Source organism: Amblyomma mixtum, chromosome 10, assembly GCF_055824585.1.
Source record: "Amblyomma mixtum isolate Tamu chromosome 10, ASM5582458v1, whole genome shotgun sequence".
NCBI classification, from domain to species: domain Eukaryota; kingdom Metazoa; phylum Arthropoda; class Arachnida; order Ixodida; family Ixodidae; genus Amblyomma; species Amblyomma mixtum.
This window is the reverse complement of record NC_143021.1, coordinates 16,373,986-16,506,758: the sequence shown is the minus strand read 5'-3', so window position 1 is coordinate 16,506,758 and position 132,773 is coordinate 16,373,986. Positions and strand designations below refer to the sequence as shown.

Genomic DNA, 132,773 nt, shown 5'->3' with positions numbered 1-132,773 from the left:
AGCTTGACTGACGTTATTACCGTATCTAGCAGTGTTCTCAGTTTCACGCTGAAAATTACGTAGTTACCCGCTTCCAACAAGCATCAGATTTTCGTGCTTACAAGCGCAGAGAACGGTATATGCATGTAAAACAATGAGACATTTTAATGCTCGTTGTGCGCTAAAACTAGGACAACAGTCTATAAGGCGAGACAAGCGCTATAAGAGAGGCGAGAACGGCCGGAGCTTTAAGATTGCACCAAGAGGGTGAGAGAATGCCCAGAGTACTAGCTTAGAATAACAGAAAGTTGGGCGAGTTGGTTTCTCATACATCGATGCGCACAAAAACGAGGACAACAGACTAGAAGACGAAAAAAGCGCTTCCTATAGCCCGCTGTATTTGTTTTCGTGCGCTACAATATATACGCAATACCAACTAGCCCAACTATCCTTTATTTTAAGTGCTGGTTGCTTTACGGAAGTTCCGCTTACTTTTTTACCGCGAAACCAGTGCTTAACCCTACCCCCGAAAACCTTATGCCTTTTGAAGTGAAGCCTCCACCCCAGGCGCGAAGCTACCACTCAGCAGAAGCAACATCCACCAGCCAACTCCCGCCTAAAATTCCCTAGCTAGGGGCGGTGTATGCACCCGCCGCCACCCTCAATCTACCGTCCCCCCACCCGCCCCTCCTCCTTCCCCACCCTCACCCTCCAGAAGCGCCATCCCCCACCCAACTCTGACCTTGAGAGACAATAGTGGAAGTGCACGAAGCAGCCCAACGAAAGCACTACGGCGAAATCGAATTCAGAGACAGAGTGGGAAAGTCAGCTGCCCTCCAGAAGCATCGGCCACGTCCCCATCCCACGTTCCTAGCTAGGCGGCTGCCCACCCACACACCGCCACCCTCCGCCTGCATCCGCTTTTTCGGCTCATGTGTGAAGCCTCGGCTTGGAGTAAAATCCAAAAGTAAAAGCATCAACGTAATCATCGAAGGTAAATCCAAACGCTTTCGCAGAATTGCCTAATTAGCTGTGTGGTCGTCCCTAAGTTTTTAATCCGATAATAGTAGGAGTGCCATGAAGGTGAAACCCGTCTAGCGTCGGTGTGAAGCCTTCGTCTGCCAACCATGGCAGATGGCGTTTGTGGTGATTTCTCTCTCCTCACCTGTCAACCGCACCTCCTCCCCTTTGCCACTTGTAGGGGATAGAAGGGAGACATCGGTCTAAGAATTTGAATACACTGGCGAGTGAAAGAAAAATGATATCGTATTTCCTCCGCATCAATACCATCCGTTTCCTCGTAATTTTTCTTTTTGCTGTCCACGTGCAAGAGAACGTCGTCGTATGTCGCATTAAAGCTGCAGTTGCAGCGGTTACTGAACGGTTCCGCAACTCGCAGACTGTGCCTCACACCTCGACAGACTGAGCACTAACTACATCCACTGACGTACGCTTGAGTCTGCTAAAGGGGGATTCTTTGAACCTGCAATGTAAAACATAATTCAATGTAACACGAGCATGCCACCCCTGGGGCCTTCTGGAGTAGTGAGCGTTGTACTTACGGGTCCTATCAATGTGTGCTTATTTATTGCATTGTTGCGTGCCTTTGCATTTCCCAGATTGCTGTCTCTCATTCGCTTTTTTAAAATGTGAAGCATGTGGCCACGAAAAGAATGAAATTCTGATATATATTTAAAATAATCACTGCTCGAGGTTGTTGCGCTTGGGCTGGTTATGTGACATGAGACGTTCTCGTTCGCACACATCGAGCGGCTGTAATTGGTGTCTCACATATATGAACAAGTGTTCAAACAGCTGGAACAGTTGTTTTGTTCCCAGCATAATGTGGCCACTATAAATACTTTCGGCTCGGTGAGTTGTGCAGAAATGAAGGCTTGAGTGGCGTTTTGGTTTCAGCCTTCTTCGTAAGCATGTGAAAAAGCTACTATCTGGAGCTAGGTTCACCGAAAAACGCCGGGGCCCTCTCAATCAGTCGATTTGGGCGCAGTGACAGGACACCAGGAAGCACCGAAACAGAGTGACTGTTCACCAAGTTGCGCAACAGCCGGTGTTTCGTGCAACAACGCCGACCTTGGTCTCAATGTAGTGACGGCGGTTCGTCGTTGACGATAACACCAATGACGGGTGTGAGCGGGAATCTGCCGACGTAAGGGAGGTTACGGTTTGGTTTGGTTTATGGGGTTTAACGTCCCAGAGCGACTGAGGCTATGAGGGACGCCGTAGTGGAGGGCTCCGGAAATTTCGACCACCTGGGGTTCTTCAACGTGCACTGACATCGTACAGTAAACGGGCCTCTAGAATTTCTCCTCCAAAGAAATTCTACCGCCGCGGCCGGGATCGAACCCACGTCTTTCGGGTCAGCAGCCGAGCACCATAACCACTGAGCCATCGCGGCGGCGGAGGTTACTGTATTGCAGTCATGTATCAAGAACAGCAAAGAAAAGATAAGACTGACGGCGATGAGCAAGGGACTGCTGGCTGAAATAAAAAAAAAATGTGGGTGAATGTGCAAAATATATGCTACATCAGGATATTTCATAGGTGAGCTCGATTTTCCTCTTCTCATATGGAAGCAATGCAGCAGTCATATTTCCTAACGTGCACAGTGATGTGGACGAGAAGAAAGGATAGGACGACCTCTTTGCCGCAATCGGAAAACCCTTTTTTCCGCAATTGCTAGAAAGCATTTCTGGAGGTTCTCATAAGGCAAATAGCCCAAATTTGCACTGCACTCAAGTCGTTCGTCCCCTATTCCAGCGGAGTAGTAATTGTACATATAAGTGGCACACTGCACTGGATCTTTATATTCTCAGGACTATACAGTCATGTAGCGCTAGCGTTTTCACCACCGCACTGCGTTCCTGCATGCTGGTGCTATTATCTGAAAATGCCGCAGCTACGCCTGACGGCAAAATAAGTGTGACCCACAGCTCGGGTTCCGGCATACAGTGTGTTGAGGCAAGCATGAGATTACAAGAAAAACTGGTGCTACAGTGGATAGTTGGCATTGTGTCATTTCATTTACATTTATTTCATCCTTAAAAACCCGAATTCATTACACAAAAACGGCTATAGAAGTGGCGCTAACCACGCACAATATAAATACTCGTGCAATGAACACAGAAAAACAAAGTACGAAAGCTAAACAATAAAATATATAAATAGGATCATGGGATTACATGGGTAGGGAAAAAATACAGGAAGAAGTGCATGTGCGGAAATGAGCGCAGATGGAAGTCACTCAGTGGTTTTTGATAAGACCGACGAATGTTCGCAGGTTTTGATAATGACTGGCGAGTTTCATGCGAAATGAGTCGCGACCGTTGCACAGAAAAAATTTCATATATAACTAAACTACGTAGTGTATGCACCAGCTGTGTCTTACCGGCGCTCACATACGGGCCAGAAACAATGGAAAGGGTTCAACGTGCATGAGGACAACGCAGCGAACTATGGAAAAGAAAATGATGGGGGTAACGTTAAGGGACCAGAAGCGGGCAGATTGGGTCATTTGATGCGATCCTAGTCGAAATCAAGAATATGGAATTCGCACCGGCAAGGAAGTCTTGGCTTTGCATTAAATTGCTTTGGCTTGGTTTATGGGATTTAACGTCCCAAAGCGACTCAGGCTATGAGTGACGCGTAGTGAAGGACTGCGGAAATTTCGACCACCTGGGGTTCTTTAACGTGCACTTACATCGCACAGTACACGGGCCTTTAGAATTTCGCCTCCATAGAAATTCGACCGCCGCGGCCGGGATCGAAGACGCGGGTTCGATCCCGGCCGCGGCGGCTGGAATTTCGATGGAGGCGAAATTCTATAAGGCCCGTGTACTGTGCGATGTCAGTGCACGTTAAAGAACCCCAGGTGGTCGAAATTTCCGGAGTCCTTCACTATGCGTCTCTCATAGCCTGAGTCGCTTTGGGACGTTAAACCCCATAAACCAAACCAAACCAAACCAAACCAAACCAAACCAATGTAATCCAAAGCCAAGATAACAAAAACAAGGGTAACAGAGTGGACTACAAGATAAGGCAAGCGTAGTATGAGGCTGCAGAAAGTTAGGGGGCGGATGAGATTAAGAAGCTAACAGGGATGAGGCGACCACGTTTGCCACAGGACGGGGTTAATTGGAGAGATACGGTAGAGGCCTTAGTCGTCATGAAGGTGATGATGACGTCATTTGGCAGGGCATTCCATAATGTTATTGCGTTGGGAAAAAAGAACTGCTCTTTGCTAAAGTATGGCTCTTGATGGGGTGATTGTGGCTAAGGTGACTTGGACCTCCTGATCGGTGTTTCAGCAGGAAGCGTCTTGAAGCTTAAAGGCCTACTTGACCGAAATTTTGCAAACCGTAAAAAATATGTTTTCTCATAATTCACCCTCGTATTATGCTACCCACAGAACATTACATTCAAGTTTCAAGCACTTAAGTTGCCAACGGCACGCAAAAATTAGAGTTTTTAATACCGAAACTGGAAAAACGGGCGCCACTGCCGCCCGCCGGAAGTGACCCATGTTTGAGACTGGAGTTCGGAAAGGTTCGTAGCGTCTGCTCGTTGCGACTCGTGCGAAGCGCTGGTACCGGTAGCGCGTGCAGCACTTTTTGCAATAAATACTGGTTATATATGAAAACACACATCTTAAATCGGATGGAAGCTCCCAGAAAAAGTTTTAAATGTGTTTTATTTGCTGTAGTAGACTAGGAAACTCCTCGCTCAATGCTAGTGAGCGTTATTTGCCTGGCAGTATTCGATTACAGCATGTGCAAAGTTCGAACATCTCGAAGGAAGGAGGGGTATTGAAATGGAGGCCAAGTAGAAAAAAGTTCTAGTATTATCAAGTCAGCTTTTTTGAGCCGGCACGCGCGGGCCAAAAGAAGATGTGCGCTTTGCTGTACGTGTAATATGGCTATTGTCTTGATAAAGAAAATGACCTGCCTTCTCCTTTTTCTTCTCATATTTCTCCCACGTCGAAAGGTATTCCTGCCTGCGCATAGGAATTTGGAACAGGTGAACCCGACGTAAATCAATAAAAACAGCTGGATATCTAAAAATGGAGCTTTAGAGAATTAAGTGCTGTGTTAAGCGAAAGAATATGCCAGAACCGAAATTTATTTTGTAAAATAAATATATTGTAATGAGGCAAACAGCAGAGTTAGTGTGGACGGCCACAGTCCTTGTTCCAGCGGTGCTGCTCAGCAGGCCAGCGTTCGGAAGCGCAAACCCGAACATCGTCAGCTTCTCCTTTCTTCTTCTTTCTCGCCTTCGTCGGCGCTGGCTGCTGAGGCATCAAACCCCAACTATCCTGGCGGCCTAAAGGCACGAGACGATAGCTGGGTCGTAGTAGGGCCTCAGGCTGTCTAAGTGCACAATTTCACGGCCGCGGCGGCGATGACCAGACGAAGGCGGGATGGGCTCCACGAGACAATTAACTGGAGATGTCTGCTGAACAACGCGATAGGGGCCCTGGTATTTTCCCAGCAGTATTGTAGACTGTTCTGAGCTGGAGGCGGGCACCCAAAGCAAAACCAAGGATTCAGGAAGATAGGACGGCGGCAGACAGGGAGAAGTGGCGCGAGCGCTTTTCTGGCGGTGCTGATCGTGTAAAGTAAAGGAACCGGCGAGTTGACGGCATTCTTCCGCATGCGCAGCGGCTTGAGAGACGGTTGTAAATTCGGACGAATCGGGGCGGTAAGGGAAAATCATGTCCATGATGGAGGAAGGCTCGCGTCCGTACAGAAGAAAATACTAGGAAAAATCAATAGTGGCTTGCGTTGCAGAGTTGTAAGCGTATGTAACAAAATGTAGAACGCGGTCCCAGCTCATAACTATAACAAACTAACGATCCTCCAAAAAAAGGTGTTGCGAATATTTGAAAATTATCAAGGAAAACCATCTGATCTTCCAACAGACAAGCTATTTATCAAACATGAAATGCTTCCAGCTGCGCAAATATATTATTTCAAGTTATTACAATACATAAAAAACAATAAATTGTACCTCTCTGAAGCAAACCTCCAAGAACCAAAATACACCTTACGTAAACACACAAGAAGAATACCGCTCACTAGGACCAATTATGGCAGACAGATCTTACATTTCCAAGTTCCTTATTTGCTGAATTACATAGGAGAAGAAATTAAATTTGAAAAACCGGAGTTTAAGAAATATGTCAAATCGTATTTGTTAAAAAAACCCATTTCTTTTCTTCAATAAGACATTGTTGCATTCATTAATTTTCGGTGTAATCAAGGTGTATATATATTATCAAAGTACGGTGTGCTATGTGTCTGTAATCTCTGTATGTGTACATGTGTTTGCAATTACATGAGTTTTGCAGAGTGCCGAGATGTGCATTTAGCGTTTCTTTTTTCCCTTAAATTCTACTAAGTGTTGTCTAATAACGTATTTATATGTTCACTTTTATATGTTGAAATATTTATATGTTCAAATGTGTTTTTTGTAATTGAGAGCTGTTTCCCTGTCTATCTTTTCTTTTTATTAAGTGTGCACTGAAATGCCGAATTGTGCTACCGGGCAGGAGCCTCTGTCAGGCTATGAGCCTTTAGCTCCTGCTCCTTTTTTTCTCTGTTGTGAGAAAATGAAAAATGAAATAAATAAATAAAGAAAGAAAGTTATAGTGATTGACAGAAATGTACTTGGCCATCATGTCGCCGAGGGTCCGGTTAAAGCGCTCGGTCATGCCGTTCGTCTGTGGATGGTACGAAGACGTCGTGCGGTGAACGATATGACAGTCCCGAAGAAGGGCTTCCACGACGCCGGACAAGACGCGAACCCGATCGCTGAGCAATTCCTGAGGCGTACAGTGACGAAGAATGATGTTCTGAAGTATGAAACCGGCTACGTCAGAGGCCGTCGCAGCTGGTAACGGTGCAGTTTCCGCATAGCGCGTGAGATGATCAATGACGACGATGATCCCGCGGTGCCCTGCGGCAGTACTGGAAAGAGGGCCATAAAGGTCAATTCCAACACGGTCGAATGGCCGGGCTGAACACGGTAAAGGTTGCAGAGGAGCAGGTGAGTGCGGTGGCGGGTTCTTGCGACGCTGGCATTCCAGGCAAGAGCGTACGTATTGGCGGACAAAACGGTACATGCCCCGCCAATAATACCGAAGGCGTAGGCGGGTAAAAGTTTTCAGCAGACCGGCATGAGCGCATTGTGGGTCGTCATGATAACTGGCACAAATGGCAGAACGAAAATGCCTCGGAATCACGAGCAGCCATTTGCGACCATCGGGGAGGTAGTTCCGACGGTACAGCAGCTGGTCACGCACGACAAAGTGATGAGCTTGACGACGGAGCGCTCTAGAAGGGAGGCGCGCTGAGCGGTTGGCTAAGAAATCCAGAAGTGATCCAAGGATCCTTGCGCTGCTCAGAAGCCATATCAATAGTGTCAAGAGAAGGTGTGAGGCCGGAAATAGATGGCGGGTCAGGATCAGAGGTCAGAGGGGAGCGCGAGAGAGCGTCGGCGTCGGAGTGTTTACGACCGGAACGATAAATGACCCGAATGTCGTAATCTTGTAAACGCAGAGCCCAACGAGCGAGGCGGCCAGATGGATCTTTGAGTGAAGACAGCCAGCAAAGGGCATGGTGATCGGTAATAACATCGAACGGGCGCCCATATAAGTAAGGACGAAATTTTGTGATCGCCCAAATAATAGCCAAACATTCTTTCTCTGTGACAGAATAATTAGTCTCTGCTTTTGTGAGTGTACGGCTGGCGTAAGGAACGACGTACTCATTGAAACCAGGTTTTCGCTGAGCTAGAACGGCACCGAGACCAATGCCGCTGGCGTCCGTGTGCAGTTCTGTAGGCGCGGAAGGGTCGAAATGGCGCAAGATCGGAGGAGAGGTGAGGAGCTGGCACAGCGTTGCAAAAGCTTCGTCGCATGCAGCGGACCAAGCCGACAAGTCGTGGCTGCCAGCGAAAAGTTGTGTCAGCGGGGCGATAATGGCAGCGAAATTCTTGACGAACCGGCGAAAGTGGGGGCGATAATCGCAGCAAAATTCTTGACGAACCGGCGAAAGTGGGAGCAAAGTCCAAGAAAGCTTCCGAGTTCTTTCAGGGATGTGGGCTTCGGGAAATCAGCAACTGTGCAGAGCTTGACAGGATATGGTAGTACACCATCCTTGGACACGACGTGGCCTAGGATAGTGAGCTGTCGGGCGCTTTGAGCACCTGTCATTTTGAGCACCTGTCAGACACCGCCTGTGTCTTGGCCAATCGCGCGCAGTGGGTACGCGCCATTATTTGGAGGACAACAATAACAACTAGCGCCTGTGTTGCCTTCTTCTACCCTGTCGTCCGTGATTTTTAGCGCTGTTTAGGTCGCGTGACGCAAGAAAAAAAAACAGCAATTTGACTGTTGGTACGTCGTTTGCTGTCATCCTAGCTCTTAGGGCAGAATGATTTAAGTGTTTTATTGAATTAAGACTACGTATCCGCGATTATCTTCCACCTTTTTCATGCCTTTCGTCAGTTAACATCAACTACACCTCACAGCCGTCGTTGGGTTGATGAAACCGAAACAGGGCCAAGACGTGGTCAACAACGTGGTTAAAGTTGTCTCCACCTATTATATTTCTAAACCTTCACGAAAGTTAGCTAGGACACCTGGTATATTCATGTCAACCGCTCATAACAAACCTGTTGCAAGCCGGCGCTTGTCCTCATCCTTGAAGGCGCAGAGACATCAAGCTTTTTAGTTGTGTTTATTACTTTATGATGATGCGTAGCACATTAGAAAACGCAGACAACCACGTGGATTGCATCAAGAGGCAAGTCATTTATAATTGAATTTTTTGTCTTATGCTGTTTCCTTTTTGGTTTCAACAGCCAAATGGCGGCTGTAACGTATAAAACTCGTTCAGGTCACGTGATGCGCTCAAAAACTGCAGTATGGTCGCTGCTTTCTTCTGTTTAACTCATGTCAACTCTAATGCAAGCCTGCTCATGGTCTGGAATGACAAAGAAAATCAACAAGCAGTGATCATATCGCAGATTTTGCACACCTCACGTAACCTGAACGCGTACGTGACAGCCACCTCTCGGCTTTTGGAGCCGAAATCGAAGTAACACCAGAAAAAAAAATGAATTGCAAATTATTCAGGTGTCGTAGGTGAATTGCACGTCGTTACTCGCATATACCGTTGTAAAGCGCATCACCCCAAAGACAAAAATATACTTGCAAAAATTTGATGTCATACTCCTTGCATATTCTTCGCTTGTCATCCTGTTTTTCTGCGCTGCAACAATTGTCTCTGAAATATGTACGAAAAAGGCCCAATTCACTACATTAATCAAAGAAGCACATCAACGGCATTCAGGATTTAGCTGCATACCAGGACCACTGTAGGGCAAAGGCCTCTTTCTCCCTTATCACCTTCAGACATTGTGTGCACTATGTGGACGTAATATAAATCTAATTATATTCTCGTATACAACCCTTTCAGGCGCTTTGTACACAACTGTGTAAACGGCAAACTTACAGCTTTTTCTGAGAAACTAGAACGCTTAACAGTGATTTCATTATTTCTGTCAAATTGAGCACCCTTCTTGTTGCAGATAAGTTGCTTTTTTGTACCATGTAGCTAACGCTGTAAGTAATATTTCACTTAACAGTGAGCAAGGTAGCACTCTGTCCGCCGTTTTTGTGCAGACAGATTTTGCCGCGAGTGAAAACATTGATTGTTTTTGCTGAATATCGAGAATAATGTGAATCTTCGAAACACAAAGCGATTCCACGATCCCTAGGGTGTTTACCTGACACAGGAGAACATTTCGATGTTATTATTTCTAACAAATCTGGTTTGGTTTATGGGGTTTAACGTCCCAAAGCGACTAAGGCTATGAGAGACGCCGTAGTGGAGGGCTCCGGAAATTTCGACCACCTGGGGTTCTTTAACGTGCACTGACATCGCACAGTACACGGGCCTCTAGAATTTCTCCTCCAAAGAAATTCCAGCCGCCGCGGCCGGGGTCGAACCCACGTCTTTCGGGTCAGTAGCCGAGCACCATAGCCACTGAGCCACCGCGGCGGCCCTCTAACAAATCTGACACTTTGTACGGAACTCTCCCCATCTTTGTAAAAACTTACCTGCTGGTCTTTCGCGTTCGGAAACTAACAAACTCCCATTCTTTAGGCCTGAATATTCTACTTAGGTGAAAAAATAATTGAATTCAGTCAAAACCAAAAATGGCGCCTGAAAGGGATAAGGCGGACTTCCACGTTTTGTGGGACGAAAAAGTAGCTGTTATTTTCTGGCGTCCTCTTTCCTACCACTCGTTAATGGCACAATTTAACACGCGAAGTGTCTAGATAAGATAATGTCCAGACAACCCTCAATTTTTTCAGAGGAGGCCCTCACGAGAAGATTTCTGAAAATGAAGACCCTGTTCTTGTGTGCTGGGAAGTAATGGAATTTCCAATATGATTTCAACCGTCGTAGCCATAGGCGAAGCTAGCACAATTAAAAGGTGAAGTGAATCTGCAAAGCTTCAGGTTGAAGTTGAAAGCCCTAAAGACAGCCTCGAATGCAAGTTGATGGGAGGCGTCGGCAGGCTAGATTTTTTATCGTCCTTGTACCCACTGCGCACAAGAACAAGCAAATGGCTGCATCGGGTCACCCCGCAATTTAATTTAATTTAATTTGCTCTCTGTATCTCTTGGTTGGAATACCTCTGAAGTACGAAAAGAAAGTATCGTAAAAGAAGTGCAGTATATTTGTTCCCCTTTAGACCTGATATTGTTGCTAGAGAATTCGCCTGCAAGAAAGCAACTACGGAGAAGCGCAGCCGACCGAGCAATGAAAGACTGCAGATGATTCCAGAAAAGCCTCGAAATATTCAGCTGCTGCCGACAGACCAATGCGCTATGCTGGGTGCAGTCAACAGCCCCATCATGCGTACCTGCCAAACCCACAGAAGGGCAGACGTTAGTTTAGGTTTACTGGTTTATCGAGGTTTAACACTCCAGAGTGATTCAGGCTATGAGGGACGCCGTAGTGAAGAGCTCCAAAAATTTCGACCACCTGGGGTCATTTAAAGGGCACCTGCCTAGGGTCCGAACGTTTTTTAAAACGCGCCCATTGCATGGGTGAGGCATCGAAGATAACCTCTGCAAATTACTAGAGCCAAGCACGCCCCGAAAAGCTGTAAAAATTCAAATCAAAGCCCCCTCGTTCTTTCCTTCCACAAGCAAACGTCCTCGTCCTCTACTCTGGCTCGTTTGACGTCATACGGAACACTTTCGCTAAAGGCATTCCATTGGTGCGTCGCACTGATCTCCACTATGGGGCTGGATGGCGCATTGAGCACCCGAAAGTGAAGCCACCGGAAGTAAGCGGCCTTGTCCCGGAAGTCAGCCTTTGACAGTGCAAGAAATCGAACCTCAGCACGGTTTTTCAGTTCCAGTTTTGTTTTCCCACTTAGCATTTCGTCTTTTCGCCGCTCTCGTCTTTTTACATGGCAATGCCTACCTGTTGCGGCGTCAACTGAACGAGGAGACCGCGAAGTCTTCGATAAAGACGTCTAAAAAATAAGGGTCCATTGCATCGCATTGGGACGACACTAGCAGACGACAGGACGTCGCTACACACAGCAAGTATGGAGCTTCGCCTGTTCAACTCTGTGCCGTTTCGTTGCGCTAGCTTCGCCAACTCTGCTCTTTACTGCGATGCTTGTTACTACGCTCAAGCCCAAGTTATGCTATCAATGGGGAATAAATATAAGAAAGAATAGGCGGTAACATTCACCAGGCAACTGACTTTGCAGCGACCATTTCACCGAATTCTGTTTAGACCGAACCGGAGTGAGGGCTAGGGTACTATCTAGTGAGGTGTCGATGGTCTTCGGTTGGTTTACATTAGCGCCTCCAAAAGGTATGGTACTGCTTTTTCGACGGAGCGTGTCATGTACTGTTTCGTATTGTAGCAAGTCAAGCCTGAATGGGCTTTAATTCGTTGTGCTTGGTGTAATTGACTTCCAACAGCGCTTCTCACGCGCACTGCAGCATTCGTCTTTCTTGTCAGTCGTTCATCTCGCGCCGTGCGCCTTTTCTTTGCTGCACGAAAATTCGGTTTTAAGATGACCTAGCGTCATCGTCATTCCACTACTTCTCCTTTACGCTCGGAAGACAAGAAACAGACAAGAACATAGTGCCACACTTATTTTAGACATTCGAACGGCGCCCCCGTGCATAGAGTTTCTTACTACTACCTAGAGGGAAAGCTGGCGGCGCTGCACTTCAGCCAACATGGACGCTCAAAGCATCATGGGGCGGTGAGCTACTTGTTGCGGCACAGTCGTAGTTTTTCGGGAACACAGAGTGGCAGTACTAAGGCGTTTCATTCCGAAAACGTAGTTCGTGTGTGCGCAGACGACTTTCGCGCGAACGCAGTGTGCAAAAACCATAGTAGTGAAGACGCGACGACACACGACGCCAATAAAAGGTTTTACTCTTCCGAAATACCATTAAAAAACCTCTTAAAGTATCTAAACAACAACATTTTTTTTGTAAACATATTTACTTTTAAAAGTGCGCCTGTTAATTACGAAATATTAGTTTTTTTAGTGTTCATCACTTGGCCAATAGGAAAGCTAGTCATGTCTTATTTTAGGCAAACTTTGCACTTAAATGCTTTTCTGCTCGTTTGTTGCAATCATTAGACAAGATATTGAATGTTAGGACGTTTGTAGCTATCAAAGAGCTTTATTTTTTTATTATTTTTTGGCCAAAAGTTACAGTTCCGCAACAAGTAGCTCACCGCCCCATGATGCTTTGAGCGCCCATGGTGGCTGAGGTGGTCACGTGGGGTCTCCATGCAAACTCCCATAGACGGCTTGCCAGCTTTCCCTCTAGGTAATAGTAAGAAACTCTATGCCCCCGTGCGGCCTGTCTTCGTCCTTTGCCGCGCGCCGGACTTCGTCGTCTTCTGCTCGGCTGTAGGGTCGGGCGGCTGTGCTGTGGTGCTCTTGCCAAGTACTGTTCTTGCAGTAAAAACACTCTACCGGCGTATGGTGACATTTTGGTGGAGGTGCTGGGTATCCATCCATGTACGAGGAGATCCAGGAACCTCCAGCGCTCAGCCACACCGACTGGACACGACACCTGTCCATAAGTCAAGCCGCCGCTTGAGAGGCTTAGCCCCGGAGTACAATCCTCTCACCGCGCCACCCCGCGCGATGACCTCCACGGCGGCCAGCCAGACCATCCAGCATTCTGTGAGTTCGCCACCGCTACTTCTCCATACGCCTCGTACGCCCGCGGCGTTTCATGGTTACAAGTTTGGGGATGTGCATGGCTGGTTGGACGGGTACGACAAAGTCGCTGAATTTAATCTGTGGGACGGGGACCGCAAGCTTCGGAACTTCTGTTTTGCCCTGCAGGACGCCGCCAAGACATGGTTCGAAAACCACGAGTCCGCCATCCACACCTGGCGAGGCTTCCGGCGGCAGTTGCTGGATACGTTCAGCAGCAACGAACGGAAAGAGCGTGCTGGATTGGCCCTGCAATCAAGAGCGCAGCAGCCAAAGAAGAGCGTGGCGATGTGCATGGAGGACATGATCCGGCTTTTCAACCGCGCTGATTCTTCGATGTCGGAAGCCAAGAGGTGCGCCATCTGATGCGGGGAGTGAAAGAGCAGCTGTTCGTCGCGCTCGTGCGCGATCCTCCGGCTACAGTCGCCGATTTTGCCAGGGAAGCGGCAGGCATGGAGCACGCCCTGCAACAGCGGTTTGCGCACTACGGCCGTCCCGCAAACATCACTGCGGTGGAGTGCCACATGCCGAAGCCCGTGGACGAGAATGCCACCCTCCATGAGCTCATCAGAAGTATTGTCCGCGAAGACCTGCAGAAGCTTCGCTCTGTGGAGCAGCCTCCCAGTGTTGCCGCCATTTCGGATGCTGTTCGTGACGAGATACGCCGTACGGTGCAGCCAATTCCACCTCCCCAACCGCCAGCACCGTATGTCATGACATACAGCGAAGCATTGCGCAGGCCTGCGCCACCACCACCGGCGTTCTACTCTCCTGCCCCTACCGCACCGTCCCACCGATTCCCGTATGTGACAGCGCTACCAGACGACCGCCCACCCGTCACCAAGGCAAAGATATGGCGCACGCCGAACGACACGCCCCTGTGCTTTCACTGCAGCGAAGCAGGCCACATCCGTCGTCACTGTCCGTACCGCCGGATTGGCCTGCGCGGCCTTTCGCCAGACGTACCCCCGCCACGCTATGGTGAACGACCATCGACCAGTACCTGGAGGCCAACGTCCCGCCTGCGTCCACTGTCCAACGTCAGTCCGGGTCACCGTCGCCTCGACGGTTGTCTTCACGAACACGCCAGTCCTACGTCCGGCAGTCCTCCAGCCCACGCGGGGAAAACGGGCCGCCGTCACTAGTCATAATGACGAACATCCTCCGCTCACAGACGTTAGCATGCGACCCGACCTCCGACCCCACGCCCCGACGACCTTTCGGCACACAGAGACGCCTTCAACTGACGCTTCAATTGGGTAACCCGAACGACCCCTAAGTCCGACGACCTTTCGACGAACAGAGACGCCTCCGCTTGACGCCCCAACTCGATGGCGAGAACGACCCCCTAGTCCGACCTCCTACACACAGCATTTTCCTGAAGGTGACCAAGCTTCGGCTGAAATCCCGATCGTCGTTGATGGCTGCCACATGACGGCTCTAGTAGTTACCGGCGCCGATTTCTCCGTCACTAGTCGTGCTCTGTTGACTGTCCTGAGGAAAGTTCTGACACCTTGCCTGGAACGCATATCCGGAGAGCTGGAGGCCATCTGGTGACACCGCTTGGCGTCTGCACCGCTAGAATAGAGATTCACTGGCTGTTTCGCTGTGTTGACTCAGTGCTCGAAGGACCTAATCCTCGGATTTGATTTTCTTCGGGAACACGGTGCGATAATCAATCTCCGCGAACTTTTTGTGACGTTCTCAATTCAGTGTGCCATCGCCGACAGTTTGTTTATTACGGTGGAGTGCTCCAACTCATTTACGCCTCACGGGATTGCGGACGCTAACCTGTTGTTAATGTTGAGCCAACAAGTCTGCGTTAATTGGGCGGGGTGTCGTTTCGCTCCAACTCCAATATTTCGCTCCAAGATTTTTGTTACCAACTTTAGCACCGAATACCGCCACTTGCCGCAAGCAACAACCATAGCCTATTTCGATGAAAGTAATGAGTCAGTCGCCCACTGCACGTTATCTCTGTTCAACGAAGCCCATGAAGTGACGTCTGACGCACCCGTTATGGCTGATGTGAACCCTGACCTAACCGCTGATCAGAAACATCGCCTCGACTCTTTTTGTGACTGCTTTGCGACCTCTTCTAAAGTCCGGCAAACATCGGTCGCTAAACATCACATTGTAGTTGATGAAGGCGAAAGGCCTATACAGCACCACCCCTATGCCACCCTAAGAACGGGAGGTGATTCGGAGGCAGGTTGAAGAAATGCTCCGCGACGAGGTTATGCAGCCGTCAACAAGCCCGTGAGCTTTGCCCGTTGTGCTAGTCGCCAAGAAGAATGGCACTTGATTAACGCGGAAAATTGGGCGTGTTGGTACATGACTTCAATAAATAAATAGCAGCGCAAGGAGACAAGCGCCGTCCTTGTTGTCTCTTCTTGTCCTTGTCTCCTTGCGCTGCTATTTATTTATTGATGGCACTCTCTGATTTTGCGTCAACTATCGTCACACTTATTTTTAAGCGAGGCTTGTTTGCACTTCTTTTTATAACTTTCTTTCCTTTTTCATTATGCCTGATGGCAAACAGCTCGAATAAAAAAAAAAGACATTCTAACGGCGCCCCCGTGCGGTCTTTGTCCTTTGCCGCGCGCCGGACTTCATCGTCTTCTGCTCGGCTCTAGAGTCGGGCGGCTGTGGTCTGGTGCTCTTGCCAAGTACTGTTCTGGCTGCAAGAACACTACCGGCGTACGGTGACAATATATGTTTCATGCACATACTCCTTGGCCGCGGCAGGGTGAGACATGCATGACTGTTTTCTTCGGTTTCTCTGAAATTAGAGGGTTCTGCACACAATGCTCACATTTCTCGCGTTCAGCTTGCTTGTTCCTTTCATATTGTGACGAAGGGAATGGGTTTATTTACAGGATGAACGGGGATATGGGAGCAAACAGTAAAACGGTGAACGGCCAGCATCGAGCCAGTCGTTGTTGTTGTTGTTGCCTTGGTGGCATGGCACATACCCACGACGGGGGATTGGCCAGGGTTCAGTGAGGAGAGCCCAAAGAAGGCAAATTGGTACCAAGCTAATGGATACCCTTTTGGTCGAGCCAGTCCCAGTCTCGAGGGCGCAGGGAAGGAGAAGAGGACGACGAAGGGGCGCGCACTCGAGCCAGTCCCAGTCTCGAGTGCGCGCCCCTTCGTCGTCCTCTTCTCCTTCCCTGCGCCCTTCGTCTTCCTTCTTCACTTTCTCCTCTGCGCGGCCGGGCGTAAACTGCGTAGCGACCCGGCATAAGATCCGTAACAATATAATAGCAGACATTAAACGAGAACAACGCAAAAACTGAGAACGAAAGGGCGAAAGTCGCGACTTCTTGCATTGAAATACACAGCAGACACCCGACTTCCGGGACAAGCCGTCCAACCTCCGGCAGCTTCACTCGCGCTCGTCTCGGAAAGCGGTAACGCGGCATCCAGCCACCTAGTGGAGATCAGTGGTTCTGCGTTGTTCTGACTGACGCGCGAAGGTGGGCGTAGCTGGGGCGTCGCGTCGTCTGCGCAACGCTTTCCGCAGCGCCTTCCGTTTTGGCACACGCCTACAAGCCCGCATGAAGAAAAAAAAAAGAACTGAGGAGGGAGCGTCCGGCGACAGCCTTGAACCCTAGTCATAAAAAGTAAAAATAGTGAAAGGGAGAAAGTCGGTACCCCCGCCGTGGTCACGACACGAAATAGCCCTCTGCGTGCTCGCTTCTTCCTCAGTTCTTTTTTTCCTTCATGCAAGCCCCCCAAAACAAGATTTTAGTTAGTTCATGTATGCTTCAGCGAGTTCTGTGCGTATACCGTGTCGTGTGTAGTAGACGCTTTCCCTCGCTCGCACACTCGACCGCTCGACCGTGTGTTCCGAACAAAACCAACTCCCGGCCCTCCGGCCGTGAAAAGATGGGGAGGCGTAAAAAAAAGAGCATTGAAAAGGTGGCTCGCTAACTGGGGTTGACAAACAGATGTATGAAAGGATTCGCTCGCTAAAAAGTTTCGGTGGTCGAGCCGATCGCGCCTCTGGATCGTTCAGTGTGCGGAGAAAATGCAACGACGCCGTTTCGTTGTTGGCTGCTCACGCAGCGACTGGAGTCGAATCACGATCCGGCCCAGATTGCCAGGAGATTATGTGTTGAGTCGTGTCTGGCTCCAACGCATCGGCCTTCCTGACACAACGGTCAAGAATGTGGTGGTTTGCGGAAGACGCTTCGCTCCGGACGACTACGTCCACGACCCAAGCAACTGAGGAGAGGAAGGACGAAAAAAAAAAACGCGACGAAACACCGCGAGGAGACCCAAAGAACAAAATACAGTGAGTCGACCAACGCGTGGAGTGCCTTTCAGCCAGCTCCGTGTAGGCTTTGCTTTCGCTTTATTTTGTTTTTTAGGTTTCCGTGTTATTCGCAGAAGATATAGCCGCAAAATAAGCCCGCAGAAATAAAAATACGCGCGGTCTATTTGCTACTACGGATTACTACGTATTACTCCGCCGATGGCAGAGCGGCAAGCCTCCACGGGGCTCGCTGAAAGGCACTCCACGCGTTGGTCGACTCTGCCCACCGTACGGGAGAATTTAAAAAAAAAGGCGGGAGCCGGACCTAGCCGCTTTAATTGGTACCTGAAGGGGCATCTCTCCAATTACCACTGTCCGCCTGTCCTGTGAAAGCTGCGGCCAACTTATCCATGCAAACTTCTTAACCTCATCCGCCCACTTGACATTCTGCCGTCCCCTGCTACCTTTGCCTCCTCTTGAAATCATGTTCGTTACTCTTAAGGACCACCAGTTATCTTGCCTTCGCATTACATGCCCTGCCAAATCCCATTTTTCCCTCTTGATTTCGACTAGGATGTCGTTACCTGACGTCTTTGACCTGACCTACGTTCCTCTCTTTCTGTCTCATAACGTTACACCTATGATTTTCCCATGTGGCCAACATGCCACTCTATCCCACATACTCTGGGCTTGCCCTCGGGACTACCCTCCTCGAGGCTCGCAGCTCCCGAATCCAGACCAGTGGGAGGCCGCATTGCTCAGTTCCGACTCGGACACACAGATCCAGGTTGTGGCAAGGGCCCTAGAAGTCGTCGAACGCCACGGGCTCATGGTCACTTGATGGGGCTGTAACCCCACACCGTCTGCTACATTTGTCGGCGGAAATAAAGTTTATCCTCCTCCTGCTGCTAATACATGTAGCTCGATGCGTGTAGCTCGAGCTCAATCTAACTTCAACCATTTCGTTACTCCCCACATTTCTGCCAATAAGATGTGGTTGTTACATGCCTTTCTCTTGAGGAAATCGCCATTAACGACCTTCCTTTAGCGCCAATAAAATTAACTCGAGCTATGTGTTACGTTTAGCATCAACAAGAAAATATCTATGAGGCACCATAGCACTGAAAGAGCACAGAACGTATCACGCATCCTGTACGTCTCCGCTTCAAAAACAGAGTAACTCGCCTTTCCGAGCACCATAGCCAGAACGTGTCCCCCTTGTGACACAACCCTTTGGCAGTTATGGCAGCCTTCTGCTACCCTCCTTACACCCTGTGCGGAAGACATTGCAGTCTTCCATAAGATGCCTGTAGCAGCCGCTCTTCCTGGCACCCGATTTCTTTGGCCGTTTGCTCCCCACTGAGACTTTCAGCTTTCCCCACCTCCGGAGCACCAACACCTCACGCTCTCCATTACTCTTGGCTTGTGCTCCCAGCAGCACATTCGGGATTGGTTTTCTGTCAATAGAACCGCCGGCTGTTCTCTCAGTGCTTTTAGCTGTTCTCCTGGTGTCCGCAGTGCAGTCGATGTCGTTTGTAAACGATCCATCGGGGGAAAAAGTAGCTCTGCGAATGGGCGCCACCAGACAAAGCACTTCTGGTGTAGAGACGACGCCACTGTGCCGGTCTCGACACCAGATGTTATGCCTGGAGGCGCTCCCACGCAGAGCGTCACGGGTCGGAACTTGGAGGAGGGGGTGAGCGGAGGCTGTTACTTTTGCCCCCGATGGTACATGTGCGGATTAATGTCATCGTCTTTGTACTTCAGATTTCATCAGTTTTGTGTGTTCGCTGCATATCCTTTCTTATATTTTGCCTCGCGTGAAATACAGTTCGACGAAGTTCATACCACCATCTGGTGCGAGAGAGAGAGAGAAACAACATTTATTGCCAAAAACTTCACCGTAGGCGGCTGGGCCTCAGTGTGACCCTCATACAGGGGTGACCTCCAAGGCCCCGCTAACGAAAACTTCCTGTTTTGTCCATTCCTGCTTCATGGGCAGTTGGTGCCAGCTTTCCTTGGAGGGTGCTGGCAGGAGCGTAAAGTGTGGGCCTACCGTCGTATTCCCAAAGGATATGACATTGTGCTGCCAATTCCTGTCAATAGTAGTTTTGACAAACGAACGTCAGTGGTCATTCCGCTCTCCAGTTTATTCTACCCAAGCACCACTCCTGCGCTATTTCTCCAAACACGAGGCTCCGGCCCCGACTAGACCGTCGACGGATGCACATCCGGCGGATGCAGAGACACCATCCAGCAGCGCCCCCTGTTCGTCCAGCACACGGCTCCAGGTGGCCTGAAGCTCCTCCTCCGCAACGCTCCATAGGCGGCGCAGGCATCGCCACCCGTTCTCCTGGGTGCTCAGCACGTACTCGTTGCCGGGGCTCTGTCGGTACGCCTGCAGCCCCTTCACCAGGGACTGGCACAGGCGGGCCGCGATCAGGGTCTGCGCCCCGAAAAGGGCGAAACAAAAGACATAGTTTTTTGGGTGTGATCTTGATCAGGACCACGTTGTGTGCGCGGCAACTCTGCCACAAAAGCAGTACCGGATGCTGAAATAAAACTGGAAACAGGATGAACTGCGGCAAAGTAGAAATTATGACGAAGGACCGGAACATATGAGATCACCGGAAACTGAAGCCTGGAATCACGCCCAGGTTTCGCATTTTTAACATTGTTTTTGAAAGATTTAAAAAAAAATGAAGGAATTAAAGAGATGGGGGCCACGGACGACCAGACTTTTGCCGGACTAAAACTAAATTGAAAATTACGGAGCTTAACGCCCCAAAGCAACTCAGACTAAGGGGGACACCGTAGTGAAGGGCTCCGGAAATTTAGACCACCTGGGGTTCTTAAACGTGGACTGATATCGCACAGTACACGGGCCTCTGTTTTATGGCTGTTCTAGGAAACAAGAATTTACGGCCGATCAGTTGGATTGAAGCGGTGGAATTGCGACATGATGCTTTTGTCACTCGCCAATCTATTATACTTCTGATTCTGTTCAAATTCTGAGTTCACTTTCTTTCATTCCCCAGTATTTTCCAATTCTGATTGTATTATGATTCGGATTACCCAACTACGCAAAATTTGCCACATTGTTAGATGGCGGCGAGTCATCATGCCACTGCTGACGCAGTGGCTGCCGGAGTTAAGTGATGCGACACTGCTCTGGTAGGTAGCTGTTTCAAACACACCCACCAATGGGGCTTGCGAGACTTATAGGTAGCTCTTCCCGAGCAATGCGAGAAGGAATCATCATCATCAGCCTGACTACGCCCACTGCAGGACAAAGGCTTCTCCCATGTCTCTCCAATTCACCCTGTCGCTTGCCAGTTGCGGCCCCCGTATTCCCGCAAACTTCTTAATCCCATCCGCCCACCTAACTTTCTGCCGCCCCCTGCTACGCTTGCCCTCTCTTGGAATCCACACCGTTACCCTTAAGGACCAGCGGTCATCTTGCCTTCGCATTACATGCAATTCCCAAGCCCATTTCTTCCACTTGATCTGGACTAGAAATAGCTCCCGCAAGTTTCATTTTTGCACTCGTAGTTCAGGAGGCTGTATTTTGTGCACGTAGGCCTTCTGTTATCTGAATCATTTCTTTCTTAGCCGTTTTCGTTTTTGCTGAGTCATTCTTCGTCTGGAGTCTCCATCTTCTCCCCTAAGAGTTAAGAGGGGGACGGTTGACAGGTGGAAAGTGGAGATAGGCCATTCCCCCTAAACACCACCAAGGAAAAAAACGAAAAAACACAGCAATGAGGACAGGGACCCCAGGCAAGGTAGGTGTCGCTGCTGTTTATTTTATAACAGAAATAACAAAGACGCGGTTAGCTCACCAGTGTGTCTGGTAGCCTTGGAACATATTAAGAGATAAAAACATACAATAAAGCACACGCGCTTTTGTCTTGAGTGAAGAGTGTGCCTATTACTAAGCTTCAAATTAAGCCACCCCCCCCCCCCCCCCCCCCCCCCCCCATACACCCCTGCTCAAAAGTGAAGAGACAACGTGAGCAGACAGAAGAGCGTGCCAGCGCTTTCTCGCGGTGCAGAGCCTGTTTTAAAGATATGCATCGGCTGCCTAACCGGGTAAGTTAACCTGTCTGTGTACATAATTCTGCCAGACACGCCTTTATACACAGAAAACACACACCCGAAAAAGTGGCACAGCGCTACATTAGCGCAAACGCATTTCTCTATAAGAAGGAAAAGTTTCTTTAGGCGAGAACTAAGGCCTTGTGAAAAGGAGCACCTACGGAAAAAATTACAGGGAACACTTTAGCACCGCCTTAATGGTACGACGCGATAGCGTAATGGGTTATTGTTTGTATATGCGGAATTGGTCATTCTCGAATGGACATTCATAGATCCCTGGGAGTCCTGATGCCACTGCTGACGCAGTGGTGCAGCGGTCGGGCGATGCGCCACTGCCCTGCTATGACAGGTGCTGCCACATGGTGGGGACAAGTGACACCAACGTTGCTCTTACCGAACAGCCTCTCGCAACCAATCATTTAGTTGTCACCTGCAACGACGGTCAGTCTGCTCACAATCCGGTGCGCAGGTTGTGATCACGCTTCCTCCGTGTGATCACGCCACAATGTCACGTGACCTAGGCGGCCGACCTAGGTTGCTTCTCCGGGGATTTTTCGCTCACCACGTCGACGACGACAACGAAATTTCTGCGGCACAGGGGCGTTAATACTGTGTGTCTGGGGCTTGCGAGTGCCCCCTCCAGCGAGCATCCAAGGCTGTGTCTGTGGCGACAAGAGGCACTAATGCTGGGGTGTCTGGGCTGGGGTGTCCTAGGCCTCGTCACACTCCCCGTGCAGGGGACTCTCACCTTGAGCAGACTCACGCAGCCCCCCTCCTCGGGCAGGTGGTGCAGGTAGCCCGCGATGGCGAGTCCCATGCTCTCCTCGGGCGAACGCCTCCCCGCCGGTGCGATGAACACGTAGGTCAGCATCACGGCCAGGTCCAGCAGCCGGGGTCCGCCGTACACGCCGCCCCAGTCCAGCACTGCGTACACCTCGTCGTCGCCGTCCCCGGAGTTCTGCCCTGGACGCGTCAGCACGTTCTTCTCGTTCAGGTCCCCGTGCAGAACGCCTGAGCGCAGGAACGAATGTGGCAAGGCCTCACCGATGTGAACAAGGTCCACCTAAGAACTGTAGTTGATCCACGTGAGGCGTGCCTAACCACGTGCATACTGGGCACAAATCGCAGCCTCTACGGCTGCATTCATTAAGCAATTTGCGAAGCGTACGAAGGCTACGAATTCGTGTGAAGCACACAGCGAGAAGCTGCCCGACAAGCGGGTCTCGCTTTGTGGAACCTTCGGCAGCTGCGTCGTTTTCCCTTCACCCTGTCTGTCCGTCTCCTCCTCCGGTCCTCTTTTCTTGGCAGCCGCACGCTATCCTTCACCCACAGCAACTGCTGACGGAAGTCTGAATGTCAGCCTTGGTATAGGTAGTTACATATCGTGGTCAGTCGGTTTTTAAGCGAGCCCCTGCATTACATGACGTAGTCAGTTATTACTGTTTTAAACCATGAGAAGTTGCCATTGCAAAAATCATGGTTTGTACGGAAGGAGTATGGTCCTGGAAAATGGTTGTAACTCCCGTTCTAACACACCTATATCAGAATACACCGCCTCCATCTCTCGAAACAAAATCCGCTGCCGTGCCGAGCTTCACGTCTCTATGCGAGGACTGAAATAGGCGGATTAGAAAACGCAAACATAAAGAGGCTTTTTTTGAGATGCGTCACACGGAGGCCTGCGCTAAGAATCAGTTTGGGTGTCGCTAAACTGGAGCAAAATGACCTTTCCTCTCCGTACATCGGGTTTCTTGGAAACGAGGCAGGTTCATTTCTAAGGTGGGAATTCGAGCCAGTGGGACTGACCTTTTGAATTCATAACGCCTAGTCCTCAAGTGAAGGGGCAGGAAAAAGGGCAATAAACACATGGGAACGATACTAGAATTGGTCACGTCTATATGCACTCTTTTTGTCCTTTGTCTTCTCTTAAGCGCCAGGCATTACGAACTGAGAAGAAAGTTCACCTTTGCTCAAGTTGTGCAGTACTGTGTGTGTAGAGAAATGAACACAAACTACAACACGTACACTCGTACGACGACTGCGTGTTTCCCAACTTTCCCAAGAAGGACCCGGACGAAATATCCCTCAGCATATATAGCTTCGACGTGCATGCAAACTTCGCTTAGCATTGCGAGGGAATCAGTGCCCGGATCTTGACAGATCAGAAGAGCAAGTTGCTGGGCTAGTTGGTGCTGTTGCATCGTGGTGGAGCAGCGCAAAGGACGGGACACAAGAAACAAGGAAGGACGTACACAGGCGCTGTGTACGTCCTTCCTTGTTTCTTTTGTCCCGTCCTTTGCGCTGCTCCACCACGATCTTGACAGATGCTCAAGAATAAGATCTCACCGAACACCATCCCCTTCTCCCCTTTTCCATAGAGTGGCCATAGGTCGCGCTTTTCTTCATAAACTTGTTCATTCATTCATATTCAGGCGTCCGGTATAGGACAACGCAGTAATCATAACCAAGCCCCAAAGTGGTGCCTGTGGCGCCCGAAGTGTTGTGGACCGATCCGCTCGCACTCTAAACCTTGCACGTCCTCTGCATTTACTTTGAGTCTAGCTCTTCTCTCACTCCGGTGTCGGAACCACAAGAACGCCGCTGCTTTGCTCACTTGGTAGCCTCGCTCCTCTAATCACAGAATTACCGACTCCTGCTCAGCCCTGAATGTTACGCACCGAAGCCGGACACTAAAGCTTCAAGACTTGAAGCCCAGATCAGAGAAGGTGTGGTGTGGCTGCTTGATCCCGCAGCGCCGCGTTTTTCAAGCACGCCCCTCTCCCAGAGCTGCAACGGTTGGCCCGCGCGTCATCTCTGCGTTGTCAGACAGCGACGTTGCAAGCTGATGTCAGTGCCACATCGATGAATAAAAATGCTGGTGTACAACGAAATCAGCGTTCTCCAGACGCCACGTGTCAGCGTAGCATTTATACCGGATTCATATATCTGACTGCATGCTAACACATGGTGATGTAATTTGCAGGAGTTAATTCCCTTTCCCACGGGGCCACTCACCATCAGGCAAGTGCCGGAGCATCGGCTCCACTTCCTCGAACCGCGCCAGCACTCTGTGCACCAGCGCCCTGTCCTCGGGACTGTCCACGACGACGTCGACCAAGGCGGGAAGTTCGCGGACGCTCCACAGGCTCCAGGGGGTGTAGCGACTCAGCAGCGCCGGATACTTCCCGGAACCCTGCGGGAATTTCGACAGAGCGGGGTCGCACTGTGGCGCTGCGGAGAGTTGGAACTGAAAGCGCATTGCGATGCAACCCATGAGAGCGGACGTTCACTGGCATAGCGCACAGAAGAAAAATAGGTATCGAAACGCTTCCGGGAGACTGACGTGCCGCAGTGAAAATCAAATTCAGCGGATGAGCAAAAGCAGTAATGGCGAGGGTCATTTTTTTTTCGCCTATGTTATGACAGCGGCACAGTGAAGCGGCGCCCCGCCGCGTTTTAGAGAGACAGTACTCCAGAGTAGTCTCTCTGGCATTATATATCTCTTACAGAAATAAGAATTAGCTTTCTGTTGACGTTATATTGAAAGCTTATAGATACTACATCTATTAAACGAGAGCGCAGCGCTGTTGACCATTGTCAAGGTGGTGTCAATTTAATTTTACTAATTTCTGTACAATTTACATGGAACCGTACCTCTTGGCAGCCAATGTTACTAAGCTTAACTAGACCGAGCCTAATGTAGATATGCCGGGCGTAACAGGCCCTCACTAAGGACTCTACGCTTAGTAAGAACGAGCGCCTACTACATCTTTAGTCAGCCGCTCAAACTCTCCCCTTCGCATACGAAAAGAGTTCCAGCGCTAGAATGCGCTCTCAGTTCAAGATTTTGTGGAGGATTCGTATTTTCGCTGGTTTAAAAGTGGCTGTTTAGAAGGTCGGAAATAAAATAGGGATAAGAAAACTTGGCCTTCAGATGGAATTGAAGTCTTCAACCCACCCGTCCTAGGGAGGGCGAAGGGCAGAAAGTTGTCGCATTGGCTGAGCTCTAGAGCTGCCTCGCTGGTACCTGCACAATCAACTTGGAAGAGAAAAGCTACGTGCCAGCCCAGCAAGATCGATACATCTTTTCTGGTGCAACGGACATTTGTTCTCCAGACAGAGCGACAGTAGCATCTTTGACGAAAGTAACCGAGCAGCCGCGCCGGTGGCCGGAGCGGGCTTGCAGCCGAGCGATGGCGCTCCTGTCTTCGGCGCTGCCCCCTGCTCCCCGCCTTCGAGTGTCAACTGGCTGGCGTGAGCCTTTGCCTGCGCCCCCGCTCAGTATGACAGCACTCCGACGGCGCGAAATTGCTAGCCGCACACACTACCTGCTCACTTCTTATCATCCAAAGAAGAAGGACGAGAACGCGGGCTGACGTCACCCGGCTTGCATCCGCAGCCGGGTTCCGCAGCGCCGCCGCTCGGCTGAGAGCCCACTCCCGTTACCGTCGCGCTTGCTCGGTAACTTTTGGCAAAGACGGCACACAATAGGGTAACGAAAGGGCCAGTCATGCTTTTGCACTCGTTCTCAACTCAGCTTACTTTGAAAACTAAATTTCTCCAAAGAACATTTATCTACGTAGGCTAAGCTTAAAGTTATGGTTTCTGTGTTCATTTCGACTTACAGTACAACGGGAGCTGCGCCTACTCTTCCGTAAAATCCCGCATTCGAAGCGGTGCCACATTTGTTTCTCGACATTTCCTCCAGAGAAAAGTGGCGCCACCGTCTATGTGCGTTTCTCAAAGAGCATTTCATCCACCGCGAGAATGCCGGGAAGACAAGATTTCGTATCTCGCTTGGCTTCAGTGATGGCAGGAAGATGTCTAATGCAGCGAAAGGAACGGGGCGGGACAGCAGAGCAAGCAACGGGCGTTGTCCCGCATCCTCCCTAGCGCAGCTCTCGTCGCATGGAAGCCAACGGAGGCACAACCCTCTCGCAGCACTGGTGCGGTTTGGACACTATCAGGTGCTGGTCGTCGAGCAACGGGGGCGCAGCGTTCGAGAGCCGTACCTTTGTGCGCAGCACCCGGTGCAGCCTCGCCAGCAGGGCGCCCCAGCTGAGGCAGACGCGGTCGCTGAGCGGCCGTCGGTCCAGCGTGCGGCCGGGCAGGAACGTGAAGAGCCGCACCGCGCACTCCTTCGCCACGGGGCCTGCGGGGGAGGGGAAGACGGCTAAAGGCCGTTGTACGATCGTTTTTGGGCGGATCCGCCAGCGAGCGAACCGCTCGCTTTCGGCCTTCGCTCGGGCGTGGGGCGGAATGGGTGTTGTACGATCATTTTGGAGCTGGCGGACGAGGCGGATGGTTTAAAGCGTTCCGATTGGCGCGCCCGGGATTGCCGTCTGTCCAATAGCATGCTCCTGTTGGCAACCTAGACGGCGCGAAAACGTGGTCTTTTTTTGCTCCTCGGCGACCGGCACCTAGGCTGAACTTCGGCATAGCCATGGCGTGCCGAAGTTCAGCCGGCAACAGGACGAAGAACTTTGCACACGCAAAGGTGACGCCACGCGGCGAACCACGGAGATGCGAACCGGTTTCAAAGTGAATCGTCTCGTGGGTTGATGCCTTGATTCCCCGCTGTGCCCGCGCATTGAGCCGCTGCGAAAGAGCTTCCGTACTACTGGGGCACGTGATGGAGGGCGAAGAAACGGGCGCATGTACAGTATGGTAGCACTCGAAATTAAGGCAGGCTGTGACCTGTACATTTCCGCGTGAGCGAATTCGGAAGCACATATTTGCGGAATCTGCAACGCGTACCAATCCCACGGATGCCGGGATGGATGCGCGCAATGTCAAGACCGCATACTAGGGGTATTTAAAATGAAGGATATCAAATTTTCAGAAAGGAATGCTGCGACGGTCATACAATGACAAATGATAACAAATTAACTGACAAAAGAGATTATGAAGTCTGCATTTATTGGGAGAAGCCCAAAAAATAACTAAGACAGGTGGAAAATGACATTATGGAGGAACATGTACCAGTGAACAGCCTCAAGAGGGAACAGTTATTGATGGATGAACTGAGGGGGCTAATTAGAAGCACTGTCCCCATAATGGGACAGAGGTGTGAAAAGGGCCAGGGAAAGTACCTGAAGGCATTCCTGAGGTTATAATTGAAAAGCAGGATTAATGATAGCCATCATGGGTGAACTGCTGACACTTACTGGGAATTCTTGTATGCAGTGCTGTACAGTTGGATACTAATTACCGCACATGCATTTGAGCATTGATCTTGCATAGTGATGGAAATGGGGCAATAGCTGCTGGGTGGTAACTGGCAAAGGCCAGCATTCTGAAGTAAGAAACAGTACGTGCAGCATGCACTCCATACATGCGTATACACAGTGGTTCCTGCACTCTGTCGTTTGTTGCCACAAAATTGTTGCATAGGGTTCTCTGTGCTGCTGAATGATAGCAGTGATGTCGGGTGAATATGACTGTTGTTATTTTCAACTGGTAACCGTCTGTGCAATCAAACACATGCTTTTAGTGAGTTTCCATTGTTTGCAGAAGCAAACCGACATCCTGAGTGGAGTACTTTAACACAGACGTTGGCTACCTACCTACAACATAACTGCAAGTAAAAAAATAATGGTGCATTTCATGACAATGGTTTGCTGGATTTGAGGATGGTGACCTTGTGGAACACACATCAAACATCTGAGCAAGATGAAATTGCTGTGACTGAAATTTTATGATTCTGGTTCACATACCGCGTACCTCATGTATAGTAGGATAAAACTTAAAAGAAACAGCAGTTGTTAGCACTCGGTCATGGCCCGAGGCATCCTGTATTACTCCACTAACCAATAACAGTAAACAAAATAAGTTGTTCGATGTTTGACTTTATTAATCTATCCAGGTATCAGAATTCTAGAGCTTGTCATTTTTTCTTGTAATAAGCTTCTTATGGTAGTATACAATAAAAGTTTTAACAGCGGACTACTTTTTTTGGCGCGGAAGAATTCTGTGCGGCGATCCAGATGGCAGAGCTTCACTCTAGACATAAATTGAATCTGACTATAGTGTTCGGTGATAACATGTTCTGACAGCCAAAAACCAAAACTGAACATTGGTTGTTGGCTGAGCTTAGATGCCAATTCAATGCAAACAAAAATATTTGTTGTAGGTATAGATACGCATAGTTAACATGAAACAAAAAGAGACAACCCGCAACAAACACCTCACTGATACTGCCAACTGTCCAAAGCGATATCACGAACAGTGTATGCTGGACTGTCCTACACAAGAGGTGACGTAGAGCAGATGCCTCTGTGTGCTCTTAGATAAAAGGGAATAGTACCGAGGCTTAGTCCATGCTACTGCTTCTGACGTCAAGGTGACCTTGACAAGATTGGTTGTTGCATCTGTAGAGAGGGCATCTGCTGCTGCTGATGTGGACTGCTTGTTCACAGCCTTTAACAATGCTCTGTCATAGCACGTTAAAGAACCCCAGGTGGTCGAAATTTCCGGAGCCCTCCACTACGGCGTCTCTCATAGCCTTAGTCGCTTTGGGACGTTAAACCCCATAAACCAAACCAAACCAGATCATTTTTGCCCAGCTTGGTTCTTCAGCTGTGGGAAATCCAGCATCACCTGTATATCATTCTTCTTGTGTCCCTGTTCACTCCCGCCGCACTTCAACTCTATCCACATCATAGTATGTGTGGTCAAATGACATCAAACACGCCACTTTCTCTCATTTAAGAAAAGGTGTATGTGTATGTGTGTATTATGCATGCATGAAAAAATCAGCATATTTTAGCATGTTACCATCAGATATGAATGTATCTGTACATGAGGAAATTACAATGTTCCCAACCTTTACTAATATGGAAGATCAGTGTTAACTGCAGGTGTTTACAATATCACAGAAAAATGACGACGCAATAATACTGATTTCTTTTCTGATTTTTTTTCGTCATGTTTTTCACACCATTACGAAAATCGAAATAGAAATACCACTCAGTGGCTTCAAAGGGGATATGGTGCGCATCACTGTACTAAAGTGCACGCTTTTGTTCTGCAGTGACAGTGGGCAGGCCGCTTCCTTCTACCAGTGCTTCCTGAGGTGACATTGCAGTGAACATTGTGCAAACCAGTATGCAGCATAGTAAACAAGTGTGGAAAGTTCTGTTGAGAGCCAATCAATGTTGACATGCACAGAAACAAGGTGGCGTATTGTGCGTACAACCACAAAGCATTCTTAACTGTCCCATGAATCTAAAACAAAGTGGTTGCTCCGTATTTCAGAAAAGTATACATGTGCCATCCTCATTAATCCATACATAATTAGATAATGGAGTAAGTACACTGGCCTAGAGGTTAAGGAAATGCAAGAACCGATTTGGAAAGTTTACATAGCAAATATTGGCGGAGGCTAGGATAGAATGCTTTGCATAGTCAAGGGAACGGGAACTGCTTCATATTTTGCAGTTACCTCAAACAAACACAATCATATCAAGCAGAATGCGAAAAGTTAATTTTCAGAAATAAGAGCTATGATGTTTCAGGACAGAATGAATTGAAAAATAAGCCATTGAAGTATGTGTGGGCCATAGATGCTTAAAATCTTGAAGGTACGTCCTTTCTGATCAGTAAAAAATAATGAGAAATTTTAAGGGCAACTCTGATTCCCAAAGCAGCAAGCAAAAGAGAGAATCTGTATTTGTTAATCGATATCTGCACCACTTGTTATATAAAGAATGATGTCGTACTAGTTACTAATCACCAATTTCTTAGCAAAATATCCTTATTCCACTGCCAGTCTGGGTTGCAAGGAAACGAATTAACTGAGCCATCAGTAGTCATAAGGAAGTTGGAAAAAAACCAAGTTGAAGTCAGGCCAAAGGATGATGAAGAAAAACAGAAAGGCAGTGATGACTTTTGTCTTTTATTGCTATCTCTTTGCTGCAATCTGATGATGAGAGCTTTTAAGCTGAACCAATTGCCCAGTTAATACTATCCTTAGTACATGTGACTATATACACGTTACATGCATAAGCATACAGATGTAGAATTCTCACTGAGCCACATCATGAAGTCAGTGTGTTGCTCAGCTGAGCAGAACAGACAAGCACAAAGAGAAGCCTGGTCAACAACAGGTGGGTGCACTAATGCATGTTTAGCTTTGCAGTGAGCGAATGAAGGTAGCTAGAGCTAGCTTGTGCAAAGTTAGCCCAAATGCTACTATTGTGTAAATCTGCCCCGATATAGTTTGAAATAAATTATGAACAAAGTTCTCAATGAACACGTTATGCATAAGAGAGCATTGTACTGGTTTGCCAAGGTGACCGAGTGGCTGAGCACCATATCAGATCTATTTGTTTTCATATTTATCACACCTCAGTGGTCCTAAATGACGTTACTTTAGTAGTGAGCTTTAAAATGGTGTGCCAGGTAGGAGCTCAGTGAGTTCGTAATTTATAGCATGATTTCTGTAGTAACCACTTCGCAGGACAGCAAGATACACAGCCTTGTGGGATGCAAGACCGTTACAGCCTTCTGTGGCACGAACAAAAACGAATCTTGAAATTCAGTGGCATATGAGCTAAACGAGGCACAAGAGTGTTAGTGCACCTAGTGCACGAGAGACTACAAGTTGGGACTTATTAGTTGGGGACGTGTTGGTAAGGAGCAAAAAAAACCTGCATAAGATGAAGACATTCAAATATGCACTTTTGGTGCTGTCACACTGGACCTTCAAAAATGGCCTGAGAAAATAAAACAAGCGGCTCAGGACTGAACTAATTCAAGGATTCTAGTTAAGTTAGATTTGTGCCATGTGCCATTAGAATACACAGTACAATGACACACAGGGGAATTGAATGCAAGTAACTTGGAAGACGGTGATACTAACAACACGTCATGGTGTAAATATCCTAGGTTGTGGGTGGGTGTATGAGGATTATTAGGTATTTGAACCAGTATACAGTGAATATACCTTTATCGGAAGGCCTTATAAGTTGGCAAAATGTAATGCTGACAATAAAAAACAATATTACTGCATTCTTAGTAACATTAGCAAACAGGACAATCCAGGGCATGCTAATTGTTGTTTTGAACAACTGAAATGCTGGTATTGATTGCAATATGGCACACACCATATGGCTGTCAGTGAAGGCATATGACAAAACACTGAAGGGACGGTAATAATGCAAGTAATGAAAAGCTGAGGCCCAAAGGAGTGCCTTGGCGGATGTCCGAGATTGCAGGAAAAGGCAAGATGCATAAGAATTGGCAAGGGAAATCTGCTGAAGGCTGGCTGTTTAAGCTTGGATCCAGTTTAGAGCTATTGGATGCAAGTTAAAGCACGAAAAAACCAGCCTCACATAAATAGGGGAAATGCATGCTTTTTCAAAGCAAAGAACAAAAGCATCATAGGGGGATGTTGCAGTCAAGGTGCATGTCGTGAAGAACAAGAAAAAGTTGGCTATTGCAGAAATGTCTTCTAAAAGCTTGCCGATTTGAATCAAACAACTTAATGGGCCAAAACAATCTAGCAGGGTCAAGAGTATGAATGTGTTTGGTGATTTGCAGCACATGCCAATAACACAAATAGGGCCATAGGTGCTGGGTGATGAAGGATTAAAAACAGAGGGGCCAGGCTATAATAAGGCAGGAAGCTATATGTACAGCATGCACTAGATATGCCTATACAACCTACTTCCTCTCCCGTTGTTGCTTTCTGTAAATTTCACAGAACTTGATCATAGCGTACTGTGGGGTGCACCGGTGGCAAGTTGGCATGTCGAAACTGTGCTAAGGGACGACAACAGAGCAAGAATTGCTACCCTGTGCAGTGATGTTGTTACCATCGTCTTTGTTCCTAGCATAGCTTTACCAGCTCCACAGGGCTTATTTTGCAGTCTGCAAGTAGTCATGTCTGTAGCAAGCAGTCACAGGCAAATGAAGGTGGTAGCAGACAGACATATGCAAGTGCATCGACGAGATCTTCTCAAAGCTTCGATAATGGCTTGTTAAACAAAGTGCTGCGGCTGACCCAGGAAGCGCCGCTGAACAACCGCTTAACACCAATAAGGCCGATTTCGTGAGCAGCTCTGCAACAATAGCATTGCGAACACATCCAGTGATTTCGTGAGCAGCTCTGCAACAATAGCATTGCGAACACATCCAGTTTCGTACCACTGATCCCCGGATCGAAAAGGACCATGAGCAAAATCAACAACAGACACTGTCATTGCCTATGAGGTGCTTCAAGACCACTCTATTTTTCTGATTGCAGTGGAAACCAACATCCCACTTAAACTGAATACTGCCAAGCATTTGTCAATATTGACTTAACACTGCTAAGCAAAAAGAGAAAAAAAGCAATGGCAAAGGTTTTCTCAATATTTTTTTCTTCTTTTTCATCAAGACTCGTTATGCTCAACTTGCTCTGTGGTCAGTTTTGATTGCATAAGCTGCTGCCACACTTTTTTTTTTTTCTGCGCTACATCAATTGAAATGCTCATGAAAAACAGACTTATGAGTTGGCACATATTTGAGATTTGTACACTGTCAATCAGTCGTGATTGAAAAGCGGCAATGATTCTTATTTCCATGTTGTTACAACCTAAACCGAAATGGCTAGCGGAAGTGTTCAGTCACCCATTCATCACGCCGATATGTTTATTGCAGGCAAATGTGCGCACAGCCGGCAGGAAATAAAAAGAAATGACGCTCCCGAAAATACATTTGCACTGCACCGATGTTTTAACACAGGTTACACAGTTTCTCCGGCGAGTCGTAACCCGAGCACCGATCATCACAAAACGTACTGAATGGAGCACCAAAGCGCAGAGGATGGCGACATCGCTGTTGTCGCCGCAAAACAGTCCTACGGCCGTGCAGCCAAGCTCGCGTCGCGTCACGTCGCACACACGGCAATTCTCAAGCACAGTGCCAACACGAATCGCGAACAAAATGGTAACGAATGCGTAGCCAGCAACAACGTCCTGTGCACGCTTCGGTCGCGATCACTGCAACCATCGCAACGAATGCGACTAGCTGCACAATGCCACGTTCATTTCAGCATTCGGAAAGCACGGCGTGCGTAGTGAGCTCTCGAAGGTGCACATTTCACTGCCTTGACGTAAAAGCACTCGCTTCGATCGCAATCACTTTCACTACGCGGACACTAGTCACTGTGCTAGGCAGCTCATGCACGCACAGAAGTTCACCGTGAGCAGCTTTTGCTCGCCGCTGTGCGTGATGATCCTCGCAGGAATTAGGAACGCTTGCAGCAACCACAAACAGCTCCATATAAACACTTCGTGACACCGCCAACCCGTAGGTCTTGCGTCTGTTTGAAGAGGCGCTCTGTCAACTACATCAGCGTCGATTTCAACTCGGGAAACTGTCACTGCTCGCCGCTGCTGCACGCGGAGAAGTTCGCAGTCGCTCTGAACACTCGTAATATCAACATGTGGTCAATATAGTATGCCTCGCGGCATAGGTGCCATCTCTACAGCCACGACCTATGCCTCGCTCCCCAGTTCAGTCGACGGACGGCCATCTTGCCCGGCAGGAGCGGATGCCTACGTCACGTAAAAAGCAGCCAATCGCTGCAATTCGGTCGCCGGGCGGTTCGCTCGTCCGCCCCAAAGTTGAAGTTCACCAACTTTCCTTTCGCCTGCCGAACGGGGCGAATGGCTATTGTCTGGTCGTTCGGTCCGCCAGTCCGCCTGCCTGGCGGATCGGCTCAAAAGCGATCGTACAACGGCCTTAAGACCAGACGCACTACTCCGCCGCCGGTCGCCCACTCGCCAAGCTCTTTCTGTGGAGCTGAGTGCTCCTCGAGAATGACCGAGAGCGGCCTCCATTTTCTACAGCGATAGCTGTTAGTGTTACCCGCGAGACTTCGTCCAACTACGGTGTCACACTTCCTTAACTGGCATAGCCCGAGGCGCGAGCGTCCTCGATCTCCCAAAGCCGCGGAGAGTTCGCGTAGGCGTGTAAAGTTATAGATAGTTAGGGAAAGGAAAGTCTCGGAGTTGGTGGATGCCTGGACCATGCCGTGAGTGAAGGCATTAAAGCAAAAGTGAAAGAGCACACATTTTAAAAAATGGCAGAGTTTACGGTAGTTAGCACTTCGCCTTTCACGCAACCCCAAGCGTAGACGTCACATTTTTGTGCCTGTATATGCTCCTTTAACGTTGACCGAAAGCTGTCTTCATTACGCTGTAGTCTTTTTTCTTTTCTCGCGCTACCAAAAGACGCCGATCTCCTTTTCCAAGGTGTCATCAAACTACGTGGCACGCCTAGGCACTCTAAAAGTGAACGGGCTCCGACCAGCTAAGTACAGGAGACTGCGTTCGCATCTCAAGAGCGCTATCCCTCACTTCTTTCCTGTGTGCGCCAGTTTAAAGGGAAGCTGAAATTGCATTTTGCTAATCAGATTTGATTTAATGATTCGGATGTATGGAGTTTCTAGGTAAAGTATGCCGAGTAGTTTTGCGCTAGGATTTAAGATGGTGACGTAATTGCGGATCAAACAGCGACGATGTTCAGGCTTCTCCTCACTACACCGAAAGAGTGCGGAGAAACTCATGATCATATCGTTGTTGCCAAAATTTCAGGTTCCCGCTGCCTTCGTCCACATGCGGCCATGAGGCGTCCGACGCCGCCAAAGAACGCAATAGCGCCTTTAATCTCGTTAGCGTTGGTTCTCTTTCTTCAAGTAGCCGTTTCTTCGTTATAAACGTTGTGCTGCCGTACAATCACTGCGGGCTCTGCCAGGCGCTGTGCACTGTGGAAAAGCCTGAACGCCGACGCGGCTTTATTCGGCGGTCACGTGACCATTTCAAACGCCGGCACAAAAGGACTTCGCTTCGTTTGCCTGCAAGTTCTAAATTATAAACTCCTATAATAACCTCGCTGTATTCTAAAACCTGTTCAGTTGCCATTTAAAGCCACCATGCGGTGTCATCTCCCGACGTAGTGCCGTTACGCGCACCGGTCACACTGAGCGCTTTGTCGAGGCCAGTTACACTTAGGCGAGTACACTTAGCAAAGGAATGATAACACTTTCACGTTTGTGAACGAGGTAACGGCTAAGAGTAAATCAGACAAACAGATGAAGTGCGAAAAAAAGGAAAGCATACATACGACGCCCAGTGATGATGCACGGGTGTAAGGAAGAGTAAGGAAATATTTCATCACTAATGCGAAAGCATAGAAGGCTTATTGACACGAGAACCAGACGTTGCCCAAAAAGAGGCAGCTTTACCAATTCGCGATTGGTCGAAATGGTGTGACGTCATCAATGGCGGGAAAACACGAACATTTAACCAGTACCATTCAGTTCAGTACTTACAACTGTAAAAACTACAAAGAAATCGAATATAATTAGATAAGTTCATTAAGTGCCCCCGGTTATTCATTTTTTTTATTTGAACACGATAACCAAGAGATGTTATTTTACCGCCATACAATATTGGGAGCTTCTATGGGAATTTCTTGGATAAAAGTGTCATAGGGTCAGTCTCTGGGTCACACGTCATTCATGAGGCCAAGCATTGGCTATATTATTCGAGTTATGAGTGTATGTGTGCCCGTGTGTGTGTGTGTGTGTGTGTGTGTGTGTGTGTGTGTGTGTGTGTGTGTGTGTGTGTGTGTGTGTGTGTGTGTGTGTGCGTGCGTGCGTGCGTGCGTGCGTGCGTGAGTGCGTGTGCATGTCTGCGCGTTCAGACTAGGTTTGTCTTCTGCCAAACGGATTCAGACACGATTTCGCCAATGCTATTAACCTCCTGTTTACAGGAGGTATTCTGAGGCCTGGATTGAGAACAGTTGGGGATAAAAGAGTTAGTGGAGAAATCTTAGCAATATGCCATTCGCTGATGACATTACCATGCTAAGTCCTTCAGGAAATTAACTGCAAAACATGATCAATGAGTTTGACAGGCAGCAGTTCACAACTGATAGCCAGGTGCTAGAAGTGGCAGTTATTAGCCGTTGATCGGATCATGAGAGGGAAATAACTAGAAGGATAGAAATGAGGTGGAGCGCATATGGCAGGTTCTCCAAGATCATGAATGGCAGTTTACCAATATCACTGAAGAGAAAAGTATACAACAGCTGTATCTTACCGGTACTCACCTATGGGGCAGAAACGTGGAGGCTAATGAAAAGGGTTGAGCTCAAGTTAAGGACAACGCAGCGAGCTATGGAAAGAAAAATGATATGTGTAACGATAAGAGATCGGATGCGGGCTGAGCGGGTGAGAGAACAAACGCAGGTTAATGACATCCTAGCTGAAATCAAGAGGAAGAAATGGGCTTGGGCAGGGCATGTAATGCGAAGGCAAGATAACCGCTGGTAATTCAGGGTAACGGAGTGGATTCATAGAGAAGGCAAGCGAAAAACTTGCCGGCCGACTTGCCGACTGGTTCCGCAATCTTGCGGCGCTAGCTGGTTTCTGGACGGCTGCGGCTGCTCATCAGATCATCTGTGCGCACCCTTGCCGATTTTGGACACTTTCGACCTTCGGGCCTGGCAACATGCTACATTATCAGCTGTCGAGGACACCTACATAAAGCGCCCGGATTTCACCGCCCCCTTGGGCCACGGCACTGCTCACGAAATGCCTCCCCACTCACCGTTCCTGCTGTTCCAGGTTGGTTATTACGAGTGTTCTTGTTACCGTGATGATGATGTCTGTCTTGTAGCAGTGTCGTGGCCACCCCATATTCTGAAACGTTTCCGCTCGGCGGCAGTGTACATTTGACGCATTTTGGTCCTGGGTGGTGACGTTGAAACAAACCCAGGCCCCATGACGAAGGGCCAAGAGGAAAAGCTTGAACTGGTATATGAAACTGTTCAAAGGCTCGAGTCGAACCACACGAATATCCTCGAAAGTGTAAACAAGATTCTTACAATTCATATTGGCTTGCAAAATGAAATGAAGACTTTAAACGATCGTGTGCATCAACTTGAACTTAAAATCGAGTCTATTCCAGTTCTTCAAAGTGACTTACAGTCTTTAGCTACCCGTGTGCAGGAACTAGAACTTAAAAAGCAGTCAGTGCCTACCACAGTATCTGCCACGAGTTGTACACACGATGTATCCAACATTCAAGTAAAACTTGACGACCTGGAAAATCGTTCCCGCCGGTCTAACATTCTTTTTTATGGTGTTGAGGACACTGATGAGTCTGAAACTTGGGAAGACTCCGATCGTCTTGTGAACGAATTCTGTTCTAACAAACTTGGTATCACGTTGTATTCCTTAGCCCGTGCTCACCGCATAGGACGTTTTTCTCAGGAAAAAAAGAGACCCATTATTGCAAAGCTGTTCAACGAAAAAGAAGTCGAAACGCTTATGAGTAAGGGCTATAAACTAAAAAATACCGATTTCAGCATTTCTCGAGATTACTCGAAAACGGTTCGTGAGAAACGCAGCCAACTGTGGAAGTATGCCAAATCAGTAAAAAAAGAAGGTGACAAGGTCCGTTTGTCTTTTGATAAACTGCTTATCAATAGTGTCTCGTATTTCTGGGATGATCAAACCAGTAGCGCAGTGCGCGTGTCCCTTGCCTGACGCATCCCTTACAGTTCTCGTAAAGTGGCTGGCAAACCATCCGTGCGGCCAAACGTGCAGCGTTGCTCCAATCACGATGCCAGTTTTCTGTACGCTAACATAAGGAGTGTTCTTTCTAAAAACGTTGCTCTCTCTTCTTTAATTGATTCATGCTGCTCCTCGGTCATCGCGCTTACCGAGACTTGGTTAAATGACATGGTTCCTGATGATGTCGTTTTCGCCTGTGACTCCGAATTCAACATATTTCGTTGCGACCGCACGGGCCGTAGAGGTGGCGGTGTCCTTCTGGCTGTCAATAAAGTGCTCACTGCTGTGCCTATCGAGGTCACGTCGTACCTAGAATCGGTATGGGTTCGGTTGAGTTGTGGTCCCACGGTCGCCATCATTGGCGTCATTTACCGCCCTCCGGACATGAATTCTTCATTCGCAAGTCAGTTTTCTAATTTACTAAGCGATCTTACTTGTCGTTTCCCGAATTCAAGCTTACTTTTACTTGGTGACTTTAACTTTCCGGCTATTAACTGGTCGTCATTAACAGCTCCTGCCAATGATCCTGAAGCTCAGGCTTTCCTCCAGTCCTGTCTTGATTTCTCTTTGCAACAACTTATTTCTGAACCTACGCGTTGTTCCGCCACTACAGCCAATATTCTCGATCTTATCTTGACAAGTGATCCTTACCTTTGCTCCAACATTGCGCTCTTAGAAGGCCTTTCCGACCATTCCATAATCACGGGTAACCTGAATTTTGTGCCCTATAAAAAGGTAACTCGTACTAAACAAATAAGGTGCTACAACCGAGCAAACTTCGGTGAAATAAACGCTCAGTTGTCAGTCTTTGCTGATCATTTTCTTCACGATTTTTCGTCACGCTCCGTGGAAACGAACTGGAACCTGTTCAGCGTGAAACTTGCTACTCTCATTGACAGATTCATACCCGTCATCAGTATCCCATATACTAACACAGCGCCTTGGTTTAATAGGCATCTACGTCGCCTTAATAACAAGAAAAAGCGCCTTTACAGACAAGCCGACAAGAACAGACACTCCGAATCTTGGCAACGGTACAAACTATGTGATAAGGAATATCAGTCTGAATTGATATCTGCACGTAGGCACTTCTTCACACACGATCTACCGGCAATGCTAACAAACAACCCACGGAACTTCTGGCAGATAATAAACCCCGCTAATCATCCTGACATTACTCTTACCAACGCGGAAGGCAGCAGTGTTCCAGTGGCCGAATGCGCCGAACTTTTCAATTACGCATTCACATCCGTTTTTACCTGTGACGATCTCCCTCTACCTCCTATTTCTGTCAGCACTTCTAATACGTCAATGTCCGAAATATGTATCAGTGAGACCGGTATCTTATCCTTACTAGGGAAGCTTAAAACAACATCAGCATCAGATCACCTTGGCTTTAATAACAAAATACACAAAAATTCATCTGATGGTATTCATCGCATCTTGTCCGCTATTTTTACACAATCACTATCATCAGGCGTGATTCCGCTGGACTGGCGCCTAGCTAAAGTTGTGCCAATTTTCAAGTCTGGCGATCGTTCCTCACCACTAAATTGCCGACCCATTTCATTAACTAGCACTGTTTGCAAACTTCTTGAACACGTAATTCACTCGCAGGTAATTAACTATCTTGAAGAACATAATATTATACTTAAATATGAACATGGGTTCCGTAAAGGCTCATGCGAAACGCAACTTGCCGGATTCATTCAAGACATACATTCGACAGAGTACCTCACAACCGGTTATTAATGAAACTAGCACTGCTTAATATTCACCCTCTTGTCATTGCACGGGTTAAAGATTTTCTCTTTTCCAGGTCTCAATTTACAACTGTCAATAACAACAATTCGTCTTTCAGCCAAGTACACTCTGGCGTCCCACAAGGAAGTGTGCTTGGCCCCTTACTTTTCCTAATATTTATCAACGACCTACCGGATTCCATTTCTTACCATATCAGGCTTTTTGCTGATGATTGTGTAATTTATCGCAAAATTTATTCGAATACCGATTGCCAATCCCTTCAATCTGACCTGGATTCAGTAACAGCATGGTGCTCCACCTGGCTTATGCAACTTAATCATTCAAAAACTAAATTGATGTCTTTTACTAACCGAATGTCTCGAATTCAAACAGCATACTCCTTAAATAATAGCTCACTCGAGCTAGTCACCACGTATAAGTACTTAGGACTTCACCTTCGTTCCGACTTAGCATGGAACCACCATATTAACCTTATGCTTGCATCTGCTAATCGGTCATTAGGTCTCTTAAAACATAACCTAAAGCATGCTCCTCCTCACCTCCGTGCCCATGCCTATACCACACTAACTCGACCTAAAATTGAATATGCCTCGGCTATTTGGGACCCTTACCAATCTTACCTAATGAATAACATTGAATCATTGCAGAACCACGCCGCTCGTTTTATTTACTCCGATTATTCACGTAACACCAGCATCACAGCCTTGAAGAAACGCGCAGGTCTCCAGGATTTATGTCTCCGCCACAAAGTTGCACGACTATCACTTTTTCATAAAATTTATCATCATCCATCACTTCATAACGGCTTTTTTTCTTTGCCTCCTTCGATTTTTGACCGCCGTGGTCATCCTTTTAAAGTTAGGCGTTTCACGTGCAGAACATTTAACTATGCGCATTCATTCTTACCACGCACAATATCTGACTGGAACACTCTGCCTTCACATATCGCAACCACCACTGATCCTGATAAATATTTTAATCTTATATCTTCAATAACTACTGCTTAACTCTTCGCATACATTGTTATTTTATTTGTTCATGGCTTCCTTTTTTGCAGGGTATGTTACTAAAATGATTCATTGCATTAGTGTTCTGTTTGTATAATTTTAATACTGCAGTAATCTTCGTTCTTTGCCGCGCTGCCATAATTTTGATTCTTTTCCTTATTTATGTCACGCAAAGTGTTTCATTTGTGCTTTTGTTTTATTCTGTTCACTTGCCTGTGCCCCCCCCCCCCCCCCCCTATGTAATACCCTCTCGAGGGCCTTTAGGGGTATTCTGTATAAATAAATAAATAAAAGCGTAGCACGGGGCGGCAGAAATTTAAGTGGGCGGATGAGATTAGGAGATTTGCGGGGATACGATGGCCGCAACTGGCAAAGGGCAGGAGTAATTGTAGAGACATGGGAGAGGCCTTTGCCCTGCAGTGGGCGCAGTGGGGCTGATGATGATGCACCGAGTGACCACTGCCGTTGCGTAATTTTTTTTCGGTCACATCTCACAAGTACATTCCTGATGTACGGACATCCCGCTATGTTTGCAGTCGACTACAAGAACTGTTTACGACAGACAGTTTTGGATCCTTCCAACAGAATATAATCACTCGAATGTGATCCAAAATGCTTGAAAATTGTGGCAAGTTTTAGTTATTTGTTCTTTTTTATTCTGAGTTTCAAAAAAATTAACATAACCTGAGACATGCCAGAAAATGTCGATGTTCTCATTACTGGCCGCAAGGAGCATATAGCTGGAGCTACGCATTAAATAGTGCCAATGCCAACCATACAGAAAAGGTTTCACTTTGGAATATCACATTTATTTACTGTCAACACAATCGTAAAGATTTCAGTAAAGAGAAGCAGTTAATCCGGACCCTTTTCAGTATGTTCAAGTACTCGGTGCGGCTGCTTGAAGATTGTTGCGCAGGCAGCATACATTTGTGCATACATTTGTACACGGGCGCTTTACCGGCATCCTTGTCTCAAAGAGCAGCATTTCTTCACAGCAAGAGATTAAGAACGGTTGCTGCTCTGGAACGCATTGAGGTCATTTTTTAGATATTTTCGCAACGCTTTCTTAGCGGGATTCTTCGTCTTGCACAGCCACTGCAAGCATACTTTCTTTTTCTTTACGAGCTCTGAGAATAAAATGCGATTAAACTAAAGCGTCGCTGCTTTCCTTGATACGTTTCGCAAGCTGGTTTAGTCCCATGCTTGTGCGCCTATATCTCAGCCGCTGACTGTCCGTCAGGGTGCGAAAAAAATATTTAGAGTTGTATACTCGAAATGGTAGTTGCTATGTATGCACTGCTGCGGAAGTTCACTCCTGCACGCTACACGCGGGCGTGCAGGTGCCTCACCGTAACAAAATGGTTTATAACGAAATAACGAATATAACGAAGGAACATCCATTCCTCTGGGAACCTCCCATAGAAGCCCATGTATTTGATATCTCGTTTTACTCTGTTGGCAGTAGTGCGATCGTTTGTCAAGGCCGCGGACGTCAGTGACAGCCTTGGGTGAAGCCGTGAGTGACACTAGTGCCCTTGGCACGACTGAAATGTTGGGGCAGGGCAGCTCCCCTCTTTCTCCTCCTCCTTTCCTCCCGGTTGTTTAAAAGGACGCCGACAGATGGCGAGCGCTTCCCTGCTCGTGACGCTCGTCCTCCCCTGTCGCACTCTGGAATTCCACAGCCATCTGAAGAAAGGGGAGGGGCTGCGGCAGATGTTGACTGTCCACGAATTTCACTGCGTTGTGAAGCAGCGACAAATGCCTGGGTTCCAATGCAATCGATTAGGATCTAGCGATCGCACTGTGTGATGCGTCAAATCTTCGCGTGCAGCTCACGCCTTTACACTTCGCTTATGCATGCATCGAGCCAGGCGCATTCTGTGCCGACAGGCGCCCCCCAAAGTGCCGCCGCAGCGCGCCCGCTCAGTTCTCAGTGCTTCAAGCGCGCGCAGTTGCAGCAGTGTGTACTTCTCTGGCCTGTGCGAATGTGGAAGGCCTGGCGGAAGCGCGCTTGTGAAGTGGAGCAACCATCTTAAGGCGAAAGCCTTTAATGGCTCATACTGTCGTCTGTTAGCACAGGGTGTCACACCTTTGGCAGCTTGTTAACTCGGGAACTTAAAAAGATAGGAGAAAACGAATGGTTGCTTCAGATAGAGGAGGAAAAAATATATCTAGAAGCCACGTCTGATTACTGTGGAGTTATTAGTTAATTAATTGTAGTCAAAAATGTCAAAATTGCGTCGAAATAACGCAGACGTCGATGTAGCCACGGGAACAGTGTGACGTTACATCCACCGGCAGTCGTGACGGCATAGTAAAAATTCTCACAGAATGGTTGTAGAAACGTAGGATTTGTGTCAAATTAGATGCGAAAATGTGTAATTAAGCGTGATTAACACTTAAGAACCCCGAAAGATGTGTAATTTGGGTATCGATATAGCCACAGGAACTGTGTGACGTTACATCCACCGCAAGTCGTCACGCCATAGAGCCCTCGGCTTCCGCCTCTCAACACTTTAGTTGCCAAAGTGTCCTCGCAATTTTTTTCAACGCCAGCGACAGAGAGAATAGAGATGGATGAATGGAAGATAGGGGCGTCCCCTTTGAAACGGGGTGATGACGGTTGACACCATGCTGGACTTTTTTTTCTTATTTTTTTTTGCTCCGCTATAAACTGGTCTTAAAATTCACCATTTTTTTAAATGCGTTTTCAGTCCTGCCCTTCTAACCTTGCGTCCCCTGCTTTTTAGCTACCAGTCTTGCAATCGCATTTTGTTAAATGCCACGGCAGATTTATTTCCTTGACCATTGTTAATGCCCGTCCGGCTATTGCACTGCGCCTGCACACTGGTGCCCCCCTATGCCCCGAACCGATAGGGCAGCCCTATTCTAGAAGCCCCTAACGATTTCGGCACTTGCTAGGGCAGACATCGCGAATCAGCTGCCAAACAACGCTCGGCGGGCTTTGCCTTCGGAGGCGTTGGTTTTCTTCCTTCAAAGCAAGTGTTTATGCTCTGGAAATGCACCGGTACCGTAGATGAAGTCATCATTCGCCCTCCACTTGGCGCGGTGCGCTGCAGAGAAGCTTGAAGACCGTAGCAATTTAATCGGCGATTGCGTCACAATCTGAAACTCTAGCCCAAAAGGACTTAGCATGCTTTGCCTGTAAGTTTCACACATTCGGCCCCTTTAAGCTTGTCGAATTCGAAAACCTCTACAGTTGCCCTTTATGCACGCAGAAAGAGAAGCCAAATATTCTGAAAATATCCCTTCCTGTACTCTACGATATTATTTGTGCAAAACACGTTTTACAGGCTATGAAGCCCGTATATTCGGCCTCGTGGTGTGCGCTCGGTGTGCTTGTTGAGGACGACCGCATGTTTTCCTCGCTACGCATACTGACAGGGGAATCCGTTGGCATGTTCCAGTTGCAACGAAGGCCGCGTACCGCTATAACGAAGAAGCGGCTATAACGAATAAATCTCGTGGCCCTTTCGGCTTCGTGATAGCGAGGCTCAACTTGCACATCGTGGACGCTTACAAAGACATGGCTGTTCTTTGTTATCCAGGTCAGCTTGGATTACAATTGCTATCCAGATCATTGGGCACCCCAGTGCGAAAATAAGTGCTGCCTACAAAAACTTTTCTAAAAATGGAAAACTTTCGAGCTAGAGCCAAGAAGATCATGGCACGTACGGATATCAACCGAATAGTGAAAAGAGCCAAGGAATGCCTTTCGGTTAGAAAGAGAGAGACAGACGAAAACAGAGTTGAGCGAGGGTAACCAGGCAACCCTACCCTACGCATGGGAAGGGAACTAAAGAGAGTGAAGGAGAAGCGAGAGAAGGAGGGCTCACTGCTGCAAACTGGGCGTCCTGGTTCATACTAAGAAACAATCACAGTAGTGCAAAAAAGGGGACAGCGGACGGGAATCCGCCCGTGAAGGTTGACTTCCGTACGAATTTCCGTTCGAATTTCGAATTTCACTGTATGTAACTCAGCTTCTAACAAACGCATTAAAAATACCCTTGGTGGAGGATATTTGTGAAGCAGCCTCTTTTAACGTCATAGACATACCGCAACTTTACTGCGAGCCCCTTTCTGAGGCCCTTTAAGAAAGCTAAAGGCCTGTCACACGGGAAATCGCAGAAACTGAACGGATATCTTGACTTGGGAAAAGCTGTGTCTGCATGGCGTCCATCACCCTCTAAGACAAAAAGCTGGCATATTTGCGCATGCGCAGGCGATAACTCCTGGCTGAGGTCAAGTGACATAGGTCGCGAAGGCGGATGTCGATAACGGCCCAGAACCAAATGCCAGCGAAGTGGCATCAACTGGGGAGTGGAGCTGAAGCGCCAGAATTGTCGATGAGGACGACAAAAATAAGTGGCTACAAATTTGCGGCCTTTTTGTCATTTAAGACACCAGTGTAGCTACTGGCTTTAAAAATGTTTCGGTTGTGTACTAGAGTCTGTTCGAAATTACAACGCTTCTGTAAAAAAAAAAAAAGGTCATGTTCACGTTTCCGTTCAACAGCGGATAGCGCCTCTTGGCTCTTATGTAATCAGGAACCCGATCCTAATTCGATCTATACCTTCAAAGATATTACAACCTATTATCAAGACAGTCATCGCCTTTACCCTCGCCCATGTAAAGGCCTGAAGAAGGCGGATGAGCGGCTCCTTCTCCGCCTCTTCACCAATACATTGCTGTGCCCGGGAGCCCTAAAACATTTCGACCCCTCCTTTAGCGGCAACTGCCCGCACTGTAGTGCGGTGTCTTCTGACACCTATCACATGGCGTGGGCATGCCCCTCCAACCCGGCTATTCCCCCCATTCCCAACCCAACCCGGGAGGACTGGGAAGACATTTTTGCGTGCGGCTGCTCGCCTTTCAAGGGCGCTAATTTAAAGTGCTTCGTTTCCTTTATTCTCGCTGTACGTTCTCGTCGTCTACGTGTGCGCGCTTGTTTTTTTTTGGCCATACCAGCCACAGTTCCAGGCGTACGATTCTGACGCTGCTGCCTTCGGGACAACGGTGCGGTGCTGGACAAAAGAGCGCACGGCACGCGAACGAATGGCGCTCCGTAGGAAAGTGTCACAGTGAGAATGGCTCCGCTGGCACCACATTGCAACGTACGGTGGGGCGTTCCATCGCTTTGGTACTGCGGTATGCCGTTCCTACTGCGTGTCTATACCAGCCAGAAAAGTGTTTGTAGGGTGTTTCACCTACAACCTTACGCAATTCATAAAAATAGCTTTTGTAGCGAAAGAAACACTCCGACAGCGAAAGCGAGACCTCGGGTGGCCGCCGTAGCTACGATGAAGTTGTTTCAATTGGTCGAAATGTACGTGATGCCACAGTGCGCGAATTTCAAATGAGGCCAATTGTACTTTGCCTAGTAACCATGTAACCAATTAAAGGGATCGTATAGTGATGCTCCAAGTAAGTGGGACTGAGCTTAGTTAATCGCTTGATTAACCTTTATGGTCAGACCAGATAAACAAATAAAACCGAGTAGGAAATTGGTCGAGTGGGGGAATCGAACCAGGGTCTCTGGAGTGCGAGACGAGCACGCTAACCACTCCGGCATGCGAGCTCGATGGTTTGGAATTAACAAAGGCGCGTCTAGTGAATACGGTGCCTTCATTCACTCCCATCTTCCGCCCTTTCCGTTACCGCGAGGTTCAGGTGTCCGCCGATATATGCGAGACAGATACATTTCCTTTCCTCAAAGCCCAATTTACAGCCCGAGCAAGGCGTAGAGCCGAACGAGCGATGGCGTTCTGTGGACTCCCTGGCAGAATTGCAAGACTCTGTCGCGTTCCACTCTAAGGAAGGTTCAGTTCGTTGTGTGAATGCAGCGCAAGCGCTGGAAAGAGGCTCTGAGGAGACGCGAGAGTCACTCACTGTCCGCCGCGCCGATGGGGAAACGTTCGGTGGCGAAGAAGCGGCCCTTTGCGGTCGGCAGGGGCCGCTGGCACAGGATCTCCTTGCTGAGCTCAACCAGCAGGCGCGACGTCGACTCTGAAGAGAGAACCATACACAAGCGGTCACGCCGACGCTAGCCATGCCCGGAGACGGGCAAAAAAAAGTGAGTTCGATTCGTTCGAGCAGCACCCGTCTGCTCCAGAACGCATTTAAGAACTGTCCATAAAGTGCACTTGGCTCCTCGGTCGGTTTCTATCTTTAGGCCTTCGGTGACGTAACCTCATTAAAATCATTACCATTGCGCTTATTTGGAATACGCATCGTTTATGAGAAATCGTAGAAAAACTCACCAATAGTGAACCCAATGCGCTGTTTGTTTGTTTTATTTGGGTTTAACGTCCCAAAGCGACTCAGGCTATGAGGGACGCCGTACTGAAGGGCTCCGGAAATCTCTACCACCTGGGGTTCATTAACGTGCACTGACATCGCACAGTACACGAGCCTCTAGAATTTCGCCTTCATCGAAATTCTGCCGCCGCGGCCGGGATCGAACCCGCGCCTTTCGGGTCAGCAGCCGAGCGCCGTAACCACTGCGCCACCGCGGCGGGGCTAATACCATGACGTCGTTAAAAGCACTAAAGTAGCGACAACCTTCTAAGTGTGTTGTCTGTGGCTTTCTGTCTGCTTTCGCCTCCTTCCATTCTGCCGTTGCCATTAGTTGGTAAATATCCAAAAGCATGCCACCACAGTACAAAAAAATATGGCAGTGGCTTTGCTCTGCTATGCCAGGGTATACGTAGCGTGAGGTGAGGGCGAGGCGTCCACATCTGGGTGGTGATGGTGGTGGTGAAAATATTTTAATGAAATGGTTTAAGAGGTTGTAGCGGTGGTTGGAGCTCTCAGTCCGGAACCCCATTGGCGTAGGCTGCTGTCCGGGCGCTTTCGATGAGTTGCTTTTGACTCTTCGTCCGAGCTGGACAGAGCTGCCTCCCACCCCTCCTGCGTTGGCTGGTTATTAACAGTGATCGCCTGATTTCGTTGCCAGGCCCATACCATATGGTGCAGGTCCGCCTTCTCCCCGCAGAATTTGCATTGTGAGTCAAATGACTCCGGGTCAATGGCATGTAGTCTTCGTGGGTTGTTGTAAGTGTTGGTCTGTAGCTTTCGGAGGTGTTGTTCCTCCCCTTTATCTAGTGTCTTAGCCGGCGGATGGTAGACCCGACGGGATAATCTTAAGTGCTGAAGTATGTCATTGTAAGTTAGTAGTTGGGTAGGAGGTTCCACGGCATCCGCACTGGGTGCCCGGGGGAGAAATGCTCGGGCTGAGGCATCTGCGGTCTCGTTCCGTGGGATGCCCTGGTGACCTGGTACCCATATTAAGTGTTTGTGTGTGGGTTGGTAGCCCCGGATGTAGCTATCTTGCAGGATTTTAGCTGCTAGTGGTGCGACCCTGCCCCTGAGGTAATTGCGATACCGCTGTCTGTGAATCTGTGAGAATGTATATTGAGCTAGTGTGTGTTGCAGCTAGAGCAATCGCCACTTCTTCCGCAGCCAGTATGTCCTGGCTAGCCAGTACTAGTCCGTCGACTGTTGTATTTTGGTGCACTACCGCGACGGCCGTCATTCCCTGCTCGGGACCGCAGCATCGACATAGAACACGCCCTCGCGCCCGCCGTAGTGTCTTTTCATGGCTTCGGCTCGTGCTTGTCGTCTTGACTGGTGCAAATCAGGGTGCATATTCCTGGGTAGTGGAGCTGCCTTGAGTTGTCCTCTCCATGAGGCTGGGATGTCGGTTTTGGTGTCTAGCTGTCGGGGGCAATTGATGTTTAAATCACTCAGGACTTGTCGGCCAGTTCGAGTTGTGGAGAGGGGTACCACCAGCGCCGTAAGATGTGCCTCTATCAGCTCATCGATCGTGTTGTGCACACCCAGTCGCAAGAGCCGGTCCGTCGATGTCGCAAGAGGGAGTCCCAGGGCGTTCTTGTAGGCAGTTCTGATTATGATGTCGAGGTTTTTGATGTCACGCTTCTTAAGGCGGAGGTAGGGCGCTACGTAGACGACGCGGCTTACAACGAAAGCCTGCACCAGTCGCAGGGTTTCGTCTTGTCGCATCCCTGATTTGCGCGTCGTTATCCTGGCGATCATCCTGGCGACTTGCTCTCTCACGAGCCGTAGTTTCTGGAGGGCAAGAAGGTTGTTGCCGTTGTTATTTATGTACAGACCCAGTATCTTCAGGGTCTGAACTTCCTTGGTGGGTGAGTTGTCTACGCGGATATTGATGGTGTCTTGATTCTTGCGTTGAAGGAAGACTATGAGTTCGGATTTTTCGGGTGAGCACGTTAGTCAACACGCCCGGGCATAATTTTGAACTGTTGTCGCCGCGGTTTGCAGTTGTTCTTCAATCATTCCCTTACTTCCCGTGGTTGTCCAGATGGTTATATCATCAGCGTACAGGGCGTGGCGTATGCCCTGTACCTGATTGAGAACAGGTGGGAGATTTAGGCGTGCAATGTTGAAGAGAAGTGGGGATAGTACTGCCCCTTGCGGAGTGCCTCTCGTGCCCATCTTCATTTGCGTTGTGTGTTTTGTGCCTGTGCTGATGTTGACGGTTCTGACCGCGGTCAAGTGTTAGAAGCGCTAGGTTACTGTTTGTGCGTGCGGGATCAATAACTTCGCGTTTGATTTGCAGAAGCACATCATGGGTGGACAAGTGTGCCCGGAATCCAAACATCGTGTTTGGCAGTAGCTCATTGTCCTCAAGGTAATTGCAGAGACGCGTGTGGACTGCCTTTTCCATGAGTTTGCCTGCGCACGACGTGAGGGATATGGGGCGCAGGTTTTCGATGCTGAATTTCTTGCCGGGTTTGGGAATAAAGTGTACATTGACTGTTTTCCATGCTTGTGGAATGGTGCCGGTACGCCAACATTCGTTTATGTAATCCGTGAGTTGTTGCAGAGCCTCCGTGCCGAGGTTGGCCAGAAGTCCGACAGTAATTTTGTCTTGTCCCGGAGCTGTGCCTCAGCGCATATCTGCTAGTGCTGCAATGATTTCCTCTGAAGTGAAACCTGTCTAGGTCTTCGTTCGGTTCCCCACGGTACTCCTTATTGTAGGGTTGTGGGTCTCGCGCGGTGCAGATATAGCGACGCGTGAGTTCATCCACGAGTTCATGATCCGTGCCTTGAAAGCTGTGAAGGGCTCGATGCAAATATCTGTGTTGTTCACTCTTCGCTTTCGGAGGGTCAATTAGGCATCGCAGAAGGTTCCATGTAGCCTTGGTGTCCAGGCGGCCTTTGAGGGATTCGCACTTCGTTAGCCAATTGGTGCGAGCGAGGTCCCATGCGTATTGGTCTGCTTGAATAGTAAGCTTGGCTATTCGAAGTCTTAGTTTCCGATTGTGTCTTTGTTTTTTCCACCGTTTTATAAGACTACGTCTTGCTTCGCAAAGGTGTAGGAGGTGGTTGTCAACAGCTGGGTGGTCCTCCGTGGTGGCAAGAGACTTTGTGAGCTTTTCTTTAAGGTCGAGAATGGAAGCCGCCCAATCTTCGTAGCTGGTTATTTGTTCGGATGTGGTTAGTTTGGTGTCCTTTCTGAATGTCTCCCAGTCTGTAATTCTGGCTTGCCCTCGTGGTTTGCTGTGCTTGTTGCTTTCGAAGATAGTCTGCAGCACGTAGTGATCGCTGCCTAGGGTCTCTCCTGTATTGAGCCACTCATAGTTTCGGGCATTGCGGGCGAGCGTGAGGTCGGGGGAAGTATCCCGCGTTACGCTGGTTCCGACTCGCGTCGGGTGCTGCGGGTCCGCGAGTAGGGTCAGGGCCATGTCAGCGATGGCGGATGCTAGTTTTCTGCCTTTCGTGTCTTCCCTGGGGTATCCACATAGGGGGCTAGAAGCATTAAAGTCGCCAACTATAGCTAGTGGAGCTTTTTGGGCTTCTCTTAGGGCTTTAAGAAAGATCACGTCGAAGGCTACGCGGTGCTGTTTGGGGCGACTATATATATTGAGTATATAGGTGCCCTTGCTGTTTCTGTGCTGTGGCAGCATTTTTATGAAGGTATATTCAATGTCACTGTCTAGATTAAGGTCTACAGTGATTGCCGTGCATGATTTGTGGACCAAGATGCATGTCGAGGGATTTGTTTGATGTGTTGGGTATCCTCTGATCTTAGCCTCCATATTCACTTCTTGCAGGGCTATTATTTGCGGCGTATCGGGATGAGAGTCTATGTATTGCTGTAATGTTTCTCTCTCCCATTTTAGTCCCCTGCAGTTCCACTGTAGGATGGTAAGTTTATGTCTGCGTTGTGGAGCCATGCTGAACGCTAGAATCGTGGGTCTCATCATGTGGGGCGCACTTAGGTTGTAGATCTATCTCAGTGCTTAGCAGGCGACGAGTTCCCATTTTACCCTGTAGCTTTGTGCCCTTGTTGTGAGAAACATCTGATAATTCCTGAAGTTTGCGGTCAATTCTAATCTCTTGCGCTTGCATCCTTATTAGAACTGGTTCGAGGTTTTCCATCATGGGTTTAATAACTGATTCGAACATGCGTTTGATTGCCGTCTCGATCATAACTTGTAATTTATTTTCAATGAGGTCTTGAATTGTTTTTTCCAAGCGAGTGATGCGTTCCTGGGTTTGGGGGTGCTCTGTATATTGCGGCTTTAGTGCCTGCGGTGGTGGTGCCTGCGGAGTTGGCGCCTGGTGTGGTGCGTCTGGTGTAGTTGCTTGCCTCTCGGGGGTGCTATTATCTAACTGGTGGGGAGACGGAGGTGTTAGCTCTGCCTTATCTTCTTCCATCGGACATGCATGTTGCATCGGTGGAAGTAATGTGTTGTTTGGATTGACTGCGATGCCTAACTGCTGTTTCAATGTGCTATTTTCTGATTTTAGTTGTTCAATCTCTGCTTTAAGTCGTTTGTAAGCCAACGCTTCGGGGGAGGAGGCAGCTACATCTGCCCAGCTCACCTTGATGCCGTTGCGCTGCTCCTTGTCATGGGGTCCTGTTGTCTTCTCGGCTGGACGACTGCCGTTGTTGTGCGACACTTTATCGGTAGTCCCAGGTCCATTGCTTGAAGCGCGTCAGCCGGGTGGTGCTGAGTTGTTGCTGGAGGATTGGGCCTGATGGGTCAGTCTGTTCCCGCTGCTCGATGGACCTCTGCTGCCGGACCGGTTGCGAAGCCTGGATCTTGACCGGTGGTTGACTTGTCCTGTCTTGGGCTTGGTTGTTTGTGATGTTCGGTACTTGTACTTGCACTGATTCGACCCCATGGGATGTGGACCTTCGCAGACCGTGCACTTGGGTTGGCAGTCGTGGGATTCTGGAACATCTTGCTGACCGCACTGCGGACATCTTGACTTCGAAGGGCAAGGGCGAACATCCGCCCGGTGTCGAAGTTTCCCGCACAGTGCGCAGGCTGGCGTTGTTTTCTTGTATAGGCGCACAGGAACCGCTTCACCGTAGTAGAAGACGTGAAACGGAACCTTTCTACCTTCAAACGTGATGGCCGCCACGTTGGAGGAACCTAATTTCCCCACGCTCACCACTGGTGCGTCCGGGGAGCGAAGCGCTTTCGTGATGTCTTCGTCGGAAACCCTCGGGTCCACTTGTATTACTCCTTTGCAAGTGTCGTCGGAGGGGCGGAGGTAGGAGTACACTGCGTTTGCCTTGTCCCCAAGCTGAATTTCTTGAATTGCCAGGATCTTTCTGATTATTTGGGCGTCTCGCACTTCGACGACGATGATGTTCTGTTCCCATATGGGCCAACGCTGAGCTCGGCTGAGCCCTTGTCGACGCCAGCTGCAATGTGCAAGGCGTTTCGGACCGCGTTGCTTCCCCTGAATTTGCTGAGATCCAGCGTTCCTTTAGGTTTGATTATGATCACTGCATCTTGCTTGTCCAGACGCGGCTGCGGAGGAGGCTTCCAACGCTTGGCTTGCGTTCGGGGCGTCTACTGCAGCGGCGTACCCCTGCCGCGGTGACGCGTCCATCTGGAGTTCGACCTTTCTGCCGTGCCGAGTGGTTGTTACGGGCTGATGCGCGTTCCCACTCTTCTATCTTGCGTTGGATAATCGCCTCCGTAACCTTGTCGAAAACTTGGGTTTTCGCCTGTGGCATGGTGACGATCTGCATACCCTCCGGGTCGTATCCCATCGGGGTCGTCATGGTTTGCGGCAGAGTTTGCCCGCGGAGCCGCGGCGGGTAGCTGAGTCGTGGCCTGACTGGTAGAGTTAGCAACTCGCGCGATCCGCTTAGTCTTCAAATTCTGGAAGGATTTGAGAAAACGGTCCCACCTGAACAAGGGTGGGTGGTCTCCTCGTTGTTCTGGAAGTGTAGCCAGATGGTGTTCGCAGCGCTTCGGCAAACGCTTCGGGAAAGGATCATAAAATTCGGCGGAGCCGACGTCAGACACGTCCGCTCTTCCCGACTGCTGAGGCGCGTCTCACATCTCGGTGGACACCTGAACCAGAGGGAAGGGGCATAACTGCCCTCTTGGAACAGTGGGCACCTCAACCTTGCTTTAAGCTAAGTGGCGGAGGAGGAGGAGGAGAAAAGCATTTATTTTGTAATGTACAGAGAGGTGCTCGGGGAGAGGCCCCTAATGGGTCTCACCCCTTACAATACTAGTCGGAGTCCCTCATTCCGGGATCCCGTTGGTCGAGACCGCTACACAAGTCCGCCGAACCAGGGCCTGTTGGGCCGATAGCTCTTGGCAGCTGAGCAGGGCCGCCTCCCAGTCCTCTCGGGTAGGGGAAGGGGTGATTGGGGGGAGAGAAGGATTTTTCCTGCATGCCCAAACCATGTGGAAGGTGTCGGCCACCTCCCCACAGAATGAGCAGCGGCCGTGACAGGTGTGAGCTGCATGCGTTGGCATTGACAATGTTGGGCCAGAACGCGGCGATGAATCCATAGGCCATCGGCGTTCGTTGGGTTGATTGGCGTTGGCGTTGACAACGTTTTACACTCCGATCATATGAAGGAAAGGAAGTGCACACAATGGCTCTCTGGGTCAGTGGACGCCTGAATCGCGCTTATAGGTACGTGGGGTGATGAGAGATGTGGGTTGCAGGCATTGACAAGGTTGTGCCAGAAACGCGGCACTGAAGCCATACGCTGTCGGCGTTCGTTGGGTTCATTGGCATTGGCGTTGTCAACGTTTTACGCTCCGATCACTTTAAAGGGTCCCTGAAACGGTGTCCATGTAGGCAAAGAGAAGTCGAAGTATTGATAGACATTGAACGATCCATCATCCTACCGCAAACATTTTTGATCTACCTTGTGCGGAACCAGAGATAATGGATATTAAAAATGACCACCAGCCTTTTCCTTCTCAACTCGTACACCGGAGCGAACCATAAAAAAAATAAAGATTACAGGCCGGGACCATGCTCCGCCCACAAATACGTCATCGACGAGATCGGTTGTTTACTTCCGGTTGACGCGCTCTTTCGCTTGCTCGCTCACTTTCCCGCTGTCTGCTATGCTCACCTGTGTCTCGCAACCGTCGCTGCGGCTTCTCTCGTACTATAGTTGTTGTTGTTGTTGTGACTGAGAGAAGGATGAAGAGGAAATTGCACGGGCCTGCTACTGGCTCTAGCCAAGCCACCACCGCTGCCACGTGCAGATAGAGGAGAGTTAAAAGATCAGTGGAAAGAAAAAAAAGGAAAGAAAAGACGCGCGTCGCAGCAACAACTGCGTCCGCCGGAGCGGACGCTGCTCAAAAAGAAGCGGCCGAAGCCGCGCTCGCCGAAGCGAGAACAGATACTCCTCGTGGCCGAAGCCGCGCTCTCGTACTATAGACCCCGAGCTGAAGGAACGACTTTTGCGGATGAGTGCCGAAATGGGATTTCAGCCTTAAGGCGGGGACACATGTGCGAAAAGTGTGTGCGATTTGCTGCGGCGCGCCGTTGTGAACGACGTCGTAACAACCGATCGCAGCTCGTCGCCTGCGTCCAACCTGCTGGATGTCTACGACAAGCCGCGCGCGGAAAACGCAACGACGGGAAGCGGGAGCCAATACGAGTGCGGAGACCCCGAGCTGAAGGAACGACTTTTGCGGATGAGTGCCGAAATGGGATTTCAGCCTTAAGGCGGGGACACATGTGCGAAAAGTGTGTGCGATTTGCTGCGGCGCGCCGTTGTGAACGACGTCGTAACAACCGATCGCAGCTCGTCGCCTGCGTCCAACCTGCTGGATGTCTACGACAAGCCGCGCGCGGAAAACGCAACGACGGGAAGCGGGAGCCAATACGAGTGCGGAGAGCGGCAGCGTCATGATGCCGTACAGCGCGCTGCTCAGGGCGCTCGGGGCCGAGCCACGCCGGACCGGCCTGCCAGCCTTGATGCCGGCCACCGGCGACTGAAAAACGCGCTAGTATTGTTTGTTCTCGTCCATAGCAAGCCCTTGGATAGATGCATGTCAAAAATGCATAATTTCTGACGATCGTTGGCCAATACCGAGTTGCTGGTAAAAGTGATGACTGCGATACAAGCAAATTTCATCCAACAGCCGATTTGGTGCTGCTGCTACTTGGTGCGGTTCGCCTACCGTCTGCTAGCTCCGTTGCTGAAGGCATCGTGGAAATCGAACATATCTTTTATTATGGGACGAGTTCGCAGTAAAGCGATGTGAATAGTAGGCCTTTTATTATAGCGCAGGCAACTTCCGAAGCGCCGTCAGCTGCGGTTTCAATGCGAAACCAGATAGGCCTAGCGACGACTAGGGCAGCCTGGGACCAGCGAGCAGTTCGTCGCGCGGCGTTGCCGCAGGCGGTGTCGTTGCCGAAAGATCCACTTTTGCACAGACATATTTTCGTTGCTCGAATCTAGGAAGCATCCTCGCTGGTATCATGGCTGTTTTGCATTTTCTTGTGCGAACGTGATGTACGCCGAGCATGCCGGCCGGCCGGCCAGCCTGGATCCCGTCTGCCGGCGACATAAAAACGAGCTAAAGTGTGTTCTTGACGTAAATAATAAACCCTGGGATAAGAAATGTGAAAAATGTGTAATTTTTGAGGATCGCTGACCAATACTGAGCTGCTGGTAAAGGTAACGACTGTGATACGAGCAAATTTCTTGCCACAACCGTCTCGCAGCTGCCGCTGGCCCAACGTGGGGTCCGGCTCGCCTGGCGCCCGCTCGCTTCGCTGCAGAAGGAGTCGCGGAAAGTGACCATACTATTATTTTATTGTGAGATGATGCTGTTGACCGCAAAGCGATGTGTAGAGTAAGCCTTGTATTATAGCTCAGGCGTCTTCCGAAGCGCCGGCCGCTGCAGCTTCGATGCCAAAGAGGCAATAGGCCTAGCGACGACCACGGCAGCCAGGCAGCAGCAGAGCTCGTCGCCCTGAGCGCCCGCGAGCGGTGCCGTTGCCGAAAGCTCGCAACATAAGCAGGCGTGCTTTGTCGCTGCTCGAGAAGTATTTCGGATAACAAGGCGATCTTGCCTTGTGATATTTGTACACCATCCCAAGCAGCGCTCAGGCATTGCTGCACGGTGGCGAAGTGCGACACCGGTTGTGAGCGGAGCTTGGGTAGGGCGGCGCTGCGATGCTCACCGCTCCGTGTCTCCCTGCTTGTAGTGGGGCGGCAGTTCGCAAGCGACGATCGGTGCAGCGCGTCGGCCAAGCTTTTAAGGACACGCTGTTCAGAAATCGAGCGCTGAATCCTGACGACGACGACGGCTCGCTCACTTCCATCTTTCGGCAGACAGTGCCGAAGGGCAACATCTTGCCGAACCCTGGCTTTGCAACCAACGACACAGCACGGCCGGTCCATTTTGATTGCGCATGCGACGGAGGTCGCGACAGAAATCAGTAGTGCGGTGACTCCAAATCGCACCTCGATTCTCGATTCGGTTCGACGGCGGCGCCGGCGGAGTGACACAAGCGGCACGAGCAGACGAAAACATTGTAAACCGGAAGTGCAGTACTAATTTCTGACACCGAACACACAATAACTGCGTAAACATGCATATAAACGACAACTCTGCTTGCTGAAATGCGAAATGTTTCCAAAAAGAGTAAGAGTGTGAAGTATCTAGAGCTTCTAGTTTGTTAAATGCGTGATTTCACGTTGGCACCGCGAACCAATCATAGCCCAGCACTTGTGACGTAAAGAGTACAAACTGACGTAATGAGTACGGATTCGGGCGGAAGTTCACCGCCGCTGGTCGCCGCGAGGCTCGGGAGAGGTAGTTTTTGAAAATGTATTGTAAATTATCTACTCGCCTTTGATGTATTGTACGCGGCATGAACGTTAAGTGGCCTATGCTCTACATAATGCAAGTATTTGTTTGCCAACCTCAGACACCCCTTTCAGGGACCCTTTAAGGAAAGGGGCGAGCGCGCGCGGCGAGGCACGCCAGCTGTGCGTAGTGACGTCACTTGCTCCTCGCGCATGCGCAGTATGGCCGTGCAAGATACCACGCGAAACGGCGGGACTGTGGGCAATGTAGCTCACGCTACAAAATCATTTCACGAAGGAAAGAAAACGAAGGGGACAAACCAGGTCCCGCTCGCCTCCTCTCATCACCTGCTGTGATTTGCGATATGGTCTCAAGACGTTGACCCTGCACGCAAGCCGATCTGTGCGTTGCCAAACGCGCATTTAATGTTATTTACTCATCCAAAGAAAATATTACCATGCGAAGTCACACTCACAGTATAGCAACTATAAACTAGCATTTTCGCTCGGCTGTGGGTTCAGATTTCTGCTTTCACGGTTCACCGCGTTGCATCCAAAGCAACAGATGACACTATTGCTCGTTCTTGCTCTCGGGACCAACAAAAAAATAAATTTTTCCACAAGGTGGTGGTGGAAAAAATTTATATACAGATACACTTAAAAAGGTTATGCACGAGCTGGCCCAGAGGGGGCCAACCCTTACAGGTACTAGGTGCAGGTCCCTAGTTCGGGACCCCAGTGGCGGTGGCCGCCGCCCGAGCTCGCGCGACCAAGGCCCGTTGGGTCTGTAGGTCAGAGCAGCCGAGCAGGGTCGCCTCGCAGTCCTCCCGGGTTGGGTTGTGGTGAGGGGGGATAACAGGGTTGGAGGGGCAGGCCCACACCATGTGGTAGATGTCCGAAAACTTCTCCGCACAGTGCGGACAGCTGCCCGACAAAGAAGGGTGTAAGTGTTTGAGAGCTGCCTGGCACAGCAAAGTATTAGCATACTGGCGAAGCAGATACAGTGGCGGGGATACACTGGCGGCAACTGACAAAGGACAGGGTTAATTGGAGAGACATGGGAGAGGCCTTTGCCCTGCAGTGGGTGTAGTCAGGCTGCTGCCGCTGATGATGATGATGAAGCAGAAGCCGCTCCTCCGCCTTTGAGAGACCTTTACACGGGCGGGGATAAAGACCGTGGCCAGATTGATAAAGTAGAACAATGTCTTTGAAGGAGTAAGTTGTAGTGATTTCGAGTTCCTGATCGCCGGGGTCGGAGGGGAATGTCCGGTGAGCGAGCACGCGGGCGGCGGCGTCAGCTGCGTCATTTCCCTCAAGGCCCATGTGAGCAGGCCCTTGTGAACGATACGCCGGTGAGCGGGGTCCTCGGTGGAGGCGCTGTTTTGGAGAATTCGGTAGGGTATGTATGGTACCCAGCCCCGCTAGACGTTCCGACATGCCCCTCGCGAGTCGGAAATAATTGTTTTTGAAGTGGGATCAGATGCAGCCAACGCAAAGGCGGCCTCCTCCGCGTGTGTTATGTCGCGGGCTCGGAAAGTAAGGCCGTTCACTGTTTTGGATTGGTGGACGACTGTGGCCGTGTACCATCCCCCATGCTGGGGGCCGGAGGCATCCACGTAGAATACACCGGGTTTCGATCCATAGTGGCGGGCCAAGGCTTCCGCCCACGCCAGGCGCCGACCATTATGGTCCTCACGTTCATGTTCGCAGGAAGAGTGCGCACGTGGAGGGCGCATCTCCACTGGGATGGAATACGTACGCACTCTTCCATGAGAGTGGTGTGTTGGATGTGTAATCGCACAACGTGGCGGCGACCCGACGATGTCTTCGAGAGACGTGTGTATTGGCTAGTCAAGTGGGCTTCCGGGAGCTGCCGAAATGTGCTAATGCCCAGCCCCAGGAGGCGCTTGTTGGAGGTGTTCGCGGGGAAGTCCAGAGTCCGCTTAATAATTTTGCGGAGGATGACTTCAAGTGAATCCTCGTTTTGCTTCCGCAGGTGGAGGTGTGGAGTCAAATATAGAATTCGACTGGCTACAAATGCATGCGCCAGCCGCAAGGCGTCCTTACATCGTAACCCACCGCACTTGTTAGAAACCCAGCGGACCAAGTGGCCCACCTGGTACCCCACCTGACGGAGTTCGGCAAATGTTGTTTCTGACCGTCTGTCGCGATGTATAAAGAGCCCCAGTACCTGGACTTCGATTTTTTCAGGGATTGGACCTGTCTCAAGAGACAATGAAATTTTGGCTGTGCACTTTGGTGAGGGCGTATATGCACAAATTCAGAAATTTGGGTGGAGCATTGGAGGCCGCAGCGGTGAGCATAACGGTCCACTGTGTGGCCCACAGGGTGATGTCATAGGCGTACAGCGCATGCTGGACACCGGCGACAGCACCCAGCTGTGCAGGTAGGTGCGTCATAGCCAGATTGAATAAAAGGGGAGAGAGCTCCGCGCCCTGGGGTGTACTCCTGGTTGATAATTGAAAAGGGCCATGTTCCTTAGCCTGGATTCGAATGTAAGATTGCCTCTCGGTCAAAAATTGCCGAATGTATTGAGAGGCGTTTCTGCCGCAGTTAGTTGGAGAGAGGTGGGTGAGAATGATCTCGTGGGTAACGTTGTCGAATACTGCCTTCAAATCCAAGGCGAGTACGACCTTGTCATTGTGAGGGCATTCGACGGGGTCGAAGACAGCCCGATCGAGTTGTAGCAGGACACCCTGTGCAGATCTGTGTGGGCGAAACCAGAACATGGTGTCTGCGAAAAGGTGTTTGGATTCCATGAACTCGGACAACCTGTCGAGTACCATCGTCTCCAGGAGTTTGCCCACGCAGGAAGCCAGAGAGATGGGGCGGAGGTTGTCCGTGTTGGTGGCCTTGCCAGCTTCAAGAATGAAGGTGACCAGGGCGGTCTTCCAGTCGATGGGGAGAGGCACTTCCCAAAGCCAGATTTAGTTAATTTAATTCAATAAAGACAGGTAACAGGGGTCAGGGAGGTCGCCTTCAGTTAAGCCAGATTATTTTTTTTACTGGATCTAACAAACCGGCTAAGATCAAGGCCAGCAAGTCATCTGATAGTAGAGTTTACCGCACTTCCTCCGAATCAGACCTGTGCATTTTTTCATGGACGTAACGTGCGCATTTTTACCATCAGCCGTGCGTTTGCGCACAATATTTCGTCATGTCGTTGACATCCCCCGAAAAATTTAAATCACTGCTTTATCTGAACTGTAGATATTTTATCCATTTGAATGCGCAATGTTTGCGCAAGAACTGCGAGTGTACCACGAATTTTATCGTTATGCTTAATCAGTCATTTCATTACACCTGCATATCTGAAACTTGGCTTTCTGAAGGTGATAGTAATTTATCTGGGTTTCCTTCTTATCACGCCGGGTATTGTCGCCGTTCATCCGATAATCACGGTAATGCTGCCAGCTTCATCTCACCTGGGATGTCTTCCGTACGTCGATAAGATATTTTCTTCAACGTAGCACACTGCGAATTGGTATGTATTGGAACTGGTGGATGATTTCTCACATGTTCACGTCAGTACTTAATACTTAGATGGGTTTAATGGTCTCCCTCTTCAACTGTCTCAGAATTATATATGAACTTTGATACCATCTTCATGAAATTTTATTCCGAAAATAAAGGCAATGTAACTGTAGGTGACATTAATATTAACTTACTGATGCCAACCCTCCCTCTCCTTATGCTGCTTGTTTCAGCCAGTGCGGTTTTGAGTCGTTCATAAAGTCTCCTGCTATTCTGTCCTCATTTGAAACATGTACAATTTTAGGCCACTCTTTATCTAATCTCACCCCGCCAACTGCCTCTGGTGTCATTGATAGCAACTTTACTGGCCAGCTTCCAATCTTTCTTATAATGAACTCAGACCCATTTCTAGTTGATTAGTACTGTATCATGGTGCATCACTTGTGTTTTTAAAAAACCAAAATTTATTGAGCGAATCAGCGCAATTACCTGGTCCGCCATTTTATCGCTTTCGAACCCGAGGAACAAGTAAAATTATTCTGCTCTGTATTTAATAATGCTAAATCAGTCTGTGCTGCTCGTGTAAAATATAAAAAAAACGTTTTAGAGTCCCCTGAAATGCCTGCATAACGAATTCCTTATTAGAATGCATACGTTAAAATAAAACTTGTTTAAAGATACTAAAAGGTAGGCGTTTAATTCCGCTTTGGCCTCACCCTATAAAAAATATTCGAATGTATTAAAGTGCGGATAAAAAAGACCAAAAAACGTTGTTACGAATGCGATTTTTTACTGAACACGCAAATGACATTAAAAATAAGAGCAAACTTCCAAATGGTTTATTGAAGATACACACTGCTGTGGCACCACAGGGACAGGGACAGAGACAGAGTGACAACAGCACAAGTGCTCTGTCTCTGTCCCTGTCCTTGTGGTGCCACAGCAGTATGAATTCGTACCAACTCGCCCAATTTTCAACCCTTTTGAACCTTTTTAAGGTATACTTGCATGTAAGCTTTGTACTTCCACAATCAGATATTATGGTACCATTTATAATGACCCACTCTCTACTCCTAATACATTTAGGGAGCCTTTTGCCGTACTTCCAATCACTTAGCTGCTGTATCTCACTCCAGGATTCATCGTTCGTATCATTTTTTTTACTTTTCTCTGTAATTACCGAGGAAGTGGCTTAAACAATCTCAAACCTCAAACATAAGAGTCCGGGTTTTGATGGTATTACTTTCCACGATTAAAAACTTGTTGCTCATTTGGTCTCTGACGTTCTCAGTCAAGTAGTAAGTAGTAAAAAAAAATTTCAGAACCACAATTTTTCCTTACTCTTCTTTCCGAAGTACTTCTTCTAACAATCCTTGTACAATTAGTGAACGTGCAGTTTTAATTGTATTTTTATTTTTGTTACCTGCTTGGTGTCCCAGTACAGTCCATAGACTTTGTGACGCTGTTGTGTATATCCTTATGTATGTTTCCCTTTATGCGCATTCAGTACATTTGATTTTATTTGATTTGATTAATTTACTACCTATCCAGTCGGCTAGCCGGTCCAGAAGGAGTGCAACGATGAGACATGTTGTGTAGACGCCCCCTTACCGATGAACTCAGTCTGTTGGCTCTTGATCCAGTTGACGAGTTTGAGGACAAATCCATGCGGGTACTTCTCCCACTCAGAGTCCTCGCGGCGTAGCTGAACAAAAAAGTAAAAGGAAAATTCATTCATTCTCGCTGAAGAATAGCTCCCTGAAATCGCAGTCGTGTCCTAGCCCTTCGCAATACTTTTTGTTACGCACAGTGAACGGTGAAGGCTCCATGTAATAGAACCTATACAAAAAAAGTTATTGAGGCAGCCAGCTGACATGAGTCTAAAGGAGCTGTACAGAACCTATAACAATAATGATTTATCAGGGACAAAACAGGCCCAGTAACTGCTTAACTCAGAATGGGCACCCGAACCTGGCGATGAGGAATAACGACTTCAATCGGGGTTAAGCGTGCTACAAGGCGCCATGCAAGTTCACCGGTAGAATGCCAACTACTGTACACAACTATGAATTTTTATAGAAAGGAGCCTGTGTATTAACATTTCGGTGTACGCTAACGTAGCCGAAACTAATGCACAGTTCTCCACTACACTGTGCCTCGCAGCCATAGACATTTGTTTCTCATCATCATCATCAGCAGCAGCATGACTACGCCCTCTGCAGGGCAAAGACCTCTCCCATATCTCTCTAATTAACCCTGTCTTTCGCGAGTTGCGGCCACCGTATTCCCGCAAACTTCTTAATCTCATCCGCCCACCTAACTTTCTGCCGCCCCTCACTACGTTTGCCTTCTCTTGGAAACCACTCCGTTACCCGTAAGGACCAGCTGTTATCTTGCCTTCGCATCACATGCCCTGCCCAAGCCCATTTCTTCCTCTTGATTTCAGCTAGGATGTCATTGACCCGTGTTTGTTCCCTCACCCATTCCGCCCGCTTCCGATCTCTTAATGTTACACCTATAATTTTTCTTTCCATAGCTCGGTGCGTTGTCCGTAACTTAAGCTGAACAATCTTTGTTAGTCTTTACGTTTCTACCCCATAGGTGAGTACCGGTAAGATACAGCTGTTGTATACTTTTCTCTTGAGGGATATTGGTAAACTACCACTCATGATCGGAAGGAACCTGCCATATGCGCTCCATCCCATTCTTATTCTTCTTGTTATTTCCATTTCATGATCCGGATCAGCGGTCACTACTAGCCCTAAGCAGACATATTCTCTTACTATTTCCAGCACCTTGCTACCCACTGCAAACTGCTGTTCCCTTGCTTGACTGTTGAACATTACTTTGATTTTCTGCACGTTAATTTTTAATGCCACCTTTATTCTTTGCCTTGTCTAACTCATTCATCTTGCTTTGCAGTTCATGTCCATTTCTTTGTAAAGAAAAAATGGTATTGCCACTTGAAGTTGAACTTCTATAATCACTGCGATAGCACTGAATGGGTCGCTGGCGAAAAAGGCGTCCCTGTGTGGGGATGAAGCCGGAGGAGCGGAGGCAGAGACGTGCTGTTCGGGGGAGGAGCCTAAGTCCACGGGACGCGGTGCCTAGTTAGTGTGCGAGGGTTGGCAGTGCGCGCAAGGGCGAGGGAGGAGGGTCACGTGACTCGCTCGGTGCGGCAGGGAACTAGCACTGCCCCGGCAGCCATGCAGTTGTTCCACTGAACCACTAAATAAAAAATTGCCCACGATTACGGTACTTCCTAACGCGAAATTTGAGCGCAGCTCATCAGCTGTTCCAGCTTTCCGATAGATTGAGGCAAAGAATTCGAGCAAGACATGTATGAACAATTACAGACAACTTGCTATTTTTCACACACATACTTTTTTCAAGAAACACTCCGCTAACAGTCCTTGATTATTATGAAGGTAGCTTTGTGGACGGAGAAATCGATGGATATATGCTCGACTTGCTGCACCAATGCCTGGTTCTCAAAGACGAGCTCTGCGCAAGTATTTCGCGAGGTTGTCACTCCGCCGAGGTGCTCAGTGGTTACAGTGCTCGGGTGCCGACGTCATAAACAAACACCACATGAACGTTCCGACGTAGAGTGGGACCGTGCAGTGGTCCAGGGACCCAAGGGGGGTCTAAACACACTTGCCATAATAAAGATTTTCTCTCTCTCTCTCTCTGCTGCTGACCCGAAAAACGCGGGTTCGGTCCCGGCCGCGGCGGTTGAATTCCGATGGAGGCGAAATTCTAGAGGCCCGTGTACTGTACGATGTCAGTGCACGTTAAAGAACCCCAGACAGTCAAAATTTCCGGAGCCTTCTACTATGGCGTCCCTCATAGCCTGAGTTGCTTTGGGGCGTTAAACCCAAATAACCCAAACCGCAACCCTAACCCAAACAACTGTGGGAGCCGTTACAAGCGAGAGGAACGGCATAAGTGTTAAGAAATTCCCGCTTGTCTTTACATTTACATTAAGCTGCCCACCCACTCTGCCACCCTGGCAGATGACAGCGTTTCTGGCACAACGCTGTCAATGCCCAAGCATGCAGCGCACATCTGTCACTACCACCACGTAGCTTAAAGCACAATTGAGGTGTCCACTGTTCCAAGAGGGCAGTTATGCGCATTCCCTCTGGTTCGGGTGTCCACCGAGATGTGTGAGACAGGTACTGTGCAGTTACTTCCCTCAAAAAGCAATTTACAAATTTTATCCTCTGCTTTCCAAGTCCCCGCGCTATTGGTTTCGCAGCTGTGGGAGACAAAAAATTAGGAGTCTGTGACGTTCCGTGCGTGAGCTACCAGGGCCCATATCTTCGGCGGAATCTTCCCTGTGCTGAACCCCGGAGGCACCCCGGCAAAGGACGCAGCTCGTTCCGTCCTACTCCCTTGTCTCCCTTTAAACGGTCCGCGTTCGACGGCGCCGCGTTGACGGAGCCCCCAGCGGCGGCAAAGCCACTGAAGGGGTACAATGGTACAAAGACGCCGGCGGGAGGGAAAGCCAGCCCAATTAGGCTGCCTGGCCGTACAAGGACACAGGAGAGGCTGACAACCCGACAAGAGAAGAAAGCTGCCGACGGGAGACAAACGACATCCCAACGAGGGAGGTCGGGGGTGCCGCAGGCGCCGCCGTGGAAAGGAGGAAGAAGGAAACAATCCAGCCTGGAAGACAGGAGATCGGGCGTGGCCGGCGGAGCAGATATAGCTGGCCAGTGAGGACGAAAAGGACGCTCGGGACGACATCGTTCACGAAAAGGGTCCTTCAGCGCCGAAGCCCGACGGCGCGCAGCTTCTGCCAGCCACCGACGGAGCGCAACTCCGGAGCCCCTCCATCGCCCCCATGACGGCGTCGCCACGTAAGCTCGGACACCCCAGCCTCTGATGTACAATGTATAATTATTGATTACATCATTTTGTTTAAACTGAGCCATACGGTGTCTTCTTGCCTCTCCGTCCCGTGTGGACCTGCGCATTATGTGGGGTCGTCACAAGTCACTTTGGCGACTAAAGTGGTGCAAGGCGAAAGCCTTAGTACAGCATTCTGTCACGAATGTGGTTGTGAATTTTGATTCAAGTGCTGCCAGCGAATGACGCGTCCATTGGCTGTCTGCGTGTGTTACTGATGTGTGGTTAACATGTTAAGCTTGGCCTGTAAGAGTGGAACGCGACAGCGTCTTGCAACGCTGCCAGGGAGTCCACAGAACGCCATCGCCAATTCGGCTGTACGCCTTGCTGGACGGTAAATTTATTTTTTGAGGAAAGGAAATGTATCTCTCTCGCATATCTGGGTGGACACCTGCACCTCGCCGTAAGGGAAAGGGGGAAGATGGGAGTGAACGAAGACGCCGTATTAGCTAGACGCGCCTTTGTTCATTCCAAACCATTCAGCTGGCATTACGGAGTGGCTAGCGTGCTCGTATCGCATTCCGGAGACCCTGGTTCGATTCCCCAACTCGACCAATTTCGTTCTCGGTTTTATTGATTTATGCGGTCTAACTAGAAAGGTTAATTAGGATTTCATATTTATATTATTGTATTTCTATCCATCGTGTTCTGTCATTCACCTGTTAATTGTTGGAACTGTCTAGGTTGTTCGACACAACGTATAGGAAACGAGCAACGTCGAACTGAGTGGGGAAGTGCGTGGTGGTGGAGCGAACGCGGCTTCGTACTTATCTGTTTTTTCAGCAGCGTCTCATTCCGCGGACACTGTTGTCGAGGCGGCGCGCGTCTTTCTTTTCCTCTTTCTTCTGACCTCTTCATTCTCCTCTATCTTAATTAGGCTGATTGATTAATTAAGCAATTAACTAAACTCGGTCCAACTTAGTTGGAGCATCACTATACGATCCCTTTGATTGGTTGCATGGTTACTAGCCAAAGTACAATTGGCCCCATTTGAAATTCGCGCACTGTGACGTCACGAGCATTTCGACCAATTGAAAAGCGTGACATTTTCTGTCGACAACTCCTGTTTACAACGATGAGGCATTAAAGGCTTCCGCCTTAATACTGCGCATTACATTTCCTCAAAACAATATAGAAGACACTTTGGAAATTCTAATGCTTGGCGAAAGCCTTGTGGTCAACCCACAGCCGCTTCCCTGAACCGCTTCGCGCGGAATCACTTGGCCGCTTCGCAGCCATGCGTCCCACTCACTCGACTGCAATGGCACGACTGGCGAAGGAGCGGTGGTGCAGCTGCCACCGCCGACGCGCGCGCGCTCGTTCTACCGCTACTGTGTGACGTCACCGTTGCTATGCACAGCTGCGCCTCCCCACTGGCGCGCCGGTTGCTAAGGAGGGGAGGAAGTTGCGCTTTTACTTTCTCCTTTCCAAGCTCCCGCTCCATTGCTTTCGCAGCTTAAAGGGTGTCCGCTGATGGTTACAACGGACAACGGCGACGGCGACGGCAACGGCGATGACGACGCCGCGAAAAGCACAAACGGACGCCTAAGAGCTGCGTTCTAAAACTACTGCAGTGAGTCACTTGGGGCACTAGGAGCTTGAGGCCGCATTCTGAACGATTCGGAACGAACACATTGTGAACAAACACAGTCTCTGCAGCTAAAGTAGGCAGGCAAGAAAAAGGAGACGTTCTTTGTCACCTTGCAGTGTTACGCGCCAAATATTGTTGTCCAGTCTGTAAACGAGGGTGTGTTCCTCCCGCCTCCGGAAATCGAAGAGAAGGCAGCTGGCCGAATCCCGCACCTTGACCGCCTCTTTTTCTCCACCCGCCTAATCCAATAATTGCGAGGGGCGATTGGCCGCGGGTAATTCAGTACAAGGGTGGCGCAGAAAGACGGCAACAACAGCTTGCGTTGACAGATCTCCCTGCAGTCACAGCGAAGAAGCGACAAGCAGAAGCGGTGTGGCATCAACGCTGTAAGCGTGCCAGGCAACAAGCTGAAGCTGCCGAAGAACGCGTGCGCAGCGGCTACATGCGGATGCCCTTAACCACTGGCAGAAACGAATGTCAGACTTCAGAAGGGCGCGCTGCCGAAAAAAATTCAGGGAGGCACTTTGTTGACCTAAAGTGCGGTGGTGGTGGTGTAAAACATTTATTTATACTATATACAGAGGTATTGCTAGGACCGTGCCTGAGGCCCGGCCCTCACAATCACTAGGAGGGATCCGTAGTCCGGGACCCCTGTGGCCGCCGCGGCGGCCCGGGCTCTTGCCACCAGGGCTCGTTGGTCCTGGAGAGTTGATCAGCCGAGCAGGGCAGCCTCCCAGTCCTCTCGGGTGGGAAAGCAGGATTGGCAGGGCATGCCCACACCATGTGATACGTGTCCGCAAACACTTCCCCACAGTGTGGACACTCGCCCGAAAAGGCCGAATTGAAATATTTGAGCACTGCCGGGCACAGTACCGTGTTGGTGTAGAGGCGAAGTAGCCAACGCTCCTCTGCCTTGGCGGAAGCCTTTAGCGCGGTGTTGCTGCTTGTGTCACTGATGTGTGGTTAAGGTGTTAAGTACACGATTGTTTGTGAATCTTAAATGCTGGACACATTGGAGGGCGTTTGGAAGGCATCCGTCTTTGTGCAAACACTCTCCAGCGTCGTAGACAAGGAGGACTGCATATGCGTTGGCAGGAAGTAGCGTAGCCATTAGCACGCTCGGCTGCAGAACGGAAGGATGGCGTTTCGAATCCCATCGTGCGCTAAGACTTTTTTTCCCGGTCTGACTAGAAAAATCGTGACACCTCTGCTGGCAGACTTCTGCTGACAACCTTCTGTCGACAGCGATGAGGCATTAAAGGCTTTCGCTGTAATACGGGATCAACAAGCCTCGGAAACAGCAGAGCAGGGAGCCTTTCGATTGGATGCGGACTGCTAGGCTAAGAAGGCCCGAAGGAAGCGGCAAGCGGAGGAACGACAGCAACAGCACGTCGCCGTGGCAAACATCTTCAAGCGGAATCATCTGGACAATACATTTGGTCATGCGTGTTCTGTGTGCGACCGACTCTGGCACATGCGGGACCTAACCCCAGTGACTGCGAACGTGTTGGGCCTGTTAGAGACAATCTTTGCCGAGGTCAGTTATGTAAGAGATTTTGCTGTTATTAAGACTTGCAAAAAGTCTTTGATGCAACAGAAGGTTCCTTTATACTCTGTAATGGTTATGCATATCCTCCCAAAACCTACAAATTTTCTTCCGTTAAATATGGTTGCGGAGCGGCTGATCCACCCCCGAATCCTGTTCATGCATATTCGCCGACTATTGTACAACTCTGGTTAGTACAGGTCAAGGGGCCGATTGTTTATGTTCCCGTAGACAGAAGCTATTGTCAAGGCTTTGCCGCGTAAAATTGAGGACGGCCATTCCATGCTGGTAGACTTCAAACGGAAAATGGTTAGAAAAACTTCCTACCTTTCCGTTTCAGAAGACACGCTTATGCCGTAGGTCTCAACAGAGTTCTTCGTAGCCTGGCAGGGATTCACAGGGGCGTAAAACTGCTATCGCACATATAACGCATTTACAAACACGGTTAAATCGTCAATATTTTTTTTCTTTGCAAGGAAACTTGCGCTTGTCCCGTACCTTTCTTGTGTGTGTGTGTGTGTGTTTCGCGCAACTACCATGTCTGAAGTATTGAACCAACTACCCCGACAACACGTTCTACTTTAACTTTATTGAGCTCTCTGAAAGTTGCTAAAGCCTCATTTCCTTGCTCTTTTTTCTGCTGGCTGCTCCAACAACGTTCTCACCAGAAGTTATTTTCAGCGTCTTCAAAACTATAACTTTACATAAGAGCCCACGGTAATATTGAAGAAAAGGGAAATTTCATTAAATTAAGCGACGGTTATCGCAGGAGTGATTTCTCGTATAAATTTAATTTCCAAAACAAGTCCCTTTACCCATGTTGAAAAATTGAACGTTTTTTCTCGTTGTCAGGAACGGGGACAAGAACATGACTGGTAATGAATAAAAAATAAAATGAAATTACAAGCTCTCCTCATTGTCGTCACCAAGATCTCAGTACACTGCACGGAAAGACATCTATATATCTCTCAAAGATCTCCGATTGCATCTTATCGAGTGCAACCGCGGCCGCACTATCTCAGTTTCCACACCTCATCACTGCATTTGGCTGTATGCAACTCCCTAACGCATTTCACCATACTGCCCACTCTGTCCTTCCAATGCACCGCCGTCTACCAGTTCTAACCCTTACTTGTCCCTTTAGTTTCCGTTGCTGGCTGTCTTGGCCACGATGCTCTCTTTCTGTCCGTTAACTTTCCTCCCATCATTTTTGTCACTCGCTGCGCTACTGTTAGCCTCACTTCTGGCCTCTTTTATGAATCGCGTCGCAACTAAGTACTGGCGAGATTCATCGGTTATGCACTTCTCTTTTCAGGAATGTCGATAAGCTGCCGAACATATTTTGTAACTATAACCAAAAGCACTTATACTTGACCTGCAGGCGCACTGCGTAACTACTTGCTTCCACTATCCTGTCAGATTATTTGTCCCCTTTTCAAGTCTCTGCTAGTTCTAAGCCTCACGATTCGGTCCTCGCCACAATTTAACTTTACTAACGCCCTTACGCCTTCAACGGCACTGGAATTGGTGTACAATGAAAAGACTGCTTAAAGTTTCATCGCGTGTATCAACTCTGAGTTTTTCCCTTTTACGCGATAGCGTACGCAGCTCGTTCGGCCGAAAAGCCGCCGGCGTAGTCGGCACCGCGTGTCGGAAATAACCGGGGGCTGCGTAAAAAGAATCGCCTCACGCCAACCGTTTGCCGGAGAATGTTCCGGATGGCGCCATACGATTCAGCGTTTCGTGCAGCATAAGCGTACTAGTTAAGTTAGAGCCTAGCTGGCGGCAGGGATTCGAACCGGCGACCTGCAATAGGAGGCTGCGTAAAAAATGGTAATTTATGGTTCTAGTGATTGATTATTGACTGGTGTGTGTGATAGGCGATGACGGGTTAAGGGAATGGTTGTAATCAATTGATTATGAAATAAATGAAAAAATTAGAAAAAGAGGATTCAAATGTGTCAGCATGCTGTGAATGAAAAGTCCGTGCTTGATGCTAATGAAGAAAATTTTAAATGGGCAATTGATGAATTACTTAATTGAAACAATTGAAAAAATAACAGTGCGTTCAAAGGTGTCAAACTGCTCAGAATGGAAAGCCTGACCCAATAGGCTATCGCGTCATACCATTAAGGCAGAGCTTAATTCCTCTGCAATTTTTCTTTCAACAAAATACTTATCTCACTTCCGGATCCGAGGGAAGAAAGTCCAGTTTGCTCCATCCGACAGAATTAGAATTTCGACAGCGCGATTCAGCAGGCCTTGCGTTGTATTCTGTGCTTATATTCGCGAATTCGCAAAGAAAACTACGTAACTGCGTTCTTTATTAACTCTCTAAAGCTTTAATTTCGATGCAGACAATAACGCCGTTCTTTTTTACACGGACAGCTGTTAGAGGCGCCTTTAATCAGGAACATCTACGCGAAGCTGGCTCGGCAGAATAAAATGCGCAGCCTTCCTCGGCGTTTCGTCACGGTCACGTGGCGTCACACACAACTTCGCCCTGCTTGATCCTGCCGGGATGCAAGGCATCCCATTAAACCCTCGCACGGTTCAACTATGTCTACAAGGCACACACAGAAGCAGCATTTCTTCTGTACACACAAGCTTTTAGTGGCGATATCCACCATTCTCTTTGCGGCAGGTTTCTTCTGCCTCTGCGACCGAAGAAGCGGGGTTTTCCTGGTCGATCCGACATTGCAGCATCACAAGACAAAAAACTGCGTTGCAGGACCGGGCAGAGGCAAGGCGAATGCAGGGCAGTCTTCTCTCCTCGGCCCTGTCTTGTAGCGCAGCGTCTTGTCTGCAGGTGCTTCCCCAACCGGCCCCTAAATGTGAGCAAGTTCAAGTGGCTTGCTTCGTGTATTGTCAGGGCCCTCCAGCATATAACAGAATCCAACTTTCCAAAATTTTTCGTTCCGTCCTCACCATTTTTGATTCAGACGAGACTTAAGTTGCCAAGAACACCAGATATTCAACGGCACTGAACCGGAGACGGACCATGAAAAGTACCCGCCCCGTCTCTCTCAAACGCACAGAAAGTCTTGGGCGTAGTTTCTGCGTACTGCCGGCCAATGAGCTGGCCAGTATGACGCCAGTATGTATGTCCTGCGAAGGAGGCCCCCAACAAGGTTTCTTTCCTGCGCCCCCATCGGGCGTCTTTACTCTGGTTCTCGAAGTATTCCTCGACCCCCCAGGACCTACCTGCACCCGGAAGTTGCGATCGTCGTAGCTCTCCAGTTCGGTGACGGAGGCCGCGGTGAAGCCGAAGCACTCCTTGATGAGGGCGGCTGCCCGCTGGCAGTCCAGCCAGGGCTTGACCGGCTCCTCCGACATGGCTTGTAACTGCGTGCAAAGCGATCGCAGGCCGCTGAATTAGAGCATCTCTGGAAGGCATCAACGCAGGCAAACAAGGCGCGCACAAAGGCCATAAAGAGGTCTTCCCGCGTGCTTTTTCTTCATCTGCGCTTTCTCGACGTAGAGTCTGAAATTAAAAGTCCTTTTTAAAGGGGAAGGATAGGCGGGGTGGGATTAGACACCGGAAGGCGAGGGAATGACAGCACAACTCAGACATCTCGCCGGTCTCCAGCGTGGGGGACTCCTTGTAGCCCACTCGTCTTCCCCATAGCAGCCCACAACGGGTACCGACGTCAGAGGAGAACCTGCCCACCACATGCCTCTAACAGGCTTTCGAACTTGAACTGGCCGCAACGAAATCGAATTCAGGGCAAAGCGGATTTAAAAGAAGCCGAACTGTGCGGGAATAGATATGCCAACGGCACGTTTCCTTGGAACATTTCAAAGCTGGCTATCTCCTAACCCCAGGCGCCTCATTAAACCTTTGTGACCATTCTTTGCTGCCTTTATTCGCCTGCCAGAACGCTTGCCAATTAACTTTTTTTTTGCCAGCGCAGTTAAAAAACTACTTCAATCTATACGCACCATTATGTGTAAACTTGTTCGCTATTTGCCGCCGCACTGCGCCAAGAACCTCCGGTGGCAGATTTGTCGCCCATCGCCAAGCATGACAACGAATACATCCGCCGTGGTAGCAGCATCCGAGCTACCTGGCTATTCTTGCAATCGAGGAGGTGACGTGAAGCGATGAAGACAAAGAATTTAGATTTACTGAAGTTTACGCCATGGCCAACTACATCGCACAAGAAAAGCTTAGCGAACGCCTAGGCAACACCCAGCTTGGCGTGGCGACAGCACAAGGATCTCGCCGGGCTCACCAAGTACGACCTACCACGACCGCATACACGAATCAAAACTGATTAGTCGCGACGTTTTGCGTCTCGTAGTTCGAATTTGGTGAGCACCGCTAGTTCGGGGAAAGCCCACGATGCCTCCGAGGGAGCCACCGCGCCCTCAAAATTGAGCGGCGGAGCTGTGATGCAGCTGCACGTGTTGCCCGAGCAAGCGTTACGGCGCACATCAACTTGGCCAGCCTACGAGCTCACTAAGCTATCGCTAAAGAAATGGAATTCGTGAGAGTCGCTATGGAGTGCCGCCAATTATGTGAGGCTAGGCAGATATATGTAGGCAATTATGCTCATCTTCTGCGACATTACGCCGCAAAAAGGAAACCTGGAATGTGCAGCTTCTCTTTTATAGGGGTGACTCCAGAAATCGAAATGCAATACAATAGAACGACTTATACTTATCGCCAGCAGGTAGAACTGTACCACTACCAACTAATCTTCAGAACAAGCACTGAGATGTAGCCAATCTAATAGCACTAATGGTGGGAATCATTAAACTTCTTTTTCCCCTTTCATCTCAATCGATGGAGGGGCGAAAGAATGGAGAAAACTTTATTGAACAGGTTTATTAAGAATGTGGTTTAAATTCCTTCGTTATACGTTGCTATTGTCCTAGCCCATTCTGGCAGTTATTGCTGGCGGTCTGGGCCCGAGTTAGAAAGCACGTACTCCCACTGCTCAGGCATGAGATATTGAATGCTAGCTGTTTGGACTATTTTTGACATGACCATAACATGTGGTAAAGAGTTCTTATTTCATCACATAATTGGCAGCTGCTCTTGCGGAGGACGTGGGGGTACATTTATTCATGAGCCGCCGCGGTGGCACTTGGTTGCCGACCCGAAAGATGCGAGTTCGATCCCGGCCGCGGCGGTAGAATTTCGATGGAGACGAAATTATTATAGTGTGCCATCACCCTGGCCAATCCCCCGCCGTGGGTATGTGCCATTAAGCCTCAGGACATCATCATCACCATCATTACTGAGCTATGTCAGTGCATGTCAAAGAACCCCAGGTGTTCGAAATTTCCGCAGCCTTTCACTACGGCGTCCCTCATAGCCTCATAGCTTTGGGACGGTAAACCTGCTTAAAAAGAAGAAACAAAAACATTTATTTATGAGGTAGCTGGATCGTAGAATATTTTGGCTTGAAGTCTTCCGATGCTTTTTTTCCTTTTCTTTGTACTAATTTGTGAATTTAGGGGTACACTCGTCCACTAAATCGTAATGTTGTAGTAGGGCTTCATATCAGAGCAATGAGTCCGTCTTCTCACAAGTCTCCCTAAGTGGAGTCCGCTTTGCGAGCGCTCGGGCAGCGATATGGCGCGCCATTGTTTCTACGAAGAGACTCGTGGGCAGGAGTCGAAATTGTTACTCTTCCTAAAATAACGCGATAGCGCTGAAGGCCCGTTCGTCCGGCGTCGGCGTAGTGTGCGAGGAATCACGAGCATGGCTCTGGCAGGTGGTGCCCAGAGAGCAACCCAGGAGGCAGGTGTGCCACCTAGGTCACGTGACCCTGCGGCCTTATCGCAGCCCATCCACCGGATGGTGGGAAAACTGCCCACCCTGACAGGTGGCAGTTAAATTATTGAGTGTTCACTCCGGAAGAGCAACCTGGGCCGCACAAGGCCCAACGCTGAGAGCACCCTCTCATCGCAGGGCAGTGGCGCAGCGCTGAACCGCGGCACCACTGCGCCAGGAGGGGTGTGAGGACTCCCAGGGTTCCATGGATGAAAAGTACGTTGAGAATGAACTTCTGCTTAAATGGGAATTAACCCACTACTTTATAGCCTCATACCTTAAGACGGAGCTTGAATGTTCCCTCAATTTTTTATTATCTTGCCTTATAATTCCGTTGGCTCTTTCGTAAGTTTGACATAAGACATGTTAAATTATTCGGTTCATAGTGATTGCCAAAAAAAAACTGCTCGAAGACGACAGGACAAGAAGAGGCACAAAGACGTGCTTCGTGCGTGCGTATTTGTGCTTCTTGTCCCGTCGTCTTCGCGCAGTTTTTTTTTGTTTTGTTGTTGCTAAAGTTGACCTTTAATGTACTTTCTCAGAAGCGCACTGGCAATTTCTTCTGCTTCGGGGTCTTTCGTGTACACTAAGGAGCATGTAATGGCATTTAGTGAGTTATTTCCTAGCAGCAACGACGTTTCGTCGTTTACAGATGAGGCGGCGTCCGTATAACCATCATCATCATAAGCCTGGCTACGCCAACTGCAGGGCAAAGGCCTCTCATATGTCTCTCCCATTAACCCTGCCCTTTGCCAGTTGCGGTCACTGCATCTCCGCAAACTTCTTAATCTTATTCGCCCACCTAACAACGCTGGCTAATCCTCCATGTCATTTTTTTAAGGTGGCCTGGCGTTGTGTCTTTCTGTGCGATATTTTCTGCTCCCTTATTTTCTCTCTGATTTCCGTTGTGGGGACGCTTTCGTCCCCTGCGTTCGCTTTCCCTCAACGCGCTAGTTCCCTGTGGTTAGCTCCTCCGCAAAGCACTCCTCTCGGTTCGGTGACTTTCCACTAACAGGGGAGGGCGCTCGCGTCGCAGCGACACCAGCGCCACGGATGGCGTTTTGCTGCGCGCTCGCGGGGAGCTACGGGGGCTCTTCTCCCCGGGACAGGATAGCGTGTGGACGTTCACGCGCAAAGCTCCGCTCTTGGCCGCGGGCGTCCTCGTGTGGAAACGTCTTCCCCTCAGCTCGTTCCGTCGGGCCTCGGAGTTTATCCCTTTGCCCTACCGTGGGCGGACGTTCGCTCGTAGCCGTGCTGGTGAGTCGGACATCCTAGATTCCTCAGTGTATTTTGTTGCTAGCTGGCGTTATTGTTGCTATAGCAATAAATGCCTTGTTTGTGTCAGCCAGTGTGTCGTTCCTTTGTTCCCGTAGAGCACGGCCCGCCGTGGTCGGCGTGCGCTCAGTAGCGTACGCGACCACGGGGTGGGGTCCGCGCGGTTTTGAACTGTGTCAGCCGCGCTTAAGCGGGGAATACGTATTTATCTCCCCCATTTAAACCCCACATCTGGCGCCCAACGTGGGGCCTGCTCTTGGAACATTGGACGACAGCCTGTTCGGTTCGAGGAACGCTCTTTGTCCGGACTTGACAAGTGCTAGGCCTAGAGTGAATTTTGATCGCTAGGACCTGCGGCATGCTTTCTTGAGTGCGAGGTGTATTGCGCTGCAGCATGTTTGAACTTTTCGACATGCTCAGCATGTTTTTTTTTGTGAAGTTTTCTTCCTGGAGTTTCTTCAAGAACCACTTGGTCCGCATCGAGGGAGCGCGAGGCCTAGCGCCCGCGGAGTTGCCGAGCCCGAAGCGAGTGAGTACGGAAGCCGCGTGGGTGGTCCGAGTTTTCTGTATATATTTTCTCGCTGTCTCTTTTCCGACTCTGGGAGTCGCGGCTCTGGGAGCCGGGTGGCCTGGGGCCACGGGTGCCTTAACGAGCTCGCTGGTATTGCAGCTCGGCACCGGGCGTTCCGACACCGTCCGATACGGTGGGCGCCGATCGCTCAAGCTGCTTTGTGCAGTGAGCGGGGAGGACCACCCCACAACGCTGATGTCTCCTCGCGGCTGCGCGCACGAAACCCGTTTCGGGTCTTTCTTTTGTTGGGGGTCGTCGACCTTCACTGTGGCAGTGAGGCCTAAGGCTATTCATAGCCGCCTGCACCTTGTCAAAAGTGACACGACCACCGGACCGTGGTATTGAGAGGGGGCGCACTTTGCTGGCCACCCGTTTTTTTTAACCTCGCATGAACCGAGCATTCTCGTTCAACTCAAGAAAGGGCTTTGTTCACTCGAACTTTGCATTGCACAGCCGCCCGACACGTTTTGCTAGCGAGTTGAGCATTTGAGCCACGAGGCCCTTGTGTACGCCGTTTCCCCTCCCGTGACCTACGTTAAAGGCATGCGGAGTGTGTTTCGGAAATTTTGCAGATCCAGTGGAGCCACTCCGGCTTGCTGTCCTGTGCACATCGTCTCGCTGCCGCCTGCTGCGACGGAGCGGCCTGTATCCTGTTCGCCGCATCCATCCGGGGCAGCCGTGGCGAGACCAGACAGCAGCCACGTCTGGCTGCTGTTGCCCTGGCGACTACTGCGGAATCTTGGCCTGCAGTGGTCAACCGGCCCTCCTCTTCGCGGGCCTGCGGGCACTTAGCCCGCGGGCCATGCGAGTCATCCCAGCGGAGACCTTCACGCCGCCTTCGGAATACCGCGGAAGACTGCGTGCACCCTGTCGGCGTGACCTCCGCTGCACGACCTGCCTCAAGTGCATGAAGACCAGGAGACTCCTCCATAGCATGTAACTTGCAGGCGCGTGGGTCTATTTAAGGTTGGGGGGATGTGGGGACGCTTTCGTCCCCTGCGTTCGCTTTCCCTCAACGCGCTAGTTCCCTGTGGTTAGCTCCTCCGCAAAGCACTCCTCTCGGTTCGGTGACTTTCCACTAACAGGGGAGGGCGCTCGCGTCGCAGCGACACCAGCGCCACGGATGGCGTTTTGCTGCGCGCTCGCGGGGAGCTACGGGGGCTCTTCTCCCCGGGACAGGATAGCGTGTGGACGTTCACGCGCAAAGCTCCGCTCTTGGCCGCGGGCGTCCTCGTGTGGAAACGTCTTCCCCTCAGCTCGTTCCGTCGGGCCTCGGAGTTTATCCCTTTGCCCTACCGTGGGCGGACGTTCGCTCGTAGCCGTGCTGGTGAGTCGGACATCCTAGATTCCTCAGTGTATTTTGTTGCTAGCTGGCGTTATTGTTGCTATAGCAATAAATGCCTTGTTTGTGTCAGCCAGTGTGTCGTTCCTTTGTTCCCGTAGAGCACGGCCCGCCGTGGTCGGCGTGCGCTCAGTAGCGTACGCGACCACGGGGTGGGGTCCGCGCGGTTTTGAACTGTGTCAGCCGCGCTTAAGCGGGGAATACGTATTTATCTCCCCCATTTAAACCCCACACCGTAAGGACTTGAACTCCATTCTTTTTTGTGTACTCCCTCGGTATCCCTAGCGTCTTTAGCTCTTCTCTACCAGTGTGCCTAGCTGTGAGGCGAACTTTCTTCGCAGTGAGATATATGTTGGCATAGTGGGTTGTCACCCCTCAGCTTTCCAGTTTTCGGGTGAATGTACTGAGAGGGAATATTCGCGCCTGTTTTCAGGTTTTCCTGATTAGAGTGTCTATCTTGTCTTTCCCACTATTCTTGGCGATGAGGTGGGGGTAACATACATAATTCTCTTGTTGATAAAGACTTGCACAAGACGTATTATATCCTTTTCCTTTATGCCATGCCTAGAGTCAGTGATTCTGCCTATAATTCTAAGCACCTGTCCTCTTATTTCAGTAATTCACGGTACAGTTACTATATTGCCTTCATTCTCTGCAAGTGTAGGGCCTAAACGTTTTAGCACCTTTACTATCTAATTTTCCTCCCGTAAATTGCGACTGAGATGTCGCAGTGTCCATGGTATATTCCTTTAGTGTTCTTTCTGACAACGAGAAATTTTCATTTCAATAGTGGGCACTGCAATCAACAGCCGCTAGCGTATTTTTGGACTGTGTTAGCTGCCTACTGCACAGAATTTTCTGCACAGATGTTTTTGAGCCTTGGTTTACTTATATCGGAATATCATCTGCATGATGCACGTGTTCAACTTTTCTTAAACGGTTAACCCTTATAAAAATGGTCTATAGACTTTCTATAGACTTTTTATAGACTCTATAGCCATCCTATAGACTTTTCCTTTCGTCTATAGACAGTCTATAGAAAATCTATGGACTAAAGTCTATAGCTGCTAAAATTTCCTTTTGTCTATAGACGGTCTATAGACTCTCTATAGACTAAGGTCTATAGCCGCCTCAATTTCCTTTTGTCTATAGACTGTCTATAGACCCTCTATAGACTAAGGTCTATAGCTGCCTCAATTTGCTTTCGTCTATAGACTGTCTATAGACTCTCTATAGACTAAGTTCTATAGCTGCCTCAATTTCTTTTTGTCTATAGACTGTCTATAGACACTTTATAGACTAAAGTCTATAGCTGGCTCAAATTTCCTTTTGTCTATAGACTGTCTATAGACACTTTATAGACTAAAGTCTATAACTACCTCAATTTCCTTTCGTCTATAGACGGTCTATAGACTCGCTATAGCCTAAGGTCTATAGCCGCCTCAATTTCCTTTTGTCTATAGACAGTCTATAGACTAAAGCCTATAATTGCTTCAATTTCCTTTCGTCTATAGACGGTCTATAGACTCGCTATAGACTATGGTCTATAGCCGCCTCAATTTCCTTTTGTCTATAGACTGTCTATAGACTAAAGTCCATAATTACTTCAATTTCCTTTCGTCTATAGACGGTCTATAGACTCGCTATAGACTAAGGTCTATAGGTGCCTCAATTTCCTTTTGTCTATAGACTGTCTATAGACTAAAGTCTATAACTGCTTCAGTTTCCTTTCGTCTATAGACGGTCTATAGACTAAGGTCTATAGCTGCCACAATATCCTTTCGTCTATAGACGGTCTATAGACTCTCTATAGACCAATGTGTATAGCTGCCTCAATTTCCTTTTGTCTATAGGTGGTCTATAGACTCTCTATAGACTACGGTCTATAGCTGCTTCAATTTCCTTTTGTCTATAGATGGTCTATAGACTCTCTATAGACTACAGTCTACAACTACCTCAATTTCCTTTCGTGTATAGACTGTACACTATAGATAGTCTACTGCCTATAGACCAGTCTATAACAATCGTAATTTTATCTAACAATGTTCGATACACTGACTTTCGACTAAGTCCAGAACAATGCCATTTTCTTTTTGCACTGCATGTTGAGGGGACCTGCATCTAGTGACCGCAACTATGTCGGGAGTCCCCCACCTCCTTCGCTATTACGGAAATTTATAAGTATTGTGTAAGGCCATTACAACACCCTCTTGTATATTGTTTTCAGGAGCATTGACAAGCTCCTTTTCGTTATACCGTGACGTATATTGTCAATACAATTACATATTTAATGCTAACAAGTAAGCCGAGGAAAGGCAGCCATTCTTGAAGTAAGGGCGCCCGCAAACTGTACTACATCGAACGAAAACGCTGTCCCTTAAAGGAATCGCTCTACACAATTCCATTCAATCTTTCGATCGTTACTGTCCAACGCGCTGAAATCAGAAACATTTCATCAACGGTTCTACATTTCTCTTTAAAACGTCCTGAAAATAAAGGGGGAAATACGGGTGTGAGAATTCAAGGAAGCGCCCATCCCTTAGAAACATCTTAGATTAATCTCAAAGAGCCTGGTCCTCTGTGCGATTAACATCTGCCATTTCTACCTTTGCAGTTTGTATTCACGTGAATAAGTGCTGCGACGCAACAATCACAAAGCCAGTATTTTTTCGTTCCCCTTGCACCTGTTGCTTCGGAGCCGATGACACGCTGATGAGGCGCATATCAGTTTTCTAAACACGAACACACGCAAAAAAGACGTTATGCTATGCAACCTTATAATTATTATTTGAGAATTGTACCACATACTATTCGGTGGGAGATGCGGCGCGTATATCGACAAGAAGTTAGATTTCGGTTCTGTTTTCACGAAAACAATAAGATTTTTAGAGGGTAAGCGAAGAATTTAAGCTTATAAACCAATTGCCTTCGGTGGTCTTGGATATCAGATCAAGCTGTACACGGCAAGAGTGCGAGCGATAAAGATACGACCGTGAAATGGGTTTCTGTTTCACGTTTTACCCATTTTACCGCGAGACGGCGGAAAATCATTCGGGCTGCAAACAACCCTGTGCGTGGCTGCATCAATGGCGTTGGCGTGTTGTTCGCGGATTACGTTTTCTTCAAAATCCAGCTTCATCGTCCACTTACGGTAAGTCTACACGTTTATATTTTATTCATTTGGTCTCCTAAACCACTCTAAGCAGAGCTGTGTGTGCAGAACAGATTATGTGCGCAGTTACAAACGTCCAATCTTCGTTTCTAAGGCGGAAGCCATCGGGTTCTCGACTAATGCCGCTCATCTCTGTCCCGCTGTCTTTACTAACGCGCGGAAAGGCAGTCTGTGCGATGCCCCTGATGATAAGCCGCTCCTCGCGAGCTGTCTATTAGATTTTTCGTGTTTCAATGTAGATGCGCGGCCAGAAATGTCGTTTAGCCTGTGAATGACGGCCGAAATGGAACTGTGCGTTAGTTAGCGCCGTGTGAGCTCAATTTACTTTGCACCTCCGAAAACGTACTTACATACAGTCTCGTTCCGTGGTGGATTACATTTATTTTCTTATCTTTGTATTATCGCCTGTCAGGACCATGGAGTGCTGTTCTTTTTGAGGTGTGCATTGCTTGCTACGTATGGACGCTCGCTCGGTGCGCGTCGTGGACGCCGACGTTACAGCAAAGATGTCTTGATAGACTGGAGCGCGAGACGTTTGTCGAAGTTGTATTCAAGCGGCGCTGGAGGAATGCTTGTAGTGTGATGGGTGAATAAAATTCGTTGCCGGCGCGAATGGCCGGCGTGCTCAAACACCGCGAAGAACCCACGAGCTCCATCCCATCTCCCCTTCGTTGCACACGTATGGATTCGTCCGTGTCTGTCATCAGAGCCGTTGGCCGCCGCCGCTGGCTTGCGGGCACTTCATTTTGAAAGCTGGGTAAAGGTAGGCTCGATAAGAGGTGGCTTACATTTCGTTCCGAGTGGTTCGTTCATGAATCCCGCTCACGCGTGCACATATTTCTAGAATACCATTTGCGCGAGAAGCAAAGTATGTGTTTCTGATTTCAGACTGCTACATTACGAAAGCGCCGATGTGACTCGCCGCTTATTTGCGCCTAAAATTAAATTAAGCTCTCGTGTTTTTATAGCTGCGCCTGTTGAAGGCGTTAATTGTTTCATTGAAATACTTCCTACTTTGAGCACGTTCAATGCTTTCGCTGATTTTTCTAGCAGCGTTGGGTTAGGCTGCCTCCATGCAAGAAACACACCTCTTTACTGCGCTATTGGAGCTGCACTTGAAGCAAAAACTAAGTGAATTTCAGACGGTATTTTATCGTGACAGTAATTTGCTGTCTCAACCTCGCGACTGCTTTTGAAACGGCGATGCTGCAGCCTCTGTGTGCTGTATTAGTTTTCTGAAAAATGAGCGCGGCATGGAAGCGCTGCAACCCGCTTGTTTCTAGTAGCGCGCGCAGATGTACGAGTATGCTGTTCCGTCTTTGTGCTTCAAGTTAGAGGGGCAAATCTGTGGTGAACTGGTTGCTTCTGCCTGCTGGTTTTGTATAGCTTGTGCCCGTTTGAGTATCGGCTTACGTACACTCGGCCAAATCTTTAACTGGCTTAGGTGTTGCATCGCTAAATGCACCTTGTAAAAAGGTGCCTTTTGGCTACACTGCTGGCATATTCATGTTGTAATTTGACGTGTGAGATGGCATTTCATAGTTTATTTTTGTTAATATAATGTTTGAGTGGAGTACTTGCATGTTTAGATCAAAGTTATCAGAAATATTCATCGTCTGCCGCTACGAAGAGCCGAAACAAGCGGAATACGCAGCAAAGGTTCTGGTGGCGCATTCGCACTAATCTGGGTAAACGACTTGTCCGCCATGAAAGGAGTGGTACTTTACCCAGAGGATGAGGCCATATGGACCAGATCCATTGCTGCGTATGCCGCTTGTTTCAGCTGTTCGTAGTGGCAGACGAATGTTTCTGATAACGTTGATCTAAACACGCATGTACTGCACTCAAACATTATATGAACAAAAAGGAACCACGAAATGACATTTCACTCGTTAAATTACAGCATGAATATGCCAGCAGTGTAGCCGAAAGGCAACTTTTTTACAAGGTGCATTTAGCGATGCAACACAAGAGCCAGTTAAAAATTTGGCCGGGTGTACCAGGCTTAATTCACGCAGGGTATTATGAAGCGCTTCTTCTATAGCGGTTATAAGAATAAATGCTGCAATATTCTCCTTTTTGGATCCCTCTGTAAGGTGCACTGAATCTGTATTTTATGGAGGTGGCATTCTTAACAGCTCCTTGGGAGTCAATGCAGATATGTGGCACAATTGTTCGAAGTCTTCTGTTACAAATAGTGTAAAAGGATTGCCATAAAGAGATCAGTATTGGCTGTAACAGTATTGCCATACAGAAATCAATATCAGTACTGGATTCAGAGTAGAGTGCTGCAAGGATTAGGGGTCTTTGTTACAATGTTTTATGATGACACTTATAATCTGTCGTGTATTTACTGAAATGATTGAGCCGGCGTGATAGCTCAGTAGCTATCATGTTCGTATGGCGACTTGAAAGATGCAGGTTCGATTCCGGCCTAGGCGGTCGCATTTTAATAGAGGCAAAATGCTAAAGGCCTGTGTACTCTGCACAGGTGACCGAAATTATTCCCCAGCCTTTCACTTCGGCGTCTCGTAGCCTGTGTCGCCTTGGGTCCTTGAACCCCATAAAACCAAACGAAAAGATCAAGATTGCCTTTCTAGAATGGCATAGCCAGGATGTGCCTTGCATTGTGAAGCACATGTATAGAGATGGAATGGAATTTTTTTTTTCAGTTCCTCTTATATTATTTTTTTCCTTTGTGCTGTACAGGTGAACATGCCCGGATGATTTACTGCAGACAACAGGCCACAAGAATGCTTCTGAGGAAACTAGCCGGACTGTTACTTTCAACTTTTATGTTACTGTGGTGCATTCTTATGGTGCATGTATTGCATATTCCCAGCCTGGATAGCTTGGAAATAAACTAAATTTGTAAGTATATTGATTGTTTCATGTGTGAACTCTGTCTGGTGACCTTTTTCAATGATTGTGGACAGTCTATAGGCAGTCTATAGATAATGGTCTACTAATAGTTTAGTAGACAGAGGTCTATAGACTGTCTATAGACAAAGGTCTATAGCACTGCCAGGCTACACACCTATGGAATGTCTATAGACAGTCTATAGACATATGTCTATTGGACCAGTAGACTTTTGTCTGTAGACTGTCTATAGACAGTAATCTACAGGAAGTCTATGGCCATAAGTCTATAGGTCGTCTATAGTCCGTTTATAGACAAGTGTCTATAGACGGTCTATAGACAGCTCTATAGGAAATGAATGACCATAAGTCTATAGACTGTCTATAGACCTGTGTCTATAGACTTCCTATAGACCTATAGACTTTCAGTAGACATTTGTCTATAGACTGTCTATAGACAAAAGTCTACTAAAAGTGTATGGCCATAAATCTATAGACTGTCTATAGACAAGTCTAAAGGATTTGTCTATAGACTTCATAGACTAAAGTCTATAGACAGTCTATGGACTGTCTGTAGAAATTTTTATAAGGGAAGTTTTCCCGGCAGTCCTATCATGGCGATATTAAAAGGTATAGGAGACAGTACTGGTCTCTCTGGCACACGTGCACTGCACAATTTGAACGGTTTCGATTTGATGCCCGCAACGCTTGCGATTGCTTTTCGATTAGAAAAACACGCGTTTACCACAACTGAGGGTGTGCAGGCTGCTGAGGATCCTATTGTGTATAAGATTATCAGGCGCCCCCTTGAGATAAAGGGCTAGTATTGCTCTAATGGCGGCTTTACTCGCTTCTAAATAGCAGCAAAACGTCTTGAGTTGACAGTTTGGCGCAAAATCCAAACAAGGTGTCCGGAAGTAACCCGTGCTTGTTTATATGCCTTTGTGGTCTGTTGAGCGCTACGTACTGCATGAGCACGGCCCCACATGATGTGAGGGGTATATGGCTTAAGATGTCTATAATGGCTTCTTTTTCGAGCTTGGAAATACACATTTCATCCTCCTTCCATGCTGCGGGTACAGAGCCCTCCTTTTAACATTTGTTGAAGAAATCGGTTATCTGATGGATGGAGTCGTACAGCCTCATTGGTTATTACATTTTTACGTGGCGTGCCGATGAAGACAGAAAGACATGGCGGATGGTGACGGCATGATTTAATGGCTGCGTGCCTAGCGTGAGCGCTACTGATGAAGATGATGATGATGTCCTCAGGCTTCCCTCGCTACTGCCCTTCGTCTTCTTCTAGTCTATGGCATGACCCGCGACCACCAAGCGATCGTCCCGATAGCGGTATAGAAGAAGGGCGCTGACGGTGTGAAGCAGGACATGACGATGGGCGAGAGAAAGGAACAAGGCGAATGGCTTGCCAACAAGACGGATGGAAGCATGACCAGATGAGTGCTGGCCCGCGAAGCTTCCGTGCCACAGCTAGTCACGTGGAGCTGACAGCCGAGGCCCACGGACGCACCGAATGGCATGGGCAGGGGGCTGTGTGCTCACGTGTGGGCGGCTTCCCGGGCCGGTGCGGTCATAACGTCTGGTCGCTGCAACGCAGTTGGTTCGTCGCGTCCTCTGTTCGATGTGGAGGACGGGGCAGGGGCGAACGATGAAGTCGGCTCTGGACTGTCAGATCGGGGCACAGCCGAGCGGCGCGGGCCAGGAACACGCGGCCGACGACCATGGCAGGCGCAGGACGCCGAAGCTCCAGGATGGTGGGAACAACCCGCACCTACGCCATATTTATGTTAATTTTTTCAAGAGCGCATGCTACACAAGGACACAAGACGAGGAAACACACACACGAGCGCTGAACTGCAACTTTATTTGAGAAAAGGCGCCAACCTCTACATATATACCCTCAAGGAACCGCCCACTAGGGTAAAACCTAAAATCAGTGCACGTGTGAAACCACAAGCAAGAAAAAATATTCAAGAGTTAAGCATACAGTAGACAGGTGACCAAGACCGCAAAAAAGAAGAAAGGTTACAAGAAGCAGCGAGAAGAAATTCTTTCACTTGCCCCTTTTTCTGCGTAACAAACAGTGGGCAGAAATCGTTTTTAAAGGTGGTAAAAGCACAAATCGCGGTAACTAAGTATGATGATGACCGGGGCGAAAAACATACCTGCCCCATGCCTGCGATACCAGAGAATCACAAGGCACTGCATCAACGCCATATCGTCCCCAGCGCTTAAAGGAGCTCTGAAATGGCGCTCTAATAAAGCGGCTGTATGCATGGGATGTTAAAGCACGCCGCGTTAGGAATATTGTCCAGCAAGATTTTTTTTTAATGCGTTTTGTGGAAGCTCAGTTATCTGTAGTCAGAATTTGAATTTCAGCATGTTCGCGCCTTTCCTCTCATTTTCTCACTGTTTTGCACGCCGCCTAGCGGTGCGGAGCTTCCTGATCCGCCGGAGCTATGCGGCTTACTGGCCGTGGCCATGGTAGCTGCCTAAGGTCTGAAAGAATGTAACCAATAGCCACCTATCAACTAGTATACGCAGGTGTGGGTGACGGAGTAGGATGTGAGCATGAAAGATTCGCCGGGAAGGGCTCGCCAAATTAAGAGGGAAGGTGTTTCAGAGCCTTTCAACTGCCCCCTCCCCCACTGCCGCTGAATCTGATTGGCGGGCCTAAGTGTCAGTCGCATATGTCACTTACTCATCACGTGGCCGGCTGGCCTATTTTGCATGAGAGCCAACAACTAACACGGCTAAAAAAGTAGTGGCAAATGAGATGTAAAAAGTGCTAACACGAAGATTAAAAGAGATAAAACAAAGGTACAAAAACGGAGAGTAAAAGCAAAAGTAAAAAACGAAGGAAGAACTACCGGAAAAAACCAGGTCAAAATCACATAAAACCAGACAGGAAATCTATCTCTTTGTTTGAAAGTAAAACAGAAGGTGTACTAACGTAGCGCTCGTGTGTGTGTTTCCTCGTCTTGTGTCCTTGTGTAGCATGCGCTGTTGAAAAAATTATTATGAATAACCAACTAGCCCGTGAGCTCACCCTGTTCATATTTATGTGACGGCAAGCCGATGAACACAGAAGGACATGACGGATGGCAATGGCATGATTTAATGGCTGTAGGCCTAGCGCGAGCGATCCTGCCTACGCCGCAGCTCGCTTCGTCTTCTTATAGTCTATAACAATATCACTTCCGGGAGAGGTACTATTGGGACAAAAGTGGTATATTCCACGCGGCGGGAGCAACGGAAAACTATCGAGGGCCTTTACTGAAAACTGCGTTACAACGCCATCTACAGGCGACATCTGGGATCGAGACAGCCAGCGCGTGACGTTTATTATCAGCAGGTATGCCACTTGGCTGATTTCAATGTTTCGTGCGTTAGCCCGTCAAAATGCCGCAGTTTTCCGTTGTTCCGGCTCCCGCCGCGTGGAGTATACCACTTTTGTCCCCGATAGTACTTCGACGAAGTTGGCTCATTACTGCTTTGAATTCTTCCACAGTTATGTCTGCGCCTAATTCTCGATTGTCTTTTCCCTTTGTAGTCAGGGTGTTTGGCATTGTCCTGTTTCTACGATATACTTCTTTTATAATATGTTGGGTAAGTTCTCCACATTATATTCTCGTAGGCACGGAAGGCCGTACTTCTAGGGAAACAAACGCGTGTTAATGACGCCCTAGTCGAAATCAAGAGGAAGAAATGGACTTGAGCAGGGCATGTAATACGAATTGGCGAGATAACCAATGGTCCTTAAAGTGACGGAATAAATTCCAAGAGAAGGGCAGCGTACAGGAGGAGGCGGCAGAAAGTTAGGTGGGCGGATGAGATTAAGAAGTTTATACGGTGGCCGCAAATGGCACAGGACAAGGATATACCCCTGTCAAGTGCACTTACTGGGAGTGCGGTTCGGTATCTGGAGTGGTACATTAGAATACGCGGTGCTAAGCAGGAAAGCAAAGTGCACTCGTAGGAAAAAAAAAAGACAAAAATAAGGAAAATATTTGAAGAGCCCGATGAGAAAGAAAAAAACACTTTTAAAAATTTATTGTTTGAGCGATAGCGCAAAAAGAAACGACCTTAAACTGTTTTTAACAAGGAATAAAAAATTAAATCGAAGAAAAAGCCAGGACAAGCCAAGACTATCCAGAATTGTGACAACATAAAAGATGGCGGTGCGCTGCGGAGTTGCATCTTACCTCGTTATTTTGTTGTCTTGCTTCGCTTGTAGATATAACGAACGATTTTTTTCTAAAAACAGTGTTATAGCATGTAAGACTTGCAAGTACGTTTTATGCACTATACATATTGTGCCTTTGAAGTCGCTGCTGGCGAGGCTACGCACCCAGCCCTCAACGTGTGTTCTGTGAACGCACTCCGACATGAGTGCGCACTTCTGCTATTGCACTTTCGTTACGCCATTTAGCTGCGCTAGAGTGCACTTTTAGCAAGTGGTACTCTTCCTAAGAGCACTTTATTTTGCGCGCTTGTTACAAGAGATATGGGAGAGGCCTTCTGCCCAGCAGTGGACGTAGTCAGGCTGAAGACGATGATGATGATGATGACGGTGTATTGAAGCTTTTAAAAAGTACATTCCATGTTTTAGCTAACCCCATCTTGTCCTGCCTAATATTCCATATTTGGTACCAGTCCTGTTCCGAGAGTTGATTCGCATAATCCTCTCTTTCCCTGTTCCTTTAACCTTTTATTTGCGAGCTCCTTCTTGTTTCCCGCAGGTGAAGGAGATGGTTGTCTATTACTGGCTGTTCCTCGGTTGTTTGTAGTATATTGGTGAATTCGAACATATCTACGTTCTAGTGCCCAGTATTTGATGTCTAATATACCATCCTACCCCCTCTGTACTCTCTGAGGAGTTTCCAGCTCGTTGGTCTGGCCTCGCCGCGTTTTGTCCTTGAATATTACTTCCATCGATCATTCATTATATTGTGGTCACTTCCCAGGCTATTGTTTACGTTGTTCCATTCTGCGTTTTTGGCACTTTAATCCTTTGCGAGATCTGATTAGTGGCCCTGACTACGTTATAATCTGTGCGTGTCAGCTGATTAGAGTAGAAGTACAGCGAGCGATTCTATCGTCACTGCTTCTGCAAAGTTTCCACTCTTCTGCAGTCACTCTATCCCAAGCCTGATTAGCTGCGTTGAAGTACCCAAGAATGATCAGTGCCTCCTTCCTCGCCTTTTAAACTACTTGTGAGGTCCAGGACTATTTTATTTCCAAGGCTAAGCGACTGTGACCATCCCAGCAAGAGGCAGCTTTCCAAATACAGACAAGCCAGAAAAGCCGGGGGCTGACGGAAGAAGTGAAGAAACCCAGAAGCAGACGTCCTCGGACCTCCTTAAAAGGCGCCACATTTTTGTTAAACGCGACGAACAGCGGCGACGAAGGAGAAATGCAGCATCGTCTGCAGGAAGCTGAAAACAGAGTGCAAGCGTACGCAGAAGAGTGCGACCTAACATGCGTACCGTAAAATCAGAAAGCCTAATAATTAGGAAAGGAAGAAACGATCATCCCATCGAGATGAGGCTTAACGGAACCCGATACAAAAGTCCAATGGGCCAAAATCCTCAGGGCTGATTATCGCAGACAACAATAATCAAGAGGCAATAAGGCGGCGAGCAAAGCCGACAGAACAAGTAGCGAGAATGATCAGCAGAATCAGCAACAGTATACCGTATAAAAAAACAGCGCAGAACGAGGACACAGGAAGAAAAAGACGTACACAATCGCCGACTAAAATTAATTTTCACTTGAGAACAAAGCATATAAACAGGCCGTAGGAAGGAGTGGGAAAATGTGGAATGCTGCGCGTCCGCCAGGAATCGGTGTGTTGCGTCACTTCGTAAAAAGGGCGTAAAGCTGAAGATAAAACCGATAAGAAACGACGGCGTAAAGAGCCGTAACGTATAAAAAAAAGTTTAAAACAGGTAAAAACGGGCAGGTAAAGACTATAAAACCCGTGGCCATAAGGGCGGGTAAAAGCGTTATAACCGTAGCGGCATGAAACAGAATGAAAATAAAAAGGGGTCATTACAGAAAACAGCAAACCAACAAAACAAACAACAATGAATGGGTATGTGGAAAAGGAATTATGCGTTTACCACGACACATAGGAACTCCAACTCCTTCCTAGACAAACAATCGCGCAGCATTACACGTTTTTGGAATCCTACCTATGGCCTCTTTATACGCCTTGTTTCGCAATAAAATTTCACTTATTAGTCAGCGCTTGTGTAGGTCTTTTTCGTCCTGCGTTCTCGCTCTACGCGCTGGTTCCTTTCCGTATGCAGTACTCGCCAGCCCGACACTTTCTTCTTGTGAACTTCAGAAGAGGCATAAAAAAGACCTTGCAGCTAATACTGGCTTCCGTATTCGTAACTGCGTACGTCGCCCCGTGCCTTAGATTGGAGAAAGCATACAAGGAGAAAATCAACGCCCTGATAAGGAAGGCATAAAAGAGAGCCCTCGGCAATCCAATCGGCGCGTCAACGAAACGGCTACTGAAGCTGGGAATCCACAACACGCTGGAAGAAATAACTGAACATCGCAGAAATGCCGCTCAGCCAACAGCAGGACAGGCACATGAGAGTTAGATTCAAACTGCCGTCACTAACACAGCGCAAGACCGACGTGAAGCCCCTGAAGAGCTGATCTTAGAAGTAAAGTCCATGCATGCAAAGGAACACGCACCCGGTATACACTACGGAGGAAGAACAAAGGCCAGGGCTCAAGCCACAGATGAACAAGGAAAGAACAAAAGAAACACGCTATGCACAGACGCGGCAGGGCCGCTGTTGGGGGCATCGTGACGATATTGGTCATAAATTCGGATGGCGACCTCATAAATAGCGCATCAGACAGGTACAGAGACCCAACCCACGCGAAGCAGGCAGCCATTGCGCTCGCAACCATCGCAAAAAAGAAGAAATATAATGACGGATTCGAAAGAAGCCTACGGGAACTACATCAGGCGCAGGATAGGGCAGGCCGAAAAGGAGTCAAAGCTGATATCTAGGGGCGTGTGCATATTCGAAAATAAATTTCGAATAGCGAATCGAATATCCTTCCGTCCGATTATTCGAACAAATCGAAAAGTGCATTTGCAAAGTTACTCGAAAAGAATCAAATATGTTCTGAACTTTTCACGTACTTTTCGAATATTCTCAGGAGGTTCGAATAAGACCCGCTGTATTTTTCTTGGACGAATATTCCAAAAACTGCCCAAACCGATTCCGCGCATCATCCTTCCGTGAAAAGTATGACGGAGACGAAGGGCTCACGCGGTCCATTTCTGTGATGGCATTCATAATGTTCGTACAGTGGTGCGCAAAAATTGGAGCTACCACGCGAATGGCGGTGAGGGCCACTTTTCTGCGTATAAATGCGTGCCTAGACGAAATGCATGGGTCTGACATGGAAATATGTTCGGTCAAGCAGCCTATGCATATAAAGGCTCTGCACCGTGAGAAAGCGCTGCCACGTTGCTGTGTACATGGCAGGCAGGGGAGTACACGGCCTCCAAACACTAGACTTTGTGGCAAGTAAATTCAGAAGTGCAAGATGCCGGGCTAGTTGGTAATCCATGATGAAATAACAGCGCAAGGAACGGGACGAAAACACGAAGGAAGAAGACACAGACACGGGCGCTGACTAACAACTGAAATTTTATTTCGAAGCAGGACACATATATAAAGTACAAAGAGGGGGGTGTGTCCAAGGCGATCCTGCACAATCACCGAAACAGTGTAGTCACGTCCAAGGGTAAAAACGATAAAAAGGTGAAAAAGCCGAAAGAAAGACAAAAAGCGATAAAACCACGGTGTAAGAGGCCGGGACGGAAGTAAAAGCGATGAAAACGATGAAAACGGATACGCACATAGCCAAAAGGCAAAAAAAAAAACAGCGTTAAACTAACGGTGAAAAACGGGACTAAAATCGCGGCACAAGGTGATTAACAAAAAAGACAGAGAGGGGCATTTCAGAACAGGGTTAAACATTTACCCTGCCCTTAAGAAAGTCCAATTCTTTTTGCGACAGGCACAGGGAGGGTGCACTCACACATTGTTCCTTTGCGTTGTGGATTTCCAATGCTTCTACGATTTCCCTGGATATCCTATCCCGTCCTCTGGCAAGAATTGTGCAGCGATTGAAATCTGGGTAACAGGTTTCGTCCGGATCATCATCTTTACGTTTGCACTTTTTGCAGTGCTTGGCAAGGTGCCCAGAAATTGCAATATTGTCTACATTATTCCTGTGCTCTTGAAGCCTAATGTTGTATATATTGGGGGCAGTCTCCGAGGCCACGCGTCGAGAGCGCGCGACTAGGAGCGCGGCAGCGGCGACGATGGATGTATGGATAGGAGCGCCCCCTTTGAAACGGGGTGGTGGCAATTGCCACCATGCTCAGCTTTTCATTCGGAACAACTCGTCCCCTGCAAAACCGGCGTCGTCTACTCTCTGCCCGTATCCTGTGGGAAGAGATACATTGGCCAAACAGGCAGGTGCCTCAACATTAGGCTTCAAGAGCACAGGAATAATGTAGACAATATTGCAATTTCTGGGCACCTTGCCAAGCACTGCAAAAAGTGCAAACGTAAAGATGATAATCCGGACGAAACCTGTTACCCAGATTTCAATCGCTGCACAATTCTTGCCAGAGGACGGGATAGGATATCCAGGGAAATCGTAGAAGCACTGGAAATCCACAACGCAAAGGAACAATGTGTGAGTGCACCCTCCCTGTGCCTGTCGCAAAAAGAATTGGACTTTCTTAGGGGCAGGGTAAATGTTTAATCCTGTTCTTAAATGCCCCTCTCTGTCTTTTTTGTTAATCACCTTGTGCCGCGATTTTAGTCCCGTTTTTCACCGTTAGTTTAACGCTGTTTTTTTTTTGCCTTTTGGCTATGTGCGTATCCGTTTTCATCGTTTTCATCGCTTTTACTTCCGTCCCGGCCTCTTACACCGTGGTTTTATCGCTTTTTGTCTTTCTTTCGGCTTTTTCACCTTTTTATCGTTTTTACCCTTGGACGTGACTACACTGTTTCGGTGATTGTGCAGGATCGCCTTGGACACACCCCCCTCTTTGTACTTTATATATGTGTCCTGCTTCGAAATAAAATTTCAGTTGTTAGTCAGCGCCCGTGTCTGTGTCTTCTTCCTTCGTGTTTTCGTCCCGTTCCTTGCGCTGTTATTTCATCAAGTAAATTCAGGAAAGCCCTGCCTCGATGCTCGACCTCGGAGGCCATGGCTTACACGGCATCCCGGTTCTAGCGCCGCTTGGTACACGCCGGTCTTCTGATGGGTGCAAGGTTTTCTTCGGCCTGGTGCTCGGCTCGGGAAAAGTGTCTTTGACCAAACCAAGCAGATGGTAATCTTTATATCCCTATATCTTTATGGTCTTCGAGTTAATATAGCTACATAGTGTTGCGACCCGTTAGTGGAGATTAGCGTTGCGTCTATTAGCAGCTATAGCTTTAACTTCATAACTTTTAAACTTACAGCACCGTAAAGCAGTATGATCACCGTCGCTCCAATGTTTCGCGTGATTGCTCGTTTGGTACGAATATTCGCACAGTTAAGTAGCCAATGTTAGTACTAATGTTCGGTTCATACTCGATTCGGAAATCAAGTTAGCTGAGGTTTAGCTCTGGTTAAACCGGGCAAGTTGCGTAGGCAAGCAGCGACTGTTTTGCCCGAGGCGAACGCGCGTATTTATTCCCCGTTTCCCTCCCGCTTCCTCTCTCCACATTACGACACACGCGTCGAGAGCGCGCGACTAGGAGAGTTGCAGCGGCGGCGATGGATGGATGGGTAGGAGCGCTCCCTTCGAACCGGGGTGGTGGCAATTGCCACCATGCACAGCTTTTCTTTATTTATTTTTGTTCAACTGTGTTATCAATTCTCATTAAGATCTTCTTTACCTATGGTTTCCTACACTTCTAACCTTATGTCACATCTATGCTTTTCAGCTGCAAATCCTCCAATCGTTTTTTGCTAACTTCCACTCCAGATTTATTTAGATGACCAATGTTATCTTTAAACCCTAGGGCCTCAGGAAGAGTGACTGTGCCTGCATCGACATCCGGATGGATAGCATCACATTTGAGTAATAGGTGTTCAATTGTTTCCACAGATCTACCGCACGCTGCACATGTGTCATCTCCTTCGTAAAATTTCTTTTTATAGCTGCGCGTTCTAAGACACCCTGACCTAGCTTAAAAAGTAGGGCACTGCCTCTTGAGTTATTATAGAAAAATTCTTTTCTGATCTGCCTTTTCCAGTATCGATACAGTTCTACACTATGTTTCTTTTCCATTGAATTAATCCAATTTTTAACTTCCGCATTTTTAATCTGTCGTTTAATGCTTTTTCTTTCTCCGTCCTCATGACCGGCATACTTACTGGTCAGTTTTCTAGTTCTTTTCCGTCACTGTGAGTCAACGCTCTTTATGTATGAGTATTTAAATACCTTAGCTGCCCAACTGTTATCGCCCAATTTCCTCAGGCGTTCTTCATATAGTATTTTACTCTTAGCTTCCCGTGCTTCGAACGATGCCCAGCCCATATCCCCTTGTACTGCTTCATTTGTGGTTTTGCTGTGGGCACCTAGTGCTAATCTTCCAACAGCTCTCTGATTTACCTCTAATCTCGCCTCGCGGCGCAGCGACGGTCCTGCCGCCTGGTGGAGCGCAGCTGAAACGGTTGCTGTGGCAACGGCGCTCCATCTGTTTGACCTCAGCCAACGCCGGGAGCGACGCGACGGCTCGAAACCTGTCGCAGTATTGCTTACGCAATAAAAGTAGTATTCGCACTCCACACGCATATGGACACCAGCGTATAAGTCCGTAGAGGGGAACAAGCGCACACTCCTACCACGGGAACTGTAACAGACATACGAGCACCACTACTGAAACGTGATGACCACATGCTTAGAAATTATGCAGCACTGAGAGGTAGCCAGAACGGAATACGTGCCACCGAATCCAGGACCACACGCACACGCACACACACACACACACACACACACACACACACACGCACACACACACACGCACACACACGCACACACGCACGCACACACACACACACACACGCACGCACACACACGCGCGCGCGCGCGCGCGCGCACTCGCGCACGCGCACAGACACAGACACAAGCACAAGCCCAAAAAGGCTTCACGCATAGTTTTCTGCAGAAGGCTATGAGCCACAATGCACACACTGTGGCATAAAGGCGGACATATTCCACAGGGTATGGGCCTGCCAAGACCAAAAAGGAATATAAAGGATAAAAGAACCGGTGATTGAGCGTCGGGCGGAAATGCTGTCCAGCTCAGACGCGACACTTCATCAAGAGCAGACCGAAAGGGCTATAGCGGTTTCAAGATCTAAGAAACTCCCGGAATAGGGGGAGCGACCACCAATTTTAGCCCCGATTATATAACATTTTCATCAGCATCATCCTCCTCAGACCACCAACAACAGGTGAGCTGAGCAGTTCATCCTCCCACTGTTCACGACAGCGAAAATAGGATGCAACTTATATTTGCAGAATTAAAAGATATTAAGGCAAGATGCAGTATGCAAGAGAGAGAAAGTGAAGCAGTTCGAAAAGAAAACGACAGGTGAAGAAACAGCGAAACCGCACGCCGAGGATTTGGGTAGAACGATAGACACGAAGAGAAAAATGGCGAGCGACGAGAAAACAATAGAGGCAGACGTGCCGCACAGCGAAACAGACTCTGGAAGCCGGCGAATGCTAGAGCCGTGGCAGCGAACAATGAAACAAGTAGTATTTACTCTTCCAATACTGGCATAAACCGTGACCTGTACATCCATTCACCAAACTATATTTCGCTACGCCGTCACCATCGATTAAAAGTTAAGGAAATTAACTGTAAATCAGAGATGTACAAATATGCTTTTTTCCCTAGGTCTATAAGAGATTGGAACCGGCTCTCTGAAGAGGTGGTATTAATTACGTCAGGTGATTTGTTCTCTTCATCTGTGTGAATGCTGTTTTTCGGCTCTATTAATGTTGCATCATGGCTGCATTGTATGTGCTGCACTTTGTTACCTTTTTTTCGTTTGTACGACGTGTTATTCTCCCCGCTGTAATGTCACTTGTGGCGCTGTGGGTATTACAATAAACAAATAAACAAAGTAATAGCCGGTATGCAAGAGGTGCACGCAAAGCTGCATGCACGCGCAGCTAGACCAAAGCCTCAGCAGAACAGAAGCGGGCATAGATTTACGGCGAAAGGAAACCTTCGAAGCCCCACAGGCGGCAAACCACACACAGGAACAAGCTAGTCAAATAGCTAACCCTGGGAAGAAATCATAGCCGATTTAGTTTATTTGGGCAAATGCAAAGTATGCGCGCATACATGTACACGTCGGATTTCATTTCGCCTTCTGTTCAAGGCTGGCGTTGAAAAGTAAGGCTTCAGGCAAAGATCGATGGAATGTGTGATTGAGGACCTCAATAGTAGCGCGATATAAAATTTTGGGACCGCTTAACGCAACTAAAGATGGCACAGCGGTAGCGGTGTATTCAGTATCCATTGCGCACGGATGGAAGTTGCTGAGGACGACGACATGCAATGCACAGAGCGAGAGCGTGTCATTTAAAGACGAGGGGTCATCGGTAGCTGCGATAGCACAGTGCTCCTGTGCAGTGGCCAGCGAAGCTGATCAGTGCTCTCGTGCAGTGGCCAGCGAAGCTGATCAGTGCTCTCGTGCAGTGGCCAGCGAAGCTGATCAGTGCTCTCGTGAAGTGGCCATACGAAGCTGATCAGTGGTCTCGTGCAGTGGCCAGGGAAGCTGATCAGTGCTCTCGTGCAGTGGCCAGCGAAGCTGATCAGTGCACTCGTGCAGTGGCCAGGGAAGCAGATCAGTGCTCTCGCGCAGAGGCCAGGGAAGCTGATCAGTGCTCTCGTGCAGTGGCCAGGGAAGCTGATCAGTGCTCTCGTGCAGCAGCCAGGGAGGCTGATCAGTGCTCTCGTGCAGGGGCCAAGGAAGCTGATCAGTGCTCTCGCGCAGTGGCCAGCGAAGCTGATCAGTGCTCTCGTGCAGTGGACAGCGAAGTTGATCAGTGCTCTCCTGCAGTGGCCAAGGAAGCTGATCACTGCTGTACTGCAGTGGCCAGGGAAGCTGACCAGTGTTCTTGTGCAGTGGCCAGGGAAGCTGATCAGTGCTCTCCTGCAGTGGCCAGGGAAGCTGATCAGTGCTCTTGTGCAGTGGCCAGAGATGCTGTTCACTGCTCTCCTGCAGTGGCCAAGGAAGCTGATCCCTGCTCTCGTGCAGTGGCCAGTGAAGCTGATCAATGCTCTCGCGCAGTGGCCAGCGAAGCTGATCAGTGCTCTCGTGCAGTGGCCAGCGAAGCTGATCAATGCTCTCGTGAAGTGGCCATACGAAGCTGATCAGTGGTCTCGTGCAGTGGCCAGGGAAGCTGATCAGTGCTCTCGTGCAGTGGCCAGCGAAGCTGATCAGTGCTCTCGTGCAGTGGCCAGCGAAGCTCATCAGTGCTCTCGTGCAGTGGCCAGCGAAGCTGATCAGTGCTCTCGTGCAGTGGCCAGCGAAGCTGATCAGTGCTCTCGTGCAGTGCCCAGCGAAGCTCATCAGTGCCATCGTGCAGTGGCCAGCTAAGCTGATCAGTGCTCTCGTGCAGTGGCCAGCGAAGCTGATCAGTGCTCTCCTGCAGTGGCCAGGGAAGCTAATCAGTGCTCTCGTGCAGTGGCCAAGGAAGCTGATCACTGCTCTCGTGCAGTGGCCAGCGAAGCTGATCAGTGCTCTCGTGTAGTGGCCAGGGAAGCTGATCAGTGCTCTCGTGCAGTGACCAGGGAAGCTGATCACTGCTCTCGTGCAGTGGCCAGCGAAGCTCATCCGTGCTCTCGTGCACTGGCCAGCGAAGCTGATCAGTGCTCTCGTGCAATGGCCAAGGAAGCTGATCACTGCTCTCGTGCAGTGGCCAGCGAAGCTGATCAATGCTCTCGCGCAGTGGCCAAGGAAGCTGATGACTGCTCTCGTGCAGTGGCCAGCGAAGCTCATCCGAGCTCTCGTGCAGTGGCCAGCGAAGCTCATCAGTGCTCTCGTGCAGTGGCCAAGGAAGCTGATCAGTGCTCTCGTGCAGTGGCCAATGAAGCTGATCAGTGCTCTCGTGCAGTGGCCAGCGAAGCTGATCAGTGCTCTCGTGCAGTGGCCAGGGAAGCTGTGGTGGTATTCTCCCGGTGTTGCCTTTTGCGACATGTCGTATTCGCTCTTCGCTGATTGGCTCGAGCCGCGGTGACGGCGGCGTGACGACACGGATCCGCCTTCCTGCTACGTCATTGTGACTTCGCCCCAATTTACTACGCTTAGTCGAACAACGGAATGCGCTGAAGCGATTCGCACGGGCTACGGGCTACAAAATTGATGCTAGACGCCATGGATCCCACTCTCCTTGCCTGGTTTTGAGTTGCGAAGAAGAGTGGCGTGCCCGCGGACATCGCGACCAGTTTGCCTTGGCCGACGAATCTTGTCGGCGGCATTACCGGCTGTCGAAGAGCACAGCTCTGTGGCTACCGTCTGTTGAGCCGGACTGCCACATGGCGGCGTCCTGCCACTCGCCATGCGAACTTACTTTGCACCGTCGTAAAGAGACGACGAAGCAGACGTTGCCCGCTGCGACGAGATGGCCTTGGCAGCGCTTGCGCTCGCATCTACATGACCCTTCAAGGCGTTTTAATGCTCGTTAGTGCAAGGAAACAGTGTCTGCACGAGCCAAAGAGGATTTAAAGCAATGTGACGACTTTTACAAACCTACAACTGAACATTAGAGAGTTTTGGTCTTGCGGGCTTTGCGTAATTGCGTGCATAACGGAATAGCGGGGAAATAGCGTTAGCGTACGAACGCAACCGGCAGTTGCGGCTTTTGCGCCCTTAGCGTGAAAACATGGCGGCGTCCTGCCAAGCGAGAGGCACCCGCTTCAGCGAATTCAGCAGTCCTTGCGATTCCGGTCGGCATGTTTACCGGCAAATACTGGTGTTGTTGCTTTTCGCTATGACTTACCTTGTTTCGACGATAAAGTTTAAGCTGCAATTCAGCCTAGGTTTTGAGATACGCTCTCGATTATGGAGCGCGCAAGCCTAATGGGACCTCCAGCTACACTGCTACCGTCTGCAACTGCCCGAAACGCAGCCGAAACCAAGCACAACCGTCCGGAATGAAACAAAAATAGATTTGGAGCTTTTTCGCGGTGTTTTATAGACTTAAATGAAGTAAAGCGAGTTTATATTAAATTTTCAAATGCTTTTTGAACATTAGACGCAACGTTTCTAGATAAAGACAGTTGGAAAACTCTCTCCGGGTATGCGGCCCCTTTCTGTCGCCGATTTCATCTCAAAGAGATGCGAGCGCCATCTCTTGGGTGGTGGGAGTACCGCGTTGTTTTCCATGGCCTCCGTGACCAGCTAAAGCATCGGTACTTTAACACCGCGCTTGATCTCAGAGGCCACGATTTCTCTTCACCGCCGCGGCGCCCATTTGCTGCGCTTGGTCACTGTTTGCTGTGCGAATGATTAACGTTAGTTCGCGCCTCGCATCGTCTGCGCCGGGGGCGGCTGCTTCTAGCCGCGCTCATCTACGAATTGCGAAGTCCGCGTGCGCTCCACGTCTGGGGTACGTGAGGGCAGGATGCTCGAGGTTGAGCTTTTGGGCGGTAAATATCGGAAAAAACCGGAAGCCCTTCTTTCCGCGGTTTAGAGAAACATGACGTACCGCTTACCTCTTCGTAGTTTATGTTGATAATATTCCTCGGGCGGGTAATATTCCTTAAATACGTTTTTTTTTTTTTAACGGACGCGAGCAATCTCCTTCCGACGCTCCTCAAGCTGGCAGTAGCAGACGACGCGCTCATCCTAAAGCGACCGCAGCGCCACCGCCTAGACGGCGATCGTGTGGGGCCGCTCTGCTCTTTGGCTCGCCGGCGAAGTTTCCCAACTGTCTTTATCTAGAAACGTTGATTAGACGTCATGTGATGGCAAATATTCTTGCTATCAAAAATACGAAACTACTGCTGCTAGTGAATCTGCAGTGGTAAATTGTCGCTTCACGGAGTGAATGAAAGCACCGCCGACGAAAGTGCCGGCTGCGTTTTCCGTTTTTTCGAGCAACTGTACGCACTTTTTTAGGCCCCGCCCTAATGCGACATGTCGCAAAAGGCGAGACCGGCAGAATACCACCCCTGATCAGTGCTTTTGTGCAGTGGGCAGAGAAGCTGATCACTGCTCTCCTGCAGTGGCCAGGGAAGCTGATCCCTGCTCTCGTGCAGTGGCCAGCGAAGTTGATCAGTGGTCTGGTGCAGTGGCCAGCGAAGCTCATCAGTGCTCTCGTGCAGTGGCCAGCGAAGCTCATCAGTGCTCTCGTGCAGTGGCCACGGAAGCTGATCAATGCTCTCGTGCAGTGGCCAGCGAAGCTGATCAGTGCTCTCGTGCAGTGGCCAAGGAAGCTGATCACTGCTCTCGTGCAGTGGCCAGCGAAGCTGATCACTGCTCTCGTGCAGTGGCCAGCGAGGCTCATCAGTGCTCTCGTGCAGTGGCCAGGGAAGCTGATCAGTGCTCTCCTGGAGTGGCCAAGGAAGCTGATCACTGCTCTCGTGCAGTGGCCAGGAAAGCTGATCAGTGTTCTCGTGCAGTGGCCAGGTAAACTGATCATTGCTCTCGTGTAGTGGCCAGGGAAGCTGATGAGTGCTCTCGCGCAGTGGCCAGCGAAGCTGATCAGTGCTCTCGTGCAGTGGCCAGGTAAGCTGATCAGTGCTCTCGTGTAGTGGCCAGGGAAGCTGATCAGTGCTCTCGTGCAGTGGCCAGGTAAGCTGATCAGTGCTCTCGTGTAGTGGCCAGGGAAGCTGATCAGTGCTCTCGTGTAGTGGCCAGGGAAGCTGATCAGTGCTCTCGTACAGTGGGCAGGTAAGCTGATCAGTGCTCTCGTGTAGTGGCCAGGGAAGCTGATCAGTGTTCTCGTGCAGTGGCCAGGTAAGCTGATCAGTGCTCTCGTGTAGTGGCCAGGGAAGCTGATCAGTGCTCTCGTGCAGTGGCCAGCGAAGCTCATCAGTGCTCTCGTGCAGTGGCCAGCGAAGCTCATCGGTGCTCTCGTGCAGTGGCCAAGGAAGCTGATCCCTGCTCTCGTGCAGTGGCCAGCGAAGCTGATCAGTGCTCTCGTGCAGTGGCCAGCGAAGCTCATCAGTGCTCTCGTGCAGTGGCCAGCGAAGCTGATCAGTGCTCTCGTGCAGTGGCCAAGGAAGCTGATCACTGCTCTCGTGCAGTGGCCAGCGAAGCTGATCAGTGCTCTTGTGCAGTGGCCAAGGAAGCTGATCACTGCTCTCGTGCAGTGGCCAGCAAAGCTGATCAGTGCTCTCGTGCAGTGGCCAAGGAAGCTGATCACTGCTCTCATGCAGTGGGCAGCGAAGCTCATCAGTGCTCTCGTGCAGTGGCCAAGGAAGCTGATCACTGCTCTCGTGCAGTGGCCAGCGAAGCTGATCAGGTCTCTCGTGCAGTGGCCAAGGAAGCTGATCACTGCTCTCGTGCAGTGGCCAGCGAAGCTGATCAGTGCTCTCGTGCAGTGGCCAAGGAAGCTGATCACTGCTCTCGTGCAGTGGCCAGCGAAGCTCATCAGTGCTCTCGTGCAGTGGCCAGGGAAGCTGATCAGGTCTCTCGTGCAGTGGCCAAGGAAGCTGATCACTGCTCTCGTGCAGTGGCCAGCGAAGCTGATCAGTGCTCTCGTGCAGTGGCCAGCGAAGCTCATCAGTGCTCTCGTGCAGTGGCCAGGGAAGCTGATCAGTGCTCTCCTGGAGTGGACAAGGAAGCTGATCACTGCTCTCGTGCAGTGGCCAGGAAAGCTGATCAGTGTTCTCGTGCAGTGGCCAGGTAAGCTGATCAGTGCTCTCGTGTAGTGGCCAGGGAAGCTGATGAGTGCTCTCGTGCGGTGGCCAACGAAGGCGCAGCGCAGTCCAGGCCATCTTTAGAGGTGAATGAGGTCGATTAAGGCACCGGTTGCACAGAGTAGTGATATTAGCCGGGGATGGGTATCACTAGCAGGTTCGGAAGAAAACGCCAAACAGTGCGTGGACGCCGAAGCCGTATTCCAGTTAAAGGAAAGAAATCAGTGGAATATAAGCAGAAAGAGCAATGAAAATTCAGGGGGCACTTTGACTGTCTAAAGTGGGTAGAGGCGGAAGCGTTCTCCGCACCACCTTCGCTGTTTCTGTGGCACTGGTGGCGTCACATATATTTGAGTACTAATTACTAAGTGATGGCAAATCACTAATTAATTGTTAATTACTGATTAATGCCTTAATACTAATTAACTGCTAATTAATGACGCTTAAGCTTCGCCTTTAGGAGTGGAACGCGACAGCGCGTTGTAGCGCTGCCAGGGAGTCCATGGAACGCCACCACCCGTTCGGCGCGATGCCTTGCCCTTTGAACGCAACGCTTTTTGAGGAAAGGAAATTGTGCAGTAATTCTCTGTAATCTCGGTGGACACCTGAACCGCACCGTAGAGGAAGGGAGGTGGGAGTGAAAGAAGATAGACAAAGAGGAGCCTTAATGAAGAAAATGAAAATTGCATTTGAGGAAAGGAAATTACGCAGTAACTGTCTCGCATATCTCGGTGGACACCCGTCAAAATTCAGGGGGGCACTTATTTGACCTAAAGTGTGGTCACTGATGTGTGGTTAAGATGTTAAGCTTCTTCCCTAAGAGTGGAACGCGACAGCGTCTTGCAACGCTGCCAAGGAGTCCATAGAACGCCATCGCCCATTCGGTTCTACGCCTCGCTCATCGGTAAATTGGTTTTTGAGGAAAGGAAATGTATCTGTCTCTCGTTTGTCGGTAGGCACCTAAACCTCGCCGGAAGGGAATGGAGGAGGATGAGAGTGAGTGAAGACACCGTATTCACTAGACGCGCCTTTGTTCATTCCGAACAATCGAGCTGGCATGGCGCAATGGATAGCGTGCTCGTCTGTCACGCCGAAGACCGGGGTTCGATTCCTGAGCTCGACCAATTTATTAATCGCTTTTATTTATTTATATGGCCTGACTAGTAAAGCTAATTAGGCTAATTGGGTAATTAAGCAATTAACTAACCTCAGTCCCACTTGGAGCATCGAAAGTGCAATTGGCCCCGTTTGAAATGCGCGCACTGTGACGTCACGACCGTTTCCACCAATTGAAAAGCGTGACATTTTCTGTCGACAACTGCTGCTTACAACGATGAGACATTAAAGGCTTCCGCCTTAAAATATGACCACAATCCGCGCGAGAAACAAATGAAAGCCTTTACCATCCAGTGATCGTTCCCGGCGAAGCAGTGGTGCAGCTGAGGCCGGGTCAGACGCTGGTAGGTAAGCGCGAAAGTCACGGGGGAAGCGACGAAACCACGGTGTCACGAGATCGAAGTGGCCAGATGGCCGGAGGTATTCAACGCCGCTGGAAGTGTCGACGGTTACGGCGTCGTAAGTCCCAGGCGGAGCGAAGATGGTACGATGGGCAACACCAAAGCCGCAGGGCGTCGGCGGCTGGTGAAGAAGTGTTGAGCGATTCAGGAACAATAGAGCAGGACACGACCACATTGGACGCAGGAGGCCTAACGTCGGCTTTCCAAGGGAGGCCAGCACAGACCCGTCATCTGTCAGCTGTCACCTACACGCTTGAATGCCACGTCTGCTCCACGCTGTTTTCCTCAACGCCTCGCGTCCTTGACACGTCATCCCTTTGATGCACGTGCAATTCCCCCGCTTTCTCCTTTGCCTGCTGCCCTTGCGCGTGCAGATGCGCCACGAGGCTCTGCCGACACGCGCGACGCTCCGACGTAGGCACTCAAAACAACCTTTGTGATGGCGCACAGACGCACCGAAAGCGAAATTCAACCATAAATAACGCCGGAGAATTTAGCAACCGCAAAAACCGCAAAAATTTAGCAACCGCAAAAGCACTCTGTAAGAGCATCTCAAAATAAGCAAGACAATTGAGCCCTTCGGCAACACAAATACGGTCGCAATACGCCCTGGATACAGAAACTATAAACACAGTTATGGAGCATGCACCCTTGGTGAAAAGAGAGCTTGTATCGATGACAGACAAAATTGAAGCAGAGGATCACGATTATGTACAAATATAAATCGTTCCGACGGAAAGCAAGTGAGCACTTTCATTCTTAAAGCAGCTCTGAGGAAGACACTCGATCAAGTTGTGGTACGCCTGGGATGTTAAAGGACGCCACTTCACGAATATCCTCTAGCAAGAATTTTTATTGCGAAAGCAATACTACGCCAGATCTAAGCGCTCTTCGCGTGGTCCATGGAGCCCCCTGCTCCTCGAGGAGCCGCCGCCACGACTAACAGATGGTGTGTGTTCAATTGGTCGAAATGGTCATGACGTCACAGTGCGCGAATTTCAAACGAATAAAATTGTACTTTGGCTAGTAACCATCCAACGTCCCCGCCGCGGTGGCTCAGTGGTTACGGCGCTCGGCTGCTGACCCGAAAGACGCGGGTTCGATCCCGGCCGCGGCAGCTGAATTTCGATGAAGGCGAAATTCTAGAGGCCCGTGCACTGTGCGATGTCAGTGCACGTTAAAGAACCCCAGGTGGTCGATATTTCCGGAGCCCTTCACTGTGACGTCCCTCATAGCCTGAGTTGCTTTCGGACGTTAAACCCCAATAAACCAAACCAAACCAGTAACCATGCAACCAATTAAATTGATTGTGTAGTGATGCTCCAAGTAAATGGGGCTCAGTTTCGTTAATTGCTTAATTAACCAATTAGCGTAATTAAGCTTTCTAGTCAGAGCAGATAAATAAAACCAAGTAGGAAATTGGTCGAGTAGGGAATCGAACCAGGGTCTGCAGAGTGCGACTTGCGACTCCGTCATGCCAGCTCCATGGCTTGGAATGAAGAAAGGCACGTCTAGTGAATACTTGCACCTCTTGACCCCTAATGGGGCATTGACATGATCTTATGGGGTGCTATGCTGATAAGAGGTGTGTGCGGCACACCTATGGGTGTGTGGCGTTCAGGTTCAAGCACCAACATAGGGCTTCCAGTGCAGTAGGAATTATAACCCTTTCAGCCCTGAATTTTTTTTGCTGGTTCGGGAATTTTTCTAAAGTGTTATTTTGCTTCACTGCCACCCAAGGAACACACTAAAGCAAAAAAATTCTCTAGGACTCCCTTGGTTTTAAAGATGGCGTCGTGTCCTATATATAGGACACCAGGGCTTAGTGGTTGCAAGAACAAAAATAAAGCAAAGTTTGACGTTACTCTTTACTTCAAGACTTTCACAAAAATTCAAATATTGAGAACAAACATGCTGGTTGCCTTGAGGTGCCGCTAATAGTGGACGTTGATTAATCCGTGTGAAAAGTTTTGAAACAGCTGGAATGAGTTCAGTGGATGAACCTTGATAAACGAGGAAGTCGTAGAAAATTCCCAAGGCACCGCACAGCATGAAAACTTACACTCCCCACGTATTTGGTTTCCCTTTTATTTATTGTTTTATGTCTCGCTGTCCTTTGAACGGAATGATTTACTCATCGCTGCAAAGATTCTCCTCGAAAGAGAGGTTTAGGCATCTTTCACGAAATGTGTCCAAATCTGTCCTGACCTTCCAGAAAGGATCATTGCTGGTGTGGTCTTGTTACAAAGCTTGTACGCGCATTGCGCGTGCCGTGCTCCCATGGAACACAAACGGACGCTCGGGATAGAAAGAGTGTTTATTCATCCCGATCAGCCAGCTTACATAGCGTGACCGGGCGAGGGTAAGGGGAGGAAGGGACGAGGGAAAGCGTGAGGAGCATGCGCTTGGCGTTCGCCGTAATGAGGCATAGCGTTCGCCGTAGTGAAGGCATAGCGTTCGCCGTAGTGAAGGCAGAGCGTTCGCCGTAGTGAAGGCAGAGCGTTCGCCGTAGTGAAGGCAGAGCGTTCACAACAGGTCTCCGTTCAGGTCTACAATGTGCAAGCAGATTCTAGCCGTGGCTAGCGAAAGACACCCATCGCTAAATGCTGTGAAATCAGCTTTCTGATTTCTTCTTCGTCATCTCAACGAATTTTCCTTCTTGATAAATAGAATACATGTTTGTTTCCTCGGCAAGAACAGCAAAAAACACTCTACGGCACGTACCGAGAAAAATACGCATAAGGGGTCGGTAGACCATCAAGATCATTCTCATTCTCGTCACCAGATTATTGAGGGTGATACATGGCTGCTAGCTTATTGAAAGCTCTCCTGCACTACGACCTGTCTTCCGGTGTTGCTTTGTCAACTTCATCACCGCTGGAGGCAGCCGAGAGCTCAAACCCACGTCCTCCTCAGCGTCTTCAACCTCCGACACGTAACCATCCTTCAGTGCAGCAAACATGACATCTGGATCCTCGAGACGCAGATGTCTTAATTAAAGCCGCTTTGCCGTTGAGTAAGGTCACAGTTTTTGCCTCTGCAATAAAACAAAAACAAAAATTAGGCATTACCAAAAAAAAAAAAATTCCGCACTTGCATGCAACACGCGCCGGTGGTTTATAACCACTGAAGCCTGGTGTCCTATATATAGGACACACATATTGCGGCGTGCTGTGACAAATGTACTAACCGCACAGAAAACGTTCTGCAACTGTTAAAGCCTTTAGTGTCTTTGAAACAACCTGCAAAATTTTAATCGGGAACACGCTCTTAGGTGTGGAGTAAAAAAATGGCAAAATGGCACTTACCATTGCAGCCGCCGTTCACATCTTCCGCCATTTTGTTTGTTTACTCTCGGCGCTACGATGAGGAAGACGAAGGAGAAAGTGATGTCTGTGCTTATAGGGATGCCTTGGGAGTTGGCTCAGTCCTTGTTTCAGGTTATTGGGCATTTTAATCATGACTTATAGCCGTTTTGCTTCGTGTCCTTTTTATAGGACACCAGGGCCGAAAGGGATAAGAGGGAAAAAAGCCTCAAGGATATGGATGGGCAGTTCAGCTCTTCAGTTTGCCTTTTATGAAAAATTATGTGGCAGGAGGTTATATGTCAGCCCACCCCTCATGTAATGCTGCCTTTGAAGTACAGATAAATTAATAAATAAAACAACAAAAAGTAGTGCCCATTCAAACAGTATAATTTGCAGCTTTGGTGGAAGATTTTCTGTGGCCCTTTAAGGGAGTGTTTACCCAGAAATTGTATTTATTGCTTAATGCCTCTTGGTCCCAAGAACCAAACAGTTAATCAATTGACCTCATGCCTCTTGATGAGGGAATCTGAGAGGTCGAAATGGTAATTTACCGTAGCTCTGAACAGTAATGGCTGGGTGTATCGCTGGAGAGAACAGAGTTCATCTACTGGACTGAGTGGTAAGAATTTCAGGTCTGTTAAGGCACAGATGGCTTAACATCGTTTTTCCAGATCTTTATTGATTGTTGAGGTGTGTGTGGCTAGTGAGCTGTCAACTTGTGGTGGGACAAAAGTTGTAAGCTCAGCCAGAAACGCCTGTGTTGTTTGAGCTCTGGGCAAGAGCTTTGAGCGAGGCCACTGCACTATCTCCTTGTTGTACATTTGGCTTTCGTGGTGCTCCAACCTTTGATGGGAATGTCGCCATGGGACTGAGAGAAAGTGGTGTGATGTAATTAGAGCAGTAGCATGGCCAAAAGATCCATCCTCACAGTACCACGTAAAAGTTCTTTGCTGGATTGGGCAGCAAAGAACATCAGTTTTATGGTTTGGCCATGGGCCTCACTGCTGGAGGTGTATGAATCAGTTCAGATTTCACATTGAGACGCATCAAATTCAGCAACCTTGCTACTCTTAAGTACAGTGAAACCTCGTTAAGGCGTACCTCGTGGCACTGCGTAAAAACTGTTCAAAGCGGCAATATGCCCACACTGAAAGCAGCCTAAATATACCCACTTACCTGGTAAAAGATGATACCTGATGCATTTTAAAAACTGTGCCCACGAAACCTTTTAACTGCATAGCGACCGTTCAGCCTCGAACACGGCTTGGGCAGGGTATGTAATGCGAAGGCAAAATAACCGCTGGTCCTTAAGGGTCCTTAAAGAAGGCAAACATAGCAGGGGGCGGCAGAAAGTTACGTGGGCGGATAAGATTAAGCAGTTTGCCGGGATACGGCGGCCACAGCTGGCCAAGGGCAGGGTTAATTGGAGAGACATGGGAGAGGCCTTCGCCCTGCAGTGGGCGCAGTCAGGCTGATGATGATGATGACACCGCCATCATGCTGCAGAACATCTGCAAAGAGCCCTTTACAGGCAGCGTGGCTGTCAATACTGAGAGCTTCGCCCTGATGGGAGACACGCTGCAGCTTATTTCATTTGGGAAGCACGCTATCCATGAAAACGTTGGTGATATGAGAACGCAGTGAGATGGGGCTGGACCACAGCTGCACAGTGGCGCAGATCAGCCGGCAACGCAGCAATGGTAGATGCGGCGCATGGAGGAAAACTGAAATCTGCTGCAGAAAGGTCAAGTCATGTGACAGCGATAAGCAGTAGCTATAGCAATGGGCACATCTGCATGGCTAGGGTTGTGGCTGTTCGTACACCTGCAAACAGGTTAGTGATGGGCCTCGGGTGTGGCGGGGACAGGCTGGCACCCCCCTTTCCTTGACGATGGGAGGGAAGAGTACTCTCTTTCCAGACGCGTCAAGCAGCTGCAAGTAGGCTAGGCATGTCAGCAACATGTCTTAATATGTCAGTGTGGTGTATGCATTAAGAGCACTGGTGAACTTTCCTTTTAAATAATATGCATTTTAAAAAACGGTGCACTGTTAGTCTTTTGTGCAGCCAGTAGTTTTTTAAACCTTGGCACAGTTAGCTTAACACACTGCACATCCGTATCTTTACCTTCTTTCAGTATTGGTCACCTGCTAGAAGACTGGGAAACTACTCCTAATGGAATTTTGGCTTGCGACAAAGACTGCTCCAAAATGGTCTTGGCCATTCCCTCCTCTGCACATGCTGTGTGGTATGTAATATTCATTTTTCTCATGGGCATTGTCACATGTGGCAAACTGGGTGGTGTATCATCGTTTGCGTGAGAACTTAAGGACACTGAGAAGATCCCTAGGCAGCCGCTTGGCCACCCACTGATTTAAAGCTGACTGCACTCTGCTTTTCAATTAATGCAAAATCCTGATGGGATAGTGTCTGCAAATGTTTTTGCCCCCCCCCCCTTTTTTTGTCTCCTTTTATTATTTTTTTCTTGGGTGCTCCGAGTGCTATGTTTTATGCAAGAAGCTTGAATTAGGACCTTCGAAAAATTTGATTGCTGGTCTGGACACGATTGTCTCCATGTCCAGGTTTTGCGCCATTTCCTAATCCCTGGCATTTATTGGCACTTTCACTTCACGAAAACTTTTGTGTGTGTGCTGGCACAAATTTTGGTAAGTTCCTTTTCTAGCGCTTGCGACTTCTTTCCATATTTTCGTTTTTCATGGGACTGGAGCTTCATGGCACATCCAGTCCACCAACTACTCCTTGGCGTTTTCAGATACTTTGTCCCATTGCAGTTGTGTAGTGTGGAGGAGCCGCCGCCGCTCTTAAAGGTGCACTGAAGAGGAATCTGAACTTCTCTTTTTGCCGCGGGAACTCGATCTACACGTTCCGAGCTTTCTTAGAAACTGCGATTTACTGCCCTGTGTGGCCGATTTACCCAATTAAATCGAATTAACGTCCGGCTCCCGCCTTTTTTTTTGTAATTCTGCCTCGTACGGTGGGCGGAGTCGACCAACGCGTGGAGCGCCTTTCACCTAAAGCCCCTCGATAATTTGAAGGTAGCGACACTCTCCTCCACTCCGGCGTTTTCCTCCTCGAATATCCTCGCCCGCCGGCTGCGCGCGCTGCACACGGCAAGCTTTTTTGGGCGTCGCTCGCTCGCCGTCCGGTCAGTTGGCTGGCACATGCGCGCGCTCTTAAGTTCGCGCTTTTTCCACGCTCTGTTATTGAATAAAAACACGAGAAAGACATGCGACACGCGTGACTACCACGAGCCACACAAATCAGCGTCTCGTACGCGCAATGAAAGTGCCAATTACGAGCGCTTGCGGCACGAACAAAACCACTTGCTGCATACATCTCACATTCTTTTTGGCTTTTCAATACCGTCTGTCTCAACACGGCATAGTATATGAAGCATAATATTTACAATATATTTGAACATTCCTGAATATTTTCTGCATACCAATGTTTAGTTAAATGTAGATTCACTTCGAATTATCGCGGAAGTACAGTTAATGAAGTTGTTCACGAGTGGAGTTTCAGAGGTGGGATGGTTGCTGGGAACAAGCTGGGGCATATGCTTCGATGGCCGTCCTGAAATTTTTCATTAAGGTTCAGTCTGAGTTGACACCGCGCAGTGCACATGCAACGGCTTAATCGTTTTTGTAGTTGAGAATTTTCGCGGCGGCTTGAAAAGAATATGAACTTTTTTCTATTAAGCATGAAACGACTTCACCTCCCGCTGTCGGCGACATTGAGCTGATGTCGAGCTGAAGCCGAGAGCCAAAGTTCCGCGCACCAATTTTCCGTCATCCAAGGAAAGTGTCCGCACCCCAAAATTTGGCCCTCTCAACCACCGAAATTTGACCTTGTCCGAATTTCATCAACATTGGTGTCAAGCCTAATTTTAATATGACCAATTCAATGGTGAGCTCCAAAATTAGGTGGGCTATCCCCAAAATTTGTCTCTCTGGAACCCATAAATTTGACGTCGTCCATATCTGACCAACATTGGGGTCCAACCTAATTTGACTATAAGAAACTCAGTGTTGGCTTCCAAATTTAGGTAGACCACCCCCAAAGTTTGGCACACTTGGGCATTTTCCACCCACATTCTATTCCTTTTTAAATCCGCTTAAAGAGATGTTACGTTAGGAAAAAAAGACTGATAGCAACGACCGTGACAAAACCCAAGAGAAAGTAGGGTCTTAGCAATTTGGTCAGCCACAGTCAAGGCTATCCTAAAGCAAGTGCCTGACTAATATAAGTCTTGAGTATAAATACAGTCACAATATGACACACAGTTTTTCAGATGCAATGTTTACGACAGATGAGTCGTGTAGTTTTGCGCCGAAAACACACATAAAAACCAAGAATAAGCCAGCTGTGGACATCTGTCTCCCGTTGGGTGCAGTCTTCAAAACAAAACACAGAAAACAAAAACACACTTAGGGAAATGAAACAGCTCAGATGTAGGCCTATAGTTTTTGAGCGAATGACGTATTCAACAAAAGGCTACGCGACCAAGCAAATGATCACAAACTGTAGCAATGAATATACAAAAATGGCATGCATTGGATATTTACAATACCTGAGTACATTCAGGCAACAATGGAAAGCACTGAAGTGATTAAAAAATGAATTCTTTATGTGAAAGCAATATGAGGTCTTTTCCGAGAATGTGGCATTGATAATCTCACCTGGTAGAAGCGTAACGGTTCAGCAAAACAACAAATAAGCGTACATCGTTAGACAAGTTGCACTCATAAAAAAAATCTAGCTTAAATCTCGCTCGGGACATGCGCCGCATTACTGCGATGTGCACCATTGCCAGAGGTACGAAAAATTTACCGCACCGCGGATACCGCTGCACGCATACCAACACTTTTGCTTCCACACTTGCTAACACATGCAAACACATTGTACGCATCAGCCGTCGCTATTATAGCACGTTGAGCGGAACCATGAAGTGACAACAATAACACGCATAACGACGCAAAATGATCAGTGAATTAAGTGGGGTTGTTGGCTTTGTGATGCGCATGCATGCAGTTTCAGTATACACAGTCGCTTGGAAGAAATGCACAGTTGCTCGCAGAGGTGGGCAGTCTTCGTCAGGGTAAAGTTCTTGCGGCCGATGTTGTGCAGCCGCTTTTTTCTTCTAATGCTGTCTTTCTTGCCGCTCGGAATCGCGAAAAGAACAAAGGCTTTTTCACGCCGGCTTGTGCACTGAAGTGCGCAGCAACTCGGCATAGTGCTGCACAAAAAGAACGCGAATAACGCGAAGTGCAAGCGCGCAATGCCAGGGAGCTCGGTCGTAGCAGCGGCGGCTGGCCAAAAAATGGCGCCGACGAAAAATGAAAACACAAAAAGAGCGAACTTTCCGCGCGCTTTTCCCGGAGACCGCCCGCGGAGCCAATCACCGTTGAGAAAAGCGCCGATGGGAGAGGTGAGAGAGGAGGATCGGCGAGGGAGCGCGGCGCGGCGGCATAGTTCACAGAAAGACGCTACTTTCAAATTATCGAGGGGCTTTACTTTCACCCAGTCCCGTGGCGGCTTGCCGCTCTGCCATCGGCGGAGTAATACGTAGTAGTCCGTAGTAGCAAATAGTCCGCGCGTATTTTTATTTCTTCGGGCTTATTTTGCGGCTATATTATCTGCGAATGAAACTATTTATTCATGGAAACCTAAAAAACAAAATAAAGCGAAAGCAAAGCCTCCACGGGACTGGGTGAAAGGCGCTCCACACGTTGGTCGACTCCGCCCACCGTACGAGGCAGAATTAAAAAAAAAGGCGGGAGCCGGACGTTAATTCGTTTTAATTGGGGAAATCGGCCACACAGGGCAATAAGTCACTGTTTTTAAGAATGCTAGGAACGTGTGGATCGAGTTCCCGCGGCAAAAAGACATGTTCAGAATCCTCTTCAGTGCACCTTTAAGATGCTTTGTCTCCTTGCTTTTGTGTATAGGCTTCTCCGCAATGCTCAAGTGCATTTGGGCAAAGTATCGAAAAATGATGACTAGCTTGGCTGGCATTTCCTCTTGGTCTCTGAATGGACGATGCTGTCAGAATTTGACGAAATTATGGACATGTACGCCAGGGAATTGTTTCAGAAAGTTATCCAGGATTTATATTGTGAAGAAAAATAGCGTAAGATGCATAATTTTTGGGTTTGTTATACGGCAGATTACGCGAACCAAGAACAAAATAGCAAGGTTCTACTGTATTTCTCTGAAGGGCTGTGATGGCTTTAAAGGGTGTGTAGCAACATTGAATTATCAGGGGAAGTTTATTTTTCAGGAGGACACCGGGGCGCAATAAAAGACACGGACAGAGAAGTAGACAGGGAAGAGCGCTTACTATCAACAGGCTTTATTCGACGTAGACCGTTAATATACCTTGTTAAGTACGAGGTAGCAGCATCCCACCGCTGCCACCAGTTTGTTAAATATGAGGTAGCGTGGTCGTGTGCCGGAAGAGAATGAGGGACGTCTGAGACGCGGCTGCGGGAAAAGGACAATGAGAGAGGACTTTATACAGGAATTAACATATTTACAAGTGAGCTGCAGGAACGCTGCATCACGACAGCTCATCAGGAGATCATTCGATGACAAGGAGCTCCCTCGGCCGTGCCGCTGCCGAGGTTTTTAAGAGTTCCCTTCCCTAGGGTCCCTAGATGGGGGCCGGGTTTCACTGGCACCAATCACAGACACACACGCACTCACTCACTCCCGAGAGATCACACCGCCGTCACGCGCTGGGAGAGGGGGGAACGATGCCATCACCGTAGAGCAGACGCCGGAATGTCCATGAGCGGCGTTCCCGCGCATTACGAACGCGCGTTCACACTCGGTGTAGGGGAAACGCTCGCTCAACCGGGCAGACGGACGCGGCTTCCGTGGCAATCCAGGCGCTCACCCAACGCGCGTCTCGGGGTTTGTCGGCGTTTCACTGCTGCCATGTCGTTGTCTTCCCCAGGACGAAGGCGAGACGTAACAACTTTCGCTTACCCAAGCGCCACTGTGCGAATCACAAGCACGTGAGTACCAGAAAACACCAAAAGAAATCCAAAGGTAGGCGATTACAGAAATCTAAGAAAACCATTTCAGATCGGCGAAGTATCACAGATGAATCACTGATGCAGTTATCTCCTTTTTTTTCTGATATAATAGGCTTCCACCAGTTCCCGTTCAATCTGATCGCGGCTTCTCAACAATACTCTACAGTCCGATAAGCGGGGAAAACAGGCGACCTTAGTCTTCTTAGTGCATTCTTGGCAATGGTCCGGGAGATGGGAGCCTGTCTTCTTTAAAGAATTCTTGTGCTCCAGAAGGCGCTGGTTGAGGCAACGTCCAGTTTGCCCAACGTAAACCTTCCCGCAAGTGAGCGGGAACTCATACACAACTCCTTTTTTACAGGTTACGTGGGGCTTACGGTGTTTTACGCCACACTCTTGCCGTTTTTCTTTTCTTCTTATGCGTGCGCACAGACCGGACAACTTTCGCGGAGCAGAAAAAACTACTTCTACTCCGTACTTCTTGGCCACCTTCTTGACGTTGTGGGAAGTTTTGTGTACGTATGGTACCACCTCCGGCCTTGAACACTTCGTTGGGTCTTTCGCATTGCTCTGGCGGAGTGAAAGATACGGACGCAGAATCTTGTTCGTTACGGTTTCTTCTTAATGACCGGGACTTAATGATAGAATACTTAACTCTCCTTTGAGCTTTTGTTGCCGCTTGTTGATATACCACGCAGCTTCAAGGCCGAAATATTATTCCAGAAACTTACGTTCCTCAATCGGGGAGGCCGACTAAACAACCTTTCAAGCAGTTCAAAATGCACAACACAATGCTCTTAAAGGGAACAATGTTTCTCCATAATTAGACCTTATGCTGTGCGCTAGAACCTGGTTGGGAAATTTTAGTGCGAATAGGACACTTTGACGGGGTCCAACCTCAGCTAAGAAAACTTTGTGCAACTTGCTCTTGTGGGTGAAACGCACGACCGGAGCTGGTACCTGGCTGTGCTAGCAGATGGCGCCACGGGACCTGCGTCGCGAGCCCGCACATTACGTAATGACGGCAGATCATACGGCGGTATCCTCGCTCAGCATGTGCCACCAGTATAGTGAACTAGAATACTATCTTTATATATTTTTTCGGTTCGGAATATATTTTTTCGGAATATATTTTTTCGGTTCGTGGCAGCATGAACTCGGATAATTAAGTTGTGGTTGCTACGATAACAAAAGCAACTTTACACGCGGCGGGCATTTCAAAACAATCACTTTGCTCTGCAAGTCAAGATAAGTCTTTTTTTTTTTCTTATTTTATGTCTTTAGGAGTGATCTACTGTACTATGGCTTGTTCGCTATTCCTGCGAATGACTGTCTAGACGTCTTATTAATCCAAAACTAGCCCAATCACAGAAAAAGAAGAAAGTGAGGGAAGGTGAAACAGCAAGTCGTCTGACATTGAGGACCTCAAATATTCACCAATAAAATACATCGCTGGTGTAATTAGCCCAGTGTTAGAATTTATTTTCAACAGCTGTATCGAACACGCAGTGTTCCCTAATAGAATGCAGTTTGCCAAAGTCACAGTTATTCACTAGCGTGGCTTTTTGGGCTTGTTGGTACATAGTTCCAATATACTGTAGCGCAGCAAAAGACGAGGACACAAGACGAGGACACATTCACAAAGGTGGAGACAATAACAGTTTGTCAAATTATCGTCCGATATCTATTCTACCTGTTTTTTCGAAGTGTTTTGAAAAGATTTTGTTCAAACAGATATCTAGTTTTTGTGACAAATATAACATAATAACGCCCCGTCAGCATGGTTTTAGGAAGAACTGTTCGACGGAAACCGCGCTGCTAACACAAAAAGAGCTAATTTTAGAGTCCTTCGAGCAGAAACTTCTTACTCTTGGTATATTCATCGATTTTTCAAAAGCGTTTGACCGCATAAACCAAAAAATAATGTTGACTAAGTTCGAGCACTATGGTTTCCGCGGACAGTTTCTTGACATAATTCAGTCTTATTTAAAGGGTCAGTCTACTCACCGATATGAGTGTATAAATAATGGCATATTCTGATAGTTGGCACCCTATAACATCAATAACGAGGGAACTGCTCCCAGTTTAAGCAGGAATTTATATTTTATTTCGGCGTTAAAAGTCGCGTAAAAATGCATGGTGGCGACCCCAAACGTTCATTTTGTTCAAGCAGGTGGTAGTCTTTTTTTGTACAAGTATAAGAGAATATACTACGTAGCGTTAGTGTGCCCCAATGTCACAGAAACGTACGTTTTGGTCTAGTAAACTGCAGAAGGCGTACCGCTCGCTTTTTCTGTAAATCACATGAATATTTATAGTTATACGTACGCTAAACGCAGGCACATTCCTACTTTTAGTTCGGCATATGCTAGCAGAGACGCAAAAATAAACTCAGCCTACAGTGGCGCCATCTGGTTGTCAGGACAGTAACTATTGCTGTAAACAAACCGACTCTCCCCTTAAGCCTAGAAGCGGCAGAATCGTCACTCTAATTATTAAAATAAAGCAAATTTATCACTTATACATTTTCTTATAGGCGAGATGAGACGAAGCGAACGACCGGCGCCTCATTTATGGCCCGTGAACGCACTGAAAAAGGTAGCAACAACGATAATTCAGTCCGAAGCGAGAGGTCCAGCTTCGACGGGCACCGCCATGTTTGTCGCCGCGCGGCGGAAATCCAGATGGTCGCCAGATGAGACTACCATCTCATACTGATGTGTTCCCACATCAATAAATTCTATTTTAAAATGTTCTACCGCACATCTTGGCAACAAACCTGGCTAAACGGTAATTTGAGTAAAGAGCTATCAGTTTCCGCAAAGAAAATATCGCCGATAAAATTCAGTACACTGACCCTTTAAGTTCTCGGTCCCAACAAGTAAAAATAGACAATGATTTATCTGATATTAAGCGCATAGTTCCTGGAGTTCCGCAAGGTAGTATTTTAGGGCCATTACTATTTCTTATTTATGTTAACGACATCGTTTGTATTAGTAATCTTCCAACATTTGTCATTTACCCTGACGACACAACTTGATTCTTTAGAGCTGCACAGTTGCCAGATCTCGAAAAACAAGCCACAAAATGTTTACAGTCACTCCAAGAATGGTCTCAAATTAATTTATTAAACATAAACACTGCAAAAACGAAAGCTGTGCTTTTCAGGCCTCGTAGCAAGCTGACTAATGTGCCACCACTCAGTTTAAGGATCGGTAAGTCACTTATCGAAATGGTCCCAGCGGTTAAAAGTTTAAGTGTTATTTTTAATGAGAATCTGAGCTGGAATGATGATGTCGACATGGTGATGAACAAGCTGTCAAAGATTGCCGCTATTTTGTTTCGATTGAGGTATTTCATGCCGAAGAGTATTAAGGAGATGTTGTATAGCGCGCTGTTTTCTTCTGTTTTAAATTATTGCTTTTTAGTGTGGGGTACCACGTCTTATACGAATATTAACCGTTTGTGTCTCCTTCAAAAGAAAGCTGTACGAAATGTTATGAATGCTTCTCGGCTAGGACACACTGAACCGATTTTCGATGAACTTCGAATCACCCGCCTACCACAGCTGTATGAAACTTTACTTCTACGGCGTTATAAATCCAGTGTTAATAAAAATAATTGCCCTATGGTAAAGCTGTCAGGTTTACAATGCAAAGAGCCAAAGTACTCTACACGAGCGACACCGAAATGATATGTACCTTGGATAAGAACAAATTACGGCTATCAAATGCTGAGCTACACCCTCCCGCATCAATTAAACAAGGAGTCCGAATTGATGCATAGCTAATGCCAAATCTGTTATTTATTTTGTTTGTTTGTATGCTCGTTTGTTCTTCTAAAGTGCTCTGATGTTGTGTACCACTGCAATGCCTCTGTGGGGTGCGTCGGCCTCGTCAAGCCTTTCACTGGCTTTTTGTCGACGCACCCAGCACCGACATGATGTTAAATAAACATGATTCTGATTCTTATTCTGGTTTACCAGACATATGCGCGGTTGGCTATCCTGACTGAGAGAGCCAGAGAGAAGAGAGAAAATAAATATTACGCTACATTTATTCCCACCAGACTCATCAATATGACGCTGCCAGCTTCCACGCCTCCTTTAGCCATATGGAAGACGAAAATGAAGAACGAAGCATAAAGTGGGTATGTGCCGATGGGTATGTAAAGTGGGTATGTACGATGAAGAAGAAGAAGAAAGAATGATGTCTGCCTGTGACGGTCGTTGTGAACGTCGCCGATGGCCCAGCACCAAGGACTTCTGACCTTGCACTGGTACTCCCTCCTGGAACTGCGGCGGGCCGCCACTGCGTCCGAGGTCAAAGAGGCGTACAAAGCGCTCGATTTATTGCGGCCACCAGAGAAGAACGAGGCCAGCAGAAAGGCCGAGGGCATGTCCCTCTCCGTCTCAGAAGCCGTCGGGCAGCTCTAAGGCACCCACCTCCGGAGATCCTCAGTTCCGCGCTTCACGTCGACCACTCTTAGAGGCCCATTGTTATGTTATGCCCTCTCATTCCACGGAGGATGGCGAGCAGCCGTCGTCTCAGCGCACGCATTCCGGTAGCTACTCACCCGCAGCACTCCATGACGACCGCGTACGGTCTGATGCCACGCACACGTCATCGATTGTGTTGGCGAAGTCAAATTTCCGTGGCTACCTACCCTCACTACTCCATGACGACCATATACCATAGGACCTGGGCCACCAGCCATCCGGCGTGCAGTTACAGCGGCTAACAACCATAGAGCTCAAGTCAGAACTACACCACGCCGTTCTCTCGACCTATGTACCGAAACCAGCCATGTCTATGACAACCTGCCTGTCCACTGCCTCCGTGCACCCCTATTCGCATTAACACTGCCTGACCACATTATATGAAACCCAAATATCTTCAGCGTACAGCACTTTGTGCCTCTTTGTAAGCTGCGCATGTTAATCGACGTCCACTATTCCAGCTAGTTGTCGATGTGTGTGTGCCCTTGGGGAACAGAACTGAAACTGGGATGAAAGAACATTTTCCACTGCTTGCCCTCTAGACAGCACCATGGCCGACTGGGATGGTTAGCTACAGTCGATGTTCCCCCAATGACTATCCAAGAGATGTGCGCACTTTTACCTGGGAAATCCAGGCCGTACACTGCTGAAGAGTTTCTCCTCAGGACACGCCAATATTTTATATAATTTTCCTATTTGTAATCCTTATAAAATGTCTGTTCTACCTTAATGCAACGTTTATATGCTGGTTTGTCACTCAATTTAGTCAGTAAGTTTCAGTTCAACATTTTTTGTTCAGCAAAAAAACTGTCCAGGTCAAAAGGTTTGCATAAGGGGCCGTGATTAAGCGCGCTTGACATAAACAGCCTTGAACATTTCTTAGCCTGGATAATCGCAGAACATTCTAATACCTTCACTGATCTCGTCTCCAACAATGTTACATTCGATCACCTACTACATTCCCTCGCCAAGCAGTTTTGTATTAACATGCACATTTGCACATTTTTCATGCCTAACCGATAAAACTGTTATCCTTTTGACAGCAAAGCTTTTAACCCGCCGACTGAGATTGTCGTATGAGCTGAAGCACATAAAACAGGCACGGCGTTTGCTACGTCTCACAGCTTCTTCGGAGTGGAGAGGAAGCTACGAGTGAAAGGCCATTACGAACCATTTTCCAATGGCAGTCCCCCCAGTGCCTGAGAATGACATATTTATGAGAAACGCTGCCTGGAAGACATTGACATCGCAGTGGAGACAATGGGCGATGTCGGTTCAACATCGGATGAATGAGGGCTATTCCCAAACACTACACTAGAAAAGACAACACTAGAAATAAGGAATAACGGTAGCCGTGGACCACAACCCATTCTGTGATTTTGACGGAGTCTTACAAAATTCGTGTACAGTCGTGTATACGGCTTCGTATATTTTAGCATGAGGGATCCGAATGCTTTCAGCCGCCAGCGTCAAGCGCATTATAACTAAAGTATGAATATCATCGCCATCTCTCTTTCAAAGGTAGTGGCCATAATGCGAGTAGCTAGTATTTTTGAGGATGCAGCTAGTATCAGCTAGTATTTTTGAGGATGCACTTATAATTTGAGTTCTTTTTTGACAGCTAACATGAATATTTCTCGGGAAGTCAGGTGAAATCTTATATTAATTTTTGAGGGCCTGAAAAATAGAAATTTTTTCTATTGTAGTCGGTGCACGTTGGAGTGGAGCCAGGCAATGACAACGTGGATGTTGCCGAACAGCAACCGGAGTGAAGGAATAGTGAAAATAAATGAACCCTTGACCTTGCGCTTTTATTTCTTTTTGTACCACTCTCTCCCTCCTTCGGACATCGGCAGTGAGCTGCAAGAAGCGGCTAGGGCATACGCACCGGAACCCGCGCACCGCCGCTCGTGCAGCATGTGTGGCGCCCCCCCCCCCCCCCTCCCCTCGACGCTGAAAACAATGCAGATTATTCGGCTACGTTTTCATGAAAACAGGTATCAGGTGGGCTCATAAGCAAGCTTTGCTTTCTCCCTGGCCGAGAGACACCCACGTCGGGTAGGACTATGGATGTGATTGAATTGCTTCTCGCCTGTACAGAAAAGCATTAGGTCAAGAAGCATAGTCTACTATTGTGAAAACATGATTTGGAGACAGGCGAGAGCAGGACACGTTGCACCTTGTGTATGATGAGTACTTATATGTGCAGGGCTCCGCGCAAAGCGTAACTAAAGCTCTCTATTAAGATCGACAGAAGGGGTGTTGCAGATATGGCGGAAGCCTTTCCACTGTCCACAGTCGCCTTCCAGGAAGGTAATGCAGATATTCAACACGTGTTGTTGACGCGACCTATTATCAGCTGGTACGATCGCCTGTCCCCGACAAGAGCAAGAAGAAACAATATGTAATGCAAGGTGGACACGAGAGAGCGGCATGTTTTGTGAAAAAAGCAAGATCAGTCTATTTCATGCTAAGTAAAGAAAGCTACTTAAGAGTTCTCCACACAGCAAAAATAAACTTTTTTCATTTAATTCTTTGTTCTCAATTGTGACCCACACTGAAAAGATACATCAGAGTCCTCCACACTGCAAAATACGGCAATTTTTCATTAACATCTTACTTGCGAATTGTGATCAATAGTGAGTTATTTTTTAGCTTCGGGATACAAAAGCTAAACCTCATGGAAGCTATTGACATGCAGTATCAGAATTCAAAATTATTAATTTATTATCTCTCATTGTTTCGCGATATTCCATATATATTATGCCGTACCACAGTCTAAGATACGAATGGAGAATATTGTTCCTCAAGGTTTCTTCTCCTTACTGACCGACACCGAACGATAGAATACTTAAAACATTGCCGCTTTTGCTGCCGCTTGTTCATATAGCACGCAGTTTCAAGAACTAAATATTCTCCTCGAAAGTGCGTGTTTTTCAACCCCAGAAGTCCTACGAAATCAGCTTTCAAGTTAGTAAAAAACGCATAACACAATGCTCATGAAGGGAACAGTGTTTTTAGGTCTTTAGCCCTTATAGCGTTCGTAAGAACCTGGTTGTGAAATTTTTCAGTCAGTGCCAGCATAAGCTTGGAACACCACTACTGACCCCTACGTTCACAAATGCAGTTTACACTCGGCCGGAATGTCGAAACAGTTTAATTTTGCTAGAAGTGTGGATCTGCAATTCTAATTATCCGCCTTATATATCTTTAGGAGGGATTGAGTGCTTTTCGGCTTGTTCGCTATTCCCGTGAATGGCTCTTTCTAAGCGCCTTGTTATCCCAAAAAGAGCTCAATCGCAGGCAAGGAAGGAAGTCAGGGAAGGTTGCCAGACATATGCGCTGTTGGGTTTATAAAGATAAAGGGAGCCAGACAGAATAAACAGAGAATAAATATTACGTTGCATTCAATCCCGTCGAACCATCAATACGACTCTGCCAGCTTCCACGCCTACTTTACCCAGTGGAAGAAGATGAAGAACGAAGCAGATCCCGCCTAGTGGGTAAGTGCCATGTTTACTGGGAAGAAGAAGAAGAAAGAAAAATGTCTGTGACGGTCGTTGTGAACGTCGCCGATGTCCCAGCACCAAGGACTTCTGGCCTTGGACTTGTACTCCATCCTGGAACTGCGGCGGGCCGCCACTGCGTCCGAGCTCAAAGAGGCGTACAAAGAGCTCGACTTACAGCGACCACCCGATAAGAGGATAAGAGCGAGGTCAGCAGAAAGGCGGAGGGCATGCCCCGCTCGTTCCCAGAAGCCGTCGGGCAGTGCTAAGGCACCCACCTCCGGAGATCCTCAGTTCCACTCTTCACGTCGACCACGCTTCGAGGCCCATGGTTACATCGTGCCCTCTAATCCCGAGGGGAATGGCGAGCAGCCGTCCTCCTCGCACACGGATTCCGGTAGCTACTCACCCGCACTACTCCATGAGGACCGCGTACGGTCTGATGCCACACATACGTCATCGGTTGTATTGGCGAAGGCAACGTTCCGTGGCTACCTACCCTCACTACTCCATGACGGCCATATACCATAGGACGTGGGCCACCAGGCATCCGGCGTACAGTTGCAGCATGTGACAACCATACAGCTGAAGTCAGAGCTCCTACACCACGCATTTCTCTCGACCTACCTACCGAAACCAGCCATGTATATATGACCACCAGCCTGTCCGCTGCCTTCGTGTACCACTATCCGCATCGACGCCGTCTGACCATATGATATCAAACCCAAATATCTTCAGCATGCGCCACTTCGTGCCTCTTTGTACTGACACCACTCGAGCTAGTTGTCGATCTGTGTGTGCCCTTGGGGAACAGAACTGACACCGGGCTGAAAGAGCGTTTTCCCTTGGTTGCCCTCAAGACGACACCAAGGCCGACTGGGACGGTTATCTATAGTTTATTCTCCCCCAGCGACTGTTTAGAGATGTGCGTCCTTTTAGCTGGTTAATCCATTGCGTGCACTACTAAAGAGTTTGCGATCAACTTCGGCTCACTCACTTCTGGCCACGGCAATGTTTCATACAATTTTCCTAGCTCCAATCCTTATAAAATGTCTGTTCGACCCTAATTCCTCTGTTCTATGCTTTTTAGTCACTCGGTTTAGTCAGTAAGGTTTAGTTTTACAATTTGTGTTTAGCAAAAAATCTATTCCGGTCATAACGTCTACACAAGGAGTCGTGATTATGCGCGCTTTAAAGAAATAGCCTTTAACATTTCTTATCCTGCATAATCGCAGAACATCCAAATACCTTCACTGATCTCGTCTTCAGCAATGTTATATTCAGTCACCAACTAGAGTCTTTAGAGAGGCGGTTTTTTCGTGAACATGCACATATTCGATTCTTAAGGGATTAAGCTGAAGCTTTTCGCAGTGAAGAGTTCTTATTTGCCAATTGAAACTGTCCTGCTTGGTGAAAGATTTGAAACAAACACGACGTATACTACGCCTCACTACGTCTACGTCTCACAGAGGAAGCTACGAGAAAAAGGGCATGGCGAACCACTGGCGGGAGTCGGCCTGCGTGCTACCAAGGAAGCACCATCTCTGGCCGTGTCATCAAGGTGCGCTTTCCTATGAACGGTCTCATGGGGCTTGCGATACGAATATTGTCGGCACGTACTTCCGTTAGGATAAGATTAAAAATCCGTACGTTTCCGTTTTCTGTGCCAGAGGAATACCGTGAAAGTGATGTTTCGTATCCGCTGTTCTGTGTTCTGGTTCAGTTACCAGGTGTATAATAAAGGGCTGCCACTTCAGCGTCTCAAAATGGTTCTAGGGCTGCTAAAAATGTTTTTACAAGGTAAAGGCGTTCATGTCGTCTTGTCGGGGAGTGCCCTTAGTTCAGGGTCCCTAGGCAGCTGCCGCTGCTTCCATTAGCTGGACAAGATATCACAGGCCCGTTGCCGTTGGCATTTACCAATGGCGCTTACCAGGACACTGTGGGCGAGTTAATGTTTAGTCGAGGTTATTCGTTCATACGAAGGCAGCTATTAGAAATCATGAATGAAGCCCTGCTTCGGCTCCTGAGACTAGCTTTTCTGTACGTAGCCCGTTACTGTGGCGAAGCTACACACTAAGCGCGAATCTTGTTGAATAACCTTAACCTCCGTGCCGGAGTAAGTGACCAAACCGCGTTGTTTTTCGAATATTTACAGAGAGTGATTGAAATCACACGTTTATATCATCATTGTGAGATTTACCGCTTATTTTTTTCTGTGTTGAATGAAGGAAGCCTATCAGCTAGACTGTCTGTGGCCTAGCGTTGACTGGGGATTATTAACTGTTTACGAACATTATTAGAATGACAATAGGCGTAGATGCTGTAGCAGAATTGAAGAAAGGACAACTTGAAACCTTAAAAGCGAATATAGATGAGTGACATTCAGCGCTATGCATTTTTTTCGAGGACAGCTTTCCTGAAAGCAGTCACGGGTGAAGGTAAAACTAAGAACTAATAACTAATCTAACAGCGAAACAAAGCAACCACTGCACCATTTTTTTCTTCTGAATGTTTTCGTGGGGCTCTGTAGTTCCTGACACATTATGTAGAACCAGCTCAACCGCACACATTTGCACTTAGCGATATTACTTCATAGGACCCTGCTGAGCATGCTGGTATACCAAGTTATATGCAAGTTAATTATTTTCACATAGGCTTCGCAAATAAGGCGCTTATTTTCTCGATAAATATCGCCCAGTCTAAAGAGGTCACATGATGGAATAGTTGCGAAGACCAAATATCACGTTTTGTCTGTGAAAGAAAACCACCACCGTGGGTTTCTCTTTCCACGGTTTGCATCTATACGGCTTCGGACCACAGGACCTGGAACACCGCACTGGCATTCATCACATACGGCTTCAATACTGCACCCCGTGGCATTGTTGGGTGCAGCCTATTCATTCTGCTGAACGCGTCAGCCCACCGCGATACATCCTGCACACCTTGTTGACATTTTTCACCACTGAAATCCCCTGCATCGTGAAAAAGCCTGTGCCTTGAACAAGCTCGCCGGATCGCTTGCATGCCTGCCATTTCTCCCCAAGAGCGCGTCGAAGAACGCTGCGATGACTGTTATCAGTATCTCACCAGCACTCAGGACGGCGTGGCCTGTCTAATAAGGCTAACTCACGGGACAATTGGTTGATTAAGTATGAACTATAAGCGCTTCTGAAGGTACGCAACACAATACGAAAATGGAAGAAACGACGCACATCAAAAGCGCAAACTTACAAGTGTTTATTATTCATCTATTGAACATGTTTAAAAATTTAGGATGCCTCTATCACAAGCAATGTGTTCATGCAAGCGAGCAGTTTAGCCTTGCCCATTTCCGCTCTGTTCTAGTGCGATGACTTCAATCTCGCTTTATGTGAGTGCATTTCATTCATCGCGTGTGTAGATTCCTTCATCTGCAGTTTCAATGCAAACGCTTCCATAATTTCTCATGCTACTCTCTTTCACTCTGTACTATCTGCATTTATCAAACAATGGCCCGCAATTTCCTTTCGGCACTCTAACGGCTGCAAAAGGAAAATGCAAGCCATTGCATGATAAAACGCAGATAGCAGGGAGTGAAAGAGAATAGGGTCGCGAATGCTGCGTACAACGTGGATTTATAATCAGTCCTAATCAGATCAGCTAAGTACATCATGAAAATTTGAGGACCATAATGGCAGGCGCCTGGCGCGGGCGAAAGCCTTGAACCGCCGTGTTGGGAGCAAACCAGGAGTCTTCTACATGGACGCCTCCGGCCCGAAGCCCAGGGGATGGTACACGGCCGCGGTCGTCCACGAGAGAGAGAGAGCTCTTTAATGAAAAACAGAGATTTTAGCCGGCGTGTATATTTGTTGGCGTGCTACTCTGCGTAGCGGAGGTAATAGGGGAGTAAAGATGGAAGAAGGGTGGTAGAAGTAGAAAAGAGTGCGGTCATTAAGAGGGTTGCAACGCAATAGTTCACTGCATGATGGCTTCCTTGGATGAGACCGAAGTCAAGTTCTGTGCATGTAAAGTGGGCTGATCAAGTGGTCGGCAATTTACAGTTTGTCTGAAATACCAGTAGCGTCTAAATAGGCAAATAAGAATATCATTTCACGTCGCTGCTGTCTTTAGCAGCCTAAAGGACCTAATACAGAGTCCACTGTGAGTGGCACTTGGGTGACGGACGGCATGCATTGTTCACAGTGCGCACGTTCGTTGGCGTACGCTGAACGTTCGGAGATGATATGAAGCACAGTGTCAATTGAGCCGCAGTTGTCACAATACGGACTGTCCGCTTGCTTGAAGCGGTATCGTAGCCTGCTCGTCAGTTCGTAAACGCAACACTAAGACTAAGGCGATGATAAACTGTTTCTAGATCACGTGGAAGATGGAGAGGTAGTCTTGATTTGAGTTGTGGGTCGATTGAATTTAAAATGGCGTAATGATGACTTGGCGAGTTCTAGAGGTGGTTCTTTTCATCCTGGGTATATCGTTCGGTGAGTTGGGACGCATCTGATTTTGTGAAGAAGATGCGCTTGTAGTTACGGTGCTGTAGAGCTTTGCTGGCCGCTCCGTCTGCTTTCTCGTTGGCCAGGATGCCGCAGTGAGCTGGAATCCATTTAAAGATACCTGCACCGGCAGGTGGTGCAGGTATCCAATGTCATGAGAAATTTTCTGGGGATTTCTTCTCTTCACTGGTGGTGGTGGTGGTGTGCCACTTTTATTAGAACATCGGCGTTCAGTACGTCCTGGGCCAAGGCGACGAGGCCACGTTGCAGCCTCATGTCCACGGATGCGAGCCAGATGGGCCACGGTTGGGATGGGGGGAAAGGATAGGCGGGGGACTGGAATGCTGCGTGGCACTGTGTACGGCGGTGTTTTATGTCTGCATATGTGTGTGGACAATTAGGGCACTGAGGTGTGGAAGCGTACCGGTATAGATAAAGTTCGGCTGGTGTATGTAAGAGATTAAACTGTATTCGGCGAACAATCCGAGCTTCACGGATCGATAAGGATGGGTGTGACGGTGGTAAATCAGCTAAGGCTAATTTTTGCTGCGCGTAGTATTCGTCTACAGTGGGTTTGTAAGCCCTGACCGCCTGCTCCGTCGGTGGGCCCGTCCATGGTATCCCCAGCGCCCGGTGTATAGTTTCGCAGGCAAGCTGGTGAGCCCGCTTATTGCCGGGGATTCCCATGTGACCGGGGATCCACCGAAGGGTCACCGGTCGTGGGCTTAATGCTAAGAGGGCGGCATCTAAGGCCGATCGGGTAGGGAAAGGGAGGGCTCTTACATGGAAGGCACGCAGAGCTGCCGGCGAGTCGGTATAGACAACGTATTGGGGGGCGGGGGGTAGGGTGGCAAAGTGTGTGACGGCATCGGCGATCGCGTGTATTTCTAGGGCGAGCGTGGATGGTGGGGAGGTGTATGGACCGGTTGTGTGAGTGCTGGTTGTAGAGATGGAAGGGTGGAGGACGAAGGCTGCTGTGGAGCCCGCGGTTTCCGCGAGACAGGCGCCTGTGTAGGCCACCGCCGCAGCGTCCAAAGGTGGCTTGTGGTTGTACGCGTATGCTTGGCGGCGGCCTGCGCGTGTGTGGGCGGACATGTTGCGTGGAATGGGTGCGAGGCGGAGGTTAGGGGGGTAGATCGGAGACTGCGGTGGGTCTGGGAAAGAGTGGGTGGGTAGGGAGTCTGGGATAGGATCCACAGCCCAGCTGGTGTACTGGACAGGAGAATAACACCATCTGCCGGGCTAGTTGGTTGCGATCCATATGTATCAGCAGCGCGAACACAACACAGGAAGGAGGAGAAGATAGTACAGAGCTCTGAACTTTCAACCTTTATTTGAACAATTTATTTTATTTGAACACCCCATCTATCTCACTATCTGAAAAAGAAATGACCTTTAGTTCTGGCTTTATCTGATTTTACCTGGTTTTTAGAAACACGCTTAACATGTTGCATTTTCTTTGTAGCCGTGTTAATTGTTGGCGTTCATCCTTCGTATCACTGACATGTTCACCGACTTCTCGCCTCCTCATGCTTTTAGCAAAATTCGCGCCTTCAATCCTGTTTTTCCATTTTTTTTCATCTTTTTTGCCATTCGCGCACACTCAACCCTGTTTTTTCCCATTTCCTTTTTTCCTCATGTCATTCGTTCTTCCTTTCATGGAACTCGCAGTATAGTGCGATTCTCGTTATCTTGTGATGCCCTGGATATCGTCTGGGTCCCAGTTCGATCGCGCGCCTTGATTACTCCCCCTGGTGGGCTTTTATCTGGTGTGTGTACATAAGTAAGGGTTAAGATTTTTTTCAAATAAAAGTTGGAAGTTCAGTGCTCTGTACTATCTTCTCCTTCCTGGTTTGTGTTCGCGCTGCTGATACATAGGGATAGAAGGGGGTGTTACAGATATGGCGAAGATCTTTGTGTTGTCCACAAAAGCCTACCAGGAAGGCTATGCAACTATTAAACATGTGTGATGTTGACGTGACGTATCATAAGCTGAAACGCTGACCTGTCTGCTAGAAGAAAGAGGAGAAGTAGTAAATAACGAAAGGCGGGCAGGTGAGAGCGGCATCCGTTGTGGAAAGTGAAATATCCATCTATCCCTTTCAAAGTAAAAAAAAAATCTACTTCAGAGTCATCCACACTGCAGATCATGGCACTTTTCATTAACTTCTTTATTTTCAATTGTGGTCAATAGTGAGTACTTTTTTAGCTTCCTGCATTAAAAGCGAACACAGATGTGAGCTCTTGATATGCAATATGAGTGTTAAAGATTATTAGTTTACTGCTCTGATATTTTCCATATTCCCACGATTTTTCGTTCCCCCAGTCAAAGATACGGATGCAGAATCTTGTTCGTGACGGTTTCGTCTTCTTAATGACCGGGACTTAATGATAGAATACTTAACTCTCCTTCGAGCTTTTGTTGCCGCTTGTTGATATACCACGCAGCTTCAAGGCCGAAATATTATTCTAGAAACTTACGTTCTTCAATCGGGGAGGCCGACTAAACAACCTTTCAAGCAGTTCAAAATGCACAACACAATGCTCTTAAAGGGAACAATGTTTCTCCATAATTAGACCTTATGCTGTGCGCTAGAACCTGGTTGGGAAATTTTAGTGCGAATAGGACACTTTGACGGGGTCCAACCTCAACTAAGAAAACTTTGTGCAACTTGCTCTTGTGGGTGAAAAGCACGACCGGAGCTGGTAACTGGCCGTGCTAGTAGATGGCGCCACGGGACCTGCGTCGCGAGCCCGCACATTACGTAATGACGGCAGATCACCCGGCGTCGTATTCGCCAACTGCAGCCTGTACAGCCACAAGGCTTGAAACCAGCATGAATTGATCACGGTGACTGCAGATTGTCACAACGGCTTACCTAAAAGGGATAATTATTCCCTAAATAATGCTTAAAAGTCTATACCAACGTATTGTTCCTAACCATGTAATATTTAGTTTAAATTCAAAACTGATATTCCAGCGCTGTGAATAATCTGTGTAAAAGTATGCAGAAAATGTTTTTAAAATCTTAAACGGCGTTATATGCCACTAAGCATCACGATTTGCGACCTAAAAGAAAATAAAATTTTAAAAATTAAATAAAAAAAAACAATAAAATTACAGTACAGAGAGCGGAGTCGAACGGCCGACCTTCCATACGCAACACGTGCCTCTAATCCACTGCGCCGTAGCGGCTTTTTTTTTCTTTATTGCCTGGCTTTGGCTAATGACATTGCACAACAAAAATACACATAACACTATATACATACGACACTGTCGTGGTCAGCCAGCACGAGACTGGCTTCGTCAGCTTAAAATTCCCGCAACATACACAACGGCTCTAGTCTTGAGAGCCACTCGGGAGGCTCCGCAGCTGCTTTTTGGATTGCAAGAAACCAGTCCATGCTTTCCTGAAAATAAATTCGAGCCAGTCGTGCGTCTCTGTCACAATGGTAGCCAGCCATTCTGGAGCGCCATATACAGTGGAGGCCCAAGAGCATTATGAGATCAAAAGGTGCCCCATCCTCATTATCAGTGCTTAAATAGCGAATTCCGTGCGCGTCAAGTGGTAGCTCTTTCTTTATGGTCCTTTGTAACACGTCCCAAAAATAAACCCCTTCCCAGCAATGCAAAAAAAACATGGTCTATTGTTTCAGGCTGTTTACAAATTAAGCAGTTCGATCCCCACGGTAAAAAGAAATCCTTTCCCTCTAGAAACTTTTTAACTGGTAACGTCCCGGTGTGCAACTTAAAAAAGAAAGTCTTTACTCCTGGTGGCACCTGCATTTTCTTCACCCTTTCTAAAACATCCCCTCCCGGGCCTCCACTGTACAAGGCCCTGTACATGGGCTCTGGGAAAACAATATCACAAAGATCATTGTACAACTTTTTCCTTTTACTTTTCCACAAATAATCGGTGGAAAAACGTTCGGAAAGAAACCGAACGCTTGCTACAATCTTTTTGTAGTAACCAAAAGTTCCACCAGAGAGCTATTCTGTGGATACCACAAACTCCGGCAGCAATCGCCGCAGCTTCACTTGGCACACGGTGCGCAAGAACGGGTCTGTAACGTCGCGAAAAAACAAAAAACGGTTCACCAGCTGCCTTAAAAAGAGGTGCCCTAGCCCTAGCCCCCCGTCTTTTACCCGCCGGAACAGGTTCGTTCTGCTACAACGTTCCCATTCGGACACCCATATGAAAACTGCAAAAATCCTGTGGAGCTTCTGAACGTTCACACGCGAGCAATGCAAAACCTGCATCACATACCAGAGTTTGCTAATAAAAAAAAGATTGCAGACTGTAGCTCTGGCGAAGATTGAAAGGCTGGTGCCTTTCCATTTCCCAGCTCGGTCACGTGCGTCTTTAGTTTGCTCTTTCCAATACTCCTCGCTATCGCGATAAGCATCGAGCGGAACGCCCAAATACTTGCCCGGGGTCGTCGCCCACGGTACGTTGGCGAAATGGTCCGGGTGGGATGGCCACCATCCATGCCAGAGCCCAAGGCACTTGGACCAGTTAACCCCGCTACCTGTGACTTCGCTGAACGCGCGTACACACCCGACAGCTTCACTTATGCTCCCCTGATCAACCGTAAATACTGCAACGTCATCTGCATAGGCCAGCAGCTTAACTTCAGCTGCTTGTAACCTAAAGCCATTAATACTATTGTTTTCTATGATTTTCATGCACAGCGTTTCGATGTAAATACAAAACAAGAGAGGGCTGAGGGGGCAGCCCTGACGCACCGAACGCTGCACGCTAATGGGGGCCCCCAGACTCTTGTTAACTATCAGTCTCGTCGTGCAGTTTCGATACGCCAGGGCTACACCCTTACGGATAACTGAACCGACGTTCACATGGTCTAAAACGGTCAACAAAATTTCATGGGAAACACAATCAAATGTCTTTTCGAGATCAATCTGAAGCATCGCTACTCGCCCATTGATGTCGTCACAGCTTTCAAGCACACGAGACTGCGTCGTAGCGGCGATGTCAAGCCGTCGTTCTGAATGAATATTTATAACCAGCCTTAATGGTGGCTGCTACCTGCCGGTGGGCGGCGCTGTCATCGCTGGCTGTACCGGCTGCATTTGGCGAACACGCCACCCAGCGGTATCCTCGTTCAGCATGTGCCACCAGTATAGTGAACTAGAATACTATCTTTATATATTTTTTCGCTTCGGAATATATTTTTTTGGTTCGAGGCAGCATCAACTCGGATAATTAGGTTGTGGTTGCTACGATAGCAAAAGCAACTTTACACGCGGCGGGCATTTCAAAACAATCACTTTGCTCTGCAAGTCAAGATATGTATATTTTTGCTTATTTTATGTCTTTAGGAGTGATCTACTGTAGTATAGCTTGTTCGCTATTCCTGCGAATGACTCTGTCTAGACGCCTTATTAATCCAAAACTAGCCCAATCACAGAAAAAGAATAAAGTGAGGGAAGGTGAAACAGCAAGTCGTCTGACATTGATGACCTCAAAATTTCACCAGTAAAATACGTCGCTGATGTAATTAGCCCACTGTTAGAATTTATTTTCAACAGCTGTATCGAACACGCAGTGTTCCCTAATAGAATGCAGTTTGCCAAAATCACAGTTATTCACAAAGGTGGAGACAATAACAGTTTGTCAAATTATCGTCCGATATCTATTCTATCTGTTTTTTCGGAATGTTTTGAAAAGATTTTGTTCAAACAGATATCTAGTTTTTGTGACAAATATAACATAATAACGCCCAGTCAGCATGGTTTTAGGAAGAACTGTTCGACAGAAGCCGCGCTGCTAACACAAAAAGAGCTAATTTTAGAGTCCTTCGAGCAGAAACTTCTTACTCTTGGTATATTCATCGATTTTTCAAAAGCGTTTGACCGCATAAACCACAAAATAATGTTCACTAAGCTCGAGCACTATGGTTTCCGCGGACATTTTCTTGACATAATTCAGTCTTATTTAAGTTCTCGATCCCAAGAAGTAAAAATAGACAATGATTTATCTGATATTAAGCGCATAGTTTCAGGAGTTCCGCAAGGTAGTATTTTGGGGCCATTACTATTTCTTATTTATGTTAACGACATCGTTTGTATTAGTAATCTTCCAACATTTGTCATTTACGCTGAAGACACAACTTTATTCTTTAGAGCTGCACAGTTGCCAGATCTCGAAAAACAAGTCACAAAATGTTTACAGTCACTACAAGAATGGTCTCAAAATAATTTATTTAACATAAACACTGCAAAAACGAAAGCTGTGCTTTTCAGGCCTCGTAACAAGCTGACTAATGTGCCACCGCTCAGTTTAAGGATCGGTAAGTCGCTTATCGAAATGGTCCCTGCGGTTAAAAATTTAGGTGTTATTTTTAATGAGAATCTGAGCTGGAACGATCATGTCGACATGGTGATGAACAAGCTGTCAAAGGTTGTCGGTATTTTGTGTCGATTGAGGTATTTCATGCCGAAGAGTATTGAGGAGATGTTGTATAGCGCGCTGTTTTCTTCTGTTTTAAATTATTGCTTTTTAGTGTGGGGTACCACGTCTTATACAAATATTAACCGTTTGTATCTCCTTCAAAAGAAAGCTGTACGAATTGTTATGAATGCTCCTCGGCTAAGACACACTGAACCGATTTTCGGTGAACTTCGAATCACCCGCCTACCACAGCTGTATGAAACTTTACTTCTACGGCGTTATAAATCCAGTGTTAATAAAAATAATTGCCCTATGTAAAGCTGTCAGGTTTACAATGCAAAGAGCCAAAGTACTCTACACGAGCGACACCGAAATGGTATGTACCTAGG

The 132,773-nt window shown here is 48.3% G+C and overlaps 1 protein-coding gene and 1 long non-coding RNA gene across 3 annotated transcripts; one reads left to right on the top strand and one right to left on the bottom strand.

Annotated features, from left to right (window-relative positions):
- Nucleotides 1-19,404: 19,404 nt before the first annotated feature.
- On the bottom strand, nucleotides 19,405-103,344 carry LOC149325209 (hydroxylysine kinase-like). 2 transcript variants are annotated; one of them, XM_089563265.1, is made up of 8 exons: nucleotides 103,003-103,344; nucleotides 71,843-71,983; nucleotides 62,199-62,292; nucleotides 46,892-47,008; nucleotides 26,650-26,789; nucleotides 24,653-24,830; nucleotides 22,386-22,648; nucleotides 19,405-19,988 (listed from the first exon to the last, which is right to left on the bottom strand). In XM_089563265.1, exons 1-8 carry the CDS (start codon nucleotides 103,003-103,005, stop codon nucleotides 19,719-19,721), a joined length of 1,206 nt encoding a protein of 401 aa, XP_089419391.1. In that variant the 5' UTR covers nucleotides 103,006-103,344; the 3' UTR covers nucleotides 19,405-19,718. The 2 variants fall into 2 exon arrangements, with proteins under 2 accessions (XP_089419391.1, XP_089419392.1); XM_089563266.1 differs by lacking the exons at nucleotides 62,199-62,292; nucleotides 71,843-71,983; nucleotides 103,003-103,344 and adding an exon at nucleotides 53,201-53,330.
- Nucleotides 80,334-83,663, top strand: LOC149325210 (uncharacterized). The gene is made up of 2 exons (XR_016286209.1): nucleotides 80,334-80,762; nucleotides 83,493-83,663. It is a non-coding gene; the product is annotated as an uncharacterized LOC149325210 (long non-coding RNA).
- Nucleotides 103,345-132,773: the final 29,429 nt, after the last annotated feature.

Excerpts from the sequence above, each read along its gene's own strand:
- LOC149325209 (XM_089563265.1), bottom strand. Across the intron at positions 47,009-62,198 it reads CCAACAGACTGAGTTCATCG|AGTCGACGTCGCGCCTGCTG; the intron begins GTAAGGGGGCGT and ends TTCTCTCTTCAG. Across the intron at positions 24,831-26,649 it reads ACCGGGTGCTGCGCACAAAG|GGTTCCGGGAAGTATCCGGC; the intron begins GTACGGCTCTCG and ends AAATTCCCGCAG.